At 37.4% G+C, this 144179-nt stretch overlaps 3 protein-coding genes across 17 annotated transcripts; 2 read left to right on the forward strand and 1 right to left on the reverse strand.

Annotated features, from left to right (window-relative positions):
- Positions 1–12498: 12498 nt before the first annotated feature.
- On the forward strand, positions 12499–47421 carry TM7SF3 (transmembrane 7 superfamily member 3). 4 transcript variants are annotated; one of them, XM_064284454.1, is made up of 14 exons: positions 12539–12878; positions 13781–13905; positions 14896–15081; positions 23111–23265; positions 26055–26205; positions 28906–29026; positions 29985–30156; positions 34414–34591; positions 36557–36643; positions 38230–38310; positions 39105–39257; positions 42725–42822; positions 43627–43789; positions 45209–47421. In XM_064284454.1, the coding sequence occupies exons 5-14, from the start codon at positions 26127–26129 to the stop codon at positions 45469–45471; spliced, it is 1395 nt and encodes a 464-aa protein (XP_064140524.1). In that variant the 5' UTR covers positions 12539–12878; positions 13781–13905; positions 14896–15081; positions 23111–23265; positions 26055–26126; the 3' UTR covers positions 45472–47421. The 4 variants fall into 4 exon arrangements, with proteins under 4 accessions (XP_010593807.1, XP_064140524.1, XP_064140526.1 ...); XM_064284456.1 differs by having other exon boundaries at positions 15009–15081; XM_064284455.1 differs by lacking the exon at positions 14896–15081.
- Positions 47422–48925: 1504 nt separating this feature from the next.
- On the reverse strand, positions 48926–69432 carry FGFR1OP2 (FGFR1 oncogene partner 2). Of its 5 annotated transcripts, XM_010595492.3 has the most exons (8): positions 69165–69431; positions 63806–63890; positions 62130–62278; positions 59939–60056; positions 58718–58860; positions 55558–55671; positions 52984–53097; positions 48926–51214 (listed from the first exon to the last, which is right to left on the reverse strand). In XM_010595492.3, the coding sequence occupies exons 3-8, from the start codon at positions 62262–62264 to the stop codon at positions 51077–51079; spliced, it is 762 nt and encodes a 253-aa protein (XP_010593794.1). In that variant the 5' UTR covers positions 62265–62278; positions 63806–63890; positions 69165–69431; the 3' UTR covers positions 48926–51076. The 5 variants fall into 5 exon arrangements, with proteins under 5 accessions (XP_010593794.1, XP_003405748.1, XP_064140527.1 ...); XM_003405700.4 differs by lacking the exon at positions 63806–63890 and having other exon boundaries at positions 69165–69430; XM_064284457.1 differs by lacking the exons at positions 63806–63890; positions 69165–69431 and adding an exon at positions 63546–63778.
- A 93-nt stretch (positions 69433–69525) lies between these two features.
- On the forward strand, positions 69526–101053 carry INTS13 (integrator complex subunit 13). 8 transcript variants are annotated; one of them, XM_023554939.2, is made up of 17 exons: positions 69541–70116; positions 71426–71661; positions 75123–75197; positions 83504–83706; positions 84108–84188; positions 85287–85377; positions 86728–86856; positions 88382–88466; positions 91190–91279; positions 91458–91565; positions 93926–94104; positions 95385–95555; positions 95832–95986; positions 96545–96775; positions 98037–98176; positions 99714–99849; positions 100704–101053. In XM_023554939.2, exons 2-17 carry the CDS (start codon positions 71437–71439, stop codon positions 100741–100743), a joined length of 2139 nt encoding a protein of 712 aa, XP_023410707.1. In that variant the 5' UTR covers positions 69541–70116; positions 71426–71436; the 3' UTR covers positions 100744–101053. The 8 variants fall into 8 exon arrangements, with proteins under 8 accessions (XP_064140522.1, XP_023410718.1, XP_064140523.1 ...); XM_003405699.4 differs by having other exon boundaries at positions 69548–70116; positions 91476–91565; XM_064284451.1 differs by lacking the exon at positions 69541–70116 and adding an exon at positions 70196–70281.
- Positions 101054–144179: the final 43126 nt, after the last annotated feature.

The following is a 144179-nucleotide window of genomic DNA, read 5'->3' on the forward strand; positions in this document are numbered from 1 at the left end:
GATGCAAAAGTTCTCGGCAAAATTTTAACCAATATTATTCAGCATCATATGAAAAAATAATACACTACGACTGAGTGGGATTCATACCAGGTATGCAAGGATAGTTCAACATCAGAAAATCTATCCACATAATCCACCACATAAATAGAATAAAAGAATCACATGATCATCTCAATCAACGCAGAAAAGGCATTTGACAAAATCCAACACCCATTCCTGATAAAAACTTCCAATAAAATAGGTAAAGAAGGGAAATTCCTCAGCATGATAAAGTAAATCTATACAAAACCAACAGCCGCATCATTCTTAATTAAGAAAGGCTAAAAACATTCCTCCTGAAAACAGTAACATGACAAGGATACCTTTTGTCACCACTCCTATTTAACATTGTGCTAGAAGTACCAGCTAGAGTAATAAGGCAAAAAAAAAATAAATAAATAAAATAAAATAAATAAAGGGCATCCAAATTGGTAACGAAGAAGTAAAACTGTCCCTATTTGTGGATGATGTGATACTATACATGGAAAACCCAAAAGACGCCATGAGGAAACTACTGGAACTGATACAAAGATTTAGCAGAATAGCAGGATGTAAGATAAACATACAAAAATCAGTTGGGTTCCTATATGCCAATAAAGAGAATGACAAAAAGGAAATCAGGAAAACAATACCCTTTATAATAGCCCCTAAAAAAATAATTTACTTAGGAATGAGTCTAACTAGGAATGCAAAAGACCTATACAAAGAAAACTACAAAACACTACTGCAAGAAACCAAAAGAGAATTACATAAATAGAGGAATGTACCATGCTCATGGATAGGTAGACTCAACATTGTGAAAATGTCAATTCTACCCAAAGCAGTCTACAAATACAATGCAATTCCAATCCAAATACCAACAGCTTTCTTTAAAGAGATGGAAAAGCTAATCATTAACTTTATATGGAAAAGAAAGAGGCCCCAGATAAGTAAAATGCTATTGAAGAAGAAGGGAAAAATAGGAGGACTCACACTACTGACCTCAGAACCTACTATACAGCTATGGTAGTCAAAACAGCCTGGTACTGGTACAACGACAGACACATTGACCAATGGAAAAGAATTGAGAACCCAGATGTAAATCCATCCATCTATGGTCACCTGATCTTTGACAAGGACCCAAAGTTCATCAAATGAGGAAAAGACAGCCTTTTTAAAAAATGGTGCCAGCAAAACTGGATATCCATCTGCAAAAAAAAAAAAAAAATGAAAACAGGATCCATACCTCACACCATACACAAAAACTAATTCAAAAATGGATCAAAGACCTAAGTATAAAACCAAAAACTATAATGATCACAGAAAAAAAAAATTAGGATCAACACTACAGACCCTAATACACAGCATTAACAGGATACAAATCATAACTAACAGCACACAAACTCCAGAAGATAAGCTAGATAACTGGGATCTTCTGAAAATCGAACACTTATGCTCATCTTGGAAACCCTGGTGGCATAGTGGTTAAGAGCTACAGGTGTTAACCAAAAGGTCGGCAATTCGAATCCACCAGACATTCCTTGGAAACAGTATTAGGCAGTTCTACTCTGTCCTTTAGGGACTATGAGTCAGAATTGACTAGATCCAGTGAGTTTGGTTTTTTTTGGTTTATGCTCATCAAAAGACTTCACCAAAAGAGTAAAAAGAGAACCTACAGACTAGGAAAAAATCTCTGGCTATGGCAAATCCGACAAAGGTCTAATCTCTAAAATCTACAGGAAAATTCAACACTTCTACAATAAAAAGACAAATAATGCAATCAAAAAATGGGACAAAGGAAATGAACAGACGCTTCACCAAAGAAGACAATCAGGCAGCTAACAGACACATGAGAAAATCCTTGCAATCACTAGCCATTAGAGAAATGAAAATCAAAACCACAATGAGATACCGTCTCACCCTGACATGATTACTGGCATGAATTAAAAAAAAAAAACCAACGTAAAATAAGGAATGTTGGAGAGGCTGCAGGGAGATTGGAACTCTTATGCACTGCTGTTGGGAATGGAAAATGGTACAACCACAACGATTATGGCACTTCCTTAAAAAGTTAGAAATGGAAATACCATATGATCCAGCAATCCCACTCCTAGGAATATATGCTAGAGAAATAAGAGCCATTACAAGAATAGACATATGCACACCTATATTCATTGCAGCATATTTCGTAATAGCAAAAAGATGGAAACAACCTAGATGCCCATCAACAGATGAATGGATAAACAAACTATGGTACATACACACAATGGAATACTACACAACGATAAAGAACAACGATGAATTTGTGAAGCATCTCACGACATAGATGAATCTGGAGGATATTATGCTAAATGAATTAAGTCAATCACAAAAGAACAAATATTGTATGAGACCACTACTATAAAACTCAAGAAAAGGTTTACATACAAAAAGAAACAACCTTTGATGGTTACAAGTAAGGGGAGGGGTGGGAGAAAAAAACACTAAATAGACAATAGATGAGTGGTAACTTTGGTGAAGGGTAAGACAATACACAATACTGGGGAATCCAGCACCACTTGTCCAAGGCAAGATCGTGGAAGCTCCATAGACACATCCAAACTCCCCAAGGGACTGAATTACTGGGCTGAGGGTTGTGGGGACCGCGGTCTCAGGGAGCATCTAGCTCAATTGGCATAACAGTTTATAAAGAATATGTTCTACATTCTACTTTAGTGAGTAGTGTCTGGGATCTTAAAAGCTTGTGAACAGCCATCTAAGATAAAATACTCCACTGATCTCACCTTGTCTGGAGAAAGGGAGAATGAAGAAAACCAAAGACACAAGGGGAAGTTTAGTCCAAATAACTAGTGGATCACAAGTATTACAGCCTCCACCAGACTGAGTCTAGCACAACTAGATGGTGCCTGGCTACCACCGACTGCTCTGACAAGGATCACAATATAGGGTCCCAGACAGAGCTGGAGGAAAATGTACAACAAAACTCTAACTCACACACACACACAAAAAGACCAGACTTACGGATCTGACAGAGACTGGAGAAACCCCGAGAGTATGGTTACTGGACACTCTTTTAGCTCAGTAATGAAGTCACTCCTGAGTTTCACCCTTCAGCCAAAGGGTAGACAGGCCCACAAAACAAAAGGATACTGGTTGGGCACACCAGCCCAGGGTCAAAGATGAGAAGGCAGGAGGGGACAGGAAAGCTGGTTATAGTGAACCCAAGATCAAGAGGAGGAGAGTGTTGACATGTCATGGGGTTGGTAACCAATGCCACAAAACAATATATGCACTAATTATTTAATGAGAAGCTAGTTTGTTCTGTAAACTTCATCTAAAGTACAATAAAAAAAGGGGGGGTAGAGATGGAGGGTGACTTAGAGTCACACTTAGGGGCATGCTGACAGGTATTTAACAACTAACTCTGTGAAGAGAAAATAAACACCTAATTTGTTATATTGGCCAAAAAAAAAAAAAACACACACACAAGATCCAAATACATGCTGGGTGTATAAGAGACCTGATTTAAATTGAAAGACAAAGTTGAAAGTGAAAGGATAAAAAAAATATTCCATATGAACATTAGCCAAAAGAGAGCTGAGGTGGTAATATTAATATCAGACAAATAGATTTTAAGTCAAAATCTGTGGCAAGAGACACAGGATACTTGAAAATATATATGCATCTAATAACAGAGTCCTAAAATACATGAAGCAAACACTGATAAAACTGAAGGGAGAAATAATTCTATAATAGTAGGTGGAGACTTCAATACACCACTTTTAATAATGAATAGAATATCTGGACAGAAGATCAATAAGGAAATAGTGAACTTGAACAACACTATAAACCAATTAGATGTAACAGGCATATAGAACACTCCATCCAACAACAGAATACACACTCTTCTCTAGTGCACATGGATCATTCTCCAGGAACGACCGTATATTAGGTCACAAAACTAGAACTAACAAATTTAAAAAGAACGAAATCATGTGAAGTATCTTCTATGATAATGATGGAATGAAACTAGAAATCAATAATAAGAAAAACTGGAAATTTTACAAATAAGTAGAAATTAAATATATACTGTTAAACAACTAATATGTCAAAGAAGGAATCACAAGGAAAATTAGAAAATATTTCATTGACAATGAAAGCACAACATACGGGATGCAGTGAAGGCAGTGCTCAGAAGGAAATTTACAGCTGTAAAGCTTCTATTTGAAAAGTAGAAAGATCTGAAATCAATAACCTGACTTTACATGTTGAGGAACTACAAAAAGAAGAGCAAACTAAGCAAACGTACCAGAAGGAAGAAAATAACAAAGATTAGAGCAGAGATACATGAAATAGAGAGTAGAAAAACAATAGAGAAATTCCATGAAACCAAAAGTGTTTTTTTTTTTTGAAGATCAGTAAAATTGGCAGACCTTTAGCTAGACTGACAAGGAAAGAAAGAGAAGATGCAATGAACTAAATCGGAAATAAATGTGGGGACATTGCCGCCAACCCTACAGAATAAAAAGGAGTATAAGAGAATACTATGAACAATTACACGTTAACAAATTAGATAACCTAAATGAACAGATTCCTAAATGAATATGTGAACTACCTATGTTGACTCAAGAAGAAATAGAAAACGTCAACAGACCCATAAATAAGAGATTAGATCAGTAACCAAAAATCTCCCAACGAAGAAAAGTTCAGGGTCAGATAGCTTTGTTGGTAAATCCTACCAAAAAATTTAAAGAAGAATTAACACTAATCCTTCTCAAATTCCTCCAAAGCGTAGGAGAGAACACTTTTTAACTTATTCTATGAGACCAGCATTACCCTGATACCAAAGTCAGAAAGAAAATTACAGAATGTAAATGCAAACTTCCTCAACAAAATGTTGGCAAACATAATCTAACAGTATCTTAAAAGGCCTGCACATTTTGACCAAGTGGTTCAACGTAGGAAAATCAATCAATGTAATACACCACATTAATGTTTTTGTTAGGTGCCATTGAGCCCATTGTTGCAGCCACTGAGCGTCTTCCTCTTTTTTACTGACCTTCTATTTTATCAAGCATGATGTCCTTCTCCAGGGACTGATCCCTCCTGATAACATGTCAAAAGTATGTGTGATGAAGTCTCGCTATCCTTGCTTGCAAGGAGCATTCTGGCTGTACTTCTTCAAAGACAGATTTGTTCATTCTTTTGACAGTCCATGGTATGTTCAATATTCTTCACCAACACCATAATTCAAAGCCGTCAATTCTTCTTCTGTCTTCTTATTCATTGCCCAGCTTTCACATGCATAGGAGGCAATTGAAAACACCATGGCTTGGATCAGGTGCACCTGAGTCCTTAAAGTGACATCTTTGCTTTTTAACACTTTAAAGAGGTCTTTTGGTGTAGAGTTGCCTAATGCAATGTTTCGTTTGATTTCTTAACTGCTGCTTCCATGGGCATTGATTGTGTATCCAAGTAAAATGAAATCCTTGACAAAAAAAAAAAAAAAAGAATATTTCAAGGTCTATTTTTTTTTTCATGAAGTACAAGGCTGTCAGTGATATGATAATATCCATACACCTACTATGAAGACCAATTAGTAAGACTATTATTCAAATTTATGCACCAAGCCCTAAGGCCAAAGATGAAGAAATTGAAAATTTTTACCAACTTCTGCAGTCTGAAATTGATTGAACATGCAATCAGGATGCATTGAAAATTACTTGTGATTGGAATGTGAAAGTTGGAAACAAAGAAGGATCAGTAATTGGAAAATATGGTCTTGGTGACAGAAACAAATTTTGGAAGACCAGCAACTTCTTCATTGCAAATACTTTTGTCAACAACATAAACAGTGACTATACAGATGGACCTTACCAGATGGAGTACACAGAAATTAAATTGCATCTGCAGAAAGAGAATATGAGAAGTTCAATATCACCAGTTAGAACAAGGCCAGCGGCTGACTGTGAAACAGACCACTGATTGCTCATATGCAAGTTCAAGTCGAAGCTAAAGAAAATTAAAATAAGTCCACGAGAGCCAAAATATGACCTTAGGTATATCCGACCTGAATTTAGAGATCATCTCAAGAATAGATATGATGCACTGAATACTAATGACCCAAGACCAGACAAGTGGTGGGATGACATCAAGGACATCATACATGAAGGAGGCAAGAGGTCATTAAAAAGACAGAAAATGAAGAAAAGATCAAACTGGATTTCAGAAGAGACTCTGAAACTTGCTCTTGAATGTCAAGTAGCTAAAGTGAAAGGGAGAAATGATGAAGTACGAGTTGAACAGAAGATTTCAAAGGGCAGCTTGAGAAGACAAATTAAAAGTATTATAATAACATGTGCAAAACTCTGGAGATAGAAAACCAAAAGGGAAGAACACGCTCAGCATTGCTTAAACTGGAAAAAATTCAAGCCTTGAGTCACAATATTGAAGAATTCTATGGGGAAAATATTAAATAACACAGGAAGTATCAAAAGAAGATGGAAGGGATACAGAGTCACTGTACCAAAAAAGAATTGGTCAATGTTCAACCCTTTCAGGAGGTGGCATATGATCAGGAACTGATGGTACTGAAAGAAGAAGTCCAACTTGCACTGAAGGCATTGGTGAAAAACAAGGCCCCAGGAATTGACGGAATACCAACCAATATGTTTCAACGAATGGATGTAGGGCTGGAAGCGCTCACTCGTCTATGCTAAAAAATTTGGAAGACAGCTACCTGGCCAACCAACTGGAAGAGATCCATATTTATGCCTATTTTCAAAAAAGGTGATCCAACCGAATGCAGAAATTATCAAACAATATCATTAATATCAAACGCAAGTAAAATTTTGCTGAGGATCATTCAAAAGTGGCTGTAGCAGTATATTGACAGGCAACTGCCAGAAATTCAAGCCGGATTCAGAGGAAGACATGGAACCAGGGATATAGTTGCTGATGTCAGATGGATCCTGGCTGAAAGCAGAGAATACCAAAAAGATGTTGGTGTTTTATTCACTATGCAAAGGCATTCAACTGTGTGGATCATAAGAAATTATGCATAACATTGCGAATAATGGGAGTTCCAAAACACTTAATTGTGCTCATGAGGAACCTGTACATGGATCAAGAGGAAGTCATTCAAACAGAACAAGGGGATACTATGTGGTTTAAAGTCAGGAAAGGTGTGCGTCAGGGTTTTATGCTTCACCATACTTAGTCTGTGTGCTGAACAAATATTTTGAGAAGCTGGACTATATGAAGAAGAACGGGGCATCAGGATTGGAGGAAGACTCATTAATAACCTGCGATATGCAGGTGACACAACCTTGCCTGCTGAAAGTGGACTTGAAGCACTTACTGATGAAGATCAAAGACTACAGCCTTCAGTATGAATTACAGCTCAACATAAAGAAAACAAAGATTCTCACAACTGGACCAATAAGCAACATCATGATAAACAAGGAAAAGTTTGAAGGTGTCGAGGATTTAATTTTACTTGGAGCCACAATCAACACCTGTGGGACAGCAGTCAAGAAATCAAAAGATGCATTGTATTAGGCAAATCTGCTACAAAAGACCTCTTTAAAGTGTTCAAAAGCAAACATATCACTTTGAAGACTCTGGTGCACCTGACCCAAGACAAGGTGTCTTCAGTCACATCATCTGCATGCGAAAGCTGGATGATGAATAAGGAAGACTGAAGAAGAACTGACACTTTTGAATTGTGGTGCTGGTGAAAAATATTGAATATACTGTGGACCGCCAAAAGAAACAAATCTGCCTTGGAAGAAGTACAACAAGAATGCTCCTTAGAAGCAACAAAGGCAAGATTATGTTTCACACATTTTGAACATGTTATTAGGAGGGATCGGTCCCTGGAGAAGGACATCATGCTTGGTAAAATGGATGGCCAAAAAAAAGAGGAAGACCCTCAACAAGATGAATTGACACAGTGGCTGCCACAATGGGCTCAAACATAAGAACAATTGTGAGGATGGCACAGGACTGGGCAGTGTTTTGTTCTGTTGTACTTAGTGTTGCTATGAGTCAGAGCTGACTCGATGGCACCTAACAATGACATAACAACAACATGTGTGCTCCACCAGCACCATAGCTGAGGAGGCTAAGAAAACTTCCTCTCCCAGGTATTTTATACCCCTAGTCAAAGTGACTAATTGTATCTTTTTAACCTTGCTTATAAATATCCTACTGCATCATGCCTACCTCCCACCCTCACCCTGTGGCTTTCTGAGGAAGGGGCATGGTTAGCCCAGAATTGTATCTTTTTAATCTTGCTAACATCAAACCTCAGTGATATGGTGGTTTGTTCGGAGGCCTGAAGATGTTAGCAGGAAGGGAGAAAACCCTGGCTGCCTGTCTTATCCAAAGGACTTGCTCCTCACACCTGTCATTATCACGCTCACAGGTTTTTAGTTGTGTCAGACTCATAGTGACCCTATAGTTCAAAGTAGAACTGGCCCATCAGGTTTCCTAGGCTGTAACCTTTAGAGAAGCAGATCATCAGGTCTTCTGCATAACTGCTGGTGGATTAGAATCACCGACTTTTGGTTAGCAGCCGAGCTCTTAACCACTGTGCCTCCCATGCTCCTTAAGTTTCCAGTAGCTCCCTAGATAGATACCTCAGGTTGAAGTCCAGTCCCTGGTCTCCAAGGTTCATTATAATCGGGTTCCTGCAAACAGGTCCAGCCTTCCCTCCAAGTGTGAAATAATCCTCTGCTTTAGCTACAGTCCCTTAACCCTTAGCTTTCTTTGGCTTCTTTTTTTAGGTTTAAGATAAAAGCTATGAACACTTTCTGTAGTGCAGACTCTCAAAATTTTGTATACAGTTTTAAGGTGTTTATGAATCCCTTGAAACCATGGACTCCAGGAAATAACTGGGATCTAACCTGGATAATCAAATACAGTCTGATGCGTCTACCTCAAGGTTTCCCAACAGCGGTGTTATTGGCATTTTAGGCTGGATAAATCTTTGTTGTGAGGTGCTGTTTTGTTCCTTGTAGGATGCTTAGCAGCATCCCTATCCTCTACCCGTGAGGTGCCAGTAGCACCCCTGCCCCCAGTTATGATAACTAAAAATAGCTCCAGACATAACCAGATGTCGCCTGTGGGGCAAAACTGCCATATTTGAGAACCACTCTTTCCTCATACTTCACTCTTCTCAAAACAGTTTCTTCCCTGTTATTTAATTCGTACTCTACCTTTTTGGGAAACCTTGGTGGCGTAGTGGTTAAGAGCTATGGCTGCTAACCAAAAGGTCGGCAGTTTGAATCCACCAGGCGCTCCTTGGGAACTCTATGGGGCAGTTCTACTCTGTCCTATAGGATCACTATGAGTCGGAATGGACTCGGCAGCAACAGGTTTTTCTACCTTTTCAAGTTTTACCTGTTTTGTGTAAACTTCATGAATTACTAGAGGCTGTATGGAGCTCTGGTTTCCCCCTTCCATACTGACTGCACCACGGATTGACACTTTTTCATATGTTGTCTTGTATTGCTATTAAATGTTCATAACCTCTTCTTGCCTCCCCATCTGGATTATATGGTTTTGAGAGAGAGAAAAAAATCAGTATTATGTATCTCATATTTGTTAATCACATAATTTTGGTAAGTACTTTCTTTTAAACTTTGTATTATTGAAAGTTTCAAATGTGCACAAAAGTAGAGAAGATAGTGTAGTGAACCCTCGTGTACCCATCACCCAATTTCAACCATCACCAACTCATAGCCAATCTGTGGTAAGTACTTTGATGTTTTTTTTAAAAACCTGCACTGACTTCTTTTATTTTTAGAATAAATCTTTAATAATTTTTTAACTTGATGCTCTAGACCTTTAACTACCTTTATTATTTAGCCAGTCACAATTTATTAAATATCTAAAACGTTCCAATCTCGGAGCTGAAATATAATTCTCTCTTCCTTGCCTGAAATGCTCATTTCTCCATATTCACCTCCACTTTGCTCCCTTGGTCAGCACTCAAGTCTTATGTTAAACATCTTTCTTTGTAAAAAACTTTCCTGAACCCTGAGAGTAAGTTGATTGTTGCCAATCTTTAGCACAGTTGTTCTTCTCTTATATTTTGCACTTAGCATAGAGATGTAATTATTGTTACGTGTCTCTAATTCACCCCCTGGTGGCACAGTGGTTAAGCTTTGGGCTGCTAATTGAAAGGTCGGCGAACTCACCAGCCACTCTGTGGGAGCAAGATGCGGCAGTCTACTTCCATAAAGATTACAGCCTTGTAAACCCTACTGGACAGTTCTACTCTGTCCAGTGGGGTCGCTATGAGTCTGAATCACTGAATGGCAATGGGTTTGGTTTTTTTGGGTATTTCCTAATTCACCCACCCACTGAAATTAATTCAGTGGGGCCAGAGAGAGAGGTCTGAGTTGAGTTTCAGCAAGAACCTGGAGAGGGAGGCAGGGCTACATGGTGAAAGGCATTATGTGTCATTCTTGGGAATACGGACTTTATCCTGATGCTTTTACAAGAAAAGCTTTAAAACTATACGCATCTTTTGAAGCATTTTTCTTCTTCAAAAGCAATACACGTACCATGCTAAATTTTTAGAAACTGCAGAAATGTGCAAAGAAAATAATTCTGAATTCATTTACCTGGAGATAACTATTTTAAACATTTTGATATATGTATTTTCAATCTTTCCATGTAGACATGATTGCATATTTAGAAAGAAAAGAAAGCTCATACTATATATATTTGTTGCTTTGTAACTTGACTTTCCATAAACACTTTCAAGATCAATCACTTGCCTTCTTAAACATGATTTTTGAAGGGCTGCACAGTAATCTAACCTACGGGTATGTTATAGGTTTTTTAATTCCTTATTGCTGGGTATTTAGGGTGTTTTAGATTTCTTTGCTTTTATAAAAATACCTGATGAGTGGTTTCGTACACTAATTATTATATGTACATCTAATCATATACTTAAATCTAAAAGCAGAATTATTATACGAACAGTGTGAAAATTTGTAAGATTTTTGATGCAAGTTATCAAATTACAAAAGTAGTGTCAAGTTACAGTCTCACATTCCCTGTCTGAGAATGCCTACCTCTCAGCTCTCTCATTTACACAGGATGAATCTTTACATCTTAGTTTCTTAATCTGTTTTTGTTTTGTTATTGTTACCAGTGAGATTGAACTTTAAATGTTTTTATTAGCCGTTTCTACTTTCTTTTTGTGTGTGAAATTTCCTACTCATGTCCTTTGCTAATATTTATTTTTTGGTTGTCAATTTGCCTTTTCATTTTGTTTATGGCATTTTTGACTTTCATAAAATCTAAATTTTTATGTAGCTATAAAGAAACCTTTATGGCTTCTTCCTTTGCTTTTGTGTTTAGAAAGTTCCTCCCATTCTGAGCTCAGGTTTGTTAAAAACCATGTATTTTTTTCCCCTAAATTTATTATGGTTTTATTACTTTGGGATTGCAAATATATGTAGAGATAGAGAGAGTCTAATATCCCCTACCTAATACAAAGAAGCTAATCAGTTATCAGAGCACAGTTTAATGAATTAGCTATCCACTGATTCAAATGGTACCCCTATCATAATCGCTTGGATCACCTTCCTGGGATCTTACCTGCTGAAGGTTATAGGAACCTGAAAGAGTGACTAGACACTATGGTCAGAGCTACAAAAGGTGTGAAAATTTGGACCAGGAAGTGAGAGAATAGGAAAGGAGTTGTGCCTATTAACAGTATTGTGATTATTACAGACTTTTAGTAGTGGATTAACTAAACATGGATTTTTAAAAATATAGTAGCTCGTTAAGATATGCAAATTAAAAAAACAGGAAAAAGAAAGTAGGGCAACCTTCTCCAAAGGATTTTGATTTTATAAATCTAATGCCACAATCATCTCATGATCTATCTGTCACATGGACTATTTTCTCTTTAACGGCACTCAGGTATGAGATTTGAGAGAGGAAGTTCAGATTAAAGTCGCGAGTCTTCGAGGATATTTCTGAGCAAGAACAAAATTTATTTATCTGCTATCCATGCCTAGCGCAGCACACCCTGGCATTTTCTTGTAACGTTAGCTTTAGCAGCTAAGGCAGTTGCTACTGTGGGAAACAAGCTTCAATTATTCTTGCGAAAAAATGACTCCTGCGCCAGTCTTGACGACAGCGGGTTAAAGGCAGCCAGGAGATTCCTCTTTTTGTGCAAAACCCACCCAAAAAGGACCGTTAAACACTCGAACAGGAGACTGCAGACGTTAGGCCGCAACAGAAAGTTATTTTCTTACTGTAACGGTGGTTTCGTAAGCGGCGAAGATACAAGAGCTAAGAGTAAATGTTAAACCACATAACTTCCCGGGGTCTTCTCTGACCCCCGCGCTGGGTCCCGGGAGGGTCCGGCCGCCAGCCGCCAAGCCCCACCCGCGAGCCTGCCGCGCGCCGGGAGGCGGTGCGCGCCGCTTGGAAACGCCTCTGGCACCGCCTCCTCCCGGGGATCCGCGGCGGTTACGTAAAAAGGGTCCGAGAGGTGGCGCGGGGAAGGCCAGCGGGGGTTAATTGCCGGAAGAGGAAGCCTTTCGCTGGAGTGGGGTATCGCGGCCAGGGTCGCGAACTAGCGACTGTGGGGTTGGCAGGTGCGCGGCGTCAGCACCTAGCAAGCGATGTCACCTGGCGCGAGCGCCCCGGGGTAGCGCAGACTAGGCTGCGAGGCCCCAACGCGCCCTCCCGCGCCCCTCCTGGACCCTTTCGCTTGACCGCCCGAGCCGGGACAGCTATGGAGCTCCTTCGGCTGCTGGTTCTTGTGGTGCTTGCCCTGGAACCGGGGGTAGCTGGAGGAGCCGAGGCTGTCGGGAACTCCAGCGAAGGTAAGGTCGAGGACGCTGCGCTTCTGCAACCCAAAGTTAGTTTTGCATTTCCAAGGGTCTTGCAAGGTCAAAATCCGCCCAGGGGTCTGTTTTAGGAAGAGAGGTGGTGCCGGAGGGCTTTGTTTAACGCTGGGTGGTAACTTCACTTGCAAGAATGGGCCACGGTCCTTTCCTGCAGGAGGAAACTCCCGTTGCTAAGGAGGTCTTACTGTCAACCTCTTAATTTAGGCTGGTGAAATGAGAAGAGATTAAGAGCTGTCTTTTTCCACATACACTCTTTTCTCCCTTTGGGGGAAGCCATGTTTGTGGCTTTAATTTAACACAAAAGCGCCTCTTTGCTTTCAAGTGGCGTATCTGAGCCTATGGACAGCGAGCGAGGCTTGGTGCAGAGTTCAACGGTTTATGATGAGTGGCTTTCCAAGCAGCAGCGGGATTTCACACTCTGTAGCGTTTGAGAGGAAAAATGAACCCGGAATGGGACTTTAGATCGTAGGTCATGTGCTTGGTGCGTGAGTTTTAGCAACAGATAGTGGTTTGTTAATATAAAACGTAGAAAGCACTTATTGTGCATACCCATAATCATGTGCTTTTCTCTAAGGTTAAACACATTTTCAATTTTGTTTTGAACCTGAGACTAATTGCAGCTCCCAAACAGTATTTTCTGAATAATGCGATTGTGTTCCTAAGTGCTTATTTTTGAAAAGCTCTTGTGCAAACTGAACCCTAGAATCTTTGCATCGTTAAACGCTGAAAAGGGAAGTTATATTTTTTTCGGGGGAAAAAACCTTGTTTATAATAAGGAGCTAACATTCACTGCCTGCACTCAGTGCCAGGTGCTTTTTGTGTGCAGTACTATTTAATCCTCCCAACTCTCTGAGATAATTGTCATCCTCACCTGGCAGAAGCTGAAGCTGAAGATGTTCCTAACACAAGTCAACTGCTCAGAGGGTTATGGGCAAGATATGAACCCCAGGTGTGACTCCCTGCAAATGTCATGGCCCTCCTACTGCAACAAAGCTGCCTTCCAGTAAGAATATCATGCATAATATGGTGCTTTATACTTAGAACTTTGCATGTGAGTTCTCTTCCCTCAGAAAAGCCTTGTGAGGGAGGTAGAAGAGACGCTGTCACATTTTAACAGGTTAAGTATTTGAGAGAATGAACTTGTAGCTGACCCAGGCAACCCCTGAGCCAGAAGGGCTGGGATGCAGATCTTTTTATTTCCAGTTTGGTGCGTTAGTATTCAATAATATCTAGAAAATTTTACACAAGTTGAGAAACCTGAGCCATAATTTGAGAAATTACATTTCTTTAGGTACTATTTCTCACCTCTTTTCTGTGATTACAGCCCTGGTATATCCTCAGCAGGGTTATTCTTTTTGCCTTGAACTAGTATTCTGTGCAGGAGAGGGAGGATGTGTGGGAACTCACTATTATGTGGCTAAAAAGCTGATTTTCTCCACATCCGAAAGATGAAAATCAGTAGGGAGGCTAAGAAAGGTATAGTTGAAAACTTGCATCATCCTTCCTGGAATTTCCTGGGTTGCTGGTTTGAGGATTTTGATAGCTGCACAAACTGCAGCATTGAGCAACTGCTGTAATTTAGGAGGATTCTCTCACCCTTAGCAGGATGAGCTAACTTAGAAACAATTTGAGTAGTGGCTTGAAAGGTGAATGAGTCCTTGACAGCAGATCAACTTCCTAGAATGTCTGGGGAAGGTGCTTTCTATGACCAGCAGCTCACAGGAGGTGAACGTTTAAAGTTTTCCTTCCTTTTGGAGTCACAGTTCTCTGCTACCCTTATCACCTTTTGTTGCTTTAGATTCATGTCCAGTAACTCATGGGGCATTACATAGTAATTAGAGTAGGGCAGATTGTCATTTTGGCCTTCTAATGTTTGTGCTATTGATAGTCCTTTAAATAAGATGCCAGGCCACTTGTGTAGTTAATTGCAAGTGATCTCTTTCTCTCAAAAGTGTGTGAAAAGTAGTGTGTTCATTTTTCTGTTTCCTTTCAGCATTTAGGGCTAATGAAAATTCCTAAGATAAAAATGAGAAATTGGGAGCGGCAGTTGAATGCTGGCCAGCTCAAGTAGCTAAACCATTTTTATTTTTAATATTTCATCTGAAGAAGGTTACGAAGACCAAGCTAGGACAGACCTCCTCTAGAATTTGGTTGCTGCATTGAAGCTTAAACAATGGAGGTAAATTTGAGATAATTTTTAGCAAAATAGTAAAAAAAAAAAGTTGAAGATTTTTTTTTTTTTAAATCTCAGCAATGTTATACTAAAGAAACTAAACACCATTACATACAATATTGTCCATTTATAGAGAGTTCAAAAACAATAGAAGTCAGAATAATGGTTGCCTTTGCAGAAGGGGGTCAGGACTAGGGAAGGCGTTCTTTTTGGTCTTGGAAGTGATTAGACAAATGTGTTAATTTTGTAAAAATTAATTACATAGGATTTCTGAACTCTTCTGTAATATGTTATATTGTTGTAAAGTGCCATCAAGTTGGCTCCGACTTATAGCATTCCTGTGTACAACAGAACTAAACACTGCCCGGGCCTGCACCGTCCTCACAATCGTTGCTATGTTTGAGACCATTGTTGCAGCCACTGTGTCAATCCATCTCATTGAGGGCCTTCGTCTTTTTCACTGACCCTCTACTGAACATGATGTCCTTTTCCAGGGACAGGTCCCTCCTGATAACATGTGCAAAGTACGTGAGATGAAGTCTCACCATCCTTACTTCTAAGGAGCATTCTCGCTGTACTTTCTCCAGAACACATTTGTTCATTTTTCTGGCAGTCCATGGTATAGTCAGTATTCTTAACCAACACCAGAATTCAAAGGCATCATTTCTTCAGTCTTCCTTATTCAGAGTCCAGCTCTCGCATGCATCTGAGGTAATTGACGGTATGATGGCTTGGGTCAGGTGCACCTTAGTCCTCAAAGTGACATCTTTGCTTTTTAGCACATTCAAGGGATGCTTTTGCAGCAGATTTGCCCAATGTAATATGTTGTTTGGTTTTTTTGTTGTTGTTGTTTTTAATTGTGCTTTAGGTAAAAGTTTACAATGTAAATTAGTTTCTCATTCAAAAATTTATACACAGATTGTTTTGTGACATTGGTTGCAATCCCCGTGATGTGTCAGCATTCCCCTCCTTTGCCTTTATACCCCGAGTTCCCCATGTCCATTCATCAGGTTTTCTGCCTTCTCATCTTTGCTTTTGGACAGCTGTTCCCCACTTGGTCTCATATACTTGATTGAAATAAGAAGCATGTTGCTCCATGTGTTATAGTTTGTTTTATAGCCCTGTCTGATCTTTGGATGAAAAATAGACTATGGGAGTGGCTTCAGTTCTGAGGTAGCAGGGTGTCTGGGGGTCATAGTCTCATAGGTTACTCCAGTCTCTGTCAGACCAGCAAGTCTAGTATTTTTTTTGTGAATTTGAATTTTATTCTACATTTTTCTCCCACTCTGTCCAGGACTCTCTATTGTGATCCTTGTCAGAGCCGTCGGTGGTGGTAGCCAGACACCATGTAGTTCTTCTGAGCTCGGGCTGGAGGCTGTGGTTCATGTGAAAGCTGAAGATTTTTAAGTTTGCGAGGTTAGGATCTGATTGGGGCAGAAAAAGGAAAAGATTAGGATTGGGCTCTTTTTAGAATAGAATTATTGGAAAGAAAAATAAGTCTGACAAATAGAAAAGAGTACCTTACTATGGGTCAGATGGCAAAGAATATGTTTGGTGTAAAAAGGAGAGCCACTGCTTTTTATAGGAAAGCTACAGTGTGTGTAAAGGCTTGGTCTTGATGTTTGCCATTTGCTCTGTAATTCCATTTGATGTGCTGTCGTTTTTCCTCCTACATCCAAAGTCATAAGATCTAATTACACCTCATAAAATGTTTCTAATGAATCCTTTTCCAGATGGCTTAGAGGTGAGGTTTTAAATGAATACTTTTTTTTTTTTTCAATAAGGATCAGCACAAAGCTCGTTCCTATGAGGTGGAGGTTAAAGGTGTCTCAAATGTCCAACTTCCTAAACTGCTGCACCACTCCATCATCTCTAACATCAACTGCTATCATCCCTCAATACTCTCCCTCCTGTCTTTGGGTTCCATAATTCCATAATGTCTCACAGAACTCAAGAACCATACTTAAGTGGTTTATTAGGGAAGTAACAGCGTATAATTCGGGATTAGGATCAACTTGGAAGTAACAGGAATAACAGCTCAGAATGAGTTCCTTGATCCGGACAGGTTCTTCTCACCCTTTGCTGCTGGGTCCTGCTGTGGTTTTGTTGCTGCTGGGCCCTGTGGGGGGCTTCTTGGGCAAGTGTTACACCTCTTAGCTCCATGGCTTGGCAAGCCCCACTGCAGGCATCTTGTGCTAGTCTCCTGGTTCCTGCTGTTTTGTGCCGCTGTCTCTTGCTGTCTTCAGTGTTACAGCTCCTGTCTCTCCCTTTAAGTGCAGAGGGATGGCAAAACTGACCAGTCCCCTCCTTAGTGTTCCATATGCCTTATTTGCATGGTCCCACTCCCACAAGGGTGCCATGCACATTCTTTACATTGTTAGGAAGCTATCCAATCCCTTTGGTGAACCACAAGCACCTCATTTGCATAGCCTCACCCAATCATTTGGTGGGTGTTACAAAGACTATGGCTAGAAGTGCCGTAATAAGTAATTCACCGCACTGCAGGTTCAGTTGCTATTAACTTCTTCAGGATATGTTTTAGGTATGTGCCTTCTATTGCCGAATCTGTTTTTGTGAGTAGAAATTAAATGCCGTTTCTGCCAGGCTGTACTGTTAAAGTTGTTTTGACTACAACTTTCAGTATCTTTCACTGTCATGTCTTGGGAAGTCTCTTCCTCACCATTATGCTTATCATGTGCCAGGCATTTTTGTGTGTGTTTCTGTTCCCTTTTTCCCACTAGTTTTTTTCATAGGGTCAAAAGGAGTCCTGGTGGTGCAACAGTTAAGTGCTTGGCTGCTAAATGAAAGGCTGAAGGTTCAAACCCACCTAGCTGCTCTGTGGGAGAAAGACCTGGTGATCTGCTCCCCTAAAGATTACAGCCAAGAAAATCCTATGGGGCAATTCTACTCTGTAACACATGGCGTTGCCATGAGTCGGAAATTGACTTGATGGCATTTAAGGACAATAATGAATGTAGTGAATATCTAGCCTTTTTTATTTTTTTTTAAGTAAGGACATGAGCCTCTGAAGCATTGGAAGGCTAATGGATGTTAATAATGATGTTTTATTTTGTAGCATTATTAAAATTCTTTCCCATTTGTTTGATCCTTACAGCAAGCAAGTGAAGTACATAGTATAGTCACCTCCATGTTACCATGTGAGAACTGAGACCCAGAGATATAAATTAATGCTGTATGATTTATTTAATTAAATTTCAAAAGCAGGCAAAGCCCATCTGTGGTGTTAGAAGTTAGGAACATGGTTACCTCTGGGGCGGAGGGAAGAGGTAGTGATTGAGGAAGTCTGAGATGCTAGAATGCTTTCTTGATGCAGGTGATGGTTTCATGGGTGTGTAAACTTTCTTTAATTCTCTGTATGCAAACTGTTTTTTTTTTTTGTAAAATATAAATAACATAAAGTTGCCATTTTAACCATTTTTAAGTGTACAATTCACTAGCATTAATTACATTGTTGCGCAACCTTCACCGCTATCTATTTCCAGAACTTTTCATCACTCCAAACACAAACTCTGTACCCATAAAGCAATAACTCCTCATTTCTTCCTTCCCTCAGTCCCTGGTAACCTCTAATCTGCTTTTTGTCTCTTTGCATGCTATTTTAATAATAGTCAAAAAAAACCAAACCCGTTGCCGTTGAGTCGATTCTGACACACAGCGACCCCATAGGACAGAGTAGAACTGCCCCAAGGAGTGCCTGGTGGATTCGAACTACTGACCTTTTGGTTAGCATCTGTAGCTCTTAACCACTACACCACCAGGGTTTCCATTTTAATAAGAGCATGCACATATTTTAATTGTTTATTTGTATTTAATTGTTTCTGTGTTTTAATTGATACTTGCACTCTACCTGCCAGGGATTCTGATTTAAGTGGTCAAAACTACCTCCAGACCGTTGTAATGTACAGTTAGGGTGGATAACCACTGTATTAAAATTTCTTTCTGATAAGAATACCTCATGAGCACTATAAAACGTTTGAAAAATAAGGAAATGTGTAAGGAAAAGAAAAATTATTTAAAATACACTCTTAGTGATACCTGCTTTTAGTACCTCTACTACATTGTCAAGGGACCAGTTTTTTTTTTTTTTTTTTTTCATGTATACAGTGCCTCTTTATTGTCTGGCTTCTATCTGGTTCTTGCTATAGACATTTGGTTGGGGAAAGAGAGGTGGTAGTGAAGTATCATCTTCTGTAGCTTTCAGAAGATCCAGAAAGTAATAGATAAGAGTTGTAACTTCCTGAAATGCCAGGTTTAGTTCTTCCCCTCCCCTCTCTCCCAGATATAGCACCCCCCATGTTCTTGAAGAAGACGTCAGAAGTAGAGACTGCAACTTAACTTTTTGGTCCTGATCATTATGTATTCTTACATGGACTGTTTGCTTTCATTTCTGATTTTCTTACACAGAATAGAAGAGACTTCTTAGGTTCAGTTTAATCATTTAAGATTCCAGGTGATCTGTTATACTATCACAACAAAAACCTCTTTAAACGAGTTTATTGCCTGACATATATACATTCTAGAATACTCTTTCACAAAAACAACTATTTTACTTCTTATTGTCTCTTATTCATGCTGGACTGGTAACGAACCTGTATGTTCATCAGTAGAGATTGATTGAAATTCTGGTACATACACATACTGAAATACTACATAGCTTTTAAAATGGTAAAGCTAGAATTATTATAATGATATGGAAAGACATCTATTAAATAGGCTATACCTACTAAATAGGCTATACCAAATATATTTATATCTTTCTTTTTCCTCTCTGTAAAAATATGCATGCTGATATCAGTGTAAGTCCTGAAAGGTGCATACCAAACTGTTAACAGTAGTTATTTCTGAGCAGTATATTTCCCAGAGAAATTAACTTTGTCTATATTTCTTACCTCTTTTTTGGTGAGGATTATATATTATCCAGAAAAATATTACCATTTTATGGGAAAAACAAAACAAGTGGCAGAAGTGTTGAGAGAGTATCCCCATTTTGTGTAGGGTGTGTCCTTATTTTATAAATTTCAGATGTAGAGTTGAGATAAAACCTGTGTTTTGAGTGCCATCAAGGATGGGGTTTTTCAAATTGTGCAAGTTCTTTCTGAGAATATCTCACGATCACTATAGAACATTGGAAAAAGAGGAAATGTGAAAAAAAAAGTCACTTAAAATATACTCCCAGAAATACCTGTTTTTAATATTCCTATTTATTTTGTCAATTCACCAGTTATTTAATAATGTATTTTAATATCCATGGTTCTGTACTTCTTTACTGTCTTTCTAAAGTACTGAAAGTTTTGGTTCTCCAGGTGTTTCTGAGTCATGATTCATCCTCACCCCCGGATGATAGGTAAAGGGAAGATTAAGAAGTTACCATCAACACATCTCTAGTTGATGGCTGCATCCTTTTCCAGGGCTTTTAAAAGTTTTGTGTAGTCTTTTGGGGGAGTCCTCGTGGCTCAGTGGTTAAGCGCTTGGTTGCTAACTGGGAGGTTGGCTGTTGGAAGTCACCAGCTGCTCCACGGAAGAAAGATTAGGCAGTCTGCTTCCGTGAAGATTTACGGCCTTGGAAACCCAATGGGGCAGTTCTACTCTGTCCAACAGGGTTGCCATGAGTTGGAATTGACTTAATAGCAGTGGGTTTTTTTGGTTTTGATTCAAGGCCAGTGTTATAGGAGATAAACATAGGAATTATCAAAGCATTTTTTAAAGTCATATTGAAGGACAAATGTATGTGACAATTATAGAAGTCTTGGCTAACCTTTATGAGTTAGCTTGTGCCAGCTTGGTCATGATGCCCGATACCAGAGTGACTAGTGTATAAGTGCTCAATAAATATTTGTTGAATAGAGAAAAATGAGGACAGTGGGGAAAAACTGACAAGAAAAAAAAAATTAAAGGTCTAATTTAGAAAAGGCAGAATAGTAAATGAGTTGAGTGCTTTGGGCAAGTAAAGGATGGAAATCCAATCAATTTCCAGAAAAAAACAGACTGCTTTTGTTGGAGAGACTAGAATTTGTGGATATTTTTAAGACTTGGAAAATGAAGGAAAAATGGACCAAAATTAAAGTGCAATACATGAAACATTTTTAGTGCTCTTTACTGACATTCATTTTGATTTATATATAATTTGGTTTCCTAAGAAAATAATCATGATGATGGAAAGGCTTGAAAAGTATAGAAAATATTTTTCTTGTTTCTCTTAAAAAAAAAAAAACTACACATTTTCCAGACTTCCCTACCCATATTCTATTACATACTTCTCCACATTTTTATCCCTGTTCACGCTGGAGTTTTGTTCCATGTAAAATGTCTTTCTGGCTACATAAAAAGGAGGAAATGTACCTTCTTCATTTGTCATTGTTACAAATATTAAAATTTAGTTTGGGTTTTTAGAAATTTAACTGTAAATGCATTTTTTCTATCATCAACTTTTTAAAACATTAAGTTATGAAAGTAACACAGTAGCCTCACAATTTGGGGAAATACAGACTAACCATTATTCTGGTTTTAGCACTATTGGTATGTTCTGTTTGGCTTTCTTTCCATAGCTTGGCCATTCTTAATAATCTTCCCCCCCCCCCGCCTTTTTAATCATCCAGATGGAGTATCTGTGTTTTTTTAAAAAAAAAGTGTCGAAAATTGGCCTTTTCGAGAAATGGTACATAAAAATATGTTAAGCTATTTAATCTCTGGAGTGTTTTTTTTTTTTTTTTTCCTAACTAACTGACTCTAATTTACTTCTGAAATTAAACATGATAGTTCCACTATGGGACTCTGGTGAATTGACAGTCTTTTCCTCATCGGCTCCTTTTCATCCGAATTAAACTTAAATCTTTTTCTGTTTTTAGATTTGAACCTGTGACAGTGCTTATGTAATCATGCTTGGGAGCTCTTCTGGTTTTTATGCAGAGATGTACTGACTCTAGGGTAGGGAATGGGTGGGGTGGAGAGTCCAGGAACCCAAAGAAGTAAAAGCAGCCTAATTTAGCAGATTATTTGAGAATTGGCCTGGAAAAAGAAAGAGCTGGTGTGCAGCGGGGAGAAAGTCACACAGAGAACCATGGACAGAGTGAGTTAAATACAACCAGACCACGGAGGCCAGTCTACAGATGGGAGAGGCCTAGATAAGGTGTTGGAAAACCATTCTTGTTATAACTTGTCTTTTATATGGGCTTTGAACTTGAGTCCTTAAAAAAAAAAATCCTTTTGCCAGAATGCCTGTGGTTCCCCTGTGTGTAAAGCACCTGGCACAGGCACTGTCCAAAGCTAGGTAATGCAATCCCTGTTTGAAGATGAGGAATTTGAAGCTTAAGGGAATTAAGTAACTTGCCTAAAATTACACAGCTGGTAAATGGGATTAAATTAAAGCTACTTCCATCTCTGCAGCCTGGGCTGACTTCAGAATTCACTAGGGGGTACTGGTAGTATTCTTTAAAACCAGCACATTCCTGATTGTTCGTAGCCCCTCAGGGCTGTTAATCCTTAAATTCAGAGACACTGTTCTGAATAGAGGAACCCTGGTGGTGGAGTGGTTAAGCGTTTGGCTGCTAACCAAGAGATCGGCAGTTCAAATCCACCAACTGCTCCTTGGAAACCCTATATGACAGTTCTGCTCTGTCCAGTAGGGTCCCTATGAGTCAGAATCAACTTGACAGCAGTGGCTTTTGAGTTCTGAATAGAATTGTTACCTCTGTTACCAGATAGGGAATTTTCCTGGGCCCTGGGAGCTGGGTACCCTGAGGGTCATTACCACTTTAAATGTTATTCATATGTTTTGAAATACTTTTCCTCCTTTTTAGTTCTCAGCTCTACCGCTCACTAGCTGAGTGACTCTGGGTGGGATGCTTCCCCTCTTTAAGCTTCATTGTCCTCATCTGTAAAGTAGGGGCAATAATATTTACCTCGGTTGGTTTTTCCTAGGGATTAATTTAGCATTTCATGTATGTTTACCTGTGTGATTTCTACAAACTGATATTAAGGGTACAAATGTTATAATGAAAAATTTCTCCCATTGTAGGTCTTATTGAATTTTCTCTGGGGAAATTTAGATACTTCAAGCTCAACAAGCCCTTTCCAGAGGAAGCTGTTTTGCGTCATATTTCCAGCAATGCAACTTTTCTTATTTTCCAAATACACTCACAGTATCAGAATACAACAGTGTCTTTTTCTAAGGTAAGCACAAAGAATTATATTTGGGTGTTGTATTTAGTATAAGCATTGAAATTTGATGTCTATGTTTAAGACTTTAAAAAAAAAAAAAAATTCGAGATTGGGTCCTGTCAAGTTAGCAGTTGAGACTGGCTAAGAGGTGAGTATCGCAGGCCTCCCTTGAAGAGGTGTGACAGTGCTGAGTTTATGGGGAGGGTGTCTTGTGCCAAATGTGTCCTTCTCTGAAGTTAAGCCTTCCTCATGATTTCCTACTTTTTCTTTTCTTCTCTAGTGGGTCTTTGATGATTTTTACCTGAGCATAAAGGTTTCTGTTGTTGTTCAGCTATTTAGTGTTGAATTTCACTAAAATCCCTATAAAATCAACTTTATTCTTTTGGAGTCTTTCATGAAAATAAAAGAATTATAACACTTCTACACATATAACACTGCTATGCTTCCAGCAATGTTAAGAACTCTGTTACAGAGGTCATGACTAAATCCCTTAACCTTGACCTCAGCTTTGAAAAGTTTTTAAAATGCTCCGGATTAGCTTTTACAAATTTATATATATTTAGCCTATATGACTTTTTAGACTAATAAATGTATTTCACCCTGTATGAAGTTGGGCTTCTTTTTATTTGTCCTAAGCCTACATTGTAACATTCTGGAATTTAGTAAACAAAGCTGTCTTAACCAAATTAATATATAGTTTAAAGTTGTAGAATTTGGTCACATTAACTTTCAAACTAAGTATTTTCTGCTTTTTGTTTCTGCTTTTCTGTTCCTACCATGTTGGTTTATTGTGTGTATGTGTGTGTGTTGTGTGTATGCGTCTGAGTTAGTTAATAGACTAGAAATAGAACAGTTTGACCAAGGAAAAGAGGAAGGAATAAATTGCGTTAATCACAAGAGTTAACAGTGTCTGTGATCCATATATTGATTTTGCCTGAGTTCTTTGCAGCCAGAGCAGAAAGCAGAGTATATATATGTGTATACAAAGTATGTTTATGTGCATATATACACGTCTGTTGTATAGATATACAGTGTATATATATGTGTGTATATGTTTATATGTATATATATATATACACACACACACATTCATTCATTCATGAGGACCTCCTGAAGCTTCATCAGTAGGACCTTTGGGCCTCTGGTTGGGAATCCTGTATTTGGTTTTCTATATAAAACCAAACCAAACCCCTTGCTGTCAAGTTGTTTCCAACTCATAGAGACCCTGTAGGGCAGAGTAGAACTACTCCATAAGGTTTCCAAGGAGAGGCTGGTGGATTCAAACTGCCAGTGCTTTGGTTGCTGAACTCTTAACCACTACGCCACCAGGGCTCTTTGGTTTTCTATATAGTTAATTTAATTCTTACAACAGCTCTACAAGGTAGTTGACAATCCTTCTTTTACATCTGAGGAAATGGAGCTTAGATAAAGGGATGTCTTCATAACTAATAAGTAACAAAAGAAGCCTGGAAGAATAGTATCTTGAGCTTTAATTCCTGTGCAGGAAGGATCTTAAAGAAAACAAAAACAAAAACAAAAACCTCATTGGTGTCAGTTGATTCCAACTCTTAGAGCAACCCTACAGGACAGAGTAGAACTGCCCCATAGGGTTTCCAAGGAGCAGCTGGTGGATTCAAACTGCTGATGTTTTGATTAGCGGCCAAACGTTTAACCACTGCACCACCAAGGCCCAAGGAAGGATCTTAGTTATCCTTAATGATAATAGTAGTCCTTTCTTGGGCTGCCTTTAGTTTCCACTGTATTTATACAGTAGAGAAGATGATGACCAGAACTGCACATAGCTCTAGATTGAGTGGTCTGTGTGAAGAGATTGCTTCTGTTTCCTGTGCCCTTTCTGATGAAAACGTGTCACTTTCGGTCTCTAGGTCAGATGGATTTGGTTCTTTGAAGCTGTTAACCCTGTAGTTCATCAATTAATATTTGAGTTATTCTCCCTTCTGTTTTTTGCATTGAAAATCATCTAGCATTTTTTCTTCCGATTTCCTTAACTTTAAGAGAACACTCTGAATCTGTTATCTCCTAGCTTAGCATCTTATTATTCAAAGATCTTTCTAAGCCAGTGAAGGGAGGAGAGTATAGAGAGGAGGGTTTTGTGAGGAGGGATTACAAGGGGGCATGAGGAAGCTTTTGGGGGTGATGCATATGTTTGTTATTGTGAGTGTGTTGATGGTTTCGTGGTGTCTGTATTATATAAACTTATCAAATAGTATACTTTATGTGCAGTTTATTATGTCAATTATAATTAAACTAAAAAAAGCTTTCCAAACACTATGAACTCCTTCACGGCAGGGCTCATGCTTTGTCTTGGCAGTTTCAGTACTTGGCATAAACCCGTTACCAAACCATAGTCGTTGAGTCGATTCCAACTCACAGTGACTCTATAGGACAGAGTAGAACTGCCCCATAGGGTTTCCAAGGAGTGGCTGGTGGATTTGAACTGCAGCTGTAGCACTTAACCACTGCGCCACCAGGGCTATGTCAGGACTTACTATGTCAAGGCAGTGCTTGACATAGTAAGTCTTAATTCAGCTAAATAGAAAAGCTTGGGAATCCCACTGTGCATCTGCTATTCCTGACCAAAGATTATCTTTTAAAGAGTCCTTCTATGTGTATGCATGGTTGCATGCAGAGATGAAAACAATTCTTTAATTATTTAATGAAGGCCTGTTTTTTGTTTGGAGAAGATCTAGAATAAAACATGCATATTAGACCAACTTTGGAATTCAGATATTTTGCTCAACTCCCTATTCATGATGACTTTTTTTTGGTTCTAATTGCAGACTCCTCTTCCGAGTACCTCGGGAACAGGCAGCGACATAGGACTGGTTTTCATTCTTAGACCAGAGCAGAGTATGTGCACATGGCACTTAGAGGCTGCAGATGCTGAGCCTGTCCAGAATATGGCTATTCCACTCTCCTATTCAGAAGGAGGTAAGCTTCTGTAATTGACTCTGGTACTCTCCAGAAAGATGGGTAATATGGGACATGTTGATGAAATTTTAGAGAAAACTATTTTTTAAAGTGCTTATTACAAGTATAATTGATTGAATCAGGTTTTAATAGCAAGGGAACCAGAGAATTGGCATAATGATTGAAAGCCCAGGTAGTGACTAAGAGAATAAATTTTTTCATCCTAAAAACATTTAAAGAGACCTTGGGGAAACACTAATAGAAAGATAAGACATAGTCCTTCACCTGTTAGTTGGCTGTTCTAGGCAGAGAAAGCAGTAAGCTCAATGTCATGAAGATGTGGAAGAAGAATGGTAAATTTGGAGAGTGATGAGTAGTGGGTGTGGGCCTTGTATACCATTTGAGGTTTGCACTTTGTTCTGTGGGTTCCAGAGGAGGCATAGAGAAATTTTAAGCAGAGGAATGATGCAATCCATTTTGTCTATTAGAAAGCAAACTCTAGAAGCAGTGTGAGGTGGATTGAAGAGGGCCTAGCAGAGTCAGGAGTATCAGCACACCTTTGAGGAGTCAAAGTGAGAAATGAGGATCTGAACCACAAGAGAAGAGATGGAGAAGAAGGGCTGGACTTGAGATATTTGGAAGGTAGAATTGATAAGACACAATGACCGGTGGTTATGGATTATAAGAGGGGGTAGCCCGGACCTCCCATTTGGGCAGCTGATAGATAGTGATGCACAACAGATGTAGGAACAGCCTTGTGGTGGTGGTAAATGTTTTGGGGAGTTGGATGGGGAGATAGCAATTTCATTTTAGGATACAATCTGAGATTCCTATAGGACATCCAGATGGAGATGCCTAGTAGGTAGTTTAAAATAGGGACTTAGAGTGGAGAGGTGAGGTTAGATATGGAACCATCACGAAATAGATGTTTGTCTAGAGTGTAGTTAGAGATTTAGAAGAAAAAAATAACAGTAAATGCTGTCATAGTGCCTGCCACATGCCAGATGCTGTTTTGGGAGATACTGACTGCTGAGGAATAGGCCCAAGACTGAGAAGTAGCTGCACAGGTAGGAGGAGAGCCAGGAGGCTGCACCTTAAGCAAGAAGTGGTAAATAATACGCTTCAGAGAGGTCAAGAGAAGTGACTGAAAATGTCTATATGATAGGGCAATTAAGAGTCAACGGTGACCCTTAATGAGTGTCATTTTAGTGGTGCAGTATGGATGGCAACTAGATTACAGAGATTGAAGAATGGATATAAGTAAGGAAATTTAGACTGCTTTTAAAAAGTTTAGTGGTAAAGCAGAAGTGAAGGAACAATGGCTGGTAAAGGAGGTAGAATACAAAAAGTTACCAAAGTTGAAGAGAGAAAATGTGATCTGTAGCAAAATGGTACTTGGTGAAAAACCACGATATCTTTGACCTTCCATGAAAGTACAATGTACAAAGCAAAATTATGAACACTGGAGCTTCAATTAGAATGTATATCATTTTCTAAAATGTAGTAAATATTTGGAAATGCAGGAAAAGGAGAGTCCGAAAGAACAGCACAGAATTTTGAGGAAGATTCCATATGACGTTGAAACATAAGTCCGCACTGCATATCTCCATTCCAGATCTGGCCAGGGGAAGTCAACCATCAGAATTCCAAAAGTTTGTGGAAACTAAGAGCCAACTGTGGGAATGATTGTATGAGTGTATGAAGTTTGTGATCTTATAAATCTTTAAATTGGCTTACCCTGTTCTATCTTAATGCCACCAGAGTGGACCATATACGGTTCTTCATGTGGAGTTGAGCTAATGTCTGGTTACTTTAAATTTTGTCGTGTGTAAAGGTCATAAATAGGATTTCTAATAAGAAAAGAAGAACTGCTTTGGCCACATTATTGGTGGAAATGAAATATCCAAATTTTGTTTTTAATTAAGTACTCAAATGCTCTTATTCCTGTAAACTCTTGGAGGTCTTGGAGTCTTTTATTTTTACTCTTTTGTGTATATGCAAAGACGATTCCAGCTGTGACAATAACACCATGTCTTCCTTTCTGGTGGGAACAGCATGTGAAAAACAGACACCCCTTCCTCTATTACCCACAGAATTTCTTTTCTCTTTGGCAGTTTTTTTTTTTTTTTTCATCTCCATGTTCTTAAGCTTTTTGAAGTCACAGACACCCAAAGTCTGATAAAAACTTCTCCCCCTAGGAAATGCATGAACTCAATATTTGACATTATAATTTTAGGATGTTTGTGGAGCTTTTGAAACCCATCCTTGGACCCCAGCTCAGGAATCTGTCTCTTCTGACCTTTTTACTCTAAAGAGGCTGGCCAATTACAGACCATGAGCTAAATCCAGCTTGCTGCCTGTGTTTGCACATAAAGTTTTGTTGGAATATGGCTATGCCTATTCATTTACATATTGTCTATGGCTGCCCACAGGAGCAGAGTGAAATAGTTGAAACAAAGACTGCCAGGCCCACAAAGCTTAAAATATTTGTTGCTTGACCCTTTACAGAAAAGGTTTGCTGACCCCTGCTTTAGATCTCTTAACTCCAGTTAACCTTAACCTCTTTAACCTTAGTTCATGAGATAGTATAAAACTAGAAGCTCTGAAGAATGTTTAACTTTTACCTGGGAAATTCTTGTAAGATGAAAGTTCTGTTTTTCTGAGTATGATTTAGATATATTAGAATTTTTTTTAGTAGCTTGTTATTTATTTTTCATTTAGATCCTGTCCCTGGAGGCTGTAATTTGGAGTTTGATTTAGATATCGATCCCAACATTTACATGGAGTATAATTTCTTTGAAACGAGCATCAAATTTGCTCCAGCAAACCTAGGCTATGCAAGGTATGTCTGTCTCCCGTCTCCTAAACTGCTTTTAGAACATGCGTGAGTAGCTATTGTGTAGATACAGGGAACTGTCTCAGAATCCGTAGGTCTCTTCAGTAAAATTGAATTGGCTTAATTTTTTTTGTTTGGAATTGGTATAATTTAAATATTGTTACTAATATTTGAGTTCTTATTCACAATATTTTCCCCCTCCATTCTTATCAACTCTTTTTATTTGAATAGCCAGATGCCAAGTCTCTATTTTGAGCTCGCAGGTATAGCTTAATTTCTGTAAAGAATTTTAAATATAGAAAGCATTCTGCAGCCCTAAAATACTTTTATATTTTTATAAGGGCTTTATTATTTTAGCTAAACTCTGCCTCAGTTTTTACTTTAATATTAATAACAACTAACATTTGAGTGCTCCTTCTGCTCACCAAAAGGTGGGAAGTTCGAATCCACCCACAGGCACATCAGAAGAAAGGCGTGGTGACCTACTTTTGAAAAATCAGCGATTGAAACCCCACGGGGCACCGTTCTGCTCTGACTTACATGGCCTCACCATGGGTCAGAATCGACTTGATAGCAACCGCTTGTGCCTCATCTGTGATGCTGAGTGCTATGTAATTTTTGCCGTTTAATCCTAACAGTTTTATGAAGAAGGGCCAGTTGTTCTTATTTTACGGAGAGGCTCCCTCATGGTTATTGAGGTTAAGTGGCTTGCTCACATGCATACCTCTAACAAATGGTAAAGCTGGTTTTGCCTCTAGGCCTGACTGATAGCGGAATCTGATCGTTTAACCTCACAGCCTCTCAGCGTGTTACTTTTCTTCCGAATACCGGTTATCGCCTCTGAAAAAGGTGAACTGTTAAATTGGAACTGTTGCAAGAGTATGAAATTAGAGCTTTGGTTCCTCTTTATAGATGGAACTTGCACCGCAAGAGATTGATGTTCAGTTTTGTTGGTTGACTTTAGAGGCACAGACCCTCCGCCATGTGACGTTGGGATGGGCCAGGACTCTAGGTGGAGGTTGCGGTATGATGTCTATCAGTATTTTCTGCCCGAGAATGACCTCACTGAGCAGGTGTTGCTGAAGCATCTGCAGAGGATGGTCGAGGTGCCTCAGGTGAAGGCCAATGCCGTCAAGGTAAATCTGATTCTTGTGATTTGAGTGGCTACGTTGTGACACTTTTGTAAGTGCTGAGAAGAGGAGAAGCTACCAGAAGGTTATTGCTTTATTGTTTTTTTGGTCCTTCTGAGATAATCATTTTATTCTCTTTTATTTCTTCATCGTCTTGGGAGTCTGCTAATGATATCCCAAGGGGGTGTTGGCTGTTGAGGAGATGCATTTAAATTATATTAAGTTCTAGTTGCAAACACATATGTGTCTTGGTATTCTTGAGATATGGGTGGAAGTGGGTGTACTCCCACTCTGTCTCATAAATTAGATAAAACTTTTGACAAGTGTAAGGAATGTAGTGTTTTGAGAAAAATTAATGAGGAACTGTTCAAGATTATACACATTAGCATTAATATTTGAACCCAAATTCAGAGTCTCTAATTTGGAGCAAAAACATTCTTTGAGCTTTCAAGCCCCACACTCTTGGCTACTCTGAAGTATGAACGTGACTAGTAGCATTGGGATCACCTAGTAGATTGTTGGAACTGCAGACTCTTAGTACCTAGACCTACTGAATCAAAATTTGCATTTTTATAAGATTCTCAGGTGATTCCTATGCACATTAAAATTGGAGACTCACTGCTATAGATCATTTTTGTGGAGGGCAGGATTTTTATCTTTATATCGTGAAAGGTAGCTGTATAATATACAAGGTTGCTCATCAGTCTAGTGGTTGATGGATGGAATTCTTCTAGACTACTCTGATTCTTCTTGGAAGGTTGATAGAGAACTTGATTATGTAGAAAGTGATTGAAATAGGGCACGTGATAGACTAGGGGCAATGTGCATTGCAGAGCAAGATCTCATTTTGTTGAGGGGGTCCCCTAGGATGTTATTGCCCCATGATAAGGCAGAGCTTTTTCTCTGCTTGTTTCTCTACCCACTTTTTACTGAAAATTCTTGCTGGTTTACATTAATTTCATGGTGGGGGTTGATTTTAATTTCTTTCTGAGAAACTCAACATAGAAGAAAACTGGTTTGCTTACTTATGAATTGAGAAGCTCTGTTGGTAAAGCCTATCAGTTGCCTTTTTAAGTAAGAAATATTCAAGACCAATTTTATTCTCATGAGGAATATAAGATCTCATAACAGGGCCTATTTAGGCTAGTGAAAAGCAAGTTAAATGCTCCAGAATGCAAAGAAACCCTCAAAGACTAACGAAGGTATGTCAGTAGAACTCTGAAGCCTTTTTAAAGGGCATTAGCCAACTTTGGGGCAGTTCAGGCATCACAAAGAATAATGATTGTGTTGGAGAGGTTACAGGGAGATAGGAACTCTTATGCACTGCTGGTGGGAATGCAAAATGATACAACCATTTTGGAAAACGATATGGGGTCCCTTAGAAAGCTAGAAATAGAAATACCATATGATCCAGCAATCCTACTCCTAGAAACATATCCTAGAGAAATAAGAGTCGCCACAGGAATAGACATATCCACACCCATGTTCAGTGCAGCATTGTTCACAATAGCAAAAAGATGGAAGCGACTTAGATGCTCATCAATAGATGAATGGTAAAAAAACTGGTACATACACACAATGGAGTATTACGCAGCGATAAAGAACAATGATGTATCTGTGAAGCATCTTGTAACATGGATGAATCTGGAGGGCATTATGCTGAGTGAAATAAGTTAATCACAAAAAGACAAGTATGAGACCACTATTGTAAAAACTCATGTAAAGGTTTACATGCAAAAGGAAATGGTTACAAGGGAGAGAAAGGATGGGGATGGAAAAACACTAAATAGACAATAGATAAGTGGTAACTTTGGTGAAGGGTAAGACAGTACACAGTACTGGGGAAGCCAGCACAGCTTGTCCAAGGCAAGGTCATGGAAGCTCCGTAGACACATCCAAACTCCCTGAGGGACAAAATTACTGGGCTGAGGGCTGTGGGGACCATGGTCTTGGGGAGCACCTAGCTCAATTGGCATAACATAATTTATAAGGAAAATGTTCTACATTCTACTTTGGTGAGTAGCATCTGGGGTCGTAAAAGCCTGTGAGCGCCCATCTAGGATACTCCACTGGTCTCACTTCTTTGGGAGCAAGGAAGAATGAAGAAAACTAAAAATACAAGGGAAAAATTAGTCCAAAGGACTAATGGACTGCATCTACCATGGCCTCCACCAGACTGAGTCCAGTACAACTAGATGGTGCCTGGCTACCACCACTGACTGCTTTGACAGGGATTATGATAGAAGGTCCCGGACAAAGCTGGAGAAAAATGTAGAACCAAATTCTAACTCAAAAACAAAGACCAGACTTGCTGGCCTGACAGAAACTAGAGAAACCCCAAAAGTGCCCCCGGACACCCTTTTAGCTCAGTAATGAAGTCACTACTGAGGTTCACACCTCTATAACCAATGTCATAAAATAATATGGGTACTAATTGTTTAATGAGAAACTAGTTCTGTAAACCTTCATCTAAAGTACAATAAAAAAAAAAAAATAATGATCATGATTGATTGTAAGCCATGAATAAAAATGAGCCCATGCTGAAGTTAAAAACAAAAAAGAAAAAACTCAGTTGCTACCACTGGAGATGACGCTTACACCAAATCCTTATGCTCAAATTTGGTAAAGGGAAGGAATTTACTCTGCCTTTTTAAAAGAGGAAACTGTAATTCATCCTTAGTTGATCAGAGAAAGCACTTCTTTATATTGGATATAATATAAAATATCAGATTAATTCTGATTACCTTTAGAGTAAAAGGGAAAACTACCTTTAGAGTGAAGTGATCTGGTGGTCTTCACCTTTTCCAGGTGGTCAAAGTTCACTTAACTGATAGTGGGTCAGTGTGCGTTACATACTCATTATGTAATGCAGTATGAAATAACCACCATTGCCTTGGAGTATTCTTACAAAAAACTTTTAACCTGAATTCAGTCTGTTGGATTTCCTGTTTATGGGAAATACAGGTGGTAAAGGAACAAGTTAGATACCGTGAACGCAATTTGATAACACATTCTGACTGTGGAATATTCTATAATTGACTCCATCCTTCAGAAGTCATTATTGTTGCTGGTGGGTGGGTAGAAGAGCATGATGGGAAGATCTGTACCAGATTAACAGAGTTTGGAGATAAACAGCAAGTATGAAATCTGGTTAGCTCTTGGTTAAGAACTTGGTTAAAAGCTGTAAAAGACACTTGGGAAAATCTGAATATGGACCATGAATTAAATAGATAATAAGAAATTACTGTTAATTTTCTTAGATGAGCCGAGGTATTGTGTTATGTAACAGAATATCCTTATATTTAGTATTTTGCTACCCAGAGTAGACGGGTGCATAGCATTGGCATTACCTGGTAGCTTATTATAAACAAGAATCTCAGGTATCACATCTGACCTACAGAATCAAAGTCTGCATTTTAACAGGATCTCCCAGTAACTCTTAGGCACATTACTTGTGAGAAACACTGTTTTAGGACATGCATGCTTAAGTATTTAGAAGTGAAATGGCATGATATTTTTAACTTACTTCAAAATGGTTCAGCAGGATATTCCTGAACTGTGGAAGTCTTCTGGGAAGCTCATAATTATTTTATTCTGGAAACTCTGATATTTTACTTTTCTCATTTCTGTATTAGTAGGAACATGTCTATGTATTGTAGTTATATAGAGCGTCTGTTTATTCTAGTGTATGTATTACCTATCTGAAAAAAAAAAAAACTTTAAATGGGAAGTTAAGAATTATTATATAACACATCCACATGTAATATTTTCTTATTTCACAGCCTGTCAGAGAAAAATTAGTGGATACTTTCTAAAAGATGTTAGCAAACATTGTGTATGCCAGTTACAGAGCTAGTAGTAATGGCTAACATTTATGGAGCACTTACTGTGTGTCAGGCATTGCACTAAGTGTTGAGGAAAGATTATTGAGCAAGATAAACATGGCCCTTGTCCATATGTGGCTTACAGTTTAGTAGATGAGAAAAAAATTTCTTTTTGCCTCGTCCTAACTAGCATTTACACATGATATCCATCATATTTTACATAAGTTAATAACATTTAACACTGTACAAAAACTTTAGAAGCAGTTTGTGTAAGAGCTTGTTCATATTAACACACAAACTGTGTGGGGTAGTCCTTTGACAAAGCTTAAAGGGTTGGTGTGTGTTTTAAACAAGAATTATAATTTAATATCACATGGAATTAAAGTAGCTTTTTTTTTTCTTAATGTAAATACCGATAATGCATTATTTTTGGCTTCAGGTGGTTACCCTAACAGCTAATGATAAGACAAGTATTTACTTCTCCTCTCTCCGGGCACAAGGTGTAATTTATAATGTCATTGTTTGGGACCCACTGCTAAATACATCTGCTGCTTATGTTCCTGTTCACACATACGCTTGCACCTTTAAGGCAATGGAGGGTAATTGTTCTTCCCTTGGTAAGTATTATGGATTTAAACTTTGAAAAAATTTTCTTTGGCTTTGTAGATCTATATCAACTAATAGAGAACTTAAAAATACTAAAAATGCTTTTGTCTATTTTTCATTCACTCATTCAACAGATATCTTTTAGGCCCCTCACATTATTCCACTCTCTTTCCTAGTTGTTGGGGATATAGCAGTTAACAACCAGGTAGCCCATCAGTCCTTAGGTCAGTCTTTATTGGGCTGGAAGACCTTGCCGTTTTGGTGATTATACTTGCTGGAAACTTCCACCAAATTTGCATTTGAAAAAAAATCATCCCAGTGAACTCCATATTTTGGGTATAAAGATTGAATCCTAAAATGATAATCAACCACAGGTCTGAAATAGTAGAACGTGGAGTTTTAATCTTTTGTTCAATCTTTTTTCATTTGTAATCTTCATTCTTGAAGAGTGATATATAGGTATATGTTAGGGCCTACAAATTCTGGTCATCTGTCTGTGTTTCTTATTTAAATGTATGTCTTTATGGTATCTCCATCTGAGCTCTCTAAAACATTTTAACTTATTTTGATTTGTGGTAGGTTTGTTAACATTAGCTTGTGAAATAGTACAGGTGTTTTTCTTTTTAATTTGGAATTATCTTTTTATGCTTGTCTCTAAGGAGTTATGAGGGTGGCAAGTTAGTGAGCAGGTTCTTCTCTTAAATAAGCTCCACTTTTGAACAGTAATGTTTATGAAGAGCCCTGATGGCGCAGTGGCTAAGTGCTGGGCTGCTAACAAAAGGTTGGCAGTCCAAACCCACCAGCTGCTCCACGGGAGAAAGATGCGGCAGTCTGCTTCCGTAAACATTACAGCCCTGGAAACCCTGTTGGGCAGTTATATTCTGTCCTGTAGGGTCGTTGTAAGTTGGGATTGACTTAATAGCAATGGGTTTGGTTTGGTTTTTGGTTAATGTTATTTATGTTTAAATTTGTGCCTATTAAAGGTTATGGAATTAGGGATTTGTTGACATCATGAAGCATATTACTGTTGTGCTTTATTATTATAATGTTTTTTCCCCAAACAATATATATATAATTGATAAGGTTGTAATATAAAGGTAGTTTGTACTTGTGTGAGTTAGAGTGTAATACATGTTCTTTTATTTTAATGCATGTTTGAGTTTAAACTTTTTTATTATTAGGAAAACTTTAACAAACTCCCATATACCCATCACCCAGCCTTAACAGTTTTTGACTCATTGCCATTATCTTGCTTCAGCTATACTCCCACCTTCTTCTCTGACTTCCCATCCTCCTTTATTATTGCATTATTTTAAAGCAAACCCCTGACATCATCTTGTTCACAAATACTCACCAATATTTCAGTATGTATATCTTAAAGATGAGCTCTGTTTTTCCCTCAACATAACCACAATACCATTAACACACTTAGAAATATTGAAAATAATTCCTTAATAGCAGCAAATTTCCAGGCAATGGAAATCATCAGTGGTCTCAATTGGTTTTAAAAGTTTGTTTGAATTAGGTTTCAGGTAAGGTCTATATATTACATTTAGTTGATATATCTATTACTCTCCCCCCGCACCCCCTTATTTTCCTGGCAGTTTATTTGTTGAAGAAACAATTATTTGCGTTAGGCAGGTTCTCTTTCTTCCTGCCTCCTTCCTTCTTCTTTTCCCGCTTCTTCTTCTACTCTCTTTCTGCAAGAATATGTCATAGGTAGTGTTGTATACCTCTCTCAGGAAACATATATTGTTTGATTTCTCTTTTGTTATAGCAGCAATGAATAGTCAATGTAGCAATGTTATAGATACAGTGAATATTCATTAGTGGTGGCAAGGATATTTAAAAAATAATTTTATATATGTATGCAATAAATCATTGTCAGTTTCCTTTTTTCATGAAGCTTTTGTCTATTAGTTAAATACAAAGTATCAAATTGTTTATGTTATCCACTACATTTTCATTGTTTTTAGGAAGAGTATCTACCAAAGTGTTCTTTACTCTCTTTGCCCTGCTTGGTCTCTTCATTTGTTTCTTTGGACACAGATTCTGGAAAACAGGTATTATACATCTGATGTAGTGGCTCTTTATATGCCTTGTGGTCTTTTTTCTTAAACACTATTGGGGGATTTATGACCTGGAGTCCTGGTGGTGCAGTGGTTAAGAGCTCAGCTGCTAACCAGAAGGTCAGCAGTTTGAAGCCACCAGTTGCTCCTTGGAAACCCTATGAAGCAGCTCTGCTCTGTACTGTAGGGTCACTATGAGTCAGAATTGACTCGGCAGCAATGGGTCTGGGTTTCTTTTGGAAGGAGAGTAAGCAGTTACTTATCTTCATAGGTTTGTGGCTGGGTTTTTCTCGTAAAGATTTTGCTGAGTTGCTTTGCATTTTTATTTTTTATCCCTTCTGTTAACAATGGAGTGCAAGCTCCTCTTATTAACAGGGGAATAAAATTTGGTTTGTGCAGCAGACTTCTTCAGTTGCTAGATCTGCTTGTAGGCAAAAGATAGCCTAGATTAGAAATCAGGATGGTTTAATAGAAATATATGTTGATTTTGGTGACGGTGATTGACTTGGTTTTGTATACGTCGGCTACACAGCTGCAATATACACTGAGATCGAAATGTCTTACTCAGTCCTGGAAGGTTCGGACACCAAACTGGAACTCCAGAGTCCGCATCAGTGAGCAAAGTGCAGTGTAAACTATACCCCTTGAATCGATCGGAATTCTTTGGGTTGACTTTTATGGAACTGATGCTCTCAGTTACTAAAAAGGAAAAAAACTTCATTTAATTAATCAACAAGCCCTGTAACTGAGCCTCGAGGGGAGAGTGAACATAATCCTGTTGTAATAAAACTCTTTACACTTGCTTTTAGAAATTGTTTGAAATGGCAGCTCCTTTCCCTCCATTAGGAGTCCCTGTGTGGTCCAAATGGTTAAGAGCTAATAGAAAGGTTGGTGGTTTGAGTCCACCCAGAGGTGCTTTCAAAGAAAGTCCGGGTGATCTGCTTCCAAAAAATTAGCCATTAGAAACCCTATGGAGCACACATGGGGTCGCCATGAGTCGAAGTTGACTAAATGGCAACTAGTGTTTTTGGTTTTCCCTCCCTTACTACTTTCACGATTAATTGGGCAGAGCGTATTGTGAAGACAATTTAATTCCTCAAAGTGTAGGATGATGTGATAACATTTAACTACTAAGCTTGCTGACCTGATGTTTTGGAATATGTTGTTATATTTTTTTAACTTGCAAAATTTTTTTTTTTTTTGCCTACGTAACTATTGAAATTTAGTGTGTAATTTCAGATCAGACACAAGTGACAAAAGTACTATTCTTGTATTAAGTATAAATATATTAAAATGAGCTATGGAATTAACAATTTAATAATTGAAATTGATCTAGATTTAAAAAAGTATACCCTGTAGTTAATACTTTAATATTGTATCTGTTTAATAATAATAGTATTTACTCCCAATGACTTCTAAAATTCTCCTCTTAGATAATAATTTTTCTTCTCTGAATGCCCTGATGTGCAAATTCTGGGAGTTTAAATGTATATTTGTAGATGAGATACTTAAATTGCATTGTAAAAAGTGTGCCTAACCATAGCATGTTTTCTTTTACTTTCCTGCTGGTTTGGTACCAGAACTATTCTTTATAGGTTTCATCTTCATGGGATTCTTCTTTTATATACTGATTACAAGACTGACACCTATTAAGTATGATAGTAAGTAAAAACTATATAGTTGGAGTGTTCAAATGGGAAGATGCTGTTTACACACCACCTTTCCTTCTACAGTCTGAGCAGTATTATGTCCAATATTCCATTATATGTGTAAAATAAAGGGCCACCCATCCTCTAAACAGAGCCCTTGTGGCTCAGTGGTTAAGGGCTTGGCTGCTAACCAAAAGGCTGGCAATTTGAATCCACCAGTAGCATCCTGGAAACCCTATGGGGCAGTTCTACTCTGCCCTATAGGGTTGCTGTGAGTTGGAATGGACTCGACAGCAATGGGTTTGGTTTTTGTCTTTTTTTATGCTCTAAACATCTTTTCTAAACTACTCATTCAGACCTTATCTTCCTGTGTTTTAATCTGCATGGTAAATTTCTTAGTACTTAGAGAAATGAAGGGCCTTATTGATTATAAATCATGTAATATACTAATGATATGAAATTTACAGCAATCAAAATGTTAAGATGTTCTTTACCTTAAAATAAACACCCTCTCCTCCCCTAACACATTTAACAGAATACTGGTCAGCTCTTCTTCCTCAGCTCTAACTTCCAGGTTGTGCCAGGCCAGGCCTGTCACCAGTCCTGTGAGGCTTAGCTTGCTGGCTAGCTTCCACAACTCAGACCAGGCCCCTCCCGGAAGAGGGTCTCTCCATGCTTGTGTCGTGAGACCACTGCAGAGACCAGCAGAAAGCCTGGGGCTGGCTCTGGCAGTGGTATTGTGTGTCTCAGCATGGGGTTGGGATTGTTGCTAGTGATCAATCCGTTCATCTTTTCCCTTTGTACAGTTCGTCTGATTCTAACAGCCATAGCGGGAAGCATTGGTGGAATTTTCTTGGTCGGTACATGGTGGCGATTTGGAACCCTCGTGTTCTGCATGCTGTGTGTTGGACTAGTGCTGGGGTTCCTCATCTCATCTATGATGTTCTTCACTCCGCTGGGTAGGAGATCCATAACTCACGTTTTGTGTGTTCAGTTCATTGCTTGAGAGACTTTATTTGGGCTCTCTAGATTCAAGTGGAGTTGCTGGGTAGTGTAAACGGTTAATGCACTTGTTGCTAACCGAAAAATTGGTGGTTCAAGTCCACTCAGAGGTGCCTTGGGAGAAAGGCCTGGCAATCTGCTTCTGAAAGGTCCCAGCCTTGAAAGCCCTATAGAGCAGTTCTACTCTGACACACACGGGGTCACCATGAGTTGGAATCTGATGGCAACCAACAGCAGCAACACCAGGGTAGTAAGTAGCATGGGAATGGTTCTGGGAATTTGTTTTTAAGTAATTCAATTTCTCCTTTTTTTTTTTTAAAACCTGGTTAACTTGAAAGTTAACCTTCTTTGCTGTTGTTCAATAACTCACATTTTCAAAATGCAAAAAACAGAATATCTACATCCTGAGGTGCTCTATTAGGCTGATTCATTCCTGTGATATATGCTTAGTTTTTATGTTATAATATTAGATAAAAGAGAAGACAGTCTGATGCAGAGCAGTGCTATTTAGACTTTGCTAACCTACAGATTCATGTGGGGTGTTTGTTGAAAATAGATTTGGGGCCCCACCCTAAATCTCTAGGGACTCAAAGACTACATTATGGGCTCTCCCCTTTTTTAATGTTTGGAGGATGGGGGTGTTGATAGTTTCTAATGTTTAGTGTGTTTTTGATGAGTAGAATGAGCAAAAATTATGAAGTCAGAAAAAAAAAAAACCCCGTGTTTACATTCTGGCTCTGTCACTAGTATTCTCACTAACTTATAACCTTGTACAAGTTATTGAAGCTTTGTTTCATCACCTGTAAGAGCAGTAACTATCTTATAGAGTAGAATTGAGGAGTAAATGAGATAATATAAATAGAAAGGCCTCTTAATTTCCCTCTTTATAAAAATAGCCTAGAGAAGTTGTCACTAAACTTTAACTACTTCTATTGGTAGAAATAATTTTAGCATATACCCTTTATATGTTTGCCTGTGAACTATTTCATAGGTCAAGGACATTTGGGGTGAGGGTCTCCTCAGCGATAAACCATAAACCAAACCCATTGCCGTTGAGTTGATTCCAACTCATGGTGACCCTATAGTCATAGTGGGTGCAAAAGTCCATATTTTAAGTCTTAAAATTTGAAAACTATTTGGCTGACCTCTCAGAGGTGATTAGATTACTATTGATTTCATTGTATAATGTGGATAGCAAAGAGCTTATACTCTGAGAGGGTCAGCTCTTCACATGTTTGCATCATAACTACTATTTTCAATCCCTGGTTTCCTTGAAAGGCTTTTTGTTAAGTTACGTGTATTTTGTGAAGGTTGGTACTATATAGTTAAAGTAGAGGCTATGGCCCGTAATCCACCTTATGGCAGCACGTTGCAGTTCACTTTAGAGAAGGAACACGTGGGTCCTGAGGTCAGATCTTCTCACTCTGGATCTCCCACTCTGCCCAGGATATGTGAGCCAGCTGACAAATGGACTGAATGATGGCGCCAGTGTCAGTATTAAACACTGGACTTGTGTTCTTGGTTTTTAAACTTAATTTATGAGCAGGAATTCTGATATGTTTATCATCCTACAAGTGTGCTGCACTTTGAAATTCAGCAGGGGGAGAACGACAGTAGATGAGTGGTTAGCTCTTGTCTTTCCTGATGCCCAGGGAAATCACGTCTGCCAATGTGCAGTGGCTTCACAGGAAACACTTTGATAGTAAAAATCTATTAGATGGATTTTGCTTATTAATACTGGGTGTGAGTTCATAGCCATTTATTTGTATTTTTACTTTGCAGTACAAAATCATGGAGTCAGAAATTTAGAGCTAGAGCCTGGAGTTGATGCTGTTCAATATTCTCGTTTTATGGGCTAGGAGCTCTAGGCCCAGGTTCACAGACCTAGTGAGTGGAAGAGCTTGAACTACTCCTACCCTGCCCCCCCGCAAAAAAAAAAACTAGTTACTGTGGGGTTGATTCTGACTCATTTTCAACCCCATGTGTGTCAGAGTAGAACTGCACTCCGTAGGGTTTTCAATGGCTGTGATCTTTTGGAAACAGATTGCCAGGCCTTTCTTCCAAGGTGCCAGTAGGTGAACTCAAACTGCCAACCTTTTAATTAGTAGCTGAGTGCTTATCCATTTGTGCCATCCAGGTACTCCTGAATTACTGTACCTTCCAATTATCCTGGTGATAAGTACAGAGCATTGATGTTCTTGATCTCTCCCTGTCCCTCACATACACACTTGTAAGATACACCTTTCAAAGGGGGCTGTACTGACATTTAAACGAAGAAAGTAAGAATTTTTTTCTACTTGCCTAGGTATTTCCTAGTTGTCATTTAAGCTTTTTTTTTTTTTTTTAAATTGTACTTCAGATGAAGGTTTACAGAACAAACTAGTTTCTCATTAAACAGTACACATATTGTTTTATGACATTGGTTAACAACCCCATGACATGTCAACACTCTCCCTTTTTTTTTATTTATTGTGATTTTTTTAAAAATAATTTTTATTGAGCTTTAAGTGAACATTTACAAATCAAGTCAGTCTGTCACATATAAGCTTATATGCACCTTACTCCATACTCCCACTTACTCTCCCCCTAATGAGTCAGCCCTTCAGTCTCTCCTTTCGTGACAATTTTGCCAGTTTCTAACCCTCTCTACCCTCCCATCTCCCCTCCAGACAAGAGATGCCAACACAATCTCAAGTGTCCACCCGATACAAGTAGCTCACTCTTCATCAGCATCTCTCTCCAACCCATTGTCCAGTCCCTTCCATGTCTGATGAGTTGTTTTCGGGAATGGTTCCTGTCCTGGGCCAACAGAAGGTTTGGGGGCCATGACTGCCAGGATTAACACTCTCCCTTCTTGACCTTGGGTTTCCTATTACCAGCTTTCCTGTCCCCTCCTGCCTTCTAGTCCTTGCCCCTGGGCTTTTGTGCCCCTTTAGTCTAATCTTTGCCTGAAGGGTGAATCTCGGGAGTGACTTCATTACTGAGCCATACTGGTTTCTCCAATCTCTGTCAGGCCAGTAAGTCTGGCCTTTTTTTGTGAGTTAGAATTTTGTTCTACACTTTTCTCCAGCTCTGCCCGGGACCCTCTATTGTGATCCCTGTCAGAGCAGTCAGTGGTGGTAGCCAGGCACCATCTACTTGTACTGGACTCAGTCTGGTGGAGGCCGTGGTAGATGTGGTCCATTAGTTCTTTGGACTTATCTTTCCCTTGTGTCTTTGGTTTTCTTCATTCTCTATTGCTCCCGTAGGGATGAGGCCAGTGGAGCATCTTAGATGGCCCCTCACAGGCTTTTAAGATCCCAGACGCTACTCACCAAAGTAATGTAGAACATGTTATTTAAACTTTTGATGTATGTTTGTGTTCAGATGCTGAGAAAATTAACTTGGTGAACCTGTTGTTTACTTGTGATTTTTTTTTTTTCAGGAAACTTAAAGATTTTTCGTGATGATGTTGTGTTTTGGGTCACCTTCTCTTGTATAGCTGTTATCATTCCAGTAGTTTTCATGGGCTGCCTAAGAATAGTAAGTGTTTCATCAAAAGTTAGATTCATTTATTATATTGCCCTTGGCCTTCAATTGATCATTTATGCATCAATTTTTCATATTTTATTCACTAGGGAGGAGTGTATGGTAATTTGTATGAGATGATTGATTCTAAATAGCCTTGTTATTATGAAAGCAAGAGAAATTCTATTTATGCTTATCACACAGTGATTTTTTTTTTTCATCTAGTTATAAGCAAGTCATCACTAGCAATATGCTTTTAACAGTGGAAGCAGAGAAGGTAGGGCTTTCTGTAGTGCAACTTGATGGATCATTACTTTCAGCTGTTTCTAGAAGAATGGTCCAGCTATTAGACTTTAGTTTGGAAGTTCTTTTCACCAGAAGATATTTTCTGTAATATTTTGTTCTCATAAAGTGTGTTGTAAGACCTCACTATGGATGTCAAAAGCAACCCTGGTGGGCGCAGTGGTTAAGTGCTCAGCTGCTAACCGAAAGGTCAGTAGTTCAAACCCTCTGTGGGAGAAAGATGTAGCAGTCTTCTTTCATAAAGATTTAAAACCCAACCTTGGAAACCCCATGGGGCAGTTCTGCTCTGTCCTAAAGGGTTGCTCAGAGTTGGAATTGACTCAACAGTATTGAGTTTGGTTTGGTTTATGGATGTTGAGGGTTGTTTTCAGTTTATCTTTGTAGGTAATCTTTATTCAGCAAGATTTGGCCCCTTTTTATGTGCCCGAGTGGATTCTCTATGATTGAGGCCAAAGATGAGAGAAGATACTTTTGTTCTACCAGTGATGATGCCTAAATTCTTCCACTCTTCCACAGCTGAACATACTGACTTGTGGAATTGTTGGCTCCTATTCGGTGGTTTTGGCCATTGACAGTTACCTGTACACGAGCCTTTCCTACATGACTCTGAATGTACTCAAGAGAGCGCTCAACATGGATTTCCGCAGAGCTTTCACAAATGTGCCTTTTCAAACTACTGGTAAGTCTCTCAAGGCAGCAGCCAGAGTGATTGTGCTAACAAGAGCACTAGGTGACTCAGACTGAAGTTTGGTGAAAGGAGAAAACTCAGTATATACGAATGATATTAGAGCCTTTTGTTAATGAGAACTTACGATCATGGGGGTAAAGAATGTAAATTTGTATGTGGTTGAAGTTCATACTTCTAAAATACCTATTAATTGAACTTTGTTCAATTGTTATGAAATTCTAAGCCATGATTACTTAGGTTTACCTGGTCAATTCCCAATTGTGAGAAAAATGCTGAGAATAAAGCATTTGACACTTTATAGGTAGGGTGCGATGAGGGATAAGATTGTCAATGTAATTTTTTTAGTTACTCCTTTTTTCTCTCCTTTAATTAAGCACTCAATTTACTAATTAAAAGGGATTTTCAATCAGTATTTTTTCCTCAATTCTAAACCAAAACCAAACCCGTTGCCGTTGTGTTGCTTATGACTTATAGCGACCCTATAAGGACAAAGCAGAGCTGCCCCATAGTTTCCAAGGCTGTGAATCTTAACAGAAGCAGACTGCTGCAATTCTAAGATTCTATTAATTAAACATTTTCCATGAACTTTTTGAAGAAAAAAATGATTCCCACAGAGATTTTTTAAAATAGATAATGCCCTGATTTCAAAAATGTTAAAATATGGAGGATGAAAAGCCTGTCTTAGAATTGAAGATAATGTGGCATAAGCATAATCAGACTGTTTTTTAGGACAAATCCTTCCCTGTGCTACCCTAAGCCTGCCCTCATTGGTTAAGAGGTTGATGGCAGAGACCTTGAAATCCTTGTCTTAGAAGTTTTAAGTACAAGACAGTGTTTTTGCCAAGCCTTTTACTTAGAAAAGCTTAGTACTGTCTGTTGACTCTCTTCATGCATTTCTGTCTCTACTCTGTATGAGTGGGGCACGGTCCTTGCCAGCAGTTGCAGGAAGCTGTATCAGAGTCCCTCCTAGTCAGAACCCAGTGGAATGGGAAAGAGGCAAGTGTTGTGGCTTCTGACATTCCATGGTGTGCATATGTGAAGTATAACTAGATTGCTGCCTTTTTCCTCACCCCCTCTGGAAAAACACAACCACCACTATGTTATGAGCAATACAATGTCGGAATGCCAAGGAACCACATAACTTACTGTTTTACAACCTGTCTAAACTTTGAAATACCTGTAATAGAAAAATCCTAGTTTCAAATGTAAGAATATAGGATCCCCCACTTATTCCTTGGTTTATAAGTGAGGAAATACATATATATATATATTTTGGACTAATGCAACAGTCAGATCTTTTGAGATAGGAAGACACAAATTTAGGCCATGAAGAGTTAAGTATTAATTCTATGTTAGATTTTAAAATACAAGAGTTGAAACTGTGCTCTTCTACTGTCTTTTTTTTTCCAGACTTTATTATCCTGGCAGTATGGGGGATGCTGGCAGTAAGTGGAATTACATTACAGATTCGAAGAGAAAGAGGTCAACCATTTTTCCCTCCCCACCCTTATAAGGTATGGAAGAGAGAGAGAGAGCGCAGAGTAACGAACATTCTGGACCCTAGCTACCACATCCCTCCACTGAGAGAGAGGCTGTATGGTCGATTAGCCCAGATCAAAGAGTTCTTCCAGGGAGAACAGTCGGCTGGAGAGAGAACACCCCTACTTCTGTAGATGCCTAAGGGCTTGGTCATGGTGCTCTTGAAGTACAACCTGAGCTCTACCTTAGCTAGGGTGTTCATGCCAAGACTGCTTCCGTAATCACAACTACAAGTCTAATAAAAGAGCTGGCTTATATATCTGTGTTTTACATGATACTATGGTCTGTTTATTGCTACATGGTAAGGGCATACTAGGGAAATTAGGATTAGTCCGAGAGAGATGGTCAAAAGTTGGCGATAAGGTAGTTTTTTTATTTCAAAATGCTTGAGAAATTGCCTTTTGGTAAATTTTAAAATTTGGAAACTACCTTTTGGTTTACAAATGTACCGATTAACTTATTCCATTAAATAAAAACCAAAAAAACCAAATCTATTACTGTCAAGTTGATTCCGACTCACAGCGACCCTATGGGACAGAGCAGAACTGCCCCATAGGGTTTCCAACGAGTGGCTGGTGGATTTGAACTGCCTACGGTTTGGTTAGCAGCTGAGCTCCTAAGGATACATTTAAAAATGAATTAAAAAATAATAATATGACGATTCTCCTGCAGAGCCCCGGGATTTCTGTTTATAACTCTGTCAACATTTCTCTCACCTTTCTAAATGGGGAGGCGGTGGTTTTATTTAAATGTTATACTGAATTTGCCACTGTGTTTTGGGCAAACCACTGTGCTATGGGCACTGGTAATATGTTGGAATGCCAAGGATCCACATAACTTACTGGGTCTTTTATGGTTGTTTCATATACTTGGTGAGTTTAACCACTATTTAAATGATGCTGCTTTTTATGTTTTTTTTCAAAGTACAGTAGATATTTGAAGTTTCAGGTTACCGAAAAATCTTCAACTTTTGCTTTTAAGAATATTTTCAGAAGGATGAAACAATGAAAAAAATATAAAACTAATTTTTGCCTTGAAAAACTATATGCAGGTGTCTATTATTTATTAATCTAACTTCAGTAAAACTTAAACTTGGAGAAAAATATTTTTTGTAATTCACTGTAGAGACACTTGCTTCTACCATATCTTTGTACATTCTAACAGAATTATATGGAATGTTTGTGAGTTATTTTCTGTACCATCAAAATATACTGCCAGCAAAGACTGTAAAGCAGAACACACTTTTTTGGGGGGGGGAGGATACAAATTGTTTAAAATTTTTCATATGTTAAATTATAAGTAATAAAAAGGCAGTGTGCATAATTTTTATAATAAATATTTTGAAAAAATGCAGAAAAGTCTCATTATTATGAAATGTTATAAAATTTTTCACCCACTATATTTGTACCATAGCAATAAGACATGAGAGAACAGTTTTCTAGCTATAGAAACAAAATTTAAGCTGGAAAAAGAATTCAGTTCTTTATTAAAAAAATCAATTTAAGTGTAATTCAAATAATAGAAAGTGAAGGAAATCTGGGGCAAAACAAACAAAAAAACCAAACCCGGTGCTGTTGACTCGATTCCAACTTACAGCAACCCTACAGGACAGAGTAGAACTGCCCCATAGAGCTTCCAAGGAGCGCCTGGTGGATTCGAACTGCGGACCCATTGGTTAGCAGCCATAGCACTTAACCACTACACCACCAGGGTTTCCAAATCTGGGGCAGTGTGTTAAAATTTATATTCTTTGGTAGGAGGAAAGTTGACTCTAACATTGGGTTAATTTGTGTTAGTGTCATTAGTACTTCTGATGTGTCAAACTGAAGAAAAATAGTAACATAGGAAAAGCTGTTACAAATGTTGTAAAAGGGTTCTGATTAACATGTTATATAGGTTAGCAACCAGTTTGCCAAACCACAAAAGCTAACTAGTGCTATAGGCCAGTTGAGTTCTGTAGAAGGTGGGATTGGAAAGCTGATTCTAACAACAAAGAAATTGCTGGAATATTAGGCCTGGGGAGATTGGCAGATCTGGACCAAGCCACAGTGCAAGATACAAATTAAAAAAAAAAAAATATATATATATATATATATGTAACGTAGTAGTCTTTGACTTAGACTCCATATTTATTCATTCAATAAGTACTTGTTGAGTTCCTTCCTATGTGCCGGTATTGCCTTGGACACCAACACTAGGAAGATGGTGAACAATATAGGCATGGCTCCTGCTCTTGGGGCTTACACTGTAATGAGATACTAATGTAGTTACACAACATCCAGTGAAAATTTATATGGGGTGGCAGGAAGGTGGAATCTGGGAGGCTGAGGAAGAATCTATCCAGGCATAGACCAATAATGTGAAACTTGCCTCCAAAATTGGAGAGTACCGAGAGACCGAAGAAAGACGTGGGCAACTCCAGTGTGGCAGCAGATGAGTTTATTAGGGAGAATTTCAGATGTGGTGAGTCCTGGTAGCTACAGGACCAAACCAGATCTCTGCATTCTACAGTGGGAGGGAATAGGTTTTATACTGGTGGTGGGCAATAGTGGCTACAAACCAGGGACTTACGTAAGAATGGCTCAGCAAACTGTAGTGAACTAGCAGGCCACATGAGAGCGCTCATGTTTGGCCTTGCAAAGTCTGTTTCCCTGTCACATGCCTTCAGGAAATGATATTTAAGCCAAGGCCTGGAGGATGAGTAAGAGCAGCCAAACCAAAATGGGAATAAACTTTTCCCTTCTCATTATGGAGAGCCTTGGCAACTGGAAAGATGGAGCTGTCATCAACTGAGATGGGGGGAGTACAAAGAGGTTCTGGCAGTACGACTGGGAGATCAGCTTTGGATATCTTAATCTGGAGATGTATCTTTGACATCTAAGTGGAGATACTGAGAACACAGTTGGATGAGTTTGCAGTTAATGAGAGATGTCTGCGCTGGAGCTAGAAATCTGAGAGTCATGCAGCATACGCGTGGTATTTAAACTCATGAGATTGGGTAAGATCACCAGGGAAGTGAGTATGGATACAGGATAGGATAGGAATAAGGAAGGTGCCCTGTGGGTCTCTAAAGTTAAGAGGTGAGAGAGAAGGGCAAAGGAAACTGAGGAGGAGCAGCCAATGAAGTAGGAGGAAAATGCCCCTTCACATTCTAATTTGAAATTATTCATCAATATTCCACTCAAAAATATACTCCCTGTTTCACGATGACAGTCAAAAAGGGTAGTGATCACAAAAAAATTATGTTACGGATCTGTGATCTTCCATTTATCATTGAAGTAATTTAGAAATTAAAAATTGTGGAAGTCTCCTTGATATTAAAGAATACATGAATTTGAACAGAAAGCATTTTATCTGTGAGACTGCATAATATTGTATTTTAGGAATTATATTTCTGTATATAAAATAAAAAATATCATTGATAGATGATAAAAAAAAATTGCAGAATCAGCGATCAAAAGTTGCTGGCCAATTACTAAGAAATGGATAGAGGCTGTTGTGAATACTCAGTTTTGTGGTAAAGAGACAAATAAACTGTATGTAAGAATAAATGTAAGCATTGTTTTCAAAATAAACTGTAGACTGTACTACATTTTAATCACTCATCTTTATTGATAAAATAGACTCTTGTGCAGTACATACTCCCGGACATAAATTTAACTTCAAATAAAAACAAAAGGTATGGGATGGAAAACTGTTGCTACATAACAAAATAAATGTCTTTAAAACGCCAAGACCTTAAAAATTACATCCAAGCAAGAAAACCAAGAATAAATTAACTCTACTTAATTTGCTTACAAAAATAATTATCAAGTAATATTTTATAATAGAGCTGCCTCAGTGAATTGCCTCAGACTGAATCTCAACTGTGTAGCTAATTTTCTTTAATTTTTACTTGTGTTAAACTATTTGAATGAATTGACGTCAAATTAAGGGATATTTTCCAAAAAGGCAATAGAAAAGTTTAAAAATAAAAACTCACTTTTTTATAAATTACCAATTAAGGTCTCTGAATAAGAAACCTGTTTAATGTTTGGGCCATTAGCCTTTTTCTATGCAAGCAACCCTGTCGCCCCTTTTCCCCCAAACTTTAGAAAAATTCTGAAGTGAAAAGTAGCTTTGAATATTAGCAATATATGAAATTATACATAAAAATTATCATGTGAAGGCATACTTCTTTAACAAACTATACATTCAAAGGCAGAATTTTCTGTTTGTGCTAATATGAATATTTAATGCAAACGAATGCTGTATTGTTATGCAAACGATGCACTCCTTCTACATGTGTTTACCAACCACACCCTACCCCCCCCCGTATTTTCATAAGTGCTGCTATGCCAATTTTTTTTACATGTTGTTGTAAAAGAAAAATTTGCATAGCGTGTTTATGAAAATTCTTCTTGGGGGGAGGGCACGGTTAGCAAACATAGAAGGCTTGTGTTATTTGCATAAAAATACAGTATACTTAAGCTTATTTGACACTTATTCTACAATCATCACACAAAAAAGAAAACTTTAGGTTTCAACTGATGTTAAAGCACATTTCTGTATTTGGTGGCCTTTTAAAAATTTATATACAGAATATTTGATATTTTGTAAAAACAAAACAAAACAAATCCATAGATTTCTCTCCCCTTTTGACTAAAAAAGTTTTAAGAAAAATCTTACAGGTTATGAGGACCCAAATTTTTTTGAAATTATAATTTACTTTTTACTGTTACTATTTCTTAAGAGAAATTACTTAAAAAAGAGTAAATGCCAGAGGAATTCCCAGTGTACTCTGAAATTACCACACTTAGCATGCTATATCAAACATCTGAACTCTGTTAGCTAAATGAACTACATATAACCTTAAAGATCAACCAGAGAAGAGAAAAATCTCATCTTCATTATTGACTTAGAATCAAAACTTTTTCTTTCAGAGTAGTTTAACCTACTAAATATGTCTCTTAAAAGATCTTTCTTAGAAAGTAGTAGTCCTTCTCTTTTCATTTCCTGAAATATTTCATACACTATCAATTAGGGTAAATTAGCTAAAATTAGGGTATCATTTAGGGTAAATTAGCTAAAATTAGGGTAAGTATCCTAGTTTTATTTTTATCAATTAGGGTAAATTAGCTAAAATTAAATCACTTGTTTATGGTGAGTATAAAACATTCTTGAAGACTTTAAAACAATTTTCTTTGACAAAAATTTTAATTAATGGGAAGGCGGACAGACGATCACTAAAGCTGAAGTCTTATAGTACACAAGCCATTTGTTAACTCTGATACCAAACAGGAAGGATAAAACTTAGTATGAGGATCTATTCACAGAGAGCTATGGCATAAATTTGTGTTTTTAAAATGGAATACTTCTATAAATTCTCAAGCACTTATTGGAAATATTCAAGTTTACTCAAGTATCATCCAGAACTAGCCAAGAGCACCACTGAAAGCTCTCTATATTCAACAGTCACTGTGAAAATCCTTCATCTGTTCAATTGTAAATGGCTTAATTTCTACCTTTTAATTATGTTTTGGAATAAAGTCAATGACCAGTAAATATGCATTTTTTGTTGCTGTCTCTTAAAAATGTCATTGCCAGTGTACTGTACATTGTGTGTGTGTGTGTGTGTGTGTGTATATATATATATACATAAAATAAAAGGGTTGACTGAGATTGATTGTTCTGTTACTCAATCCATTCATTGAGCAGGCCAGTCCCAGTGACCATTTGGAGCAATTTAAGAGAAGCTCTTCAGCTCTTCCTCAGACTCAGGTCACTATTCGTCACTAATGCTGACAAAGATGTACTTTCCGAAACATCATCTTTTCTAAGGTTCAAAAATGATTCTCGAGTTATTTGAAGGATCTCTCTCAAGCCTTTGTTTTCTTGCTATAAGAAGGCAAACAAAAACAAAGATGCAGTCACCAAGGTAGCCACGAGAGTGCATACAAGTTGTAATAAAAAAAATGAAGGTGTGATAAATAAAAATGAAGTTCTATAATTGTCATAATTGTACTAATATATGCAGTTGACAACTTGAATCCAGACAACTTTTTTTTAAGGAAGTAGGAGTCATACGGAGCCCTGGTGGTGCAGAGGTTAAAAGCTTGGCTGCTAACCAAAAGGTCAGCAGTTCCAATCCACCAGCTGCTCTTTGGAAACCCTATGGGGCAGTTCTACTTTGTCCTATAGGGTCGCTACGAGTCAGAATCATCTTGACTGCAAGAGGTTTAGCTTTTTGTTTGTTTTAGGAGTCATATGTTCAACATCTCCACCACGGTAAAGCCTTATTTATGCATTTGTAGTTACAGATGGGATCTCAGAAATTGTTTTATTTACAATCACATTATACATGAAGAAATTGACATCTAGATTTATATATATATATATAGATAGATGCCTAAAGCCAATGAATGATACCCTGAGACTAGAACCTTTTAGTACTTTACTGCTTTTAGCAGTTTCCTTGATAGCATGGAATGTAGAATAAACCATCTGGTTTGGTTCCCTCACTGGAATCTGAGAGCAGGAGGGCTGGCTGAGTAGACTGTGATATTTCTTAAAAAGCAAAATAAGTGATCAAATCTGGCATTGGTAAACAATTTCGTCTTTATTTTTGTCTAGATTAGTTAATATAGGAAATTTGCAGAAATTTAAAAAATAACCTATTCACTACCACCCTGTCTACAGTCTCATTTTCTAAGTTTCAGTAGTATAAAGCAGGGGCAGAAAACTATGACCTGGTCCTACTAGTTGCCCATTTTTATACATTAAGTTTTATTGGAACACAGTCACACCTATTTGTTTATTATTGTCTGTGGTTGCTTTTGTGTTACATTGGCAAAAGTTGAGTAGTTACAATAGAGATTGATTTGCAAAACCTAAAATAGTTACTGGGCCTTTATTGACAGAGTTTGCCAACCCCTACTTAAAAAAACGGGGAAACACTGTATGCTGAAAGAGAAATCATGCTTGGCCCTCTACAACAAATTTTGCACCATGGTTTCAAAATGTAGCTTTTAAAGCATAGAAGTCTATTTTATTGATTTAAATTATTCAACAATGACTTGTGCTTTTGTTATCACAAAATAAAGAACATATCAGACAAAAGCTTTTCATCTTCAGAGAAACAATGCACAAAAAGTACCTGGATTAAAATTTTTTTTCTCTGCATCCTCATAATCTCTAATGGAGTGAACAAATGAAAATATTTACAGAACTGAAAACATATGTTCATCTGACAAGATGAAGCAATACAGGGTCAAATACAACAGTTACCTCCACTACTGTTACATATTACTTCCGATCTTAGACTCTTGTATTACTGTATAAATAAAGCCGGTTGCTGTCTAGTCAACTCTGATTCACAGTGACCCTATAGGACAGAGTAGAACTGCCCCATAGGGTTTCAAAGGAGCAACTGGTGGATTTGAACTGCCGACCTTTTGGTTAGCAGCCAAGCACTTACCCACTGTGCCAACAGGGCTCCACTATATAAATAGTCTTGCATTATACACCCATGTAACCTAGCATCCAGATTAAGAAAAAGAACATTACCAGTATCCCAAAGTATATATATATATTTTAAATGGGATATATTTTCTGGCATAAGTCTTCGTATAGACAGTTTCCAACTATATTTGCATTTTAAAACTTACTTCAAGTTGAAATATTCGTTCCTGTTCCTTGCAACCCTGCTGTTCATCAATTTCAATGGCTTTCTTCATTACTGCTGCCATTTCAGTTATTTGGTCAACATGTGCTTGTAATTCCTGAAAAAAGAAAAGGGTGGGAGTTGCCAATCAGTGAAATGCTTTATTTTTGGATCTTTAAAAAAAAAAAAAAAAATCTGTATTGCCACTTAAAATAAATACTCTTACAAGATAGCAAACAGATATTCACATGAAAGGCAGTTGAACATGAATGTGTTTTTGAGCTCAGATTTCTGTTAGGACTAGAAATGAGGATAAGCACCAAAGTACAACTAAACCCAGTAACAAGAAAAGTACTAATGATCATACTTTGCATTGCTTTCACCACAAGTCATGAGCAACTTTTTCTTTTTGCATCTACATTTATTATTGGTCAAGGTAATGGGAAAAATAAAAATTGTTGACACAATCTCTTTTCCTCTCTGAAGTCATGATTTATAAATCTTCTCTGTATTATCCATGCCTATAAATAAATCTCAATCCAGTCTAGAATTTTTCTGGATTATAATCATCTTTGAGAGCAGAAGCTGTATGTTGTTTATAATATCTGCCTATTATTTAGTGTTTGGTACATAACAGGTAAAAAATATTGAGTAAATGAACAAAATTCTTCTTTTAATATTAAAATATTAAAGGGCCCTCTTTGTAAACAGTTCAAAATATAATTCCTGTATAATATAGATGTGTACATTTCTTTGGTGCAAGCAGCACAGATTTCTCCCACTGTCATTCCCTCATTGTTTTTGGCACACCTGCAATGTGCCAGGCACTAAGCCAGGCAACTAAGTCTGTTAAGATATGTTTCCAAGAAGCTTACAGTCTAGTCAAAGAGACAGACAAAAAAAGTTTAAAATAACAGGAACTTGAAAACAACTATTATTTTCTCAACAAACAACTTCTACAGATCATTATTCACTGGCAATCAAGGGATATTTTATTACATCAAGGCCAAAACTTCAATATGTCAATAGCTCCCAAAACAAACATTAAGTGTCTTAAGTAGTTATACATACTCTTTATTTGTTAAAAATGTTTAAACAGGACCCAAAATAAAACTAGTAAACCATGGAAGAAACACGATGAGGAAAAATCTGGGTATCTTTAGCAAACCACACATTTAGTATCTTCTTAACCAACAAAAATGCAAGCTAGTATTTTATTTGAAACCTATACAGTGCTAGTATTCAGGAGAAAGGAACAATAAAGCACTCAGTCTGCACTGTCCAATATGGTGGGGCTATTTAAATTTAACTGAAATCTAATACAATTTAAAAAAAATTTTAGGCCCTCAGTTGCACTAGCCACATTACAAATGCTCAATAGCTACATGTGGCTAAGGGCTTCCACACTGGACAGCACAGATACAGAATATTTCCACCATTACAGAAGATTCTGTTGGACAGCCTGGATTAGATTATGGCAGCAAGAATTATATTAAAACAAACACTTCTCATATTATGCAATGGTTAAAAAAAATCACTAAAATCCTTCCCACTGTAAAGGGAGCCTAACTTTAAAAGCAAGTTAAAAAAAAAAAACAAAACTGGCAGCAGCAAACTGAATAAGGGTAATGAGTAAAAAATGTGAATACCAACAGCTTTCTTAATTTAACCTATGGCACTGACCTAGGTTAAAACACTATGTAGGAAGCAAATAATTCTTTGCCTTCAAAATGGAAGAAAACAAGATACCACTAATTTTTTCAGGACAAAATCATCATGAGTAGGAAAAAAACAAACAAACGAACCAAAAAGACCTTTCTAATAGAACAGTTAATGGTTCACTTCCTGCAATAACCTCTTTAGACAAATTTCACAGATCTTTTAATGGGCACAAGAGGCTAAGACCTGTACTTTAAAAACTGATGTAAAGGCAAGAAGTGTCAGCAGCAAAACACTCGAACTGTTCTGAAACGCCTTTCATTTTCAATTTTGTCTAGGATTATTTCTACTTTATGTAATAAAGACCTGTCACAACTGAGAAAAAAAAAAAAATAAAGACAATGGAAGAAGCACTACCGTACTCAATCACACAATCTAAACAAAGGCATTTGTATTTTATTTGTGAACTCATTAAGGGACTACAACCTATTAAAAATCTGAATTGAAAAATTTAATAGTTTGACCAAAAGTTTTATAAAATCAGACTAAAATTACTGACAAGAACATAGCTTTGATGTCCCAGAAAGAGAATGACTGTTTAAATTTTAAAAATTACTTCAAAATTTCTCAGCAACAGCCAACAAGAGCAAATAAATGAAAAGCTGGGCTAAACAGCCTTTAAAACCTGCAATTATCTAACAGGCTATGAATGATACTTTATAAACACAGAATTAACTGACAGATTTAAAGTTTCCACACTCAATATTTTCACTTGGTTTTGACAAGCACAGCATTCTTTTAATTCATTATATTTATTTCCTAATCTAACCTGGGAGGGAAATTCAATGTCAAATAACTTTGTTAAAATGGACCCCCCTTCCATTCACACCCCCAAAGTTGACTGTTTTATTTTGTGTACATTCTGATTTGCTTCCAAGTGCTTCCTCTCCAGTCCATGTTGAGGTGCTTCAAGGATGTGTCGAGATGCATCAAGGAAGAATCCTTCGGAGGTGTTACGATGTACCATGTCAATCTGTAGTACAGAGTCATTATAATGTTAATACGGACATTATCCGTAATTTAAAAACTGAATGAGTGTTAGTTCATGCGTGTTAGCCAATTGCATGAAATGTTTGTTTTTTTAACATTTCCAAAAAGGCATTTGTTCAAAAATAGTGTAAAAATGAACATTTGGCAGATATGAGTTTTTTTTTTTTTTCCCAAAGTATCCACTGATTTTTAAATGTGTGCTAAAAAACTTTGAGGTGAGGGCAAAATTCTGTATTACTGTAGTCTCCAAAGGGTCTCTTACTTCAAAATGCTGCTTGTGTAACTAAGTATGTTTGTTACCTCTAAATGTAATAAAAAATTATTTTTGTGTCTAGTTATATCAGTACACTAATTCCTAAACACTTTCTGGAATATCATACTTCCATGACTTTATCATATAAGTTTCTATTCTCAATCATTTCTGCTTATTGACCCCCAATAATTAATTTAAGGCTGGATTTAAATGCCTTTCTTTCTTTGACACTTTCCTGGATTCTTCCCATGAGAAGTAATAGTTCTTCCCCCATTCCAGTAACACAATTCATATTGCTATTTTAGAATTTATCACATTCTACCTTATATTAGACAGTTATATTGGTGTCTGTATCTTGCATTACACTATAAGCTCCTATGGCAGAGTAATGCAACATATTCATTCATTCATCTTATTATCACCCATAATAACTAACCCAGGGCAAGTGTTAATAAATGTTTTTGTTTAATTGAGGCGAAGTGTCTCCTTTTTGGGAAAAATCAAAATCACAAACATTAATAGGTATTAGTTAGAATTAATAACAAGTAACTGAATAGTCATTTTATGGAAGGCAAGAATCAGCACTTAGATGACAAATTCAATCCACATCATGAAAGAGCTGGTTTACAGCTATTTTAGAAAATGTACAACTTTGCTAATTAATAAAAAGCTCTGGTGAATGTTAAAATCTAGTATGTGTTTTAGAAAACATTTGCTTGTGTCAAGCTGCTACCAGATAGTCTGCAAGCAGTAATATCTTAGTCTGTTTTTTTTTTTTTTAACCAGGGTATTCTTCTCCACTTCATATCTTAAAATCTTATGTTCTTAAACATAAGCGTCTTTTGAAATTTCTTAATATTACATTTATCTTACTAATAATTTTAAGTCAATTCATCTTTGTACCTTTAAAAAAGCACCCTTAACTATACATTTAAATTTAAATGTTTTTACAGTGATCTCATTAATAATAGACACATTTTATGTTCAAAAGTTTTGCCACTTAAAAAAAAAAACCAGACTCACTGGTCTAAGACTGACCAGAGGAACACCTGTCCAGAGCATGGACCCTGGACACCCTTTCAACTCAGTACTTAGGTCACTCCTGAGGTTCAATCTTCAGTCAAAAATGAGAGAGGCCCATAAAACAAAACGAGACTAAATGGGCACATCAGCCCAGGGGCAAGGACAAGAAGGCAGGAAGGGACAGGAAAGGTGGTAATGGGGAGCTCAAGGTCAAGAAGGGGAGAGTGTTGACACATCATGGGGTTGGCAACCAATGTCACAAAACAATATGTCTATTAACTGCTTAATGAGAAACTAATTTGCTCTGTAAGTCTTCATCTAAAGTACGGTTAAAAAAGTTTTGCCACTTAAATATCCAAGCATTTCCTTTAGGTAAGCGTGCTAAATACCATCATTAAAAAAACAGGCAGTATTAAATCCATATTTGTTTTTTTACTAGTTGACACAAAATGTGCCTATTACTAAGTTTCTTAATGTGGAAAGTCATACAAAGAGCTATTTAATTTACTAGGTCTTGAATTCCAATAGAATTAATAATTTAAAAACACCTACTAGCACCATGATGGGGCCCTGGTGCTGCAGTGGTTAAGAGCTATGACTACTAACCAAAAGGTGAGTAGTTCGAATTCACCACCTATTCCATGGAAACCCTATGCGGCAGTTCTCCTCTCTCCTACAGGATCACTACGAGACGGAATTGACTCAATGGCAATGGGCTTTGTTTGGTTTTTTAGCACCATGGTGGAAAAAATATTTTAAATAATCTGGAATGTGTTTGAATAACTGAGAAAAATAAAAATATGCCTTATACCAACTACCCTTTCTTAAATAGTATTAAAGTTATAACTAATAATAGTTAGCTCACTACTATCCAATACAGATAATGGCCTAGTTATCATCACAATTTATTCTAATATTTTTATTTCACAGCAGCAGTTAAAATTTAGTTTAGAAGAAAATATAAATGGGAAAGGATTTTTCTATTTGTTTTCATAGCAGTTGCCAGGGATGCATACAAAGGGCACAGACACAGGGATGACAATAAGTAAGATCAACAGCAGGGAAACCACAAAAGTTTAACCACTTTAGCACAGTCTCTAATATGATGTTAAAAAAAAAAAAGTTTTTTTCTTTTTTCCACTAATATGATGTTAATTGGTATTCCATGGAGGCAGAGGTTTTTTTCCACTAATATGATGTTAATTGGTATTCCATGGAGGCAGAGGGAGCAAAATTTTGATATGCTGGTTCTTTTTCCTCTCCCCAAGTCCATGATTTTTCCATTATAAACAGAATCATTTATCATTTGGAAGAATTAGTCTCATTCAGAAACCAATCTTAAAAAATAAATTAACATTTAGCAGGTTTCAAATTTCTTAAAAAGTTTTCAGTATTTTGTTTTTGCAACAGATATCAAAATACATATTTATTAAAAGAAATATTTCTTAAAAGCAGATAACATACAAAAACAATTTTGAATTGAATAGACTTTCCTATATTTTCCAAATACAGTTCATGTTTGAATATATATGAAAGCTACTAGAGAATAATGGTAGTTAGAAAATGATATATCACAAAAAAGAACTGAAGAAAATAAGGAAAAACAGAAAAGGTCAATTAAAGAGATACAGTATTCAATAGCATGTTAAAATGGCGTTACTAGACTTGTGATTTTTCTTTTTTTTAAATCTGAACACAAGTTAACCAATTGTCCCTCGTTTCCATTTCAAGTTATATTTATAGAATGGATTACCTTGGAGTGTTGCTCTTTTAGCTTCATTATTATACCTGGATCATCTTTTTTGCTTGCCATTAGCAGTCTGAACATTTGTTCTCGATACTTGCTCATTATAAGTTCCAAAGCAGACTGATGTTCTTCCAGGGATGTACGCAATTCTATCAAAATGACAGTATCAAACTTGCGTTAAAGGTAAACAAACACTGCCTTCTGTATTAAATTTAATTTCTAATAAAAACAACTTTAATTTTTTAAATGACCACGTTAACTCTTTTTTTAAGAATCAGTTCAACAAACATTTACTAAACAGCAATTAAGTATCATACAATGTTCTGTATTAGGAATACCAAAAGACCATGGAGCTTAGAGTCTAGTGGAGAAAAAAAGAGAATTACATGTAATTATAATACAACATAGTACATACAGAGCAGAACTGTACTAAAATACGTATGAGAAATCTGTTGGGAGAAATTGGTGAAAGCTTCACAGAAGTATAATATTAAGATGATCTTGAGTTCCCTGAATAGAAAAAAGAAGGAAAGAGCCTTCTAAACAGGGAGGGACGAAAGTGGATGATGTGTTTAAGGGCTAGTCCGGGATGGCAAGAGCGAAGGGGTCACAGAGAAGAGGGCTAAAGGACGAAGGAAGAAAGGAAAGCTGGAAATCGACTTTGAATAGCTTTGTATAAGGAAATAAAGATACAATGAAGGTTCTTAAGCATAAGAATATCTTGATCAGATTTATTTTTTAAAAAAACCCATCTGATACTTCTAATGAAGATGGGTTAAAGGGAGAAAAAAGACTGGAATCGGGGAGAACATTTAGGAAAGCCCAGGCAAGAGAATATGAACACCAAAACTGGGGGACAAAGCAGTGGGAATGGAGAATAAACTTGAATTATTTCATAGTTAAGAACAATAGGGCAAATTGGATAATGAGGATGAAAAACTAGGATGACTCCAAGTAAGACAGACATTGATATGTAAGACAAAATAAAAAGCAATAAATATGATTTAGGCATACGGACTGGAAACAGGATTAATGTCAAAAGTAACTTTTGACACCTGGCTGTTTTTCTAGTTTTTGAAAATATCAGTTGGTCCTAAACATGGGCTGGTTCCAAACATACAGTGAGTTTCATTTTACATTTAACAAAAAGTTTATTTCATATGACTAGTACAACTGCAGGTTAGAGTTCTCGTTTGATTTATTATAAATAGTGATTATATATCTTGCCTTTGTTCTCTTGTTGTAGTTCTCTGATCTGTCTGTTTTCTTGCTGGATTCCCATAACTAGTGTGGACCGTGGTCGGTGTCTTGCAACTTCATTAAGTTCTTGAATTTCTTCCTGGTACTAATGAAAGAGTATAAAAGAACATTTGGGGAGAAAATACGTGCACATCATATATCTGATGAAAGTCTAGTATATATAAAATACATAAACAACTCATAACTTTACAATAAAGACAAATAACCCAATTAGAAAATGGGCAAAGGATTTGAATAGACATTTCTTCAAAGAAGATATACGAATGCCCAATAAGCACATGAAAAGATGCTCAACATCATTCATTAGTCATTAGGAAAATGGAAATCAATGCAACAACAAAATCCTAATTGACAACCGCTAGGACGGCTGTAATAAAAAAAGACATAATAACAAGTGCTCGCAAGGTTGTAGAGGAATTGGAATGCTTACACACTGCTGGCAGGAATGGGTATAACTGCTTGGAACACAGTTTGGAAGCTCCTCAAAAATTTAAACATAGAGTTACCATATAACCCCACAATTCCACTCCTAAGTACATACTCAAGAGAACTAAAAACATGTTCTCACAAAACCTTGTACGTAAATGTTTATAGAAATATTATTCATAATAGTCAAAAAGTGGAAAAAACTGAAGTGTCCATCAACTGATGAATGGATAAACAAAATGTGGTATATCCATATAATGGAATGTTAGTCAGCCATTAAAAAAAAAAAAGAGTACTAACACATGCTACAACATGGATAAGTCTTAAAAACATTATGCTGTGTGAAAGAAGCCAGACACAAAAGGTCACACATTACATAATTCCATTCATATGAAATGTCCAGAACGGGCAAATCTATAGAGACAGAAAGATTAGTGGTTGCCAGGGATTGTGGGGAGGGGGTAATATGGAGTGACTGCTAATGAATGGATACAGGGTATTTTTGGAGGAGATGAAAATATTCTAGAATAAGATAATGGTTACGGTTGTACGATCTTGTGTATGTACTAAAAACCACTGAATTGTACATTTCAAGAGGATGAATTTTATGGTATGTGAATTATATCTCAATAATTAAAAAAGAACGTTTGAAAAGAAATGCAAAATTATTTAGCATTGTATTCCCTCCCCCCCCCCCCGAATAAATGAGACTCTAAAACTGCACTTCTTTATTTCAAGGCATTTTAGTAAGCCAGTTAATAATGCATTCGTTATAACATTCGTGGTTCTTAACTTCAGATGTCAAATTTTTTTTTAATAATTCAATACCAGATATACCTTCACTGGAGTGTCTGACTCAAGCTGGACAGTTAGGGAGGAATGTGATCTGTTTAGGGCAACAGAGTTGCAAAACAAAAGAAACAAACTTCCTCCACTATTCCCAATGCTTTTGTTAAGACTAGTATCACAGGGTGGCTTCCTTTTACAAAATGGATGCGTTTCAACAGAGGTGACTATGAACATACATTTTCCCCTACTGATTTCCATCATAACATCAGAGATTTTACAATTCTTTTAGAGGCAAAAACTTTTATCAGTGGAGGGTTTAAAATGCTAGCTAAACTTGATGGTCCACTGGAAGTGGTGAAGTACAACAGTGAATGAGCACAGCAAGAAGTGAAGCCCTCTTCAGTTCTTCTTTAATAAAAAAATAGGCAGCACTAAATAAAAAACAGGAAGCAAGAGGGATGCAGTATCTGCATGAAGTGTAAACCAGATATTGTCTTGCATCATTTTCAAAAACCATTTTTTTTTTCTTAAATAGCATTACCTAAGCACTTTTATAAACAAAAATGTAAACATTTCTATATCATGAAAATATGAAACAATGTCAACACTAGTAAAAGGTATGATCTGGCTTTTGTCAAATGTATCTAGACCTAACAAATTCATTTACTTGCTAAACTCAAATGCATATCTGTTAGAAAATAAGTGGTGAAGTCTATAGGTTTAAAAAAAAAATACATACGTATACACAATATATACCACTTGAACATAAGAAAATCACGCCCTAAAGTAAAACTGAAACATATAAGTTAAACTACTTTTAAATTTTCAAAGAACATTGAAACTATAACTAGATATTAATTAAACAGCAATTTATGATTCAAACAATATGAAATTACCAATCACTCCTTTTATTAAATGGAATAAACAAGAAAGAAAATCAGACCTGTTTCATGGCTTCTACTCGCTTGTTGAGAGCAGTGGTTTGCTCGATAAGAGATTCTGCTGCATCGTCGTGGTCCCTCAATCTTTCAACAAGAGCTTTAGCATCAGCGAGTGCCTTCTCAATGGTGCAGCTCATTTCTAAAGGAGCGCCTATAAAGTTAAAATCAACACTCAAAACAAAGTCAACATGTCAGCTTATTTTAGTTCCACGTGAACACGGATATTCTTCTTAAACTGTATTTGTTACAGTACATAATGCAATTTCAGAAGCCTTTCATTTCAGGTTACATTAACAAAGATTCAAAACTGTAAACTAAATAAAGATGAAAAAACCAGACTTAAGGTTTAAACGGTATTCTGGGGTAGACCCAACAGTTGAAGCAGAGAGACTACTGTCCTGTTTTTATAAATGGATTCAAATCTGAACTAGGGAATTGAAGTACAATAAATTAAAATATAAAATTGTCAATTTAGAAAATAGCCAGTAGGTGATTAGGCATTTCCAGAGACCTTTAAGAAGTAAGCAATCTGGAGATGAATACAATTTCTCGCTTTGTAGCTAAAGCTACCAAAAAGAGCTGTATTATAAGATCTGGGAATTATAAACCAAAAAAAAAAACAAAAAAACCAAACCTGTTGCCATGGAGTCGATTCCGACTCATAGCGACCCTACAGGCCAAAGTAGAACTGCCCCACGGAGTTTGCAAGAAGCGCCAGGTGGATTTGAACCGCTGACCCTTCCATCAGCAGCTGTAGCACTTAACCACTACGTCACCAGGGTTTCCTGGGGCGTTATATATAGAAAAGGGTATTTGTAAATGACAACCAATAGCCTGTATCAGCTAAAACATACCCACCCACCGCCGTCTAGTGGATTCTGATTCATAGTGACCCCACAGGACAGAGCAGAACTGTCCTATAGGGTTTCCAAGGAGCACCTGGGGGATTCGAACTGCCAACCTTTTGGTTAGCAGCCACAGATCTTAACCACTATATCACCAGGGCTAAAACATAGTGAGAAATTAAAAGCAAAACCAAACCTGTTGTTGTCAGAGTCAATTCCGACTCAAAGTGACCCTATAGCAGCCCTATGCCCTGTCCTTCTATTGTTCCAGTCTATCTCGCTTCTTCTAAACTTCTGTGAGGAATTATCTATATAGATGGATAACTATACAGCTTTCTTGCTTATATCTCCCAGTAGTCATATGATTATAGAACATTAGATCCTTCAGAGGAAATTTTTAAAGTTGTTTATAAAGAAAAAAAAAAAGACAAAATGACTTCTAAGTAAAATATTTAGAGACAGAAGAATTTTGTCATAAAAATAACTGGTTAGGCAAATGGTAAAAGAAGATAATAAAAGGCAAATTTGAGTTTAGAGTAAATTGTAAAAGACGAGATAAACAAGTTTATTTACCTTGGTTTAAAAGAATAACTCAAGTAGTGGGAATCTGTAATAGTTCTAGGACCCAACCTGTAAATTATAATTTTGGAACTGCTATCAGAATACTTCTTTTTTTCCCCTCTGTAATCCAACATCTACAAATTTAATAAACAGGATCTACTTCCAAATAAAATGCACTGAGGCTCCTACATATATATGATCAGATAGCTGATCCAGACACAAGAAAACTGACACTGTATAATTTCCCCCTCCCCGAAAAACAAAATACAAACCTATGCTTTCAGAATCCTCAGACACAGATTAATTGGAGAAGACCTGATGAATTCTTCCTAGGCTGTCATCTTCATGGAAGGAGCCCTGGTTGCACAAAGATTAAGCACTCAGCTACTAACCAAGAGGTTGGCAGTTCAAACCTATCAGCCACTCGAAAGAAAAGACCTAGCGATCTGCTGCCATGACTGCCTAGAAAATTTATGGGGCAGTTCTACTCTGTCACATATGGTTGCTATGAGTCAGAATCAACTTGATGGCACACAACAACAACAACAACAACAATCTTTAAGGAAGCAGATCACCAACTCTTCCTCCCATAGAGCCACTGGGTAGGAAATTCCAAGTTTATATCCATCAGGTCAGAAGCAAGAGTGTCAGGGGAATCCTTAAGTTTACCACTGGCATCTGAAGTCTTGGGCAGATGTGCATTCTGGAGGACCGTGCCCTTTAACTTGTGAGATATGAACTAGCTGTGGTGCTTAGGGTCAGATAAGTACTGCATTCGCAGTTGGTTATCGGAGGGGATACTTAAAGTTGGTGTTTGCTGGAGAAGGCGCACACACAGGTAGCCAATATATGTAGGAAATACAAAATTGAATAGTATTTTAGCTGTCATGAAAACTGTGGTTTTTTAACAGGGGACTCTTCCAATTCATCTGTAATACAAACACACTATTACTAGTACGTATTCCTAAACCACAGAGAGGCAACTCTATAAAATCCATTTGGAAATATTTAGAAAGTCTTTATAGGGTTGCTATGAGTCGGAATCGACTCGACAGCAGTGGGGGTTTTTTATCAAAGTTTAGCCCTTAATGTTTTTAGTCCTCTCAAAATCATTATGATGAGTAACAGAAGATTGTCTCAAAATGTTACTTAATGTTTCAAAATATCTGATACTGTAGAAAAACAAAACTACAGTGAAGGGAGGTCTGTGGCTGTCGGGAATTAGGGGTGGAAGAGGGTGTGATTACAAACTGCTCTGAATCCTTATTGTAGTGATTTTGACATGAAACTGTATATATGTTAAAATTCATAGACCTATATCACAAAAAAGGACAATTTTACAGTATGTTAATTTAAAAAAATCATTCATCATCCCCAAGGGTTTGCCTTCACATGCTGGCTTTTAATTCATTTGGTGTTTATTTGCATGTACGGTATAAGATAGGTATGAAATTATATTTCTTTTTTCTTATGGGACAACTAGTTGACCCAGTACCACTTATTAGGTGTACATTTTTCCACCACCGATTTTTAACACTGTACCTGTCATATGTTCTTTCCATAAACATATGGGTCTTTTTCTGGGCTCTCTATTCTGTCTCTGTGTCTATTTATCAGTTTCTACATCGGTACCACACTGCCTCAATTGCTGTAACTGTAAAATAAACTCTTGCTGTGTGCTATGGCAAGCCACCTTCTTCTTCTTCTTCAAAATTGCTCTATTATTCCTGGCTTTCTCTAAAACCTTATTCAATCCAAATGGATCTCTATTGAGTACCCTAGGGTAAAATCAAACTGCTAGATAATAACTTTAATTCAAACTGATGGTAGCTTTCAGAACCCGAGGAGTACTGCTTTAAATATAAGACAGTATTTTTTGTAAATATAGCCACCCTTTGGTCAACAAAACAGGTGTTCACTCCCATTTTACCAATGATGAGACAGTTGCAGGAATTCCAAATGTCAAGAAGTCAAATAACAGGGGCACACAGCAAAGAAGGAAGCCAAGCTAGCCCCAGGAAAAGGACTCCTGATCCCCAAACTAGTGTTCTATTCGCCAGTAAAGTTGGATCACCAGGGCCCTGTTTGTTTTTACCTACATAAAAACCATCTTAGTCTCTTCCCCCCCAATCATCTCCCCATGGAAAAACAAAGCAAATTCCATGACTCTACTCCATCATGGGGGTTCCATGATATTGTAGGAATTGCATTTCAAGCCAGCCATAGATTATGAATGGAAGTGTAAATAATGAGAAAATGAAAAATAAACATTTCAAATATGTTTACATGTAACTAATAGAAGTCTAGCATCCATTTTAATAAGGCATTACAGTTAATTATAAGATCGATGAATGTTTACTGACAGGTTTTTTGAAATTAACACTTAAAAAAAATTCTCTCTCTAGATTGCATAACAAAGTATTACTATCAAAATAAACTATTTGTAAAATTTATTTTGTAACTACAAAAACATACTCAGTGAAAACAATTATGAACAGCAGGTAACTCAAAGTATGACTTTACCAATACTTCAGAAAAGCAGTAATACTGAGTTTCTAAGAATCTGCATGTTCATTTCCTGTATTTGAAACTCCATAGGAAAAAAAAAATTAATGTTTTATAACATGCATTTACTTTACCACTTGTCTTAAAACCCTTATGGGAAGAGAGTAAGTGGAATGGGAAGAAGGTTGTTTTCCAAACTCTCTAACAAGTTTTAATAATAATTAAAAAAAGGCTGCAGTAAAAAGGAGTACTCTCAGTTTATCTACTTATTTTTAAAGTGCCTGTCTCAAAGAGTCAGTGTATTTACAGACTTTTTTTTTATAGATAAACTCAATTTACAAGTGAATTTTTTTTTAAAAGCAGAGTTCTGTTTTTGCTGCATTAGACACATTCTCACCCACTTTACAACCCAAAGCAGTAAGACTCCTGGCACAGGGTTCAGAACATTCTGCTGATGAGAAAAGAGAAACTACCACCCACCCAATACAGCAATTGCCAGCTGCTTAATTTTTTATTTTGGTTAAGAAAAATCTAAAGACATTCAAGTCACTGTTATTTTTCATTTATCCATAAATCTACTATGCAATAGCTGAACCTACACAGAAATATTGTGATCACTGATATACCAGAGATGCACCTTTAAGTGCCAACAGTCTTGTTTAGTTTAAAACGTTTTCCTGGGTTGTTCAGGCAGGTGCTTCTAATATTAATTACCAAAAAAATCAAACCCATTGCCATGGAGTCAATTCTGACTCATAATATTAACCAACACATAGAGATAAATAAAAAGGGATAGCTATAGCTTTCATAGGAACTTACAATCTAAAGAGATCAAGAGTGTATGAAATATAAAAAGCACTTTATACAGGTATATCATTGTATTTGAAACCACAGAAAATTTTCACTGTCCTTCAAAATGGTGGAATGGGCATGTTTGCAGCTTTATGAAGAAAAAAAAATTTACAGTTGGAAGGAAAAGAATTTGGAAGTAAGGGCACTGGAGGAATTTTTTTTTTTTTTTATTATAGGTGCTCTCTTGGAGTTGTGGCTAAACTATATATACATATGTTTAAACAGATATGACAATTCAAGAAGGAACTAACTTAATCTAAATCAGTTATTTCTAACTTTCAGGCCAAGGAATCAATGGAAGAAGTACATGAATGCACAATCACCAAGCATTGTTTGTAGTCTAAAACATTTTTTCCCACACATGCCCCACCATTTTCCAAATGTAGACAGATGCTAAACCAAAAAAAAATCATTGCCGTCAAGTCGATTCTGACTCATAGCGACCCTATAGGACAGAGTAGAACTGCGCCACAGGGTTTCCAAGGAGCAGGTGGTGGATTCAAACTACTGTCCTTTTGGTTAGCGGCCTAGCTCTTAACCACTGTACCACCAGGACTCCAGAAAGATACTAGTGTAATAAAATACAAAATCATTTAAGAACATTAATTTTTTTCCCTTTGGCCATTTAGCATATCTCAATAAATAAATACTAAAGTATAATTACTTATGTGTTAGGGGTGCAAGGTTCCTCATATTCGAAAAAGGTCGGGAGCCTTCAAGCTAATACACAAAGTTCCTTCTGACTCTAAAATTCCATGACTTCAAGGGCACTAAGGACTCTATGGAAACCCTGGTGACACAGTGGTTAAGTGCTATGGTTGGCAGTTTGAATGCACCAGGCGCTCCTTGGAAACTCTATAGGGCAGTTCAACCCTGTTCCATAGGGTCGCTAAGAGTTGAAATTGACTCAATGGCAATGGGTTTGGTTTTTTCAAGAACCCTATAGGGTCACTATGAGTCACAATTGACTCTTTTTTTTTTTTTAAGGACTCCCATGGTAAATTCTTTATAACTATTACATTTTAAATACGTATACACATGTAAATATAAATAATGTCTGCCATGTGCCAAGTATTGGATCAGGTTTTGTTGTAACGATGAATAAGATGTGATTCTAGCCTCAAGTTAAATAGGCAGGAGAGACAGATACAGAAATAATAAAAAAAAATATGATCTAATAAATACTGCAGAACTACTGGGCTTTGGGAGCCTGGTGGGTGTTATCAATGTCACCTAGGTGAGTCTGTGAAGACAGTGGCTATGAATTGGGTCTTGATGGATAAAGCAGAGAAGGAACAGAAACCCTTCTACACAAATGGAACAGCACACACAAAGGCGCAGAGCTGGGCAAGTGCATGGCATATTTGGGAAAACAGCCATGGTTGGATATTAAAGAAAAGCAAGAAGAAACTAAACAGGTAAAACGGACTGGAATAGATTGTAAAAGGTCCTAAATGATGTGCTTAACAACGAGGACTTGAATCTGTCAGCAATACAGTTTCTGAAAGAGTTTAGGCCAAGAACTGATATAAACAGATATGTATTCCAGAATGGTAGTTCCATGGAAAGAGGACATTAGAAGGAAATGAAGATGGTGGGGAACCAGCTGGGTGGCAACTGCAATAATTCTGGAGAAAGAAGACATAATACAGGGCAATGTAAGTGAAAACGAAGTGTCAAGAATAGCTCCTAGGTTTCCGGTTTGGACAGAGGGATGGAAACCGGTGCCATTATTAGTGATGGGATACAGAAAAAAGGTAGGAAGACAACCAGGAAATGAGCAGTATCCGTTGGAGGGCGGTTTCAAGAAAAAGCGTATGGTTATCTATGAAGAGAAACAGGAAAAAAGGAGTATCCCTTGGAAGATACTTTCAATAAAGAGAGAATGGTTATCCATGTCAAATGCTGCAAAGAGGTAACCTGATAACTCAAAAGGGTTCCTCTTCCCTTCAGCCCCACCCCCGTCCCTCCCGCAAAGGGTGAGCTCCCAGGTGGGTAAGGAAGGAAAAAAACAGACATGAAAGGGGTGTTCACAAGGTTAGTGCCAAGACTTTTCATTAAACGCTTTTCGCACCTCAATTTCAGCAAGAGGAGCTCAGAACTGAGGACAGGGAGAGGAATCCGGCTTCCAGGAGCGAGGAGCCCGCGAAGGGAAGCAGCTAAGGACGGGCGGCCGGTAGTTCAGAGGTGCAAAACCCCGGAGCAGCCCAGGGGAAGAAAGAAAGCTTCTGACTGGCCTAGGCCCGCTCCCGTCCCCGAATTTATTCCACTTACTCCGGTCTCAAGCCCTCGCAGCCGTCAAACGTGGAAATTAAGTCTCAAAGCCTCTGTCAACGGAGACCTATAGGGAAAAGACCCCAAGCACTCGTTCAGCTTCTTCAGCAAGCAGACGCAGAGCCGGACAGAGGTAGCCAAAGAGCAGAGGCGAACGCGGCGAAGCCAACCCCATCACCGGCTCCAGAGACTCTCCGCTGGCCGCCTCTGATAAGTGCTCTGTGAGCGCCCCAACCTCGCGAGATTTCCTTTCTCGGGCTCTCCTGGGATAGAAAAAAAAAATAGAGTCGAGCCATTTATTTGCCATTTCTCGCCCACTTGAGCGAGAGGTAGGGGCGGGTCCTTTCTACGTCCCGCCTTACTTATCCACTCCCAAGCTTTCGCTCGGCGTCTCGTAAGGTCTCGCGAGTTTTTCAAAGGGAAGCCGGCCTGGGTGGAGTGACGGAGAGAGGGACGCTGGATGGGAGGGCTCTTCGCTTAGTGCACCTTGGTTGGTTTAGCGCATTCTGTGGCTGGTACTTTTCTGTTGGAGGAGCTCTCAAGTCACCCGGACCATTTTTCTTAATGGGTGGCTGGGAGAATTAGCGGAAAGAAAACCTTGAGGGCCGGAGGCATTTTTTTTATCCCACGCTCCGCCCTCTTCCTGTTCAGCGACCTGGGCATCTGGCCCCCCAAGGGGGAAGGGAAGGTTGGCAGGGGCTGTAGAAGAGCATTTTGCGCACGCGCGACTCCGAGTGTGCGTTTGTGTGTCCATGCGCACGGGCGCGCTTCTGCATTTAGGAAGCCTGGGCAAAGAGCGGTGTGCTAGGAGATGAGCCGGGAAAACAGTCCCCTGTTTTTGGTACCAGACAGTTCTGACTGCGCTGACCCTCCCCACCCAGCCAGCAGCCTTTTCCAGAGAGGCTGTGGCCCATAGCCTCTGTTCGTTTTCACTGCAGGACCAGGGACGAAAGTAAGCGAACGTCGATCCTGAGGTCTTCCTTACCCGCTCACCTTGTCCTTTCCGCCCTCCCCCCCCCCCCAAAGCAGAGTGTATCTAGAAGGGGTTTCTCAAGAGTTTTGTATGACGGGGAGATGCATTGGAAAGCAGGAGATGAAAATAGCCGGATATTAAAAAGTCAGTTTTTGATGAATATTTTTTTTGCTTACCGTGTGCTTTTTGGATGTGATTTGTCTATTCAGTGTAAGATTTTATTAGCGAAGCAAGGGAGTACCATATACTCTGTTTTTAAGAAAAAGTTTTAGAAGTTTATCCTTTCCACCATTGTGATGGTAGCAACAGACTTTTTCCTATTCTGCATGATAACTTACCGTGTTGTTTCAAAAACTAAGGGAAGGGTGTGTGTTAGGACCTTGGTGCAAATACCTGTTTATGCGGTTGTCTTAGGACAAGTTTATTATGCTTTGGGCTTTTCTTTTGCTGTCACTTCTCTTTCCTGTTAATTTCGCTTCCCTGCATCCTTTCTCAGAAGTCTTGAAGCGTTTTTTGGGAGGAGAGAAGCCCTAAGTGCTGACTTGGTTTAGTTTTGGGGATTGGATGTGATTGGTATCAATTAGCAATGAACATCAAAAGTGTATTTTGAAAAGTGTCGTTTATTATGTATGGTATGTAAATCAGACATAATTATATGTAAAAATTCAAAGTTCAGAGAGCAAAATAAAATGTATGGACTCTAGCTTTGCCTGTGCCTAGTAGAGTGATGGAAACCCTGGTGGCGTAGTGGTTAAGCGGTACGGCTGCTAACCAAAAGGTCGGCAGTTCAAATACGCCAGGCGCTCCTTGGAAACTCTATGGGGCAGTTCCACCCTGTCCTATAGGGTCACCATGAGTCGGAATCGACTCGATGGCAGTGGGTTTTTTTGTTAGTAGAGGGACAGAGCCCTGGTGGCACAGTGGTTAGTTGAGATTGCCTGCTAATTAAAAGGTCAGCAGTTTAAAGCCACCAGCTGCTCCGTGGAAACCCTTTGGGGCAGTTCCACCCTGTCTTGTAGGGTCGCTAGGAGTCGGAATTGACTCCAGGGCGATGGGGTTATTGGTTTGTAGAGAGGCAGCCCAATGTGGTGTCAGCTTATCCTTGGAATTGATACAGTTACCTTCTGGCCATGACTATTAAATCTTGTTCTTTGTTGGGCAGATTTCTTTGAACAATGATAATTCATGTTTTCTACTAAATTTTGAGGAAGGACATGTTAATTAGAAATGATTGAAAATGTTAAATGTTACGTATATACATTCGTCTAATACATGTTTCCCTTTACAGGTTAAAACAAAATGAAGATTTTTTCTGAATCTCATAAAACAGTGTTTGTTGTGGATCACTGTCCTTATATGGCAGAATCCTGCAGACAACATGTGGAGTTTGATATGCTGGTGAAGAATAGGACCCAAGGAATCATCCCTTTGGCTCCCATATCTAAGTCATTGTGGACTTGCTCAGTAGAATCTTCCATGGAGTATTGTAGAATAATGTATGACATATTTCCTTTCAAAAAGCTGGTGAGTGTTGAAGTCTGAAGTGCAAGCAGAATCATGATTTTGGGGATGTACTTAAATGCCTGAGTACATATTTTTAAAATATGAATTTGTTCTAGACTTAACAACTGTTTGTTTTATACTTTTAAAATGTGGTATGTAGAACTGCCCTTTGGGGTTAATTTATTATGACTGTTTAGTTGGGACCAAAATAATAACATCTAAAAACTATTGTGCACTTACATGCGCAGACATGTCCCAAAGTGGTTTGTATTTATTAACTCCTTTAATTCTTACAACAGTCAATGAGGTACTGTAATTAGTGGGGTAATATTCAAAATATTCAAAACAACCAGTATAGAACAGGCACTGACTATTAAGAACTGTCAACAGACCAAGCAGAAGGGATGTGTTGGCCGTAATCACTTTGTTAGATTGTGCCAATATGTACCAGGTGAATATCAGCCTTACTTATTTCTTCCATGTTGGAGATGCAGAGACAGGCAAGGGGAGGATAAGAAACTTGACCGGGGTCACGTAGGTAGTTAGGGGCAGAGGCAGAATTTGAACCCAGGCGGGCTGGTTGTTGGCACTTCTAGTGACTGAATACTAAACTGCAGCAGGATTTGACCATATTAGGAAGAATCGCTCTTAAGAATGCTAAGTGGAAATTGTTTTTTATTATTTTATTTTTATTATACTTTAGATGAAGGTTTACGGAACAAACTAGTATCTCATTAAACAGTACACATACTGTTTTATGACATTGGTTAACCAACCCACGGCATGTTAACGTTCTCCTTTCTCAACCTTAGGTTCCCTATTACCAGCTTTCCTGTCCCCTCCTGCCTTCTAGTCTTTGCACCAGGGCTTGTGCGCCCCTTTAGTCTCGTTTTGTTTTATGGGACTATCCAATCTTTGGGTGAAGGGTGAACCTCAGAAGTGACCTCATTACTGAGCTGGTAGGGTGTCCGGGGGCCATATTCTCTGGGTTTCTCCATTCTCTCTCTCAGGTCAGCAAGTCTGGTCTTTCGTTTTGAGTTAGAATTTTGTTCTACATTTTTCTCCAGCTCTGACCGGGGACCCTTTACTGTGATCCCTATCAGAGTAGACAGTGGTGGTAGCCGGGCACCATCTAGTTGTCCTGGACTCAGTCTGGTGAATGCCATGGTAGAGGTGGTCCATTAGTCCTTTGGACTAACCTTTCTTTTGTATCTTTAGTTTTCTTCATTCTTCCTTGCTCCTGAAGGAGTGAGACCAGTGGGGTATCCTGGATGGCCGCTCACAGGCTTTCGGACCCCAGTAGAATGTACTTTTCTTTGTAAACTATGTTATGCCAGTTGAGCTAGATGTTTCCTGAGACCATGGTTCCCAGAGCCCTCAGCCCAGCAGTTCTGTCCCTCAGGGAGTTTGGATGTATCTGTGAAGCTTCCACGACCTTGCCTTGTACAAGTTGTGCTGGCTTCCCCAGTGCTGTGTACTGTCTTACTTTTCACCAAAGTTACCACTTATCTATTGTCTATTTAGTGTTTGGGAAATTGTTATCAATTAAAGAGTAATTGATCAATAGAAATGCTCAGTATTAAACTTATCTTTGGGTTTTAAGCTCTCAAAAGTTTTAACTTGGAATAGACGTCTGGTTAACCACAAGTGGATGATTTACTTTTGGTTTCACTTGTTGCAGCCTAGGCTGGACTGGTGTCACGGGGTGGCGCAAACAATTAAGTCCTTAACTACTAGACAAAAGGTTGGTAGTTTGAACCCACCCAGAGACACCTTGGAAGACAGGCCTAGTGATTGCTTCTGAAGGGTTACAGTCTTGAAAACCCTATAGAGCAGTTCTATTCTGCACACATGGGATTGCCATGAGTCAGAATCGACTCAACTACAGCGGACAACAGCAACAGGCTGGGACCTAGCCAAGTCTTAGACTGGCATCGGTAGGGCAGTAACAGTAAGGCTAAACAGAGTTCAATATTATGCATTCAAATTAGTTCCAAATTAAAGTATAAGTTGTTTTAGTCCTCCTTTGAAGGAGCCCTGGTGGCACAGTGGTGAAGTGCTCAGCTGCTAACTGAAAGGTTAGTGGTTCGATCCCATCAGCCACTAGGCAGAAGAAAGATGTGGCAGTCTGCTTTCATAAAGATTACATCCTTGGAAACCTGATGGGCAGTTCTCTGTTCTGTAGGATCCCTGTGAGTCAGAATTGACTTGAAGGTAACAGGGACAGACGGAGTCCGTCTTTAAATTTTTGTACATTTTATGTAGGGTAGCAAATAAAGTGAGAGGGAGGGTAATATAGTGATTTAGGACACAGGCTTTTGTTCAGATCATGACTTTGTTAGCTACACCAGTGGTGTGATTTTGATCATATTACTTAATATCTCAAAGCCTCAGTTTGCTTTTCTTTAAGCATAACATTTACTTCCTGTGATTGTTGTAAGATTTAAATGAAACAGGCTAAGTGGTTTGTAAAATATGTTTCTGTCAGATAAACTGCAGGAGGAAAGACCAGTTCTCAACTTACTCCTTGTGTAAGGAAAATCAGTATTTCATGAATACTAGGGAAAAAAGATGATGGATTACATCATATAGTCCAGGGGAAAGAAAGAAATCTTACCGTTCTCCTAAAAGGAAAAATAGTTACTTCATACATTTTCTATTATGTTCCTTACTGTCATCGTCATCTAACCTGATGGTGTTTTTTTATTTGCATTTTACTTTAAAACAAAATAAAGTCCACACTCATATGTTGGTTTTCAGTGCCCTGTATATCATATGGCTACTGCCTATCTCTCTGAGTTTGTCTCCTGCCCTTTTTCATGCTGTGACCTTTCTGTTCCTGGTATATGCTTAGAGGCCTTTGCATTTGCCTTCACTGTACCTGGAATTCTCCATCTCCAGCTTTATTTTAGTTTCCTTTGGTCATTTTGGATTCCCCTCAATTGAGACGTACATACAAAGCCCTTCTCTGATCATCCAATTTAAAGTAGCTAACCAATTTTTTTTTCATAGCCTTTAATCACTCTCTGAAATTAACTTGTTCATTTGTTTGTTAACATTCTCTCTGCACTGCCCTTTATATCAGCACATTCCCTGACACTCTGCTTTCCCCACATTGTTAGTTACAGAATGTTTTATTCCTCACTGATTTGACACATCCTCAGTGCCAAGAATAAACCAAAAACCCGTTACCATTGAGTTGATTCCGACTCATAGCAACTCTATAGGACAGAGTAGAACTCCATCATAGAGTTGCCAAGGATTGCCTGGTAGATTCTAACAGGCAGCCTTTTGGTTAGCAGTCCGAGCACTTAACCACTATGCCACCAGGGTTTCCAGCACCTGGCATATATTAGCCATTATGTAGTTATGAAATAAATTGATTAATCAGTGAACCAGTGTAAGAAATTGCATATTACTTTTTTGGTATGGTGGTGATTAAGTGAAATTACAGTTGAATACTAATTGTTTTTGAAATCTAGGTGAACTTCATTGTGAGTGACTCTGGAGCACATGTTTTAAATTCTTGGACTCAAGAAGACCAAAATTTACAGGAGGTATGATTCAGTTTTGAGTTGTGGCCCTTTTTGAGAATTATCTAACTGTGGTAAAAAAATTTTCTTTTGAAATGATTAGGAATATTTTATCAGTATAGTATTTGCACATAGTTTTAGAATGCCAAGTAACACTAAAAGAAAAATAGCTATCTCCATTCCAGTCTTTCCTTACCTAAAAGGTACAAATAAATTTCAATTTAGCTGTTCTGGTATTTACTTCCATATTTCTAAACAGCATGTTTTTACTACTGTTTATTGAGTTCTCAATTTAAATTTTATCTATTTATTGCTATCGTGAATGAGGATTTACCTCTTGTATACCCCTCCCCCCATGCCCCTATGCCCACCCCCTTTGCTTTCCTCATTTTCTCATACTGTTGTCTCAGAATTTTTGGTTATTTCAAACTTTCATATTTGCATTGTTTCGCTTACATAGAGTAGACATTACTACTGTTCAGCCAAGTAGTATATATGATAATTTGTTTTCTTGTACAATTCTTTGTTTATTCCTGTAATTTATGATTTCCTTTTTTTTTTTTTAAATTTCCTTAGTTTTCTTTATATCTCTTCTACTTTTCCTCATGTCTCTACAAAATCTCTCAGTATTTTTATCAAAAATATATCACATAATTTAGCAGTTTTAATTTTTTCCATGAACACCTTCCTGGAGCCCAGTCTTCTGTTCCAGTTTGAACTGGCTGTTCCACTCTGCTGTTACCCTCCTCTCTCCTTGTTTGTCAGATCCGCCCCCTCCCATCTTTCTTTCTTTGTATAATCTCTTGTTTGGGTAGAGTATAACCTCTAGAATTCTTTAAAAACCTTTACACTTTATTGATACTTCAGGTATAAAATTTCAGGTTGGAAATAATTTTTTGAAGGTATTATCCTACCGTCTTATAGCTTCCAGTGTTGTTCAGAAGTTTTACACCATTTTTATGCCTAATCTCTCTCTGAAAGCTCTTAGAATCTTTCCTTTCTCCTATGTTCTGAAAATTGTCAGTGATGTGCCTTGGTGTTAATTTTTTCTCATTCTGCTAAGTACTTATTGGCTCTTTTAGGCTGACTCTTACATTTGTCAATTTTGGAAATTTTCTGTGTTCTTTGAAAACCTTCTTGTTTTTGTATTTTGTTTGTGCCTTTCTGGAATACGTACTAGTGGAATGTTGGACGTCCTGATTAAATTCCTTGTTCTTTTTCTCATTGGTCATCTCTGTATGTTGCTCTTCCTTGATCTTTTACTTACTTTCTTTTAACTTTTTATTTGATCATACTAATTTCTACAAACTTTCACTTATGTTCTGCCTCCATTTTCATAGTATCTTTTTCTGATGTTATGGGTTTTATATTTTTTTTAATCTGAGGTTATTAGTTATAGTTTATTCAAAGTTTTCTTTTGATCCCTATGTGTTTTTTTTATTTTTTCTTTTAAAGCAAAGCACTAAATAGCATAATAGAAGATCAACATGTTGTGGAGTAGGTGTTGCTGATGGGTGGGCTTCACTCTGGTGTAAGCCAGCTGTTTTCATTGGAGGATATCCAGATGTTGGAGTCAACAGGTCATTTCTCTGGACTGTTCAGGGTCTCCAGAGAAGGATCTTCTGCTTTTCTGCCTGTATGCTGTAAACTTGCATGTCAGCCTTCTGGGAGCCAAGTGAGGACTGGGTCCTACCGTTTGGTAGGCAGAATCTTTCCGTTTTTGGTCTAGTACTGTACTGTCTGGTATAGTAACTGCTAGCCACAGTGGTTGGAAACCCTGCTGGCGTAGTGGTTAAGTGCTACAGTTGCTAACCAAAAGGCTGGCAGTTTGAGTCCACCAGGCACCTCTTGGAAACTCTGTGGGGCAGTTTTATTCTGTCCTATAGGGTCACTATGAATCAGAATCTACTTGACAACACCTCACAATAACAGCCACCACTTATGGTTGTTTAAATAAATGAATTAAAATTAAGTGCAATAGAAAATTCAGTTCTTCTGTAGTAGTAGCCATGTTTTAGATTCTCAGTAGTCACATGTGGGCTAGTGGATACTATATTGGACAGCACAGGTATAGAACATTTTCATCATTGCAGAAAGTTCCATTGGCAGCACTGGTCTAGTATCTATCCTTACCCTCTGTTGTGCCTTGTAGTATCCATACTTGGTAGCTTTATGGTTCAGTTCGTTTAAGGAATGTATTCTGTATCCAGGAGGTTAGGGGAGAGGTGGTCATTTGTATGAGCAGGGTGGGTTTAAGACCTGAGGGACAAATTATTCTTCATATTGACCTCAAACTATTCTTGGTTTTTTTAGATCGTGCCTCACCTCTGCTTTATGTGGTGCTTGGTGCCTCCAGTTCTTAAACCTTTTCTGGATTCCGCAGGGCATCCACCTTGCTTTTTCCCCCTCCTAGGCACTTTTTTTTAGGCACTTAGATTTCAGCTTACTCAGCCTTACTAAGTCCACTACCATTACTCCACTCATTTTCTGTCTTACACATTTTTGTTGACATTTCTTATTTGCTGTTGTCCCCTCTTCCATTCCCTTCATCTTTGTGGGTGTATTTATTTATTTTGGTGTATGCTTTTTAAAATTAAATTCCTTTACTGTGGTTTTAGTGGAGTTTTAGGAGGGAGCAGAAATAAATTAATTCTCAGTCCATTAAGTTTATGCTTTTTAAAACATCATTTGTGTAAGGATATTGCGTTTATAGTAGCTTATGTTCTTTGCTATTGTTTAGTTGAGAAGAAGACTTCAGTCGACTAGGTTCTTCACTGATGAATATGCACTACATGTGAGACAGGCATGAGTGAAATATTTGAGTGTATCACTTGAACTCTTTCATGTTAAAATTTTTATGTGAATTGATGTTCTTCGATGTGTTTTTACTTTTAAAGAATTGTGTTTATTACAGTTTTTGGCCATAAAATGTTTGTGACTAGTATCATATAGATACTATCTAACCTTTAATTCTTTTAAAGTAATTCACTCAAGGGATTGGCTCTTACTGGCTTGGCTTTGTGCTTATATTACTCCAGAATGTTCTTAACTATTTTTTCATTACTTGAAAAAATAATATTAAGGATTCCATGCATTCCCCCTTTATGTCTTTTTGAAGTGACATGTATCCTGGTGTGCTTCTTTCAGGAGGTACTGGGAAAGAAGCTTGAAGCCTCTGTAGTTGCATATACGAATATAAATATGCACAAATTAATGTAGAGATCTCTGCAGTAATGTAGAAGGTGTGCATTTGATAATGGTGGGTATACTGATTGTAAGAAAATTAACTTCCTTCTGCTTTCTGAGTTTATTACTGCTTCTCTTAAAACATTGTATCACACTCCCTGCTTTTAAATTAGGAGCAGAGGGGGAAGCTCCCATTTGCTCCTAATCTGAAGGCAACTACATAGCAAATCACTTGTGTTCAAGATGCTATAAAAGAATCGACATTTTATATTAATTATATATAATTTTGTCTGTGTTTAACACATTTAATGTTTAACTCTGGTTATCTATATCACATTTCTCTCTAGTTCCCATGAATAATCCTGAGTAACAAGCATAGTAGACTGCAGAATGTTTGACATCCTTTGCTTCAGTTATGTGATTGTGCAGGTGAAGGAGCTCTGAGGCCCACAGGGGCCAGAGGTTGCTTGACTGATGTAGCTAGATCCAGGGCTCTATTACAGTACATACCTCTCTTAGACGTCTTGAGTTATTACAGAAAATCGTCAGGCCTCAGAAGTTTTGGTCTTGTTTTTGTTGGCTAAGTTAAAGCTTGAAAATGTCACGCTAGTGTGGGACAGGTTCTATGATTATTCCTATTTTCAGATAAGGAAAGGGCTAGGAAAGATTGACCAGAGTCACACAGCTAATAAAAGGTAGAGCCAGGATTTGAGCCCATATCTGACTCCAGAAACCAACTTTTTTTCTTTCTGTTGCTTTCCCAGCGCCACAATACCTCTCCCCTCTAAAATTACTTTTTCTTAGTTTCTCCTATGTACCAGGGTCTTTATGTAACCATTTATAAAGTATTTTTTTCTTCCTTTTATAGTTACTTTTTGTGAATTGGTAATATTCATATAATTAAAAAAATAAAATTTTGCATATGTACATACGTCTATTCATATGCATACATATTTGTGTGTGTGTATATGTATTGTGAGTAAAAGGTATACTTTGAAAAATTTGCTTCCTCTTCATCCGTGGTCCCAGTTAGTGGTGTGCTAGAGCCTGCTCAGACCAGCTTGGGAGAACGAATTCTCTGCATCTCTTACTAACTCCATATTCGGTGATGTAACAGTTGGAGCTTGAAATCAGCCATGAAGGGAGAATTTAACTGTAGAAATTGATGAACACTACAAATTGGGACTTTTATTTTATTGTTTTTTGCAGAGCCAGTTTGCCAGCACACCATTACTTATCCCCACCACCATTTCATAGTTTCTTATGGGTCCTTTCAGAGTAACTTTAGGCATATACAAGCAAGTACAGTTGTAGATTTTTCCCACATTTATTTACATAAAAGGTTACACATTCTACCCATACTTCTACATCTTGTTTTTTTACTTAAGTATGTATCCTGGAAAACAAAAAATATATGTATATAGATCCTGGAAATCCTTTCCTTATCAGCACGTAGAGTATTTCTGCATAGTTGTTGTTACACCTGCATGGTGTCCCACTTTATCGACGTAGTCCTCTATTGGTACGTGTTTGGGTTGTTTTCAGTTTTTCGCTTTTAACATGCTGTAGTGAATAATGTTGTACATTTATCAGTTTGCATGTTTAGAAGTTTATTTGTATATGAGTTCCCCAAAATGGAGTTGCGGGTCAGAGGGTGTATGCAATTATAATTGATAGATACTGGGAAATTCCCTTCTGCAGGCTAGTAGTATCAGTTTACTCCCCAGCAGTGTATGAGAAATACACACTTTGCAACATTTATAGTCATATGGGATGGATATAATTACTCTCTAATTGACTGGACGGTAAAAGACAGCAACAAAAACAATTACTCTTATTTTAATCAGAGCTGTAGAGGTTCAAAGAAACCAAACTTTATAGTTAAAAGGAGCATCCCTTTTTCTAATCATGCAGGATAAGAGAGGATTTTTCCTTTTTTTGTAAATCATTTACTGTGGAGTAAGACTATTGGTAAGTCTTAAATAATCTTTATTTAATAATCTTTATTTATTTTAAGACTATTGGTAAGGAGCCCTAGTGGCACAATGGTTAAATGTTTGGCTGCTAACCATAAGCTTGGCAGTTCATGCGTACCTAGTGAGTCCATAAGAGAAATACCTGGAAATCGGTTCCCGTAAAGATTGCAGGCTAGAAAACCCTATGGGGTATTTCTGCTCTGTCATATGGGGTCACTGTGGGTCAAAAATGAACTGAACATCACCTGACAACAAGAAGAGTATTTGTGGGCTAGGAAGGTATTGCTCATTACTCATTATATTGACATTTTATAAACTCTTTGAGTATTTTGTTTTGAAATATTAGCTTTTCTGTAATATTGAACCTCATAGATGTTCAGAATACCAGTTAGATTTATAAACTTTTATGTTAGTGGCATATTATGTGAGAATTTTGTATATTTTCCTTATTTTATCCTTAAGGATATGTGGAATTGTAAGGTATGTGCCAAAAATAACATGAACTTACAGTGTGTTCTAATTTATGAAGTACTTGCATATTAAAACCCACTGCCATCGAGTCAATTCTGACTCATAGAGACCCTATACGACAGAATACAACTGTCCTATAGGGTTTCCAAGGCTTAAGTCACAATGCCACATCCTTCTCTGGTGGGTTCAGTCTGCTGACCTTTCGCTTAACAGCTGAGCACTTAATCAGTTCACCCATTTAAAGTGTACAGTTAATTAAAAGGTTTATATATGTTCACAGATAACGTGCAACTGTCACCACAGTTTTAGAACATTTTTATCACCTCAACAACAACAATAACAAAAAAACCCAAAACAACAACAAAAACCATACATTTTAACCATCATTTGCCTGTTTTGTATCCTCCCCAGCCATAAGCAACTACTAATCTACTTTATGTTTCTGTAGGTGTCCCAAATCTGGACATTTCATGTAAATTGAGTCATACATAATACATGGCTTCTTTCACCTGGCATAGTGTCTTCAGTGTTCCTCCATGTTGTAGCATGTATCAGTACTTCATCTGTGGTCGAATACTATTCCGTTGTGTAGGTACAGCATACTTTGTTTATCCACTCGGCAGTGGATGGACATTTGGGTTGTTTCCACTTTTTGAGTTTTATGAAAGATCTTTCTATGGACATTTATGTACAGTTTTTGTGTGAACATGTATTTTCATTTCTTTTGGGTATATATCTAGGAGTGGAATTGCTGGGTAATATGATAATCTCTATTTAGCATTTTGAGAAACTGCAAAACTTTTCAAGCAGCTGCACCGTTTCACATTCCCATTAGCAGTGAACAAGGGTTTTGATTCCTCCGTACTCTCACCAACACTTGTTATAATTCTTACTTTTTGATTCTAGTCATCCCAGTGGGTGTGAAGTGGTATCTCATTGTGGTTTTGATTTGCGGCACTGTATTTTTTTTGTTTTTGTTAATGACTAATACTGTGAGATGTTTTTTCATGAGTTTTTTGGCCATATATGTATCTTTTCCAGAGAAATGTCAATTCAGATCTTTTATCCATTTTTTAATTGGGTTATTGGTATTTTTATTATTGAGTTGGAAGAGTTCTTTATATATCTGGATATGAGTCCCTTATCAGATACGATTTGCATATAATTTCTTCCGTTCTGTGGGTTTCCTTTTTCACTTTCTTGATGGTGTTCTTTAAAGCACAAAAACTGTTAATTTTGATGAAGTCCGAGTTGTCAATTTTATCTTTTGTTTGTGGTTTTGGTGTCATAGCTGAGAATCCTTCGTCAAATTGGAGGTCATAAAATATATCTATATATTTTTTTCTAAGACGTTTATGGTTTTAGTGCTTATATTTACATGTTTGATCTGTTTTGAGTTAATTTTTATCTATGGTATGAGGTATGGGCCTAACATCATTCTTTTACATGTGGCTATCCAGTTGTCTTCAGCACCATTTGTTGATAAGACTGTTTTTTTCCTATTGAAAGGACTTGGCACCCTTGTTGAAAATGAATTGGCCATAAACGTGTGAATTTATTTCTGAACTCAGATCTATTCCATGGATCTATATGTTTATCTTTGTGCCAGTACTACATTGTCTGGACTACCATTTCTTTTTAGTAAGCTTTGAAATCGGGACGTATGAGTCCTCCTTTCTTCTTTTTCAGGATTGTTTTGTCTATTCAGGATTGTTTTGTCCCCTTGCAATTCCATATGTATTTTAAAATAATTTTTTGCAAAGAAGTTAGCTGAGATTTTGATGGGGTTGTATTGAATCTGAATTTGGGTGATATTGACATCTTAACACTATTAAGCCTCCTCATCCATGAGCATGGAATGTTTTACTACTTAGATCTTTAATTTAGCAAGATTTATAGCTTTCAGAGTATAAAATTTGCATTTCATTTGTTAAAATTTATTCTTTTTGACGCTGTTGTGAATGGAATTGCTTTCTTATTTTGATGCTTGGATTGTTCACTGAAAGTGTATGAAAAGGTAATTAATATTTCTGTATTGATCTTATATCCTGCAAACTTGCTGAACTTGTTTATTAGTTCTAATAGTTTCATAATGAATTCCTTAGGATTTTTTATTTGTATAAGATCATGTCACCTGCAAATAGAGATAGATTTATTTCTTCCTTTTCATTCTGGATGCTTTTTATTTCTTTTTCTTGCCTAATTTCCCTGGTTAGAAATTCACAGTACAACACTGAATGCAAGTAGTGAGATTGTACATCCTTGTCTTGTTTCTGATCTCAGGGGGAAAACATCCAGTCTTTCACCATTAAGTATGCTGTTAGCTGTGAATTTTTTTGTAGATGCACTTTATCAAGTTGAGAAAGTTTTCTTCCCTTTCTAGTTTGTTGAGTATTATTGTCATGAAAAGGTATTAGATTTTGTCAAATACTTTTTCTCTGTCTTTGGAGATGACCATATGATTTTTTTTTTTTAATTCTGTCGATAAGATATATTGCATTAATTGATTTTCAGATTTTAAAACAACTTTTCATTCTTGGGACAATCTCACTCGGTCATGGTGTATACTTTTTATATGTTGCTGGATCTGGTTTGCTAGTATTTTTTGGAGGACTTTTATATCCATATTTATTTTTTCAGTCTGTAATTTTGTTTTTTGTCTGACTTGTCAGAATAATTGTTTTCCATTTTACTTAGCTGATGGCAGCATTAGCTGCCGTCGGGCCTCCTAACCCTCGGGCCGATCCAGAGTGCTGCAGTATTCTGCATGGTCTAGTTGCAGCAGTGGAAACCCTCTGCAAAATTACAGAATACCAACATGAGGCTCGTACGCTCCTAATGGAGAATGCGGAACGTGTTGGAAATAGAGGACGGATAATTTGCATTACTAATGCAAAAAGGTAAGACGTTAACTACAGTCATTCTTTCACTGAGGGAGTTTTAATGTCCTATTGGGGTTTTCATTAAAAAAGCAGGACAACATGGTAGCATTTAAGGATATTGCAAGTGACCTTTCTCTCTCTTTTTCTTTGCCTTCTTAATATCGAGGCTGTGTTCATCCAGTTCTAAAATAAAGACTCACTTCGGTAAAAACTGTTCAGCTTGTCATCACAGAAGTCAGTATGACTTTTTTCTCACTAGTTTTTCAGCTGGTCATTTGATATGGGAAATGAGCATACTAAAAGCAGTCCTTATCAAAATAATTTTAAGTGCCTATAAAAAGATTCTGCAGCTGAATAGTGTTTTTAATTTTTTCTCTTACTGTTTATTCCATAGTTTTCTATGTTTTTTTATGCCATAGTGATAGCCATGTGCGAATGCTTGAGGACTGTGTGCAAGAAACAATTCATGAGCATAACAAGGTTGCTGCAAATTCAGATCAGTGAGTATAAGCCATCGGTGAAGTAAATATGTTAAATCTTATAGTTACGTGTGTTCTCTTTATAATAAGTTCTAATAATATTAATAATAACTGGTTATATTCCCATGAATTCTCTACTGCCTCAACAAATTAGTCAAAAAATGTGTGATCACAAACTTATTTCCATTTTCCCCTTTTATTTTACAATTTTACTGTTTTCCCACAAGAAAAGGTGATCAGGAAGGATAAATTAAGATACAGATTTATAATGTTTTGATGCCTCACTTTCATACTCTAATAAATTTGTAAAATGAGCAAATTGTTGGTGGAATTATTCAGTATGTTCCAAATCAGAGCATAACAAACAGTTGCAATGTATGAATTTTTAAGGAAAAAAAGGTTTATTAAAACTCATGTTTTAGACAGTTACAATGTGGACTCTATTTTAGAGTGCACTATTATTAGTTTTCTTAAGTGGAATAATGGTATTACGGTTTCAAAGAAGATTATTTTCACTTGGTAAGTGAAGTATTTTGAAGTGAGGTATGTCTTCTGCAACTCATTCTCAAATGATTTAAAAAAAGGGTGTGTGTCTATTTATATATAGAATAAATAAATGTAGCTAATAGTGAATCTAGGTGAATGATACAGGTGTTCATTGAATAGTACTTTTCTTTCGGTTTGGAAATTTCAAAATAAAAAGTTGAAACTTTTTAGTGTTACAATCCCATATTTTTGGAAATAGCCAGTGAAAAGTAATGGTTAGCACTATCCTTAAAAACATTAGTAAAAGGGAAAAGTTAATATATGACATAGTAATTTTCTCTGTGGCAGTTTTCTATTTAAAATTATGATCGATTATTGGAATTTTCCCTTTATTTTATCCTTCAAGCACACAGAAAATTATTGTATTTTTCATTTGAATTTAATTTGTGTAAGTTGTTCATTGTTTATACAAGTACAGCAGTTATACGCAGTCTAAAATATTTATTTTGTGTTCACACTAATAACTGATTATAGCAAACACTTTTCTAGTGTATTAAACTTAATAGTTTCACCTGCGTGAATGTTTTACATAGTATGTATTCTTATGTTCTAAGTGAAAAGTTTCTCTTTAAGTCTCATGCAGATTCAGAGGTGTGAGTTGGTCCTGATCCATACCTACCCAGTTGGTGAAGACAGCCTTGTATCTGATCGTCCTAAAAAAGAGGTAAGTGCAGGCGTAATCAAAGAAAAGATAATTGTGAGTTATTAATAATATATGCTGAGAAGGGGTAGTATTAAAATGTTCACATTGCCAGCATTTTCTGCCTAGAAAATATTTGGAATTTTTAAAGAAATTGGTATAGGGAAACACCTGGGTTGATACTTTGTTATAAATTGTAGCTTTTCTAGTATTTTCTCTTTTGCCTGCTTGTTGACATTTTTATTTTAATTGAATGTGTTGCATAACCATACACAGTTTTGATTTGTTCCTGAGAAATTAGCCACTTTAATGAGTGAATTTCAGTTACTTTAATGACTACTATTATTCTATAAAGATCTTTTTTTTCTTCTCGTTAGAAAAGCAGTACACTCTAACAGAAAATATATTCCAGTAACAAATTTATTTTACTCACGAGGGGAGAGGGGGTGGGCAGCTCATTTTCAACCTTGGTTCTACTTTTTCAATAAATTTGATCAATTTTAAAGGAAAGGATGATTCTGTTGTTACATGGATTCACATGACATAAAATTCACCATCGGCAATCTATGTTTAGAAATATAGATATGTGCATTTACGTAATTATATTTAAATGTGTGTGTTCTTACGTTCTGATTTTTCATCTAACACTAATATAAAGAAGTCAAGTATTACCTTAGTCTATGAATTTTTCGTAGTTGTATTTTTAAAATAATTATCTCTATTATGGTATTTTTACATGGTTGCCAGTGTTAGCTCTTTTTTGTTAATTTTTTTTCTGCCTCTTGGTAATGTGGCAATATATTGTCTTTACTTTGTAATAAAACATTTACTTACAATATTTATTGTAAGTAAAATTTTGTGTTATTTTGTTGTAACTTTTAGCTGCCTTATTTACTGATGATGAAATGAGATGTTTGTGGTTATTTCCACATTCTTTTCTAATAAGCAGTTTAATCGGCCGACTTTTGTCTTCCCCAGAAAATGAAGTATTTTTTCTGCCGTATTTCCATAAACCACTTTAAATCCATTTTGTTTAGAGATAAAATAAAAATTATATATATAAAAAGAAATTTTAAATCAAAGAATATTCCACTCTGAGTTTTAAGAGGACAGGGACTATATCTGTCTGTTTACTGCTGAGTCCCCAAATGGTTCACACAGTTTCTGCAATATAGGAAGCTCTGCTTAATATATATTTGTTTAATGAATGAATGCCTAGAATTTATTGCTAAAATAAGTATCATGGTTAATTTGTGGACCTTTTTATTTTTTCCAAATTCTAAAAGTACTTTTATGGATTGTAGTAACATATTTAGTGCTAGGTTATAATGTATTAATGTTTTGGAGTTATTTTTCTTTCATCCTTTTCTGTAGTTGTCCCCAGTTTTAACCAGCGAGGTCCATAGTGTTCGAGCAGGACGGCATCTTGCTACTAAATTGAATATTTTAGTACAGCAACATTTTGACTTGGCTTCAACTACTATTACAAATATTCCCATGAAGGTAGGTGGTTGTTTTTCCTGGTATTTTGAAGGCTCTCTGCTTTTTTAAAATATTTGTTTAACATGTATTATTTATTTTAATTCAAACTTTACCTTTTCCCCCCCATACCATATTTTCTGTTTTGCTAGCCCACCTTCAGTGTCTTTGACCAGGTCAGTAAATACTGAAAAGGACTAAGAAAGGATCACAGAACAAAATGCTGTGCTTTTCTAATAAGAACAAGCTATTTGAGCTTTTTTTTTTTTTTTTTAATGTACTCATTTTTATCAAGATATAATCTCTATCTTCAGTTATTTTTTTTCTGTGATTCATTTCCTGACAGTTGTGTTATTAGATTTCACTTACTTTGTGTACTCTAATGGGTCTTTTATTTCTTATTTTTGTTCTTGCTTACCCAGTATAAAGGTGTTTGTAACTAATAGGTTCTGACCAGGGAAAGATAGCGCATAGTTTTGTATTAGTTTATTACTCTGTAGTTGAAAAATGTAGATGTGAGTCTTATGATTTTACTAATGGATTTCCTTAGGAATCTCCTGCTGCCTGTTTATTTGCATAGTAATTATCATTACATTGTGTAGGATCAGTACTATGCCTGGCCCATAGTAAGTGTTAAAGGATTTTTTATTGAGTAGAATTGAATTGGATAATATTGATTATATCTACAAATATAAGGCAGCTACTATATCTAAAAATTCAAACTGGCTTTCTTGTATTGTCCAGTTTCATTTTTTTGCCACCACCCCATGAACAATAAATTGCATGAGAAAGATAATCTTTTTATTATTTTCCTTCTAATACCACTGGCTGGTTCTTTGGTAGAAATTGTAGGCTTACCCAGTAGAATCTTTCAGATGAAAAAGCAATTAACAAGTAAGATAGCATATATATATCATTTTATACTAACTGTAAGAAAAATACTCTGAGAGTGACAAATGCCTTGCCAGTTAACTTTGACCATATTTGTTTGCTACTGGTGTGACTCTCCCTTCAGTCTTCTCTTTTTGGTAAATATATAATGCTGAAATTCCTACTTACTGTTTAGTGAAAACAAGTTGCCATACTTGTTTATTAGTCTGTGTCTGCTATTTTATATAAATGATGTTTGCTGATTTGCTGTAGGTATTTAAAGATGCTGTTCCCTTCTTTAAACAACTATTTCACTTTCAATTTATGTAAACTAATTACATTTTGTGTAAAAAATGTTGGCAAGAGAGTGCATTTGAAGTAAAAATATCTAAAACTTCTAGATTAGTAATTTTTGTTAATTCTAACATAAAGTAAAAAATCATTAATTATTTTATTACCACTTAATAGCCAGTAATTTTTTATAGAGTTCATATTGCTGTGGAAAACTATCGCATCTTTAAATAAGTTAATTACTTAGCAGACAATCCCATTATTATTGCTAATTAATGTTGAACGTATTTGACCTCACTTTAAACAAAAAGCAGAAGGAATAATTAATAACTTTGTCATTTTGAAAGCAAACCCAAATTATTTCAACTGTTCTAAAATTTGCTTTAAGGAAGAGCAACATGCAAACACATCTGCCAATTATGATGTGGAGCTGCTTCATCACAAAGATGCACATGTAGATTTCCTGAAAAGTGGTAAGTAGGAGACATTTGAAAAAATTCTTCTGTAAGATCTAATGTATGGAAGCATATTAATAGCTCTGAGAAGTTCTGTAGTAAACAGACCTGCTCAACTTTATTAATTCAGCCTTTTCCAGCTTATCTAACAATATCACCTAGTAATGGTCCTGGAACTAGTGTTCTGTAGAATTTACTTTGGGAAAAAGTAGGCTAATGGAACAAATATTGAGAAAGATAGCCATTATAGTCATGTCATAGTTTCTCTTTTGCAAGCAAACAACCCTGGGAAAGGAAAGAGAACAGTAGCAGACCTGAAAGAGTGATAGACTTCCAACCTGCCTGGATAAAAACCAGCTGTTTTGAAATTACAGATTAGTTTTTTTCCTTCTAAAAATTATTTCAGTCAGTGGATTTCACCTTCAAAAGTGCGATTTCTGCAACTGTATTGGCATGGTTAGGGGAGAAGACTGGGGTTTTAGCTAAAGCTCAGCTGCCAGCTAGCAAACCCCCATATGTTTCTAGACTCCCTTTATGCACTTAAAAATTAAAGGTGCTGGATTAGATGAACTGTAATATTCCATCAAATCCTAAAATTAAATGAAGTTGTAAGATTTGAAGGACATTTTAAAAGCCTTTAAGTTTTGAAATTTGGCTAAATCCTTCAGACTCTTTCCTTTGTAAATTGATGTTATCAGAGAATTAAATGGTTGACTTCAATAATGTTGGGTACATGTATTCGGAAGTATAATACTATGAGCTGATCATAGTATTTGTTACATGTGTAAGGAGTCCTGGAACTAACGTAACATGAATTGCAAACAGGAAAAAAACTGTTTTAAAAATAAATGCATGTATTTATGTTTAGCAAATAAACGTAGGAAATTTTGTTTCTAAGGATATAATATGTGAAAATCGCTAGGAATCTGTACCCTAATATCAGTTTTAAAAATTGTTTAAACTTAGAAAAAAAGCTTAAAAATCTTTGTAACATAAGTTATTTTTTAAAAATAGTTGTTGATTTGACCTACAATTGTATGTATGATCCATGGACACCATGTGTAAGATGCTATGGTAGCAATAGGCACAGAGTGCTGTGGACACAGAGGGGTTGCATGTGAATATGCCTCTAAGAATTAGGCAAGCTTCCCTCAGGAGGTGATACTAGCGCTGGGTCTTGAATGAGTAGGTTTACTCTTTAGCCCAGATATCTCCCCTGAACTCCAGATCTATATAATTTATTGCCTACTTGTCATCCCTTAGATGTCTCTAAGATACTAAAACTCAACGTGTCAAATAATTTATGAGCTTTGTCTGGAACCAGTCTTCTAATGTTTCCCGTCTCAGTGAATGATCCTGTTGTTTATCCAGTTATATAGGACAGAAACCTCAGAGTCATTTTTGAAGGATCTTTCTCATTGTTCATATTAAATCCTTCATCACATTTTCTTGATTTTATATTCTAAATATCTCAGATATATCCACATCTGCATTTCCACTACCATTACCATCTCCCTAATCCAGCCTATTATTTTCTTAACTAGTATCCTACAGTAGCATCCTAAATAGTGTGTATCTATCCACTTTTGACCTACTAGCTAGAATAATTTTACAGAATGCTAATCCTGACTATGTTGCCCTTAGACTAAAACCCTACAGTGTTTTCACTTGTCCTTAGGATAAAGACAGAATTGCTTAAATGCTTCCCAAGACCCTGCATAGTCTGGTTCTTCCTTGTTTGCAGTCCCATCTCACATCCTTGCCTTCTTTCTGTGTTTCGTTCCTGTAGATGTGATAATCTTCATGCTCTTTCATGCCACCAGGATCTAGGCATCTGCCGTTTCCTTTGCATGAGTACTCTTTTCTCCACTTCTTTAGAATTTTCTACTCCTTCCTTTAGAATTCAGACCAATTTTCACTTCTCAAGGAAGCCTTCCCTGATGTCTCAGAAAAGGTTAAGTCTCTCTGTAAAAACCAAACCCAACCCAACCCGTTGCCGACGGGTCGATTCCGACTCACAGCGATCCTATAGGACAGAGTAGAGCTGCCCCATAGAATTTCCAGGGAGCGCCTGCTGGATTTGAACTGCCAGCGTTTTGGTTAGCAGCCATAGCACTTTAACCACTACACCACCAGGGTCTCCAAATCTCTCTGTGTAGGCTCTCATATCACTGTATACATCTCCCTTATAGCCTTTGTCAACTATATAGTTTTATGTTGGTTATTATTTGATTAACATTTTACCCCCCTTTATTATAAATTCCATTAAGGTAAAAATTTCTAACGGTTATATTTCCTTCCCAGATTCCTTGTTTTATATTCTAAATAAACTCATTAGGATCATGAGGATTCATTCAATTCATATAATTAATTGTGCATTTTAGATTCGTTAAGCTTTCTCTGAGTACTTAACCATGTTATTTTTATTGTTTACTAGTGGGAAATGGGAAGCAATTATAGATTCTTGAAAAGTTTTTAAGTTTTTGCTTTTGACTTTCAGCGCAGTGACTGAAATGATTAATTTAATTAATGAGAAATTCGGAGGAAGATTAAATATTTATTTTCATCATAGCTAATATCTAAACTCTCTTTGGCATTTTTCTAGGGGACTTCATAAAAAATGATGCTCTCCCGAAGTATTTTCTCTCACAGTACTTAGAGTCTTTTGGAAAGCTTCGGTAAATAATTCAAAATTTGTATTCTATTTAATAATATTATTTTTCTCTGATTTATTTTCAAAGGCGATACCCACTTAGGTGGCAGCAGTAGAGAAGGCCCATTTAAGGAGACAATAACATTAAAGTGGTGTACACCAAGGACAAATAACATTGGTAGGTATTTAAAAATAATTGAAAGAGAAAAGAGTAAATCATAAAGTTCTTTTAAGTATTGTGCAGGTATCAGTTAATTTGTTTCTTTTTGAATTTTTTCATTGTTTTAAGGGCTCAACGAGCAAAATTTTTTTTTCTTTTAAATGTGGGGATATTTCTTTATATTCTTTCAAATCAGTGTTTTCTTCTATTTCAGAGTTACACTATTGCACTGGAGCTTATCGAATTTCTCCTGTAGATGTAAATAGTAGACCTTCCTCCTGCCTTACTAATTTCCTTCTAAATGGTAACTTTCATCATTTAATGACTTTTGATTGAAATTATTACAAGTGAAATTGTTAGAATATGTGGAAATATGAACTCTTGGAGTCTGAAAAGCTATTTTCTTCAGTATAGTCTGCTTTTTCTCCTAAAACTGTTTTAAAGTTATATGCAGTCATGTGCTGCATAACATCCGTTTGGGCAACGTCTGACTGCATATATGTCTGTGGTTCCATAAGGTTATAACAGGATTCAGAAATCCTGATTAAAAACAGGACATATCGAATGTAACCAGATGTAGTGAATGCAACAGCTTCCTGCACGTGACACGCGTATCTCATGTTTACAAAGTGATTGCATTGCCAGGCATATAATGGTACACTACATATATACATATATTTTGAGTCATAATAAATGTCTTTGCTACTAGCTTATGTATGTACTGTACTTTCAATAGTTGTTTTAATGTGAACTTTTTCTACTTAAAAATACACAATTCCATATAGCTCTGCTAAGTATGTAATATGGTGTTCACACAATGTCCAAATCACATAACATCATATTTCACAGAACGTATCATGGACTTGAATCGATGCGTGACTGTAATTAGAAATATTCTTTAACAGTTTTACTTAAAAATAAGATTTAAGGTTTAAAACTAAGATGGCTTTATGTCTGATTTTTTAGTCTATTGTGTCTAAGCACATTTTATTTAATATACATGCTCCTCACTTACCAACTGTCTTATCCAACATCTTGCATTTATGACGATAGAAAAAAATCTACTATCTGAGTATTTTGTGCATTAATGAGGAGCTGAGCCAAGAAGGGGAGGAGGAGGACGAGGCTTGTGAGAGGGAGTGAGGCTGTGCAGGCCGCTGGCGGTTTGTATTACTTAGATGGGACGGGGAGCTGGCCTGGGCCTGTGGTAAGTGCAGCGTGTGCAGACAACACACAGGAAGCAGGGGTGGCTGGCTCGTGAGGAGGCAGCGGGATCCTGGGTTGCAGGAGTTGGGTGGGGGGCTTGGAAGTCTCTTGTTCCAAAGAGGCCTCTCTGCTACCTTGGCAGCCTTTGCTGGGCCCACACCCACCTGCCCACAGGCCTGGGAGCTGCCTGCCACCGAGGCCCATCTCCAGGTCCTGTGGGGCGGGAAGGTGGAGAGGTGAGGCATGGGGGTCTGTGGAGGCCTGGAGCTCGATCAGGTGGTGGTGAGCCCCTGTTGCTTTAGATGAGGTAGGCAACCCCTAACCATCACCACCACCCCCCCCAGCCCCTGCAGGCCTGGCCATGGTGGGGAAGCGGGGCCTGCCATGCCACGTGCATTTGGAGATGTGCCAGGGGTGCCTGATGGGCAGTGAGCAACCCGAGGGGACACTGGCACCAAAGGTAGGGCATGACCCTGACTCTCCTGTAGTGCCGGTTTTCACATAACGACCTGGTCTTTGGGGCCTATCCGTGTTGATAATTGATGAGTGGGTATATATTTTTTAATGTTTTTATTTTAAAAATTTGATCTTTAGAGTTTAATTTTTTTTTTTTTAAGATAAAATGATACAGAACTATTTATCTTGGCCTATCAAATTTTATGAATCAACTTGACAGCAACTGGAAAAACTGGAATTGAATTTTAAATTGCAGTGTACTTATTTCTCTTTCAAGACTGTATTCTAGATAAACATTGTATTTTTAATATTACACCATGTCATTATTATATATGACTTTAATTCTGTAGTTTCCTTGTGTGAGAAATTTTTTAAAAAATCAAAATTACTGGGTTCTGTCTACTAAATCTAAATTCTTCAAGCTTTCTTGGTGATACTTGTGATCAGCTAGGGTTTAGAACCACTGTAAAGAGTCTGTCTGCCTTTATCATAAGGTTAATTTCATTGTTAAGTACAATTTTGATTACCAGATAACTATGGAATCCAGCTTAAACAATGTTTGGACATGTGAAATAGAAAGTAGTTAGGATAAAAGTGGTAATGAGGGAGCATTGTTGAAGTCAATAAACTGTCTTTTTTCCAAATGTTTTGTAGTATTGCTAATTTCAGGGTTACCCAGCAGTTGTCTTACTTTCCTTTTTGTTGCCCAGGAGAAAAATTTTGTATGAATTTGTAACTGAATAGCAATATAACCAAACATATAGTACCAGAGACCACTATACTTGTTTTGGAAAACTATCTATATAACTACGGAAGTTTGGAGTAACCAAGAGATAGCCAAGGCTGGAATTCAGATTTTTAGGAATTGAAAAGTAAATACACTAAACTAGCAGTGTTCGTTAAAATATGGTGATCAAATGGGAAATCTAGACATAAATATTAAGGGGTAAGTTAGAGCCCATTTGAATTTCATTATTGATAGAATAATCTTACTTTTGACAGGTCGTTCTGTTTTATTGGAACAACCACGCAAGTCAGGTTCCAAAGTCATTAGTCATATGCTTAGTAGCCACGGAGGAGAGATTTTTCTGCACGTCCTTAGCAGTTCTCGATCCATTCTAGAAGATCCTCCTTCAATTAGTGAAGGGTGTGGAGGAAGAGTTACAGACTACCGGATTACAGTAAGGCTCTAATACCTATAAATTTTATGTCTTGAGTTGATGAGTCATTCAGCACATAGTTATTGAGTGTCTATCATATGCTAGGATCTGTGTCAAAAAGACGTTTGAAAGAAGTTGACTGTTACTTTAATTAGATGAATATCCTGCAATACTTGCTCAAAAAATCTATCACTATGTAGTTTTCCCTATGTATTCAGTGTATTCTGAGAAATATGTGATGGTACTGACAACAGAAAATGTAGAAAGGAAAGGAAATGGACTTGAACTAATTAGGTGAAATTTAATTTCTAGTACCTTAAATGATACGCACAAACATTTGAATATTTGTATTGCTGCTACTTTGAAATAACACCATTAACTTTTGTATTATTGGGAGAGGAATGGACCAACATACAAGGAATTATATTTCTTTTTGGGAGAAATTATATTTTCTGATTTTAATTATTTATTCCTGTTTCCTTCTTCATATTGAAAACCCTGGGAGTGTAGTGGTTAAGAGCTACGGCTACTAACCGAAAGGTCAGCGGTCTGAATCCACCAGGTGCTCCTTGGAAACTCCATGGGGGCAGTTCTGCTCTGTCCTGTAGGGTTGCTATGAGTTGGAATCAACTCTGTGGCAATGGGTTTGGTTTTTGGTTTTTCTTTCATATTTGGCTTTTCATCACTGTCTACTTTTTAAAGAGGTTGTGAAAATTAAATGCGATAATGTATATAAATATACTTTGTAAACCACAGTGTTATGTACTGTAAGTAATTGCTTTTGATTAGGCTTTTTTTTTCTTGGATAACATTTTTTTTTGATAAGGAAAATGCTAGTAAGTATTCATTGTAGAAAATGTAGAGAATACAGATATTTTTAAAAACTTACCTGTAATTCCATCCTAGAAAGATAAACAGTGTTAACATTTTGATATTATATCAATGTAGTTTTTAAGCAAGCAAATTGGTCTTCTAATATGATTAACTCATTCTTGTTTCTGTAGATGATAGAAAAGAGTTAAATTATAGACAGGAAGAAAGATGAGTGCTCCTTGGTTTTTAAAAAGAGGAAATACCAGGAATGCAATTCTGTTTGAGGCTTTCTTCTCCAGTGTGTAAAGGCTGATAGGTTTCATGTTCAAAAGGACAAAAAAAGTAGTGGTGGAAAGGAGAGCTGTTAGAGAAAATGCTATGCTACACACCACAGGACAGAAGCCATCAGGGAGATAGGCTTTTACATGTAAGCCATACTGAAACATTGGAAAATAGTTTCTAATTATTTCTTATTTGGTTATCATTAGGATTTTGGTGAATTTATGAGGGAAAACAGATTAACTCCTTTTCTAGACCCCAGATATAAAATCGATGGAAGTCTTGAGATCCCTTTGGAGCGAGCAAAAGATCAGTTAGAAAAACACACCCGTTACTGGCCTATGATTATCTCACAAACCACCATTTTCAACATGCAAGCGGTAAGTGGTTAAGTAGTTTCAACTTTTCTCCTAGGTTAGCTATATGTTATTTATAGAAACAAGTTAGAAAACACGTAATTTATATGGTTTTTCAAGCAAAGAATGAAATTTGTTTGCTACAGGTAGAGAATTAGTAATTGAAAACTGAAGTGGTGGTTATAGATTCCCTCGCCATGATAGCTTTAAAATCAGTTGAAATTTTATCTAGGCGCTTTGCTATTTGGTACTTTGTGCGTTTCAAGACAGATTTTTTTTTCTTTCTAAAAAATCTAATAGGTTGTTCCATTGGCCAGTGTTATTGTGAAAGAATCTTTGACAGAAGAGGATGTGTTAAACTGTCAAAAAACAATATACAACTTAGTTGACATGGAAAGAAAAAATGATCCTCTGCCTATTTCCACAGTTGGTACAAGAGGAAAAGGCCCTAAAAGGTAGTTTTTTTTCCTCTCACTTTGACACATCACATTTACTTATTATATATTGTTTTTTGGAAACCCTGGTAGCATAGTGGTTAAGTGCTATGGCTGCTAACCAAAGGGTCGGCAGTTCGAATCCTCCAGGTGCTCCTTGGAAACTCCATGGGGCAGTTCTACCCTGTCCTGTAGGGTCGCTATGAGTCGGAATCGACTTGATGGCACTGGGTTTGGTTTTCGGGTTTTATATTGTTTTTAAACTATCTTCATTGGTAAATTATGTGTTTGGTGTGTATGTATATATGTATACACATGACCAAGATGAAATAATATAGCCTAGCAGAATTGGGTACATCTTAACTTAGAATTCCACCATTAACTACCCAGTACCCTATGGAGTGTACTTCTACTCTGAAATACATGGGGTCGCCATGAGTCTGAATCGACTCAATGGAAATGGGTTTAAGAGAAAAGAAGAATGTGTTTATTATTTCCTTTTACTTTATCAGTAGCAACTGGTAATATTACTTACAGTGTTTCTAAGAAAAACGTCAATTTTAATCTTCTTTACTGTAGAGATGAACAATACCGCATCATGTGGAATGAATTAGAAACTCTTGTCAGAGCCCATATTAACAACTCAGAGAAACATCAAAGAGTCTTGGAATGTCTGATGGCATGTAGGAGCAAACCCCCAGAAGAAGAGGAGCGAAAGAAACGAGGAAGAAAGAGGGAGGACAAAGAGGACAAGTCAGAGAAGGCAGTGAAAGATTATGAACAGGAAAAGTCCTGGCAAGATTCAGAGAGGTGATTTCTGGCATTAATATAGCCCTGTGGTGCCTTCTGGCATACTTCATTCTGCAGATAGCATGTTTGAACGTTCAAACCTCATTTAATAGTAGTTCATGTAATATGTGTTTATTTCATTTTATAACAGTGTGGTTTTATTCTTAAAATCTGGAAGATCTCTTGAACTAGAGGTATGATTTTTTTTTTAATGTTAGAGGCAAATATAGTGTTAATTTTCCCTAATTAACTTCTGAAAATCATAATGCATAATGCTTGGTATCAGTATTTACTTGCCGTATTATGATCTTCAGAGACATAGTTTTATTTATTTGTTCAGTGAATATTTAGTCAATGCCTGTGATGGGCCAAACGTTTGGCATAAAATCCTGCCCTGAAAGAACACAGTGTTGTGGTAGAGACAGGCCAGTGAGTCAGTGATTACACCTGAGTGTGGAAGGTGCTATTATAAAAACAGGCACAGGATGCGCTTGAGAACGTAAAGGAAGGGCATACAGCCCTAATTCTGAAAACGTTCCTCAGTAGTACACTTTTTTTCCTTAGTGAGTTAAATAGTGATGTCAAGGTTAGATTTGGAAAAATGTAACAAAACTAATAAAGCTTTATAAATAAAAGTGTCTTCTATCTTCCACCTTCTTGCCAAAAATCAAGCACAAAGAATCGGATAAATATGGCAATGTAGCGAATCCCTTAAAAACAAAACAGAACTTTTTATTCTCATTTAGATCCCTCTGATCTTCAAGCATGTCCCTGTGTAGTTTGAAAATGCTTCTATTCCCTGGTGAAACTCAAAATAAGGTTGGAGTTATGTTGCTAACTTGTGGAATGAAAATATATTTCCACAGTATGCAGATTAGAGAATGAATGACAGCAAATTCCTTAATCTTATTTGTAATTTGAAATAAGGTTTTGTCTGTGTTTAAAAATTAAAATTGTGAAGTGTTTTCCTAATGTAATATTTTTTTCTTGAACTTTTTAATTTTTGCTTCTTAAGCTTTCCTCTATTTTTAAAAAATATTTTACAGCTAACTATATTACTGAATTACTACATTAATATTAAGGGAAAAGGAAATGTATTAATTCATTAAGTTTTCTTTCCTGATTTTAGATTGAGATTTAGCTTCTGATTAGTCCTTACATTTAGCCACGAGGCTTACTTTGTGAAAGTAAAAACTGCTATGCAAAGTCTAAACTAAACTGTTGAACCATTTAGACTACTAAAAATTTAAACTTTAAATTTCACTTTTCGTCCCTCTGAAAGATTAAAAGGAATTTTAGAACGTGGAAAGGAAGAATTGGCTGAAACTGAGATAATAAAAGATTCACCTGATTCCCCAGAACCTCCAAACAAAAAGCCCCTTGTTGAAGTAGATGAAACACCACCAGTGGAAAAGTCAAAAGGTGAGGTAGACCTGTGGGAATTGTGTTGGTACAGAGTTTTCCAGTTAGCTTTGTTTTGTACAGTGTTATTGTTGTTGTGTATATGAACAAGAGATCTAACTGCTGTTTATACTAACTGTGCTGTTATGATGCTGTTTATGAGAATCTTTGTTTACAGCCTTGGAAAATACAGGCAGCAAATATATTTGTCAGCATTGAAGGAAAGGTAGTGTCATAATTCCTTGGAAAATACAGGCAGCAAATATATTTGTCAGCATTGAAGGAAAGGTAGTGTCATAATTCATTTATGAAGCCTTTGGAAAACAGCACATTTACAATGAAGTGAGATTAAAAAAATGTAATTATGTGAACTTGAATCTTTTCATTTTCCTGACACTATAATAAATGTTGGATAGTTGAAGACAAAATCTTTTCCCTAAACTCCTACTGAACCTAGGAAAGGATCAGATAGCATTCATTTATTGATAAATTAAAATATATTGTGAATAAATTTGAGTGAAGATATTATTATACACAATATTTTCATTGTAAAGCCTTTTATTTCTCATGGCAGGCTGAAAGGTTTAATTTCCTCTTGAAGGAATTCTAGGCATCAAAGATAAGATTTTGGGTTTGAAATTATTCTAAAAATAAGGCCTTATTTATCTTGAAGGTAAAGTAGATTTTGTCCTTTTTGGATGAATGGGAAATGGCATGCCAAAGGACCTGATGTCTTGCCTCTAAGGGAGATACCTTGCCTTCCCTAAGGCTGTAAGATCTCAGGGTTGGTCAGATTTCAGTTGCTGTGGTTCATCCTAAGGAGGAGTAGGCTTATTTGCTTTTTGTGTTGTTGTATATAGGAGTCCCCGGGTGGTGCAGATAGTTAAGTGCTTGGCTACTAACCAAAGGGCTCTTGGTTCGAATCCACGCAGATGCACCTCAGAAGAAAGGCTTGGTGATCTACTTCCAAAAAACCAGCCCTTGCAATTGCTGGGAAGCACAGTTCTACTCTGACACACATGGGTCACCATGAGTCGAATTGACACAACAGCAGCTGGTTTGGTTCTGGGGGACTAAAAAGAAGATCTTGTGTCTCCAAGAAGAGAAAATAAGTCACATACAAAGGATTAGGATTCAGATTCGTTAGACTTCTCGAAAGCACTGCTGGAAGCTATAGGGCAACGAAAAATGTCATAGAAATATGGAGAAATATTATTTTTTAATCATAGAATTCCATACCCAGAGAAATGATCAATCTAGAGCTAAGGTAAAATAAAGGCATTTCTAGATATGTCAGGTCTTAAACATCTTCATTTCAGTATCCTGTCTCAGGAAGGTACTAGCAAATTTGTTTCATTAAATTCATATATTTTCATGTAATAAATTATTCACCTCTTTACTAAAGAGTTAAAGAGGTTTTCTTCCCAGAGTAGAATAAAAGGAGATGATATTACCTGTATTTTATAATGAACAATCTAAGATGAATTTGTCAAATTCGTAGATTTAAAAGTAATAAATTATTCTTTTTTCCCCGCCCCCCTTTCAAATAAAACACCAGGGCCAGTGTCCTTGTTATCCTTGTGGAGTAATAGAATTAATACTGCCAATTCCAGAAAACATCAGGAGTTTGCTGGACGTTTGAACTCTGTTAATAACAGAGCTGAATTATACCAACATCTTAAAGAGGAAAATGGGTTTGTATTATTTATTGTAGAAATTGGTTTCGTTTAATTGCCCTATGGAACTGTAATAAACACAGGTTTTTTGTTGTCTTCAGCAATTTTTTATTAACGACACTGTAATAGACTATTAATGTGAAAATTATAGGTAAGAGCTCTTTTCATTATTTTAACTATGTTTTACCTCAATTTTGTTGAGCTAAAGTGATGTTATTTTTAAAGAGAAAAAAATTAATTTCTTTGATTCTTGGTACTTGTGGAAGGCCTAATCATATTGATTATAATCCTGAAAGTATTTACTCCTTATATCACTTTTTTCAAAACTCAGTAATCTTCATAGAGGGAAAAATCATAGAAAAAACTTACTACGCAATACTAAATATGTATAAAATAACAGGGAAATATTTTCCTATCAAGTAATCCAGTACTAGGAATGTTGATTTTAACTGAATAAATCTTGGGTCTGATTATCTTAATCTGTTTTTCTTAGAAGAAACCCTCTTAAAATTTTATTGGTAAAGGGGTTTCTTTAATGGAAAAGGAAATAAATCCTTCACTAAATGGTGGATTTTTTTAGTTTTGTTTGGAGAGGGAAGATGGTATAGTGAGAAGAACAGTGGTTTTTGAAACATAATGTTGGGAAAGTCAGTCTCTCTAGGCCTCGATTTTTGCTTATCTGCAAAATGAGGAAGTTGGACTAACTAGAATAACCCTGACTTTAGTCCTTTTCTAGTGCTGAAGTTCTTCCGTTCTATGACTATGTTGGATTTTAATTTTCATGTGAAAGATAGTTAAAGAGAAAGCATTGATAAGTTAGTGAAAGATTTATTTTACAAACTCTCTTTTTTTTCCCACCTTCTATTTTTCAGGATGGAGACAACAGAAAATGGAAAAGCCAGCCGGCAGTGAAAAGTGACCTGAGGAACTAGATTAACATATTGCTTAAATATTTTGCGCAGAATTTGATATAAGTACTTTTACAGCAAGATTGTATAGTTATGTTACCTGGACTGGTTTTTACATTTTTAAAAATTTCAACTAGATCTTTTTTGTACTAATTGTAAAATTGGCACACATGTCAAAAATACACATTTTAGAGTTGTTCTCCCAAATTAGACAAACTTATTTTAGGTAAAAGATGTTCCCTCTGAAAATGTTTTTTAAAAAAATTCTATAGGCTTCTCTTTGCCAAATAAAACTGTTAATCTGAAATGCAAAATATTGGAGTATTACTTTAGAAAAAATGTATTTATTTAATAACTGGCAATAGCAGTTAGAAATTTTTTCAATTTTTTTTGGAATTTAGGTGAGATTTGCAGTATTTTGATATAAAATCTTGTGTATTAATCTGCGTAGACAGTTTTTTTAAAAAATAATGTTTTCATTTATTTTGTATTTTTTAAAAATTATTTTGCTCATGTGTTTTGTCCACTTAAAAGCAGAGTTTTCAGGTAGTTGGTGTAAGTTTATATTTACCAGTATTGGGTAATGTTACAGTTTCTTTTCTGTTAAACATTTACCATCCGTTGACTTTTCATACAGAAAGAGAAACAAAGGAGATGGCTTCATAGACTTGGAAGCAAAGAACGCTCCTAGGTTATTTGTTTTTATCGCTGAATAGAACCTTGGTCTCCTTGTCTCAGAAATGCCATGGCTGTATGGTGTGTGCTTGGTGAGCCTTCTTCCCCTCTTCTTTATTTGGAAGCTGGTAACATGTTGCAAGAAACATGTTATTTCAATGGTAAATTGTCATTCCAGACTTTTTTTTATAGAGTTTGTTAGAGGAGGGGAAAAGCTCTTCGCTTATATAGAGAGGTTTAATTTGGGGATTTTATGTATTCTATATGAAAAATAAACAAGCCAGTGTTTAAACAAGGGTTCAGCAGACTCCCTCGCCAACCCAGTGAAATTTACATTGCTGTTGTCTCCTTTATCAACGCCTGTCCCATTTTCAGCCCTTGGATCTGCTTTGTCCCCTAAGAAAGGGCCATTTTGTATTCTTTAGCACTAAGTTGAGGTATATGCTTACACAAATCACACACAAACAGGACCAGGCTTAATCAGGACCTTAGACTTGAAAGATGTAAGGAGTTGTAACCCAATATTTAGTTATTAGATCATTTTTACTACCGATTGCTCTTGAGCCCAGTTTTCAGCTTGTGCCCAGTTGGGGTCTCTAGTTTATTCCTTGGTCCAAAATTCTTTCCTTTGCAATCCATCTTTAAAGACTGGGATCCTGTTTTACTCTCCTCAGTTCATGCTTTTCCTTTTCTAAGGTCATCTACTTGTGGACAGTCTTATCTCCTTTTAAGTCTCCATTTTTAGGTACTAACTGTTCATGGATTCCTATTTCTATGGCTTACCGCTGGGGGAGTATTTCTGTGGCTGCGTTTTGAACCACCATATGCTAGTAGCTTGTCTGTTTTATTCCATTTTGTTGGTTGCTAGACTCTCCAGCTGACTCATTCTGTCTGCTTAACTAGACGCCTTTTGAGCACTTGCAAGTGAGTCCCCATCCCTTCCTCCTGCAGGAGTTAGACTGTGCTTGACCTTATAACGAGATACAAATCACAACCTTTTGGTGAAGCGGTAGTTTTAGGACACAAATAGAAGAATGACTGTCAATTGTTCGCTTCATTAAAACAAGGTCCATAATGAGATTGGATAAACATTTTTTTTATCATGTCAAGAGAAGTGGATAAAACTTCAGTTGAAAAAAATTTTTATTTTCCATTAGTATGAATAATAGCCACCATAAGGCTAATTTCCAAAATGTGAAGGTAACTCATATCCCCACTTCCCTGCTTTATCATTCTGACACCAGCCACCCACTTGGCACTTTTTCTCTCTGATCCTAACCACCAAGAATTGGGTCTGCACAAGTTAGGACTGTGTCCTTCTAGCCCCTGCCAAATAGACAAATGCCAGCCTCTCTACTGGTTCTCACTGCCCCCAGTGTGTTCAGTAATTCTCTAGAAGACTCATAGAACTCATGGAAACTATTACCTGTACTTACTGTTAGCTAATTATTATAACCAGAAAGGATACAAGCATAGACACACAGCAGGTAAGGTCTGGGAGAGTTCTGGGCACCAGGAGGCTTCCATTGTCCCATGTCGCACCCTTTGTGGTGCGTGGATGTTCTCTCTAATCCATGAGGCCTCAAAAGAGAGGGCTGCAAGGTTCCAGTCCCCTAGTCATTGGCACCTCAGTGAATATGCATGGTTTGGGCCTTAATGTGTAGTTATGATCGATCCAGTTAATAAATATCCATGATTCATTAGGTGCCCTTCCCTTTGTGAAGCTAGTTCTCCAGGTATGGGACCTGTGAAGCCCCTACTTGACTGGTATTTTGGAATATAACATCTTAATTGCTTAAGCTATTTTCAGAAACCAGACAGAGCCAAAGGGTCAAACAAAGTTCTTTGTCCAGCACCATCCACATTGAAATCTAAGCTTAAGTTCAGACTTAATGATTGTAGGAATCAAAGTTACCCTAAAGAGAGCAGATGTACTTTCATTATAATATTCTACTGATCAAAAGCAGTTTTCTTTTTGTAATCGTAAGACAAAATTTTCACAACCCTGTTACATGTTTGATAAGCTATTACAGTTATAAATGCTGTGAAATTTTACTCAAATTGCAGTGTATTTGAATATTGTTCAAAGTCACCATATGGATACATGCAACCATCGTTACAACTTAATGTATAGAGTTATTAATATATAGAGGTCTCAAATGGTTTATGCTCAACTACAAACCTGAAAATTGGTGGTTCGAACCTACCCAGTGGCTGCAGATAAAAGGTCTGGCAATCTGTTTCCATAAAGATTATAGCCAAGAAAGCAGTTTTATAACACATGGAGTCACCATGAGTCAGAATCAACTCTACATCAACAGGCCTGGTTTGGTTTTTTTGTTTATTAATATACAGATTTATTAACATTGATGTTTCATGTAAGTATTGAAAGCCAGTATGCACAGTATGTAGCTAAGTTTTAGAGCAGCGCCGTCAGTTGTTTGAATTCTTGAATACTGTGCTTGTATTTCTGCTCAGGATTGTTTTATGAAGCACTGAGTTATTAACATGGTTATTTCTGGCAGATTTCAATTAAAGTTACCAGTATAATTGCACAAATGTAGAGAACAAAATCATCCAGATGCTAATTTTGTCATGGTGCTACTGCTAATGTGAGCAAATCTAGAAATTTCCATGTTATTTTTAAAAGTTTGAAGCATTAGACTTAATTTAGGAAAGCACAGGTCTGGATTTATACTTAACCAAGATTGTTCCGTAATTAAAATGAACATAAGATTGAACTGTATGAAATCACTATTTTCGTATGCAAAAAAAGGAATATTGGCTATTTCATATGGTTCAACCTGTACATTTGTCTGTATACCCTGAATATTCAGTAGAAACTGTAAATTTACAGCTTATATGTATTGAAACAAGTTCCTTCTAGTGAAAGATGCACACTTAATTTAGTCTCTGATTAGAAATTTTTATATTTATAAAATTTTAAATTCTGTGGTTGTTTTGAATCAATTGATCATGTGAAGATCCAAAGTAGAAAAGGCGACGTTGAGTTAAAAGGCCTGTCGAATTTCTTTCTTAGTAAATGGTGGGGTAATAAACAATAAACTGTTTAGATTAGAACATTAAAAGAAGAGAAAATGTCCTGTCTTAAAATAGATATCACATTAAATTTCTGTACTTATCAAGGACAGTCCTTAGGGATTATGCTTAAAGGGATAGAAGAGAAGGAAAAACCAAGGTCAGGAATAAAGAAGTGCTACAGGAGTTGTGGAGCCGTGGTAGGATAGTGGTTAAGTGCTCGGCTGGTAACCAAAATGTGAGTGGTTCAAACCCACTCTGGGAGAAAGGTGTGGCAGTCAGCTTCCATAAAGATTAAGACCGTGGAAACCCTATGGGGCAGTTCTACTCTGTCCCATAGGGTGCTACGAGCTGGAATTGACTTGACTGCAGTGGGTTTAGGGTTTGGTATGGGAGTTGTAGAGATGTTCCAAAGCCTGAAGACTTTGATAAGGTCTTTGGATATGCCAAGTGAGAAGCTGGCAATTACTTACAAAAAGCCATTTCCATGGCATGATGGAAGTAAAAACTAACTTACAGCAATTAAAATGTAACTTGAGTGATGTTAAAAGCATGTGAGTGTGGTCAGCTGTTTCAGAAGTGGAATAGCAAAGAAGAGTCTTCGCCTGTTAACGGTAGCTTGATAGGAGAGCAGAATACAGAGAGGCTTGTTTGCTGTTTTTTCAGTCTTTTTTTTAGATTAGTGTGATGGCCTAGTTTGTAAGCTAAAGGTAAAGAATATGGTGGAAAGGTAGAAATTCAGTAATTCTTTGTCCATACATCGTAGAAAAGTAGCCTATTGCAATGTTAATTATTGTTAAATTATTCATGCCTTTATGCTGAAGACTATAATGGGTAATTTGAACTGGGATTTTATAGCATTTTTCACATTTGAAAATGCTGTTGCCAATAGTGGAATTACCGTAATAGATGAGTCATTACATGATTGGTCTTGGTGGTGGTGGCCTGGGTGACATAAATTCGTAAGTGACCATCCAGGCATCCAAGGGGAAATAAGTGATTAGAATTAATTGCTTATTTTTTGAGTGTTAGACACAGTGGTGGTTTATTTTACTTAATTTCTAGATCATTAGTTCTGTTTCTCATACAGTTGTTGATGCATTGGGGTTTTTGATAATATTACTTTTCACCTGGCTAATGAGATCCATTTCATAATGGAATATGAGTTGGTGTTTTAGAGTTTGGAAGAATGGCTATTCTAGTTTCTATGGCAGGAATCAGGTTTTCTCTGTAAGGTTGATGTTGAGAAGATGGTGGTACTCCTCTCCATAAGTGAAGTGAAGGTGGGACATCATACTCCAGGATGGGTGGCTTTCGGGGCCTTAGCACATCCATTTCTTGGTCAGTATGACTTATTAAGGTTCTCCCTTCGAACACCAGGGACTGAGGAACAAGAAAAGCCTTATAGTTCTTACAGCAATGGTAAGCTACAGTCACTGTTGTTCCCACAATCAGTGTACAAATGCTTACCAAGAAAGCCAGAAGAACATTTCCAATCCAAGGGCTGTTGTCTATGCTGGAAGAGGCTAGAATGCTGCTTTCAATTAACAAACAACTCATTGTCTGGCTCCACGGTAAGACAGATTCCACTGTATGTGATGTTCTCAATTGTGCTAATTTTGTATTCTGGTAACATTGCATATGCAAAGTTTGGATGGACATTTCCATCAGGCCTCCTTAGTTTAAACATTACTTCCTGAATTTTTTTATTAGGACACCATTTCAGGGAACTGCCATTAACTAAACATAATGCTCTATTATACCAGGATATAATAGTAGACCCTGGTCTCAGGGTAACTAATACAATCTGCTCAGGGTTACTGGAGTTTAGGTAGCTAGTAAGTTTAGCAAAAAATAAGCCAATTCTCTCTCTTTTATAAATGAGTAGAAACCGTTTTTTGTGCGCAGAGTGTAAGTATGGCAGGGAGTACTTCTGGGCAGCTTGAGTTCAATGGTCAAAAGCATTTGAGCTGCCAGGCCCCCAGAATCGGTGGCACAAAGAGTAAATTCCTGAGGGGAATATTGGAAATCCAGGTCTAGGGGATATCCATATAGTATTTGATGAGTCACATTAAATTGCAGCCAGCTTTCTGGCCCTGAAGGAGATTCATTTACTGATTTTATTTCAAGTGTCGAGTAGAGTTGCCGTCTTCCTGATCATAAAACGTGTCAGGAGGGATTGGGAAATTAAATCTGTGCCCGATAGTTGCTGTTATTAATTGAATTGGATTAACAACTGTTGGAAATGTGTTGGATTGACCTAGAAGGAACAAACAAGAAACAAATTTCAACAAATAGCACTATTTAAGTACTTAAAGTTGATGATTGACTTGATTCCCCTCTTTTCACTTTTTGACATGGCATGTTTAGGAGGATGGGAAAGCATCTACCATCAATAGATCTTTGTAGTAGGCCTTCCTGTATTTGTGTACCACGTAAGTAGCTCCAAAGAAGAGTGAAAGGGACTAACTGCTGTCATTTCTGTTTTTACCCTTTCATTTGGGGGGACTTCCATCTATTCCAGGGTCAGGTTAATTCAAGTCCCATTTGTCCTTCCCTTTTCTCTCACTCCTCCTCTTCCCTCTTGCCCCTTTTTCATCTTCCCTCTCATCCTCAACTGGTAGATTTTGCATTACAACCTTGATGGTGCTTCTACATATTCATGGAGTTTGTTAGTTTCCAAGTTTCCTAATTCTTTCAGCCTTAAATTAGTTTGGAAGAGGATCTTGAAATTAGCTTACTAATAGTACAATCAAGTCTAGGTCACAGGACTTCAGAAAAATGTTTTGCCAATAGGCCAAAATTCCTAAACTGTGTGTGTGTGTGTGTGTTTGTGAAATTAAAAGCTCAGGAAATTTTTTACAGCTCAGGACGTAGAAATTGTATGATTGAACAGAGACATACTAATGAATTAGTGCCCTAATTTCATTTAACACATTTAAGTCTCAAAGAAGCTAGAAAACAATTCAAGCTCTGCATAGATATGGTTTCGTGTTGAGGGCTGATTATCACACAAATGAGGCTATAATGTGATATAAATGATGTGATGTAACAAAGGCAGATGGCTTTAGAAATTGTGGGTAGCACCAAGATGGAAAGAAGAGGAGTACCATGCTACTGAAAAACCCAGTGAACCCAGAAGACAGATGGGACAATCACTAGATGAACACAAAGACTAAAGCGAGATCTCAGCACTGTTCCGTATTTCACTGGATTGATTAGCAATATATGTTCTAACTACTGGGGAGATAAGTTTTTACCAAATTTCAAACAGGCTAAAGTTTCATCAGCCTCACCATTCTTGGTAATAGAATTGCTTACCTGAGTGTGGCATGTCCTCAGATTTCTGAGATTCAGAATGGAGAGCACATATTATCAGAATCTTTGTTGCTTGAAGCAATTCATAATTAGTAAAAGGCAAACTGGTTGTACCTTGTCTAAATAAGGTTCCTGGCAGCTCTGTAGTGAATTCAGATGAAATGGGGGAACATTAGAAGCTTAACAATTCATACATAGGAAATCCCCCAAAATTAAAAATCAATAAAAATTTTCATGGATGTTACTGTACAAATATGTTTCAATATAGAGATGAAACAAGTTCTAAGGGAATCAATCTGATGGGTTATCTAATTCAGAGAAAAGAAGATGAACAGCTTACATTTAGTGAACATTTACCATGTTCCAGACGCAGCGCTAAATGCATTATTCTATCTCCATAATAAATAAATTAGGATAATTATTATCTTTTTATAAATGATGGAAGTAAGATAGTAAAGTAAGTACCCAAAGTCACACAACTAGTAAATGATAGAGCTAGATTTTAAACCCTGGTCTGTCTGACTACAGATACTGAATTTTTAATTAGCATGCTGCCTGTGTTTGCAGTGTATCCTGAAATGGATAAGCTAAAGAAAAGAAGATGGTCTTAGCTCTAGCAGTAGAGATTGAGTCTACAAGCAATTTTGCAGCTATGGTGGACTGTAAGATTGCTACAGATGATTAGTATCTTTCTGAGATAATTTAGGAATAATAACTAGACAAAGCACGGTCTGAACTGTAGCTTAAAATGGCTTTCAGGTTTGTGAGTCTTCGATAATTCTAAATATTGCATTTAATGTGTATAGGGCATAAAATGAGTACTGCATTTTGTTGTTGACTTATATAATGTATCCTTAAAGTTTCCTCCTAAAAGTCATTTATGTTCCTTGTAAAAATATTGAAAAATACAGAGAAGAAAACAAAGCACTCATAAGTTCACCACAGTTAACTAGGTATTCTATTTTAATCTTAACGTTTAGTTGGTTACTACTTGTTAGTATATAGATTTACTGAAAAATAGGACAAGGAGAAATCTAAGCCACTTCTACAATCTTTACCTTGTATATTGTTAAAATCATAAATAGTTCCATATGTTGTCAGTATGTTTGAGAAGGTTTGTGGATGACTTGCCACCATTTCAGTAGAAACCAGGTTAAGCAATGTATTGCTTGGCAAAATTTTATTAGTTCTTGAGAATCCACTGAAGGCTAAATGTTCTGTGCCTGAGTACCAGTCACTAAGAAAATGTGTTATAGTCTTTGAGCCCATACTTTCAGATAACCCAAGTGCGTTTAAAACTTTAGGCAGCTCAGACAGGGATAATTCAGATAAATCATGTAACTTAGTATATGATGAGGTCACCTCAGAATAAGATTGAGTTTTCAGAATCGCATCACACAGCGAGCCTTCCTCTAAGAGGCTGCTAGTGAAACGAGCATTATCCAAGAGCAGAAGAGTTGAGTTGGATGTTTTATCCCACACAAATGTTGCATTTCTACTCATGCCAGGAGGTGAAATTGTTTCTGTAGGGAAGGGCGACTGAGTGAATCCGTTGAATATTTTTAGGACTCTCAGGTGTGTGATTATGCTCATAAAGGTGCTGTTGCTTTAGCTGATTTGGCAGAGGCAGTTGGCTGAACTCAAGGGACAAATGCGAGACTGCCAGCATCTCCCTTTTTGATGCCGAAAGTGTCAAGAATCTGTTGGATGACTGTACAAATCTTTCCAGGTAGATTGGAACAGAGGTGCTCCATTTGCTGAGAAATGTCACTGAAGATAGTCCTTCCGAAGGCATGGCTGTATCTTGCATTACTTCCTCAGAGATTGAGGATCCAAGAAAATGAGAGTACTTGGGTGAGGCAAAAAGGGCTTGTGAAAACCTAGCTTGACTAATTGGTTCTGAGACAAGGTCAGGCAAAACAATGTTTATGCATTTCCCAGTTTCCCTTTATTTCCCAATCTGTGCAGTCTACTTTTTCTAGTAACATTGACACTGTAGAAGTTCTACCCTGAAAGAAGTCAAAATTTGAGAATGAAGTAGCTGTTAATACTGTAGAAGGAGTGACTTCAGGAAGAGCAAAAGAATATTCAAGGTTTGCAGTCGACAACATTTCCTTTATTGGAGTCTGTAATACTGCTGCTGTATGCAGTGGCCTTGCAATCTTCATGTTCTGTAGAGCATTTGGAATAAAGTGAGCTTCAGTGATAGGAGTGATCTGTTTTAAGGCAGCAGATAAACTGGGAATTAGTGGTGCCTTATCTTCAGCATCCAGTGAGTCAAGGTGGGTAACAAAACAGAGGAAGCCTTGCTTAATTTTATTTTTTCATGTGGCCCCATCGTTTGGATTGGGATAGCCTTTAACTGCCTGGATCTTCTTGTTTGAAATTTTTTAAGTAATCTCCAGCCTTCAATCTTATATCCTAAGATTTTGGCAAGATACTTAGAGGAAGCATGATGTTGAAAAACCTGCGTCAACTCTGCCAGCATTGTAGAAACCTCACACTTCATAAGCCAGTGGAATTGTATAGAGTGACCTTGTAAAGTGATGACATGCCTAGGATCTTCAGCCAACGCTGGAAGGTTCCACAGGTGCTTGCTTATCTTGCTTCTGAATGAGCTCACAGTCACTACAGAAGGATCCAAGTGGAAATAATCTGCCAGTGTGTACACCAAAAAGAGACGTTCTTAAACACCAAGAGCTTCAGCAGCTGCTTTAAGAGTAATTTCAGCTATAATGGTAGAAAACTCTGTTGAGTTTCTTGCAGCTTCAACACTGAAGATTTAAAGGACCAGCACAGCATGGGTTATTGCTCAACTAACAATCCCTAATTTTTATATAGTCCTTCAGAGTTTATGTCATACTCTCACATGCATGATCTCATTGCCACCTCTCACAACTGTGAGGTAAGGGAGGACAGTTATTTTTGTCCCTAGTTTATCATTAAAGAAACTACGGTTCAAAGTAGTTAATTAAAATATCCAAAGACAGTAAGTACCTGATCCAAATCTAGGTTTTCTGACTTCAAATTGGAAGGTAGGGGATTTTGCTTAGTTATATGATTTTGAGTTGTTTAATCTGAGCCTCAGTTTCTTCAAATAGAAAATGGAAATAACATTTACCTTGCAAGGATGTTTCAAACATTAATTGATACAAGGAACTTTGCAAGTGTCTGGCATACAATAGATGCTCTGCTCTACTATGCTTTTCCTGTACCTTCCTTTCCCTTCTCTTTCCATCACTGTGACCTTCCCTATCCTTCCCTTCTCTTTGTTCCCTGACTTTCCCTTCATCCTTCTCCTGTCTTTGCTCTTCCTTCACTTTGTTACACAAATTTATCTCACTTCTTTTGCATCTAGACCAAGTGTGCATCTCCTTTGAGATGGAAGTACTAGTTAGTGGCCCCTCCAATTAGTAGGTGTGCTCTTTAAAGAATAGTTCACAGTTGGCTACAATTCAGAATTAGTGGAGTCATGAGGCTAATTGCTCTAGAAGCAAGGCTAATTGGCCTTGCTAAATGGAAACTGAATAACTCACAAGTCCAGAAAAGCTCTGAGGGTGTGATAACCCAAGTTTACTTTTGAAATGAACAAGCATGCTAAAAAAAAAAAATCTTCGTGTTTTAAGAAAAGAAAACTAGAGTTTATTTTAGGGTAAGATGAATAGAACCTGTTTTTAATGCATTCTTCCAAGGCTTCTACTTCCTCCATCTCCAAGACTTTCAAATGTGATAACTGCACAAGGTTTTTTAAAATTCAGGCTCTCCTAACCTTTCCAGCCTCATTTCCTGCCACGCCCCAACTCACACTGTGCTCCAGCAACATCAGATTTGTGTGTTTTTCCCAAATACACCATACTGTTTAATGTTCTGTAACTGTTGAACATGTCCTTCTTTGAGCCTATAGTGCCTTTCCTCCCTTTCTGTCTTGCTAACTTCTTCAACATTAAAAATCTGGCATGGGCATTAACTCATCCAAAAAGCTTTTGCCAACATCCTCCCCCCAAGTAGAGTTAGCTACTAAATAGAATCTATACAACAGTAACACCATTGAGGAATGTACACAATGAACAATCACCTATACGAGACCTAAAGGGCAGCATTTGCCCAGAAGCAAAGTTCAGAAGGAAGGTAGGGGTAGGAGAGCTAGGCCAGTGGACACCGGGAACCCAGGGAGGAAGGGGGGAGTGCTGACACATTCAGGGGTTTGCAACCAATGTAACGAAATGAGCTGTGTATAAATTGTTAAATGGGCAACTAATTTGCTTTGTAAACTTTCACTTAAACCACAACAAAATGTTAAAAAAAATAAGGCTGTATATATGGTTCTATTATTGCATTCATTACTCTATTTAAAAAAAACCCAGTTGCTCTCTAGTCAATTTCGACTCATGGTAACTCTATAGGACAGGGTGGAATTATCTCATACAGTTTCTGAGGAGTGCCTGTAGATTTGAACTCCCAACCTTTTGGTTAGCAGTTGTAGCTCTTAACCACTATGCCACCAGGGTTTCCCATTATACTATATTACTCTTAAAATTGTTCATTTTACATTTCTGCATCTCCTACATCTTACACTACTAGATTGTGAACTCCTTGACAGCAGCTTATTTGTATTATCTCCAGTTTGTAGCTCAGGGTCTGGCAAGTAGTAGGTACTCACCAAATTCTTTTTGAATGAGTGGATGCATAAATGAACAAAAGAATAATAATAAAAAAAAAAGTATGTGAAAATATAAACTTTAAATTGCTATGCAGAAGTTAGTTGTTGTTGGCCTGAGCTACAATTTTCAAAGTTTTGTATAAAAATTGCTCTGTATGTCATAGAAGCAGCTTTCTAGAGAAAAAGTTTTAGATTGAGAAGTATAAGAAAAGGGTATAGTTATTTCCATCTTTGAAAATTAAAATACTCAAAATGTGAATTGTTAAACTATGTAGAACTTCTGTTTTTTAAAATAGGTAATACATGAACATATATAAAATTTAAAAGGTACTTCCTCACCCTGGTTGTCCAGTTGCCCAGTTTCTCTCTCCTATTGTTACCAGAATATTCAGACATACGCTATGCTTAAATAGACATATATGTATACAGAAAACTGCTTTTTGAAAGAGAAAGAATTGTTTTCAATTAGTACATGGCCCATGAGTTTAAAATAGTATGAAAAATAAAAACCTAGTTATTTCTCAAGATTTAATTTGCTTTGGAGCTGTTTTCCAGTTAAAGGAATTACCATAATAAGCTTTGTTTTAAGATCCTGTTGATTAGCAACATTGTGAAAACTTCTTTTCCCTCCGTGGTAGTCTTCTGTTCCTTACTCTGTGCCTCATACAAGGTTTACCTCTTCCAGTCCTTCCCCTTGTTCCTTTGACTGAACTCATCTGCTGAGCACGACGCGCAGCTGCCCTGATGCTTATTAGTGAGGACACTTACCTACTTGGAGAAGGAATTAAGCTTGCTCCCCTCACCTCATCCCTGGCCAGCACATGAGTGGTAAAGATGATGTAGGCAGTTTGTGTTTGCTGGAAACAGAAATCCCCAGATGCTAGCACCATGATTTGGTAACCTCCTCCCTCATCTCCTAAAGGCAATCCTTGCAAATTCTTGGTAGGAGAATTGTATTCCAGCCATCTTGGCAGTTTGGCATCATGAACCTGTGTAACCTGTTGAATTCAAGTATACATGAAAAATGAAGTCTGATTTTGCCTATAGGAAGAGATTTTAAACTTGCTTACTTTGTCTCTGTGGCAGACAACTGATACCAAGAGTTAGAGATCTCTGTTGAGGTTTAAATGTCAAGTTTAATCATAAAACTTTTTTTTTTTTTAAAAAAGAAACCCTAAAGACATATTCTTTCATCTAATGCTTATGAAGTTCTTGTGAAAAATGCAAACTTTGAGTAGAAATCACAAAATAATCATTAGAAAACTTGACAAAGTATTTCATTAGAAAATACTTTACCAAAACCTAGCAGTTATTTAACATTACTGTCAATTAAGGTTTGCATCTAAAAACACTAAATTCAAATATTGAATTTTTATTCTCAGATGAAGTTCTCTATAATTGATTATTATTTATTATCCCTTAATAATACTTTTATTTTCTGGGTTAGTAATCTTACCTACCCATAAATTATTACAAGGCACAACTTGGAATTTGACCCTATTTATTTTTACTATCTATAAGAAGACAGCGTCGGACAGCTAGGTCAGAGATACTTAGATGCTTACCTGATACTGGTTTATTTTCCCGTGGAAGGTATATGGAGAAATTGGGTAATAGAATATTTTTCCAATAATAGCAACCGCGTCTGGCATGCCGTGAAGAACCTGGATTTCTTCACACCGGTAGTGAGTCGTAACCGCCAGCATATTGTTGGAGATAGGTGTCAGCGCCAGCACAAGAGTTGGTATTGATGAGACTCTTCTGATACAATTCAGGGACAAACAGGTGCTGGTGACAGCTGTTCCCGTGCATTTCTTACTGGTAGCCATTGCCTCAGTGTAGTGAGCTCCACTGGTGTAACTGGCTATCACTTTACTGAGCCTCAAGCTGCTTAAAAACAAAGGCAACAACACTTCAGCTGAACCAATTAGTACTTCTTGAGAAGGAGATAGATTTTATCTCTCTTCAGAGCAATAGTTAAAAATTTAGATTCCTTTTGTTTTCATGTATCGTTTGCAACAATTAATGGAGAGTTAAAATAAAAACATCACTGAGAGAGAGACCGTTGATGCATTTTGACAAGGTGTCTGCTTTGAGTTGCTTCCTTTAGCTATGATAATCTTCCTGTGTCCAGCTCTGCCTAGAGAAGAGACATTTGGCTATAGGACTTAAAAAATACCGTACCAGGGCTTTCTAACCTGGGGGTGAGAGAGAATCACCAAAGGCTTCAAGGCTTCAAGGGCTGCCAGTTCTTCTGTACTGTTTGTTGTCTTGGCTGAACACTTTGAATAATAAATAATATGAGAGCAAGAAGAATTTTATCTGTCATGCTAAATTTTACAGAAGGAAGACTCTATTTTTAGTGTTTCAGAAAACTGGCTACGAGGGAAACCCTTAGAGCAAGCTAAGCTGTGACACACAGAACAGTACCAAATCCTTGGCCAACCTAAATGAATTTGTGTATTTGCTTCCCACATTACCAAAAGAAGCCCCAGAGGCTTCTCTTTACCCTGTGTTTTTTTTTTCTAGGCTCAAATGAGCATTGCCTTTTAAAATTGGCTCTCCTGAAAGCTAGTTATTATGCTGTTGGGCAAGGGATTGTTGAACTCCTCTTTTGGCTTGTCCTCCCTCCAAGGCCTATGGTCCATTATTTTGAATACCCTCAGTGTTAGCAAGCGTAGAAAATGGATTTGAATTTTGGAAACAGCCACATAGTGAATAAGGTTGATGGACAAACTGAGTAATGGATAAGCATTGATGGGAGGAAGAAGAAGGCATGGCCATAATTTGATATGGTGTCCTTATAAATTTGTTCTTAAGGCAGATCGGAAATAGAAATTTTAGAAATATTTTGAGCAGTAGAATAAATAAAGACCCTGTAGCAGTAACAACCTTGAAGGACCTTTTTGATTTGAAAGTGGAGGCTGTGTGGCATAGCAGAGAGAGCTTTAGAGTTAGATAAAGCCAGCTTCCAGCCCTAGCTCAGCTACCCAGTAGCTGTGCAGCATCCAGCAAGACACTTAACCTTTCAGCATTTTGTGCCAAGCATGTCTCAACATTGTGTGCCAAGAGGGGAAGAGATATTTAAGTTTTGTAAAGATCACCCTATCTGAGATCTTGAGTCCATGGGTGAAGGCTAACTGTGTAGGACGAATGTGAGAAAATATATAAGGATATATTGATATCCCACAAAATTAATATGGGTCTGTCATAAGAATCAATTAATGTAATAATACTTTTAAAAACAATATAAAACAAACAACACTACACACACACACACAAAGTAAAACTCTTCCTCAGAGCCAGTCTTATTTTCATTCTCATCTGTGTCCCTTTGGTGGACACTGGAATTTCCCAGCATCGCTGTTTGTCTTTTGGTAGAAACAACCTCTGTTTGGATAAATTTTTCACTCCTCATGATAATCCGATATAACTTCCAATCTTGGTCACCCATCTCTGTGGCAAAACGGGTGAGCAAATGACTCAGGCCTGGTCAGTTGTAATATTTGGTGCCCCTTGCTACAGAGAGATGACTCAACCTACTAGTGTCCTTTTCTGGGATCCTGTATGGAGATGTTGGGACATAAAATCTCTCACTTCCCATTAGGGTTGCTAAGATGGTGCCATGTGACCTGCAGCGACCTATCAGTACCCCTCTCCCACCCCACTCTATGCCAGTCCTTTCCCAGCACCCCCAGTTCCTAGAGTCCAGTTTAGCCCAGTTTCTGTCACTTGCTATGGAATAGCCCAGTCGTAAACAGCCACCTTTAAAGATGTCAAATGACCCCTTGCACCAGTTATGAATTTATTGCCTCTCACCTCCAGTACCTACTCTTTGATAATGGCCTGGACTATGTAACATTCCTCTTTTACTAAAAACCAAACCAGTTGTCATCAAGTCGATTCCAGCTCATAGCAACGCTATTGGACAGAGCAGAACTGCCCTATATGGTTTCCAAGGAGCTCCTGGTGGATTTGAACTGCCGACCTTTTGGTTAGCAGCTGAGCTCTTAACTACTGCGCTACTGGGGCTCCTTCTCCTTTACAGTGAGCACGATTTTGAGCTTTGCCAGTAGAGGGTGCAGAAGAGACATTACAGGAGGAAGGAGGCTTCTGGCTTCAGTGTGCTGTTTTGCTTTTACTTGCTACTACTGTTGGTTCCATCAGTGCTCTGTGTGTGTGTTTGTATGTGTGTACAGGTCCAGTGGCACTCTGTCCTAGCCATTCGCAGTTCCTTAGTGACCCTGCAGCCCTGCCCCAGGCCCAGGTGACCACCTCACCATGGCCCTTCTGACAGAGACACTGGAGCATTCCAGACCTCATGCTGGCAATGACACCAGGACTCTCTGCACCTACCCACAAGCTTTGTATCATCTGTGTCATGGAGGGTTGTTTTTTGCTGCCTGGTGACTGTGGACCAGCTCTGACTCAGGCAGCCATACTTTCTCAGACTTAAGAACCACAGCCTAGGAGAGTGGGCACTTCTCCAAGTTTTTCCTTTCTTAGGTACTTTCCATCAGCTGTAGGGAACTCTTTAGAGTTCTTTTACATCTTTTTTTAGTTACTGCATCCTAGCTTAGTAATTCTTAGTATTCAACTTTTCCTGTTCAAATTACTATGTGATTTCTGTCTCCTAATTAGACCCAAACTGATTCACTTCTCATTTTTAACATTTTACTGTGTTTTAAGTGAAACTTCACACAGCAATTTAGTTTTCCATTCAATAATTCATACACAAATTTTTCCGTGACATTAGGCTGCAGTCCCCACAATGTATCAGCACTCTCCACATTTCCACCCTGGGTTCCCAGTTTTTATTCTTCTAGTTTCCCTGTTCCTCGCTGCCTTCTCATCTTTGCTTTTGGGCAAATGTTGCCCTTTTGGGCTCATATAGCAGATTGTTCTAAGGAGCACATTCCTCACAGGTGTTATTATTTATTTTATAGGCCAGTTTATTATTTGGCCGAAAGGTGGACTCTGGAAGTGTCTTCAGTTCCAAGTTAGAAGCGTGTCTTAGTCATCTAGTGCTGCCATAACAAATACCACAAGTGGACAGTTTTAACAAAGAGAAATTTATTTTCTCACAGTCTAGTAGGCCCTTTGTTCTTGTGTGCCTTTAAGTATCTTCCTTTACCTTGGTCACGTTGTGCTGACTTCCATCCATATTGTATATTGCCTTTCCTTTCACCAGAATTAACACATGTCTAGTATTTATTTAGTGATTCTCCCTCCTTCCCTCTCACATCCCTGGTAACTATCAAAGAATGTTTCTGTGTGTAAACTTATTCTTGACTTTTTACAATAGCAGCCTCATACAATATTTGTCATTTTGTGATTGACTTATTTCACTCAGCATAATATCCTTCAAATTCATCCATGTTGTGAGATGTTTCATGGATTTATCATTATTCTTTATCATTATGTAGTACTCCATTTTATGTATATACCACTATTTGTTTATCCATTCATCTCTTGATAGGCACTTAGGTTGTTTCCATCTTTTTGCTACTGTGAATAATGCTGCAGTGAATGTAGGTGAGTGTATATCTACTTGTGTCACAGCTCTTATTTCTCTAGGTTATATACCTAGGAGTGGGATTGCTGGATTATATGGTATTTCTATTTCTACGTTTTTGAGGAAGTACCATACTGCTTTCCATAGTGGTTATGCCATCTTACAATCCCACCTGCTGTGTATAAGAGTTCCATTCTTCCCACAACCTCACCAGCATTTTTTGTTGTCTTAGACTGGGTTCCCTAGAGAAGCAAAACCAATGAATATATATATTTATCTCAAGGAAATGGCTTACATGGTTGTAGAGGCTGGCAAGTCCCAAGTCCGTGAATCAGGTGTCAGACTGGAAGCTTCTCCTGACTCACGTAGCTGCAGGGGCTGAACCTAAGATCAGCAGATCAGAGAGCAGGCTGCTGGCTCAGGGGCTGTGGAGGCTGGCAAATCCCAAGATCAGCAAGCAGTCCAGCAGGCAGCTGGCTTAAATCCCAAGAACCGGAGGTCAGATGATGACAAACTGGAAGCAGGATCCAGAGCAGCAAGCAAGGTTTGCTAGAATGTCCATATATATATATGTGTGTGTGTGTATATATATATGATGTAGGCCACACCTCTGAGGAAACTCCCCTTACAACTGATTGGCTGATCACATCAGGTCATGTCATGGAGGATGACTGCATCATTAAATGATTGCCAAATTACATCATTACGTAACTGCCAAACCCCTGAGAATCATGGCCCAACCAAGTTGACACACAACCTTACCCATCACAGTTGTCTGTGTTTTTGATCAGTGCCATTATTGCCAGGGTGAGATAGTATCTCATTATAGTTTTGATTTACACCTCTCCAATGTCTAATGATCGCAAGCATCTCTTCATGTGTTAGCTGCCTGAATGTCTTCTTTGGTGGTGTCTGTGTCCTTTGCCCATTTTTAATTGGATTGTCTTTTTGTTGTTGAGGTGTTGAAGTTTTCTATAAATTTTAGAGATTAGACTCTTGTCAGATATGTCATCAAATTTTTTTTTCAAGTCTGTGTTTTTTCTTTTCTTTTGGAGAAGTCTTTTGATGAGCATAAATGTTTAATTTTTAGGAGGTCCTTTATCTTCTGCTGTTTGCACATTTTTAGTTCTACTTGATAGAATATTTATGCCATAAATTAGAATCCCTAGCTTTGTCCCTATGTTTTCTTTCATGAACTTTATAGTTTTAGGTTTAATATTTAGGTCTTTGACCCATTTTGATTTAGCTTTTGTGTATGGAGTGAGGTATGGGTCCTGTTCCATTTTTCAGCAAATGGATATCCAGTTTTGTGGGCAGAATTTGTTAAAGAGACTCTTTTCCCCATTTAATGGACTTTGACCCTTTGTCAAAGATCAGCTGTCCATACCTGGATGGATTTATTTCTGGATTCTTAATTCTGTTCCATTGGTCTACGTGTCTGTCATTGTACCAGTACCAGGCTGTTTTGACTACTATGGCTGTATAACATGTTCGGAGATCGGGGAGCGTAAGTACTCCTATTTTGTTCTTCTTCCATAATGCTTTAGCTATCCAGGACCTCTTTCATTTCCATATAAAGTCAGAAATTAGTTCTTCCATTTTGTTCAAGAATGTTGGAATTTGGATCAGGATTGCATCGTATCTATAGATCTCACCCCTTCTTCTTAGCATTACTCTTAGTTTCTTTGACAGGCTTCATTCTTGTCTCACCTCTGTATTATTATTATTATAACTGTGAAGTCTGTATAAAATGGGAGAAATAATGCCTGTCATATTTAATATTATGTGTGTTGAAGTGTTTGTAAGTTATTCCATGATACTTTGTTTGTCGTATTTGCTATCTGACAATGCTTTTTTTACCTTTGCTGGATTTTCTTCCACCTCAACTTCTCCCTAAATATTTTCAGGAGGTTGGTCTTTGGTTTTTGCCTTTTCTTTACACTTTGACTTCCCATACCTATAGCTTCATCCTGATCTCTTGCTGGAAATCTAGGCCCACATCTCCATTACTATCTTCAGTTACCCTCTACTATCTAGATACTAGAAGATAATGTTATAAATATTCAATTTGACAGTCAGGCCTTTGCTCATTCAACATAAATGAGGACATGAGGGCCTGTAATATGCAAGTGTAATTGCTGTAGGTGCTGGGCATTCAGAATGAACAAGATAGGCCAAACAGCTACTCTTATGGAGTTTATATTCCACAATTTAACCTTAATCTACTCTTACACTCTTACCTCCCTGCATTAACTTGTGCTACAGGGGAAAGTGAACTTTTCAATGTTATCTACTTGCTTCTCTACCAATTATTCCACCTGGAATACTCCCCATCTATACAAACCCTATACTTTTTCCAAGACCCAATTTAAACCCATCCATGGATCCTTGGTAGAAAACTCTCAAAGAAGTTACTACAGCAGTGATTTACAACTTTTTTCCATGGTAACTTATCTGAGAGATAATATATGCCCTTTAGTAACAGTGGCTTAGTATGTATCAATTCTCAGTGGGTAAAGGGAGAGTTCTTACCAGGATATCAGTACATATACAGCTCGAAAGAGTTTTCCCCATAGAGGGGCATGGTTCTTTCCCCCTCCCCAATACCTGGTTGAGAATCATAACAATATGTGTACTGCTTTAAAAAAATATATTATTTAAATTCTTATGTCTCATCTCTTCTAAAAAAAATTTATTTTTGTGGGTGTTGAGAATATACACAGCAGAACATACACCAGTTCAACAATTTCTATACGTGCAGTTCAACATCATTGATTACATTCTTCAAGTTGTACAACCATTTTCACTCTCCTTTTCTGAGTTGTTCCACTCCCGTTAACATAAATTCACTTCCCTCAAGTTTCTTATATAGTCTTTCAAATTGCTATTGTCATTTTGATCATATATAGATAGATCTTAAAAGAGCTCAGTGCTCAAGGCAGACATTCTTGCTAGTAAAGCTGAACTGTTGTTTGGTTTTAAGAAGACTTCAGGAGATATTTTTGGCTTAAGGTTTAAGATATCTCAGGGCAATAGTTTCAGAGGTTCATCCACCCTCCATAGCTCCAGAACGCCTGGATTTAATGACAACTTGAAATTCTGTTCTGTGTTTTTACCCCTTTGATCAGGATTCCTCTATAGAATCTTTGATCCAAATGTTCAGTAATGGTAGCCAGGCACAATCCAGTTCTGGTCTCATGGCAAAGGAGGCAGTTGGTCACGGAGGCAATTAGCCATTTTCTTCTCCTATTCTTGACTCTCCTTCTTCCTCTCTTGCTCCTGGTGAATAGAGACCAATTGCTGTACCTTGAATGACTGCTTGCAAGTTTTTTTCTTTCAATTATGTTCTAGGTGAAAGTTTATAGTGCACATTAGTTTTTTATTCAAAAATTTTATACACAAATTGTTTTTGTGACATTAGTTTCAATCCTCTCAATGTGTTAGCACTTTCCCCCTTTCCCTTACCACTGTGGGTTCTCGGTGTCCATTCATCCAGTTTTCCTGTCCCTTCCTGCCTTCTTGGCTTGCTTTTGGGCAGGTGTTGTCCATTTTGACTTGTATGCTTGATTGAGCTAGGAAGCATGTTCCTCACATGTGCTATCGTTTATTTTATAGGCCTATCTAATCTTTGGCTGAAAGGTGGACTTCGGGAGTTGCTTCAGTTCTGATTTAGGATATCCGGGGACCATCATCTCAGGGGTTCCTCTAGTCACTGCCAGACCAGCAAGTCTGGTCTTTTTTTGTGAATTTGAATTTTGTTCTACATTTTTTCTCCCACTCTGTCCAGGATCTTCTATTGTGATCCCTGTCAGAGCGGTGGTGGTAACCAGGCACCATCTAGTTCTTCTAGACTCAGGCTACTGGAGGTTGTGATTCTGTGGTCCATTAATCCTTTGGACTAATATTTTTCTTGTGTCTTTGGCTTTCTTCATTCTCCTTTGTTCCAAACGTGCTAGGACCAACAGATGTATCTTAGATGGCTGCTTGCAAGTTTTTAGGACCCCAGATGTTACTCACCAAAGCAGGTTGTAAAACATTTTCTTTATGAACTATGTTATGCCAACTGAGCTAGATATCCCCTGAGACCGTGGTCCCCAGCCCTCAGCTCCAGTAACTCAGTTCCTCAAGGTGTTTGGATGTGTCTAAGAAGCTTCTATGACTTTGCCTTGATCAAGTTGTGCTAACTTCCCCTATAGTGTGTGTTGTCTTTCCCTTCACCAAAGTTAACACTTACCTACTACCTAGTTAGTGATTCCCTCCCCCCGCCCCCATCCCTGATAACCATCAAAGAATGTTTTTTTTTCTGTGTGTAAAGCTTTTCTGGGGTTTTTATAATAGTGGTCTCGTACAATATTTGTCCTTGTGTGATTGACTTATTTTACTCAGGATAATGCCCACCAGATTCATCCATGTTGTGAGATGTTTTGCTGATTCATCAGTGTTCTTTATCGTTGCATAGTATTCTGTTGTGTGTATGTACCATAATTTGTTTATCTATTCAACTGTTGATGGACACTGAGGTTGCTTTTTGCTGTTGTGAATAATGCTGCAATGAATATGGGTGTACAGCTTGCAAGCTGTTAAGACCCCAGGCACTATTTAATAAATTAAGAGGTAGAATAGAAGCACTAAACACATTATTAGGCCAATTAACTAGGATGTCCCATGAAACCATGACCCTAAACCTCCAGACCAAGGAACTAAATCCCATGAGATGTTTGGTTGTATAAATAAGCAGCCTCAGCAGCTAGTCTCTTTTTGTTGTTGTTGTGGTTATAAATATGTCTATCACACAACTTTTGCCAATTCAGATTTTTACAGGTGTAAAACTTATTGACAGCGATTACGTTAATTGGCTGTGCAGCCCTACCCTTAATCAATGCAAACCGTAAACCAAAACTCAGTGCTACGTAGGCAATAACCTCCCCCCTTTCCCTCTCCCTCTCATCCCCGGTAACCACTAATAAAAAACTTTGGTCTGTATACACTTGCCCATACTTGTCTTTTTATATAAGTGAGGTCATACAATAAGTCCTTTTGTGATTGACTTACTTCACTCAGCATGTCTTTAAGCTCCATCCATATTATAGCATGTACCAAGACTTCATTTCTCTTACTGGGTGATTCAGTTGTATGTATGTACCACATTTCGTTTATCCATTCATCCATTGATAGGCATTTACGTTGTTTCCACTTTTCAGCTATTGTGAATAGTACCGCAGTGAACATTGGTGTACAAGTATCTGTTTGAGTCTCTGCTTTTGGGTATATACCCAGCAGTGGAATTACTGGGTCATATGGAAATTCTATTTTTGGTTTTTTTTAGAAACCACCATGCCGTTTTCCGCAATGGCTATACTATTTTGCATTTCTCCCAGGAAAGGATAATTTCCCCATATCCTCGCCAACATTTGTTATTTTTCTGTTTTTGTTTTTTTAACCTTAGCCATTGTGAAAAAGAAAGCAAACCCGTTGCCGTTGAGTCGATTCTGACTCATAGTGACCCTATGGAACAGGGTAGAACTGCCGCATAGGTTTCCAAGGAGCAGCTAGTGTATTCAAAACTGTCAGCCTCAGTTACGAGCAGCCAAGTTCTTAACCACTGTACCACCAGGTCTTCATCCTAGTGGGAGTGAAATGGTATCTTACTGTGGTTTTGATTTGCATCTTTCTGATGGCTAAAGATGCCAAGCATCTTTTCATGTGTTTGGTGGCCGTTTGAATGTCCTTTTTGGTGAAACGTTTATTCAAGTCCTTTGCCCATTTTATGATTGGGTTGTCTTTTTTGTTGAGTTGTCAAAGTTTTACATATATTTTAGTTATTGGATTCTTATCAAATATGTGGTTTCCAAAGATTTTCTACCAAGTACGTAGCTTGCGTTTTCACTTTTTTTGTAAACTGAAAATTTTGATGAACAAAGTTTTTAATTTTTATGAGTTCCTATTTATTTATTGTGTCTTTTTTCCTTTGCACTTTTTTTTATTAACTTTTATTAAGCTTCAAGTGAACGTTTACAAATCCAATCAGTCTGTCACATATAAGTTTACATACATCTTACTCCGTACTCCCACCTGCTCTTCCCCTATTGAGTCAGCCCTTTCAGTCTCTCCTTTCGTGACAATTTTGCCAGCTTCCCTCTCTCTCTATCCTCCCATCCACCCTCCAGACAAGAGCTGCCAACACACTCTCAAGTGTCCACCTGATATAATTAGCTCACACTTCATCAGCGTCTCTCTCCCACCCGCTGACCAGTCCCTTTCATGTCTGATGAGTTGTCTTCGGGGATGGTTCCTGTCCTGTGCCGATAGAAGGTCTGGGGAGCATGGCTGCCGGGATTCCTCCAGTCTCAGTCAGACCATTAAGTATGGTCTTTTTATGAGAATTTGGGGTCTGCATCCCACTGATCTCTTGTTCCCTCAGGGGTTCTCTGTTGTGCTCCCTGTCAGGGCAGTCATCGGTTGTGGCCGGGCACCAACTAGTTCTTCTGGTCTCAGGATGATGTAGGTCTCTGGTTCATGTGGCTCTTTCTGTCTCTTGGGCTCCTAGTTGTCGTGCGACCTTGGTGTTCTTCATTTTCCTTTGCTCCAGGTGGGTTGAGACCAACTGATGCATCTTAGATGGCCGCTTGTTAGCATTTAAGACCCCAGATGCCACATTTCAAAGTGGGATGCAGAATGTTTTCATAATAGAATTATTTTGCCAATTGACTTAGAAGTCCCCTCAAGCCATGTTCCCCAGACCCCCGCCCCTGCTCCGCTGACCTTTGAAGCATTCATTTTATCCCGGAAACTTCTTTGCTTTTGGTCCAGTCCAATTGAGCTGACCTTCCATGTATTAAGTGTTGTCTTTCCCTTCACCCAAAGCAGTTCTTATCTACTGATGAATCAATAAAAAACCCTCTCCCTCCCTCCCTCCCTCCCTCCCCCCTTCGTAACCACAAAAGTATGTGTTCTTCTCAGTTTTTACTATTTCTCAAGATCTTATAATAGTGGTCTTATACAATATTTGTCCTTTTGCCTCTGACTAATTTCGCTCAGCATAATGCCTTCCAGGTTCCTCCATGTTATGAAATGTTTCACAGATTCGTCACTGTTCTTTATTGATGCGTACTATTCCATTGTGTGAATATACCACAATTTATTTACCCATTCATCCTTGGATGGACAGCTTGGTTGCTTCCAGCTTTTTGCTATTGTAAACAGAACCGCAATAAACATGGGTGTGCATATATCTGTTTGTGTGAAGGCTCTTGTATCTCTAGGGTATATTCCGAGGAGTGGGATTTCTGGGTTGTATGGTAGTTCTAACTGTTTAAGATAACGCCAGATAGATTTCCAAAGTGGTTGTACCATTTTACATTCCCACCAGCAGTGTATAAGAGTTCCAATCTCTCCGCAGCCTCTCCAACATTTATTATTTTGTGTTTTTTGGATTAATGCCAGCCTTGTTGGTGTGAGATGGAATCTCATCGTAGTTTTAATTTGCATTTCTCTAATGGCTAATGATCAAGAGCATTTTCTCATGTATCTGTTGGCTGCCTGAATATCTTCTTTAGTGAAATGTGTGTTCATATGCTTTGCCCACTTCTTGATTGGGTTGTTTGTCTTTTTGTGGTTGAGTTTTGACAGAATCATGTAGATTTTGGAGATCAGGCGCTGGTCTGAGATGTCATAGCTGAAAATTCTTTCCCAGTCTGTAGGTGGTCTTTTTACTCTTTTGGTGGAGTCTTTAGATGAGCATAGGTGTTTGATTTTTAGGAGCTCCCAGTTATCTGGTTTCTCTTCATCATTTCTGGTAATGTTTTGTATTCTGTTTATGCCTTGTATTAGGGCTCCTAGGGTTGATCCTATTTTTTCTTCCATGATCTTTATCGTTTTAGTCTTTATGTTTAGGTCTTTGATCCACTTGGAGTTAGTTTTTGTGCATGGTGTGAGGTATGGGTCCTGTTTCATTCTTTTGCAAATGGATATCCAGTTATGCCAGCACCAGTTGTTAAAAAGGCTATCTTTTCCCCAATTAATTGACACTGGTCCTTTGTCAAATATCAGCTGCTCATACGTGGATGGATCTATGTCTGGGTTCTCAATTCTGTTCCATTGGTCTATGTGCCTGTTGTTGTACCAGTACCAGGCTGTTTTGACTACTGTAGCTGTATAATAGGTTCTGAAATCAGGTAGAGTGAGGCCTCCCACTTTCTTCTTCTTTTTCAGTAGTGCTTTGCTTATCCGGGGTTTCTTTCCCTTCCATATGAAATTGGTGATTTGTTTCTCTATCCCCTTAAAATATGACATTGGAATTTGGATCGGAAGTGCGTTATATGTATAGATGGCTTTTGGTAGAATAGACATTTTACTGTGTTAAGTCTTCCTATCCATGAGCAAGGTATGTTTTTCCACTTAAGTATGTCCTTTTGAATTTCTTGTAGTAGAGCTTTGTAGTTTTCTTTGTATAGGTCTTTTACATCCTTGGTAAGATTTATTCCTAAGTATTTTATCTTCTTGGGGGCTACTGTGAATGGTATTGATTTGGTTATTTCCTCTTCGGTGTTCTTTTTGTTGATGTAGAGGAATCCAAGTGATTTTTGTATGTTTATCTTATAACCTGAGACTCTGCCAAACTCTTCTATTAGTTTCAGTAGTTTTCTGGAGGATTCCTTAGGGTTTTCTGTGTATATAATCATGTCATCTGCAAATAGTGATAACTTTACTTCCTCCTTGCCAATCTGGATACCCTTTATTTCTTTGTCTAGCCTAATTGCCCTGGCTAGGACTTCAAGTACGATGTTGAATAAGAGCGGTGATAAAGGGCATCCTTGTCTGGTTCCCGTTCTCAAGGGAAATGCTTTCAGGTTCTCTCCATTTAGAGTGATACTGGCTGTTGGCTTTGCATAGATGCCCTTTATTATGTTGAGGAATTTTCCTTCAATTCCTATTTTGCTGAGAGTTTTTATCGTAAATGGGTGTTGGACTTTGTCAAATGCCTTTTCTGCATCAATTGATAAGATCATGTGGTTTTTATCTTTTGTTTTATTTATGTGATGGATTACATTAATGGTTTTTCTGATATTAAACCAGCCTTGCATACCTGGTATAAATCCCACTTGATCAGGGTGAATTATTTTTTTGATGTGTTGTTGGATTCTATTGGCTAGAATTTTGTTGAGGATTTTTGCATCTATGTTCATGAGGGATATAGGTCTATAATTTTCTTTTTTTGTAATGTCTTTACCTGGTTTTGGTATCAGGGGGATGGTGGCTTCTTAGAATGAGCTGGGTAGTATTCCGTCCTTTTCTATGCTTTGAAATATCTTCAGTAGTAGTGGTGTTAACTCTTCTCTGAAAGTTTGGTAGAACTCTGCAGTGAAGCTGTCCGGGCCAGGGCTTTTTTTTTGTTGGAAGTTTTTTGATTACCGTTTCAATCTCTTTTTTTGTTATGGATCTATTTAGTTGTTCTACTTCTGAATGTGTTAGTTTAGGTAGGTAGTGTTTTTCCAAGAATTCATCCATTTCTTCTAGGTTTTCAAATTTGTTAGAGTACAATTTTTCGTAGTAATCTGAAATGATTCTTTTAATTTCATTTGGTTCTGTTGTGATGTAGTCCTTCTCGTTTCTTATTCGGGTTATTTGTTTCCTTTCCTGTATTTCTTTAGTCAGTCTAGCCAATGGTTTATCAATTTTGTTAATTTTTTCAAAGAACCAGCTTTTGGCTTTGTTAATTCTTTCAATTGTTTTTCTGTTCTCTAATTCATTTAGTTCAGCTCTAATTTTTATTATTTGTTTTCTTCTGGTGCCTGATGGATTCTTTTGTTGCTCTCTTTCTATTTGTTCAAGTTGTAGGGACAGTTCTCTGATTTTGGCTCTTTCTTCTTTTTGTATGTGTGCATTTATCGATATAAATTGGCCTCTGAGCACTGCTTTTGCTGTGTCCCAGAGGTTTTGATAGGAAGTATTTTCATTCTCGTTGCATTCCATGAATTTCCTTATTCCCTCCTTGATGTCTTCTATAACCCAGTCTTTTTTCAGGAGGGTATTTTTCATTTTCCAAGTATTTGATTTCTTTTCCCTAGTTTTTCTGTTATTGATTTCTAGTTTTATTGCCTTGTGGTCTGAGAAGATGCTTTGTAATATTTCAATGTTTTGGACTCTGCAAAGGTTTGTTTTATGACCTAATATGTGGTCTATTCTAGAGAATGTTCCATGTGCGCTAGAAAAAAAAGTATATTTTGCAGCAGTTGGGTGGAGAGTTCTGTATAAGTCAATGAGGTCAAGTTGGTTGATTGTTGTAATTAGATCTTCCGTGTCTCTGTTGAGCTTCTTACTGGATGTCCTGTCCTTCTCCGAAAGTGGTGTGTTGAAGTCTCCTACTATAATTGTGGAGGTGTCTATCTCACTCTTCAATTCTGTTAAAATTTGATTTATGTATCTTGCAGCCCTGTCATTGGGTGCATAAATATTTAATATGGTTATGTCTTCCTGATCAATTGTCCCTTTTATCATTATATAGTGTCCTTCTTTATCCTTTGTGGTGGATTTAAGTCTAAAGTCTATTTTGTCAGAAATTAATATTGCTACTCCTCTTCTTTTTTGCTTATTGTTTGCTTGATATATTTTTTTCCATCCTTTGAGTTTTAGTTTGTTTGTGTCTCTAAGTCTAAGGTGTGTCTCTTGTAGGCAGCATATAGATGGATCGTGTTTCTTTATCCAGTCCGTGACTCTCTGTCTCTTTATTGGTGCATTTAGTCCATTTACATTCAGCGTAATTATAGATAAATAAGTTTTTAGTGTTGTCATTTTGATGCCTTTTCATGTGTGTTGTTGGCAATTTCATTTTTCCACATACTTTTTTGTGCTGAGACGTTTTTCTTAGTAAATTGTGAGATCCTCATTTTCATAGTGTTTGACTTTATGTTAGTTGAGTCGTTACGTTTTTCTTGGCTTTTATCTTGAGTTATGGAGTTTTTATACCTTTTTGTGGTTACCTTTTTATTTACCCCTATTTTTCTAAGTAAAAACCTAACTTGTATCGTTCTATATCGCCTTGTATCACTCTCCATGTGGCAGTTCAATGCCTCCTGTATTTAGTCCCTCTTTTTGATTATTGTGATCTTTTAGCTATTGCCTTCCATGATTCCCTGTTATGTGTATTTTTTTTTTTTAATTAATCTTAATTTGTTTGTTTTTGTGATTTCCCTATTTGAGTTGATATCAGGACATTCTGTTTTGTGACCTTGTATTGTGCTGGTACCTGATATTATTGGTCATCTGACCAAACAATATGCTTTAGTATTTCTTGTAGCTTTGGTTTGGTTTTTGCAAATTCTCTAAACTTGTGTTTATCTGTAAATATCTTAATTTCGCCTTCATATTTCAGAGAGAGTTTTGCTGGATATATGATCCTTGGCTGGCAGTTTTTCTCCTTCAGTGCTCTGTATATGTCGTCCCATTCCCTTCTTGCCTGCATGGTTTCTGCTGAGTAGTGTGAACTTATTCTTATTGATTCTCCCTTGAAGGAAACCTTTCTTTTCTCCCTGGCTGCTTTTAAAATTTTCTGTTTATCTTTGGTTTTGGCGAGTTTGATGATAATATGTCTTGGTGTTTTTCTTTTTGGATCAATCTTAAATGGGGTTCGATGAGCATCTGGGATAGATATCCTTTCGTCTTTCATGATGTCAGGGAAGTTTTGTGTCAGGAGTTCTTCAACTATTTTCTCTGTGTTTTCTGTCCCCCCTCCCTGTTCTGGGACTCCAGTCACCCTCAGGTTATCCTTCTTGATAGAGTCCCACATGATTCTTAGGGTTTCTTCATTTTTTTTAATTCTTTTATCTGATTTTTTTCAGCTATGTTGGTGTTGATTCCCTGGTCCTCCAGATGTCCCAGTCTGCATTCTAATTGCTCGAGTCTGCTCCTCTGACTTCCTATTGTGTTGTCTAATTCTGTAATTTTATTGTTAATCTTTTGGATTTCTACATGCTGTCTCTCTATGGATTCTTGCAACTTATTAATTTTTCCACTATGTTCTTGAATAATCTTTTTGAGTTCTTCAACAGTTTTATTAGTGTGTTCCTTGGCTTTTTCTGCAGTTTGCCTTATTTCGTTTGTGATGTCTTGAAGCATTCTGTAAATTAGTTTTTTATATTCTGTATCTGATAATTCCAGGATTGTATCTTCATTTGGGAAAGATTTTGATTCTTTTGTTTGGGAGGTTGGAGAAGCTGTCATGGTCTGCTTCTTTATGTGGTTTGATATGGACTGCTGTCTCCGAGCCATCACTGGGAAACTAGTTTTTCCAGAAAATCCGCTGACTGGTACGCTGGCTCCTGGCTCTGAAAACAATCGCTGTCTCCCCGTATTTGTTCATTCTCTGTCTCTAAATCTGTGTTTGTTGTTCAGGGTTCGTAGATTGTTATGTATGTGATCGATTCACTTGTTTTTCTGAGTCTTTGTTGCGAGAGGGATCCGCGGTAGCATCCACCTAGTCTGCCATCTTGGCCCCGCCTCCTTCCTTTGCACTTTTGTTATTGTATTACATAACCCATTGTTAAAAGCTAGACCCAACAGTGTTGCCCCTGCATTTTCTTCTAAGAATTTTATGGTTTTAGTTATGCTTCATCTCTTTAAGTAAGTGAGAATGCCTTAGAAAGAAGTCAGTGGGTCTATTACACAGAATTTAAAGAAATATTGAAATGATTATTGGTTTTATTTATAAATTGGAAAAAATTAGTACTTACCTTAACAATTGTTGCCCAAATTTTTTATTTTTCCACCAAAGGATTCCTGACTTGGACTTGTGCTTCACATTAAAAAAAATCAGGGTTATATCTAAATATAAGGGGTGAAGCTATAAGACTTCTAGAAAAAAACTGGAGAAAAAAATCTTCTTTTTTAAATTGTGCTTTAGTTGAAGGTTTACAGAACAAACTAGTTTTTCATTAAGTACACAGTTAGTACTTAACTATCAGTACACATATTGTTTTATAGCATTGGTTAACAACCCCATGACATGTCAACACTCTCCTTTCTCGATCTTGGGTTCCCTATTACCAACTTTCCTGTCCCCTCCTGCCCTCTAGTCCTTGTCCCTGGCCTATTATGCCCATTTGGTATCATTTTGTTTTATGGGCTGTCTAATCTTTGGCTGAAGGGTGAACCTCAGGAATGACTTTATTACTAAGCTGGAAAAGTCTTTTTGACTTTGGATTAGGCAAAGAATTCTTCAATAGGATATAAAAAGTGCATACCTACTAGAATGATTTTGTTTTTAAGTTGAAAATACCAACTGACAGGAATGATGCCAAGCAACTGAACTTTCATACATTGCTAATGGGATGCAAAGTGTAACAGCCATTTTGGACAACAGATTGTCTTAGTCATCTAGTGCTGCTGTAACAGAAATACCATAAATGGATGGCTTTAACAAACAGAAGTTTATTTTCTTACAGTCTAGTAAGCTAGAAGTCTGAATTCAGGGCATCAGCTCCAGGTGAAGGGTTTCTCTTTCTGTTGGCTCTGGAGGAAGGTCTTTCTTGTCAATCTTCCCCTGGACTAGGAGCTTCTCTGCGCAGGAACCCTGGGTCCAAGGGACACAGTCTGCTCCCGGAGCTTCTTTCTTGGTGGTATGAGGTCCCTGTGTCTCTCTGCTTGCTTCTCTTTTTTATATCTCAAAGAGATTGGCTTAAGACACTGTCTAATCTTGTATATCTCATCAACATAACTGCCACTAATGCATCTCATTTCATCATAGTGATAGGATTTACAACACATAACAAAATCATATAAAGTGATGGACAGTCACACAATACTGGGACTCATGGCCCAGCTAAGTTGACAGAAATTTTGGGGGGACACAATTCAATCCATGACACAGATCAATAGATTTTTACAGTTAATCACGTACTTATTATAGAATTGGTCAAATTTATTAAATAGTTTATTACTTTTGGTGACAATGTAACAATTACAGTGCCCAAAACCTGAAGTGACCTTAAAGAGTAGCATTTGGTTTTTCAATAAGGCAATTCCTCCTTATATCTTTTAATATACTTTTTTGCACTTAAATCACCACTTAGCTGTGTCTTTTTCAGGTAAATATCCACACCTCATTAAACTCGTGGAGAGAAACTGCTTTCCATTTCTTTAATGTTTTTAGTTGCCTTTTTAGGCCCTTTTAAGTTTCCCCATGAGTCCCTTGTTGGTGCAAGTGGTTAGCGCTCTGGCTGCTAACTTGGAGTTTCTAGTCCGCCCAGAGGCACCTTGGAAGAAAGGCCTGGTGACCTACTTCCAAAAAAACCATTGAAAAGTCAGCCCATGGAGCACATTTCTACTCCTAGACTCATGAGGTGGCCATGGGTTAGAATCGGCTTGATGGGAACTTTTTAAAAAAAATTTCTCCAACATTCTTTCAAATTAGAGTAAAATTAGACACTAATTAAGAGTTTCATCTTGTCTAAATACAATCACCATTTCACTCACATGATCACTGTGGAAAATATGTAACAAAGTACTAAGCAACATGTTTGAAGCTGCCTTGGGGAAATTAGTGCAGACGGTATCGGAATGACTGTCACCACCACAGGTTTCCCACATCTGTTAAGGCTGGTATCTGAGCTCCCTGTGAACAGAATGACAATGGCAGGAGAGAATGCATGCGTGTCTCCAAAAGTGAACGGGGATCTGGATAAGCTGCCTTTCGTTTTACTGTAGCATCTTGGAGTTAATGACCCAAGAAAGTTACAATCCATCATTTTGATGAGTCCTGAAAATAGGATGTTCCCTTCATTCAACAGTTTGTGTTCTTATTAGGTGTCTAATGCTTTAAAAACAGAATGGTGACTGGGAAGTGGTTGAGTGAGAAACGTTCTGGACTGGAGGGAGGTAGGAGACCCTTTTGCAATTAATACCTTGAGAAAATCACTCCCTTTCTCTGGGTCTCAGATTTTGCAGTTGTTAAATTAGGATTAGACTAGAAGCTCCCTAAGGTCCCCTTTGGTCCTTGCATTTTATGATTTTTGTGTTTACAGGTGACAGAAATATTATTCTGTTGGATCATTCTCCCTTGTGGCAATCATAAGAGAATTAATAGAAGTAACTACACTTACTTATTTGGCTCTTAGGAGGAAATCACTTCAGCAATTCCAGAGGTTTGAAGAGACTGAACGCTTAAAATTCTCTTTCACAATAAAAAAAAAAAAAAAATTTTTTTTTTCACAATACACACTGTTAAAGTGCTCCTAGAGATAGTTTGCTGAATAACTTAAGAATATGTGATTGAGCCTGTTAGAAAGCTATTGTCCACTTATATGTGTAGGAATTTGTGGGGTCTAGCTATTCCCTGCAACAAGTTATGGCAAAGAGAATTCCATTAAAGCAAGCTTTGCCAGGAGTTAGCCTGTGTTCCTTTTGGTGAGAAGGATGATTGAAGAAGCAAGCATGGAGAATAATCCCATAGTTTCAAATTCTTTTTTTTTTTGAATTGGGCTTTAGGTGCAAGTTTATAGCTCAAGTTAATTTCTCATACAAAAATCTACACACATTATTATGTGACATTAGTTGCAATCCCTATAATGTGACAGCACACTCTCCCTTTCCACCCTGGGTTTCTTGTGTCCTTCAATAAGTTCCTGTCCCTCCCTGGCTTCTCATCCTGTCTCAAGACAGGAGCTGCCCATTTGATCTTGTGTATCTGCTTGAATTAAGAAGCATACTCTTCACAAGTTTTATTTTATGTTTTATAGCCCAGTCTAATCTTTTCTGAGGAGCGGGATTCAGGAATGGTTGTAGTTCTGGGTTAACAGAGTGTCAGGAGGCCATGGCTTCGGGGTGTCCTCCAGTCTCAGTCAGACCATTAATTCTGGTCTTTTTATATGAATTTGAGATCTGCTCCACGCTTTTCTCCTGCTCTTTCAGGGGCTCTCTGTTGTATTCCCTGTCAGGGCAGTCCTTGATGGTAACTGGGCACCATTTAGTTCTGGTCTCAGGCTGGTGGAGTCTCTGGTTTATGCCGCACTTTTGTCTCTTGGGCTAATATTTTCCTTGTGTCTTTGTTCTTCATTCTTCTTTGCTCCAAGTGGATTGAGAACAATTGATACATCTTAGATTTTAAGACCCCAGATGCCACTTACCAAAGTGGGATGTGGAACATTTTCTTAATAAACTTTATTATGCCAATTGACCTAGATGTCCCCTAAAACCATGGTCCCCAGATAGTTTCAAATTCTTGACTTAAGGTATTTTTAAAAAGATCTATGGAAGGTCTATAAACCAGGCCAGTAGAAAATCTATGGCTAGAAAATTCATGAAGTTTTGAGAGTGTAAAGATTAAGGTCACTTCTTTGGCTTCTCTCAGAACTCCAGCAACAGGTAGTTAGAGGCATTGAATGTAATGGTTGCTTAGTAACTCTTATTTACAGTGACTGTTGGGGCCACAGTAGGGTTGCTATGAGTCAGAATTGACTCAATGGCAATGGGGTTTCTTTCTTTCTTTTTTTTTTTAAATTGGGGCCACTTAGCCTAACTCCAAAACTATAAATTGCAGGTAAAACGCAAACCTCGAATTATGTTTTTCATTGATTATGAGTTTTTTTTTTCTTTGATTTTCAGTCTTTCTGTTGTTCTTATGTTTAGGTGTATTCAGTTTTAAATAGCTAAGTTATTTTAAAATTCCAGTCTGACATTTACCTTCTTTTAATGAAGAAATTTAATACATTTACATTTATTATGGTTATTGAAATATTAAGATTGTAGAAATAAATCTTATGTGCTTTCTCTTTGTGGTACATTTTCTGCTCTCTTCTCCCCATTGCCATCTTTCAAAGTGATTATTTCCTCCTTTGTCCTATTTGACTTTTTTACATACACTAACTTTGAAGTAATATATTCTGTGTCTTTTATTTTGGTGGTTGTTCAAGACTATTTTAATGTGAATACTTTATAGAGTCTAAAGTTATTCAATATTTTACCCCCAGTACAAAGACCTAAGAATGCTTTAATTTTGATAACTCCTAAAGATGTCACTTTGATGATTGAGGTGCACCTGACCCAAGCCATGGTCTTTTGAATTGCCTCATATACATGTGAAATCTTGAAATGAAAAAGGAAAACAGAAGAATTGATGCAATCGAACTGTGGTGTTGGCGAAGAATATTGAATATACTGTGGACTTCCAAAAGAACAAACAAATCAGTCGTAGAAGAAATACAACCAGGATGCTCCTTAGAAGTGAGGATGGTGTGACTTTGGCTTACTTATTTTGGACATTTCTTCAGGAGAGAACAATCACTAGGAAAGGAAATCATGGATGGTAAAGTAGAGGGCCAGCAAAAACAAGGGAAACCCTCAGCGAGATGGATTGGCACAGTAGTAATGGACTTAAACATACAAAATCATAAAGATGGCACAGGACCAGGCAACATTTTGTTCTGTTATACATACGGCCTTTATGAGTTGGAGTTGACTTGATGGCAACTAACTAATTAACTAGCAGTGTTTTAGGCATCATTAGACATTATTACTATTGCTTTGTATAGTCAATGTTGTTTTATTTTGTCCACATATTACCAATGTCTTTGTTCAGCATCTCAGTGTAACTCAATCCTTTCTTTAGAATCTCTTTTAATGGGATATTTTGGCGGTGAATTCTCTGTGTTTATTAGTTTGAAAAACTATTTTCTCGTAGTTCTTAAAGGATGTAGAATAACAGATTAACAGTTGTTTTCATCTATTGGCAATATTATTTCACTGCTTTCTGGCTTCCATCCTGACGGCTGAAAAGTCAGTTGTCAGCCAAATTACTATTCCATTGTGGGTAGTGTGTCTTTTCTCTTTGCATGCTTTTAAGACCTTCTAATTCTTTTGGTATTTTGCAGGTATGTCAAGATACAGATTTTTAAAAAATTTTCCTTATTTTTTTTTGGTCTCCCAGGATCTGTGTCTTTTTAACAATTCTGGAAAATTCCCAGACATTATCTTGACAAATATTACTTCTTTCCTATTCTACTACTTCATTCTGGAGTGATCATTAGATCTCACTCTACAATCCAGCTCTTTTAAGTTTTATTTCATATTTTTCATATTTGCCTGGGATATATTCTAGACTTCTTCCTCTCTTTCTTCCAGTTAACAAGTTAGCTCTTCAGGTGTAACTAATCTGCCATTACCCTGTCCACTGTTTTTTTTTTTTTCAATTTTTTTTTTATTTTTATTGATTCGATTTTTCACTTCTAGGAATTCTGTTTGGTTCTTTTCAAAATCTTTTTGTTCATTTTTAGAGTCTCTTGTTTTTTTACTCATATTTTGAGTGTTCTCTTCTATTTCCTAAAATATCACTGTTTTGTGTGTGTGTGTCTGATAATTGCAATATCAGAAGACTTTGTGAGTCTTTGTTCCTTGTTTTTTCTGCTGTGTCTTTTTTGTGGTACCCTGCTCCCTTGTGTGTTTTGTGATATTTAACTATGAGCTACTCCTTTTCCTTGGAACTTCATCTATGGGGATTTTTGAGGCCTGAATTTTATTTTTTTCTGCCATACATGTAAGGGCAGTATCACCACTTTAAATAACATTTTTTGCTTAAGTTTTGTTTTTTTTCTTATCATCACAGAGGCAGTATGAATTCAGGCTGTAAATCCCTGTGAAAGTCAGCTTTTGATTATGCATTCTCAGGAGAGATTTTTCCCTTCTTTTCATAACAAATGTTAAGACAGGCAAGTTTATTTCCTGTCTCCTTCAGTGAAGCAGAATTTATCTTTTACATCCTGTTATGGATTGAATTGTGTCGCCCCCCCCCAAATGTGTCACCTTGGCTAGGCCATGATTCCCAGTATTGTGTGGTGGTCCTCCATTTTGTGATCTGATGCATTTATCCTCTGTGTTGTAAATTCTAACCTCTATGATGTTAATAAGGCAGAATTAGAGACAGTTATGTTAATAAGGCAGGATGCAATCTACAGGATTAGGTTATGTCTTGAGTCAGTTTCCCGAGCTATAAAAGAGAGAAGCAAGCAGAGAGGAGAGGGACCTCATTACCACCAAGCAAGAAGAACCAGGAGCGTTCATGTCCTTTGGACTCAGGGTCCCTGCACTGAGAAGCTCCTAGGCCAAGGGAAGATTGATGACAAGGTCCTTCCCCCAGAGCCAACAGAGAGAGAAAGCCTTCCCCTGGAGCTAACACCTTGAATTCAGATTCCTAAACTGTCAAAGTATAAACTTCTGTTTGTTAAAGCCATCTAGTTGTGGTATGTCTGTTATAGCAGCACTAGATAACTAAGACACCCACACACTGATGATGTAGCCTTTAGGGGGCCCAGTTTGGATTTCTCCCCTTTGCTGGGCCTTATGCTTCATTTCCTTTTCCATGCAGGCATCAAAGTCTTCAGGGAAAGTTTGCTTACCTCTTAGAGTGCCTGCTTTTACTTAATTTGGAAGATCTGAGTATTTCTTACTTTCTTGCTATCTCAGGAATTTTAAAAGATCCAACTTTTTATTTGTTTTCATTGGGAGAGTCATTTAGGCATCTAATCTCCTGTGCTGCTGGAAATGGAATAGCCTTGAAAAATTTCAAGTTGAATACAATTTATTTTTATAAATAGCATTTGATTTTTGATACAAAAGTAAGTGGGGTGGTATTTATTTCCTTTAGGCCTTTGTGACATACATGGAACATAGAACCTGACACTTGCTAGTGTTAAAAAAAAAAAAAAGTGTTAAGGACTTATATCCAAGATCTGTTATCATTGACTTTGAAATGTGAAGTGTGAATTTGAAAAGGGGCTTGGATGACATCCCTCCTAGTAACTTAATGTTAATAAACACATTACACTGATGTAAGTCTGAGATCTACTCTGGGAGGAGTTAGCTTTTGATGCTGGATAGGAAGGTGTTAAGTGCTCACGGATGGATATAGTCAGTGTGCCATGCTAACACCCAGAGAAAACATTCCTCCTTGTCTTCCTTTCTTTGCTTTTGACTCTCTCAGTGACCCTGAAGGCAGAGACAGGTGGTGTTTTCTGAGACCATTTCTGAAAAATAGTTCGCTTTGGAAGTTATGTGAACAAACTATTCTCAATGCCAACATCAAGATGGTAAACACCACGTTCCTAGAAAAAGGCAAATGTTTCTACTTCTGTGGAATACAACAAAGCCTGCTTTAGTGAGAGCTTCCGAACCAACCAAAACAAGGAAACTTCATACCCAGCACAGCCTCCTACAGCCTCACAGAGACCATGATTTCTCCCAGTTTAAAAATGCTATCATTTCTTTGATTTACTATAGGCTCCTATTAGAAATGTCCATTATCTCTCGGAAAAGAGTTGAATGGAGCTCTCCCTTAAAGGAAGAGCAACTCCCAATTCCAGGCCCACATAAAAGATCTCACAAACAGCTGCTTATTCAATAATTTATTGTGTGTCTGCCATGGTCTGGCACTGTTCTCAGTGCTAGCGATACAACAGTAAGCAAGATAAATCCCACCTCTCCCTCTTGACTCACAGTCCGGCAGTGAAGGACCCAGATAAGAGGCAATTCCATTGTTAGAGTAGGGTGAGTGCCAGGATAGGAGCTGTAGAAGCTGCTACCTAAAAAACCATGTCTGTGTCCACACTACTGAAAGAACTGCTGGTTACACATTGAGCTTTTTCATTCAGAATTGTACGTATACGTTACAACAGAGCATATAAGACAGTGATCATAGTATTACCTACCTGGCATAAAGGGGATGGAGGGCAGGGTAGGGTAGGGAAGGTGGCGGGAATAAAAATGAAAATATAATTATTTGATTCTTTTTAACTTTTCAGAGAGGTTTCAAATATATCGAAGGAAGTTGTTTAATACATGAAACATTAGTACATTTTCCTGGCATGTGGAGCTCTTATACAAGGAAGAAATGAAGAAAACTTTTGGTTTGGGACTAAGAAATCAAATTTAGTGTGTATTTTTCACATTTACAAAAATAATCTTGCTTTAAAAATGGACTCCTCATGTAAAGAATATTTTGGGTCTTCATCGTCAGCTCTGAGCATGCCCATTTATGATCACAGCCACATGAATGAATAAGACATTTATTTACAGATGAAAAAGCCCATCAATACACAGGCTTGTAATTGAGCAGGAATGTCTCTGGCATTAAAATGTGTTAGGGTTTTCCCAGGAATAACAGTTAAATAATGTGTAGCACTTCCATTGAAGTGCTAAGGAGAGGCAAATGCCTAAAAGACCATGTGGATCTTCTTCAGAAGCCAAGCCTGAGTGCTGGCAGACTGTGCCGGCACTCACTTCTCTGTGCTGCTTGTCAGCACCTGCACTTCTTTTTGTTGTTTTTGTTTGAGTTCTGGGCATAGAAGCAGAGTTGGACAGTGAAGTGTTTTGGCAACTGTCTCCTTGGTGACTGTGCCAGGAAATAAATTTTGACCCTGCCTCTTCTGTCTGTAATGGAAGCCTGAATCCAGGCCTCTAAGGTTTCTTCTGCCCCTTTCCTGGAGACACCTAAGCCTGGTATATTTTCACTTTGGCCCGGGGCCCTGGCCGGCTCACCCTACATTGTTTTCTCTAGTCAGCAGATCCTGGCAAACTTCACTCCTCCCTGAGGGGAAGAACGTGAAGGAGGGTGCGGGAGCGGGAAAGTGTAAGGCTTTAATGGGGCAGGGAAATATAGTGGGCACAGCACTTAGCAGGATTGCCTGCTGTGATGGAAAATCTTTATTTTTTTCAGATCTTCAACCATATTCTTCTACTTAACTTGCCTTTCTTGTCACTAGTCCTCTCTGAAAATTTTATATTTATCCTCTTATTGAAAACAAAACAAAATAAAACTTTATTTAGTTAAAAACATTACATTATTTTAGGGAACTAAGTTTTAAGGACCTGACCCTTTACCACACATTGCCAGCTCACACAAAGAAGTTGTCTTAGAGAGTGGGACATAACAGGAACAATGTTTTGAGGAGTGCCAGGAAAATGAAATGCTGTCTCTTGGGGTATAGCCTGTAGATGGGATGCTGTGGAGGGGCCCTGGGGGCGCTAGCCGTAGTCTGGGTTAAAGTGAGTTAGGCATCAAGTAAGATAACGACTATAACATGGCTTACCTCATACATAGGAGCCCTGGTGGTGCAATGGTTAAGCACTCAGCTATTAAGTGAAAGTCCGAGGTTCAAAAGCACCAGTGGCTCAGTGGGAGAAAAGACCTGGCCATCTGGTTCCATAAAGATTTTGGCCTAGGAAACCCAATGGGGCACTTCTACTACGTCCTGTAGGATCACTATGAATCAACTTGACAGTAGACAACAACAACCTCATACATTTTGCCCAGGGCAAAATTATCACATATCGCTTAGCATATGTATATCCAGAGGCAATTTTTCTAGTCACCAGGAGGAGGACCTATCCAACTGTAGTCAGGTGATTTCATTTTGAACTCATCTTTACATAAGGAGGAAAGCAAACTGGCTTTCACTATTAACTTAGGGACTCCTGTTTTGTATGTAGCTTTTAAAATTAGATGCGACTTTGTGCTTTATGTGGATCTTTTTGTTAGGTTAAAATAGCTTGATTAACCTGAGGATTTTGTTGTTATTATTCATTCCATGACAGGTTCAATTTTCACTGTTCAAAACAATATTCATTCACGTGTTCGTATTTTTTCTGTTTGGTTTTCAGGTTAGCCACGTTCAGTTTTTAAACCCATCCTCAGGCACATTTTATCCATTCACGTGAGTCTCCAAGTAAAAGTGGCCTGTCTGGGAACCAAACCTGGCCCCTCACCTTGGCTGACATCCAAATCCTGTTGGTTTTAGTTTCAAAATACAGTATACTCCTAATCCAGCCATATGTCGGCATTACTACTTATCACTATCTTAGTCCAAAACACCATTATCTATTTCCTGGACCATGCAAAAGCCTTATAACTGGTCTCTTTACTTCTACTTCCCATCTTCCCCTTCCCCTGCAAAGGTCTGTTCTCAAAACATCTGCCAGAGTAGTACTTTTAAAATATAAATCAGACCACAACGTTCTCCTGGCCTGTAATGGGGAAAATGGCAGGAGCATAGGGGAGAGGGCAACTAGGTGGGAGAAGAATTTTCCATTGCCCTCTCACCACACTTAGAGATTTCCTCCTAGGACTTACCAAGCCCTCCATGGCTTGGCCTCTGCCTCCGTCTTAGACTTCATCTCCTACCACCCTCTCTTCTCTCCAGGCACACTGGCCTTCTTTATGTCAAGCTCTTATACTTGTCCCCACTGCCTGGGATGCTGTTTCCCCTGATTCCACATGGCTGACTTTTTCTCATCATGCAGCCCTGTGCTCTAACTCTTCTATCTAAAACACGACTGTCATCTCTCTTTATCCCATTGTCCTGTTTTAATTTCTTAATAACTCTTATTACTGTAAGAAATATATATATATTTTCTTCTTTGCTTGTGTATTATTTTTATCCCTTACTAGAATAAAAACACTGCTTTGCTAGCTGTTAGTCCCTAGTACCGAGAACAGTGCCTGCACAGAGCAAGCACTTAATAAATATGTAAAATAGAATCAACTATTAAATGTAGATCTGGCATATATGCCTCCCCACAGGTTCCTTTCAGGAGCCTCTAGGAGCTCTTTCTTGCCTAATCTTGGAAAAGCTTCTGTTTCTCTTAATTGGATCATCTCATCATTCTATTCCTTTATACATTTTGATTTTTTACTCGTGTCTATTTCTATCCCAGTCACTAATTTGCAATGATTCTACCGATAGCTATGCATATTTGTGCATATGTCAGGCATTGTGCTAAAAACTTTGTTTGCATTGTGTCATATAATCCTAATGACAGTCCTATGAGTTAAACACTGTTATTATCCCAATTTTATAGGTGAAGATATAGAAGCTCAGAGAGGCTAATCAGCTTGACTAAATTCACATGGCTAATGAGGACCAAAGTCAGAATAAAACTTCTGGTTTGTCTAATGCGGGAGCCCATGCTCTCAATCTCTTTGCTCTCAGGAAGTTGCTTTTGTAAAACAAACAAGCGAACAAAAAACTTATAATCAGCATTTATAAATTTTATCTTTGATGTAGAAAGAGAACTAATAAGAAGCCTAGACTAAAATCCATATAAAAAAACCCCAGTGCTGTCGAATCAATATATAAGAGATAATATCAGTTCAGAAAACATTTGTTGAGTTCCTACTATGAGCCAGGTACAGCCTTAGTTTGTAAAATTGAGTAATGTGGTAAGTCCAGTTAAATGAATATTTAGTATTTTATATTAGATGGATGTTCTCAATTGCTTCTCACAACAAATACATTTGTGTCTCCCTACTTTGCCAATGTATTAAACAGGTCTGAGTGGTTGTTAACAAAATATCTGCTCCTGAGCTCCTTTGCTGACAGGTTCAATAAACTGAAGTCGGAAAATTAGGCAGGACTCTCTAAGTTGTACACCTTTATCTTTCCCTTCTTTAGACCCAGTGATTGCTTCATCTGCTGTTACCTGTTCTTCCACCTGGGTCTTCTACTGAAATGAATTTAATTCTTTAGCCTCTCTCCGCTTCCTTTCCATGTACCACCAAAGAACCCTTGATATAAAATATAATTTGTAATCACTTGGAACTAAATTGAAATGAGCATATGGGGTAAAAATGAAAAATGAATCCAAACTTTGGAAGGTTATCAAATTAAAGAAAAGAAGAAGAAAGAAAAAAGTGTTCATCAGTAGTTCCCAAACTGGTGTTCAGTGAGACTTGTTTTTCAGGGTGTTAATAGGCAGCTAAAAAGTGTTTTGTGTTCAAATAATCTTGCAAATTCTGGCCGAAACAAAGTTAAAAGGTTTATTTATTGCAGGTCATCTCAGGGCCTTTAAAAAGCCAATATAATTGTGATTTCTAAGAGAGAATTTAGACCCTGGTGTTCCTAACTTCTCTGCCCATTTTTAATGAGTTTTATAATATTTCCCTGGTCTGTGGTATTTCCTGTCCTAGATTAATAGTAAATGGGGCTCTGTCTGATGTGTCTTATGTCCAGTTTTGCTTCCATCTATACTCATTTATAGAAAAACCTTGTAGGAATTGGCATCACTTAATCTCCCTTCCCAATCCATCCCCAGTTTCTGGGGATGGTTTTGCCTGCCTTCAATAAGGAATCCTGTCCTTGGTTTCTTTTTCCCTTTTGCCTGACAAGTAAATATGAAAGACCTGGAACAACAGCTGCCAGGGTGGCCCACCCAGTCCATCTCCAATGGTTCAAGTGACGATGTTTCTTTAAAGAAATTGGCTTGGTGGTCACCCCCTCAATTTGTTTTTTTTCCTCGTCTAGGATGGCTACCTAGGTCATTTCGTGACATGATGCGTGGGAAACTGGAGACTATGCGAGAACTAAGGAGCCATTGTGGAGTGTGGAGGATGCAGAAATGAGCCACAAAAAGTATTATGGCTGATTTTGGATAGGACGGTTTTTGCAAAAGATTCAACCAAAAAATTATGCTGACTCTCACTTTAAACACTTCTGCTTCAAAGTAAACAAGTCATAGGACAAAAGTTAAAACCATGGAGACTCTGAAGGGTACAAGCAGAAGGAGTAAGGTCCAGGAAAGTTCAAGCAAAGATAAACATGGGCTATCAAAACAAATAGGATGTCCACAGCGATTGTGATAGCATTAAAAGCAGGGGCCAAGTTGAAAGGGACATTTTGTCCTTAATGAGTTTCTTTTTTCCTCTAGATTTCTATTTTTAAGCATCACATACTGTTCCTTTCTTGGTTTTATCTGAAGTTTGAGTATCTGGTACAGATACAACTGTAGCAATATGAATGCCTATCTGCAAACAAGTTTGCAGTAAATCGATGTTTATTTTTCTATGTTGTTGTGTGCTGTCCAGTAGATTCTGACACATAGCAGCCCAATGGGACAGAGTAGAATTGCCCTATACGGTTTCCTAGGCAGTAATCTTTATGGGAGCAGATCACCAGGTCTTTTCTTCTGCAGATCTGCTGGTGGGTTTGAACTGCAGAACTTTAGGTTAGCGGTGGAGCACTTAGCCACTCAGTCTCTGATTTCTGTTTTGAGCCCCCATTCCTCCAGTGCAGCAAAATTAATCTCTGTCACTTTGGGAAACCTCTCTTTCTCTGGGGTTACAGCTAAATTCTGGAGGATGTTCCCAGTGACAAGAAGTGGGGCATGGGAGTATAGGCTTCGAATCTGGTCTCTGGTCATCATTCGTCCATGTGGGCTTCCACCGTGATGGCCTACATTGGAAACACAATAAACCTTC

This window comes from Loxodonta africana, chromosome 4, assembly GCF_030014295.1.
Source record: "Loxodonta africana isolate mLoxAfr1 chromosome 4, mLoxAfr1.hap2, whole genome shotgun sequence".
Taxonomy (NCBI): Eukaryota; Metazoa; Chordata; class Mammalia; order Proboscidea; family Elephantidae; genus Loxodonta; species Loxodonta africana.

Bases quoted from the DNA above. Each gene is read 5' to 3' on its own strand.
- TM7SF3 (XM_010595505.3), top strand. From the start codon at position 12,788: ATGGAGCTCCTTCGGCTGCTGGTTCTTGTGGTGCTTGCCCTGGAACCG. The intron at 30,157-34,413 runs GTAAATCTGATT...TTTTGGCTTCAG, and splicing joins TGAAGGCCAATGCCGTCAAG to GTGGTTACCCTAACAGCTAA. The intron at 39,258-42,724 runs GTAGGAGATCCA...TTTTTTTTTCAG, and splicing joins GATGTTCTTCACTCCGCTGG to GAAACTTAAAGATTTTTCGT.
- FGFR1OP2 (XM_010595492.3), bottom strand. From the start codon at position 62,264: ATGAGCTGCACCATTGAGAAGGCACTCGCTGATGCTAAAGCTCTTGTT. The intron at 55,672-58,717 runs GTAATCCATTCT...TCTGTACTACAG, and splicing joins TAAAAGAGCAACACTCCAAG to ATTGACATGGTACATCGTAA. The intron at 51,215-52,983 runs GTAAGTTTTAAA...GCCTTCTTATAG, and splicing joins AACGAATATTTCAACTTGAA to CAAGAAAACAAAGGCTTGAG.
- INTS13 (XM_023554939.2), top strand. From the start codon at position 71,437: ATGAAGATTTTTTCTGAATCTCATAAAACAGTGTTTGTTGTGGATCAC. The intron at 71,662-75,122 runs GTGAGTGTTGAA...TTTGAAATCTAG, and splicing joins TATTTCCTTTCAAAAAGCTG to GTGAACTTCATTGTGAGTGA. The intron at 91,280-91,457 runs GTAGGTATTTAA...CTTTCAAATCAG, and splicing joins ACCAAGGACAAATAACATTG to TGTTTTCTTCTATTTCAGAG.